Source organism: Equus caballus, chromosome 4, assembly GCF_041296265.1.
Source record: "Equus caballus isolate H_3958 breed thoroughbred chromosome 4, TB-T2T, whole genome shotgun sequence".
NCBI classification, from domain to species: domain Eukaryota; kingdom Metazoa; phylum Chordata; class Mammalia; order Perissodactyla; family Equidae; genus Equus; species Equus caballus.
The window spans coordinates 94402985-94547163 of NC_091687.1; the positions used below are offsets into that span (position 1 = coordinate 94402985).

At 38.4% G+C, this 144179-nt stretch overlaps 1 protein-coding gene across 1 annotated transcript; it reads right to left on the bottom strand.

Moving 5' to 3' along the window:
- Nucleotides 1-4441: 4441 nt before the first annotated feature.
- MTPN (myotrophin) lies at nucleotides 4442-61863 on the bottom strand. Its single transcript, XM_001499890.6, has 4 exons — nucleotides 61410-61863; nucleotides 26253-26366; nucleotides 25298-25381; nucleotides 4442-7643 (listed from the first exon to the last, which is right to left on the bottom strand). Exons 1-4 carry the CDS (start codon nucleotides 61479-61481, stop codon nucleotides 7557-7559), a joined length of 357 nt encoding a protein of 118 aa, XP_001499940.1. The 5' UTR covers nucleotides 61482-61863; the 3' UTR covers nucleotides 4442-7556.
- Nucleotides 61864-144179: the final 82316 nt, after the last annotated feature.

Here is a 144179-nt window from a genome sequence, read left to right on the forward strand (position 1 = left end):
CTGAGCTAACATCTGTGCCAATCTTCCTCTATTTTGTATGTGGGATGCTGCCACAGTGTGGCTTGATGAGTAGTGTGTAGGTTCACACCTGAGATCCAAACTGTGAACCCTGGGCTGTTGAAGCAGAGCACGCAGGCCAGCCCCCAAATGACACTTCTACAGGAATAGAAAAACAGTCCTAAAATTCATCTGGAAGCACAATCAACCCTTAACAGCCAAAGGAGTTTCGAGCAAGAAGAACATAGTTAGAGGTATCACATTCCCTGATGTCAAAACATATTACAAAGCTAAAGTAATCAAAACAGTATGGTATTGGCATAAAAACAGATACTTAGACCAATGGAACAGAAAAGAGAGCCTGGAAATAAACCCTCACATACATGATCAACTAACACTTGACAAGGGAGCCAAGAATACTCAATGGGGAAAAGATAATCTGTTTGATAAATGAAGTTGGGAAAATAGGATATCCACATGCAAAAGGATGAAATTTTGCAAAAAGAAAAGAAATCACACCATATACAAAAATCAACTCAAAATGGATTAAAGACGTAAACCTTGAAACAATAAAACTCTTAGAAGAAAACACAGGGAAAATGCTTCTGACACTGGACTGGACAACGATTTCTTTGATATGACACAGAAAGCACAGGCAACAAACGCAAAAATAGACAAGTGGGACTATGTCAAACTAAAAAGCTTCTGCACAGCAGAACAAACCATCAACAAAATGAAAAGGAAACCTGTGGGATGAGAGAAAATATTTGCGGACTATATATCTGATAAGGGATTAATATCCAAAATATATGAGGAACTTCTATAATTCAATAGCAAAAAACCCTAATAACTTGATTGAAAAATGGGCAAAGGACCTGCACAGATATTTCTCCAAAGAAGACATACAAATGGCTAACAAGTATATGAAAAGGTGCTCAATGTCAACAGACAAATGCAAATCAAAACCACAAAGAGATATCACCTCACACCTGTTAGGATGATGATTATTAAAAAAAAAACCCCAAAAAACAAAATCCAAACAACACAAACGACAAGTGTTGGCAAGGATGTGGAGAAAAGGGGACCCTTGTACATTGTTGGTGGGCGTGTAAATTGGTGCTGCCACTATGGAAAACAATATGGAGGTTCCTTGAAAAATTAGAATTACCATTTGATCCAGCAATCCCATTTCTAGGTATATACAACCAGAGGAATTGAACTCTACATCTTGAGATATCTGATCTGCACTCCCATGTTCATTGCAGCGTTATTCACAATAGCCAAGACATAAAAACTTAAATGTCCGTCGATATACAAATAAAGAAAAAGTGGTTTATGCATATGGTGTAATATTATTCAGCCTAAAAAACAAGAGCAGAATGGTGGGTGCCCTGGGCTAGGGGGATGGGGAAATAGGGAAATAGGGAGGTGTTCGTTAAAGGTTACAAAGTTTCAGTTATGCAAAATAAGTTCTGGAGAGCTACTCTTTAAAAAAAGAAAAAGAAAAAAAAAACAAAAAAAGGAGGGGCCGCAGAGCCTCCCCATAAATGGTGTTCTGCAAGGAGTAGGTATGATCATTGGTTTTGGATATCTGGGTGGGAACAGCTTTTTTATTTTCACTTAATTTGAAGGAGGATGGGCTCTAAAATCAGAACTAAATTTCACTGCTTATGAGCTAACTACTGTGAGCAAGTTATTTAACCTCTCTTAATCTGTCTGTCTTTTTAACATATGATTATTGTGAAAATAGAATGAAGGATATGGAAACAGTTCTTAGCACAATACCTAGCTCCTGTCATATAATAAATGTTAATTAAAAAAATTTGGTTGTAAAATTAACATAAATTAGCTTAGATCTGAGTATTTTCAAGCCTGCTGAAATTTGACTAGCCAATCACAAGCAGGGGCAACACAGCCAGGCATGGTGGCTTGCCAAGGTGCTGTGCAGAAACATATGGAACATTATTAGATGTCAGACAGGGACATACAGATATATAACACATTTTCAGATTTGTTAGTAAAATCTTAGAAAAACATAGCTTCTTTAAAAAATGATTTTAGTTATCTAGTTATTTAGTTATCTAGTAGCAGGATCAGCATGCAGTGGCCAGGAATCGTCTGTTATTTTCCTTTGTGTGATAAGATGCTGTGGCTATGAACGTTGCCAGACGTGTGACCCATCATTCTATCCAAACTGTGTAATAGGACCACCCCCTGCGGCTGCAGCGGCTGAACGCATAGAAGTTGCTAGGGTGGCCGGACAATCCTTTGTTCTGCTGTCCTGTTTACAGCTGTGCTTTAGTAGACGCCACAATGGCTCAATGACCTGCATGTGACCCCATGGTCAGCATTTCCTCAATGAAGCGTGACTCTATGATATTAATCTTTACTTCATTGATTTGGGTTTGCAGTATCAGTAGTATTTCTGAGGCTACTTGGCCAGTATCTGGTACAATAACATTCGGTGTAGCCCCATGGGTCCTAACAGCCAGTAATCCTTTAGCCAGTTACTGAAATAATGCTTGGATCTCACATTTGACTGTATAATGGTTTGACAGTAGTAGTTCAGAACAAATACAGTGAATGTCTCCCATGTGTCAGGTGCTATTACAGCCGCTGGTAAATTTTATTCTCAATCAGTAATTATATTCCAACGAAGTAAAAACCTTGAAGAACAATATCCTGTGGCTGATGCAATGATCTGGCTAGTATCTGGGAAAGTCAGCTCACCTGAAACAGAAAATGGTTAGTTGGCACAAGGGTGGCTGTTCCTGAGACGGTGGTGCACGCACTGCTCTGGAGAGTCCACCTTCACAGTGCAGTGCAGCGGGGCTGAGAACGCAGCATGTGGCCTCCCAGAGTGGCTCTCTCCTGCTGCGGGACTGGCAGGCAGAGGCCAGAGGGACACAGGTAAGTGACTGGAGCAATCCCACAGTGACCTGCGATGTGGCAAGCATGAGATAAGGAGATTCACGACGTATCTCCCCAAATCCCTTGCATGTTCCCCTCACCCCACTTTGGAATTCGAGAAAGGGACTTAGGCAGGGCTTAAGTCTCAGCAATTCAGCCATGGCGACTGGTAACCTGGGCTGCTATAGAAATACCATCCACAGCAATTGATAGGAAAAACCCTAAGAATAAGGAAGGCTCATCGTTACCAGTGTGACTTCCTTGGAGCCATTGTTACAGCTTACTCTGACTGCTGCCCAGAACATAAGTTTGAAGCTCATCTTAAGATTTCTTGGGTGTCCAGAGTTTTGCTATGTCTCACGTGTTAAAGGCTTCCATTTACTTTCTCTCCTTTTGGTCTTGTACAAAGGTCCTCAAACTTAAGCGTGCATCGGACTCACCTGGAGGGCTGGTTATAGCAGCGATTGCTGGGCCCAGCCCCAGACTTAGATCACTAGGCCTAGGTTGGGCACATCTGTCAAGTTCCCAGGTTACAGTGACGTTGCTAGTCCAGGGACCACATTTTGAGAATCTGAGTTTGGCAGAAAGAAAAAAAACTTAGAACGGTCTGATATACTGTGCTGTGTCAAAGTCCTGTGATGGCTGTTCTCTGATCACTGAATTTCACAGTAACTCACTCTAAGCTCTCGCTTTCCTCCAGAGCTGCGCCTTCCACATATACTGGTCTGCCCTTCAGTTGTTACATATGGGGCTCCATGCCCTTTAAAGTATATATAACCAGATTTGAACACTTTTATAGACCCTAATTCTTAAAACGAGAACTTAATTGCTTAAAAAATTTTCTGTGAACTCTCCCACTTACAGCCACACACGCTGCCCCACATTTATACTTCAGTTGGCAAAGTGACAGTTCTGGAAGATAGCTTCTGCTTTTTTATTTTAGCATCTGCACACATCTTTACTATCATTAATGAACCATTTCAAAAGCAAACTACACAATAGTCTTAGGGTGTTGACAAGATTACAATAGAATCAAACTAATTTTATATAATCTTGTTCAGTTTTTTGAGGCTCAAAGTGATTTAATGTTAAATCAGAATTATCTGTCCTGAAAAGTACATCCTGAAACACTGCTCATGGTCAAGTGAGTTGGGAGAAGTGAGCCTCCAAGGAATGTGCAGCAGCTTAGATGAGCACACGAAGGGATCAGAGGTCTACCATGACCCTGCTTTCTTTAACACCCATTCAGATTCCAGTGCTCTAGGATCTCCTGGCTACACCTTGCTCCCAGTGATGGCACTAAGCATCTACGGTAAAGCAAACTGTGTCAGGAGACTGATACAAAAGCAAAACTTCCCAATGAGTAGTATAGTTTATTTCAATTAAATCTTTCCTATGTCTTTTTTTTTCTAGAAGTGGGATACAGGAGGAAATTTAGATTAAAAGTTTGAGTCAGAGTACTGATAGAGTTGTAGAGAAGACTGAAGAAGGCACGCGATAGTAAATGAGGGAGAAATGCTGCTGACACGTTACCTGTAGCACAATTCAAGTTTATTCCATTTGTTCTTGCAACACAAAACTTAAACACAGTATTATTTAGCATTCTGATGTACATGAACCAGGATAATATGAGAAACTCAATTGTGTCAAAAGTATTACATTGTGGAAAAAATGAACTCAAATATATCAAAATGCACAAAGCACTAGTCTTCTTCCATTACTGCTTAGAAAGATAGGATTGTTTCTCCATTTACAAAATAGAATCAGGACAATTTAAATTTTTTAAATTTTGCATGCAAAAACACTGCAATTGCTTATGTAGGAGGGCACTCTCACCAGCTTCTTCTATACACAATCGAGTATACAATATTGCATGGAAGAAAACAGCAGCTCAGATGAAGTTTCAGGAAAAAAAAATCAAACAGGTACATATAGATTTAAAATCCATTATTTGGGGGAAAGAAATCAATGAATAAAGGGCCTACTTCCTTGCAGCTTCCACACGTTGCACCCACCTACCTCTCCTTCTTGCCCCACTGCGTTTAGAAGGTGAGCTCCGCATAGGAGAACTCCTTGAGTATCCGCAGGTGCTGTATTTGAACTAGAAGTCTACAGATACCAGTCTGAAGCTGCAAGGGGAAAGGTGTTAGAACACTAATGTAAACAGGTAAACCACCTGTGTTTACTCGATATAGTGCATACGAAATGACTGACTGAATACAAAACTACAGAACATGCAAGATTTTTTCTGAGATGTTAACTACTACTTCAGTGGAGAACGAAACTCATCTAACCTTTCACTAATGCATGTAGTACCAAAAAGCCGACATGGTTTTAGCTTCCTTTACTCAAAATATGAACATTAAGTGTTGTGAATTTCTCTGCCAAGTGGTTCAGAAATACATTATAAATAACCTAGTTAAAAAAAAAAGAAGAAATTGTAAACCATCTTGGTCAGTCTATTCTATGTTTATGTTATTTTCTCAAGCAGTCGCCTCATAATTATGGGGTTTATGAAATGGCTGAGAAAGAAGAGGGAAGGCGAAGTAGCCTCTACTGCGTTACAAGGAACACGGGGATAAAGTGGACAGAGAATCACATGGTCTCCACAGCAGGGGGCTGCAGGAAGCAGACCAGGTTTAGGAATGTTAGGAAGATGCACTCTCTGCAATAGCCAACTGCAACAAAACACTTTGAAAGGAAAGGTAAAAACGGCAGAGGGTAAAACCCAAGGCTTTTCAATAGCGTTATGCCAAGACGTGAAAACAGAGATATCAAAACACCTCGGCACCACGTCGCTAGTTGCAGACAGACAGAGTGCCCTCCATCTTCAATGAGGACAGCTCCCTGTTCAGTTGAGTGATGTAATAAAGTACTGATTACTGACTTTTAATCCGACTGTAATAGGCTGCATTAAGACGGCAGAATTAGCCAAATATATCAAAGTATTTAAACCACCATTCTGTGATTGTTTTCTTGGACTCAGGAAACTTACAGGGTTACGCTAGTTCTAAGTGAAAAAGCCATAAAAAACGGGTTCATGGGGAAAAATACACACATACACACAAACCCACACAGCAACCAATCAGCAACGGATCAATAAGATTTGTTATGAGCCAGCTGATCGTTCTTGATACTAATTTAACCCTGCTGTAGAATGCTACGTTGCCTTAAAAAATCATCAATTCTTTATTATCTACCATCTGAATACAGGTCCCTAACCCACCCTCCCCCCTTTTTTAAAAATTTGAGGTACATTCAATTACTGCATGACGTGGCTAAGGAAAAACCCTAATATTTTTAGTAAGCTTATATGGATGGCAAGTTAAAGGAATCTTAATATTTTAAACGCGAGATAAATTTAAGGGGACATATTTTAATTAGTTGTACTGCTCATGAAATAAATGTTTAAAAATGTGTCGAAGTATTTTCTGCTGGTCATAAGAACACCATTTTAGGGCACTGTATTTTAAGAACACAATACATTTTGAAGGTGTCACATTTCACGCAATGCATGATATAGAAAAGAAACAAATATACTACGCAGGTGGCATATATTCAGCAGAAGCCTATCAACAACTCAGAGGAACCTGTAACAAGCATATTTTTGAAGGGATGGGGTTAAATTTGTCCAAATAGTAAATGTCACCCCAATGACAGCTTTGGTGCAATAAGTAATCAGCATCCAAGCCGGGTGTGAGAGAAGCATTCCAAAGAATGTTCCTTGATTCTCCAAACGTAACCAAGGCCAATCCATTCAAATAGCAAATGAAGAAAATCCATAGGTACTAAGACAACTGTTCTCTCTTTATAGGATACTAACGGGCTTATGGCTATGAGTCTATTTTTAAATCCCCTTTTACTACCAGCAGGAGTTTGAAAGTGTTTCAATGTTATATAAATGTCTGAATCTAGAGGAGAAAAAATATGCATACTGGAATGATTTCTCCTTTAGACTTCCAAAATTTAAGATTTTATAAATAAAACTAGTCAGTTTTATCTAAAGACACATGAAACCCACGTGAAAGGGGAGAGGAAATCCGAAGTTCAGCCGTCCAGCAATTTGGGAGTGTGCCTCCTCCCCTCGACTGAGCTTCCACAGGGAGCTGAAAGTCACCGAGGGGGACTGGTCGTCAACCACAGGCAGCGCTCTTCACTACGCCGAGAGATCCCAACAGAGTGCGTCTTAAGGCAGAAGGCTACAGCTAATTGCTTATCTCAGCACCCTAAGTTTACATCACAGCAGCCACTACTGCTCGCACAGCTGGGGCTACCAAATATGTATAGTTGGCTTTGTAGAGTCAGACCCTCGATACAATCTAATAAGTTAGCCAGGGAGCTGAAAACATCAAATGGTACTGGTATATTTTGTCTTTGCTCTCCCTTGGGTATAAAGTGTATATTTTACTGGAAATGGAAAAGAGGCTGACTTGATCAGGAATCCTAGTAAAAGCCTGGTCATGGTTTTTTCCTCTTCTCCAAAACATTGTTTTTTCTGGTAGTCTGATTTGTTATGAATTTCTCTCTCCCCTCACCCCTCTTAAAGTATTTAGCTGAAGAAGCTGGCAGATAGAGAGTGACAGACAGACAGGCAGCAGTGTGAGGCCACAGGAGAGTCATTCTTCCAGAGCTGTCAGCCCATCCGTCCATCACTGAAGAAGAGCTTTGATTGCCTGGTTGTCGGTGGCTTCGAAGGCAGTTAGTCCATCTGGACCTTTCACAGTCTTATCAGCACCCTGGAAAGGAAAGGAAAGGAAAGAGCCTTTATCAATAAATGAGCCCACAACTGAGATAAGAGAACGGAAAACCAGCTTACTCAGCATAGACTAATGTTTACATAGAGAATTAAAAACTCCTGTACTAAGGGAGTCCATTCTATTGACGAAAAACCCCAAACAGTTGGCAAGGTTATGGATCAAGTTATAAAAATGCCAGATTATTTTTCAGGCACTAGAAAGTGTAAACTACAAACAGAACTTGCCAATAACATAGGCAAATGACTGGCTTTTATTTACCCTATTAAACTTTAAAAAAGAATACCCCTATGTGTATTATAAAAAAAAAAGGAAAATCACTTTTGCTAAAGAAGAAAGTATTATTTTGATGGCATTATTTCTTTCTTTGCAGCATTTTTACAATCCAGAACTTATAGACCTTTTATTCTAGACAAATTCCTAAACGTGTAATAGCGGTCATTAGACTTACAAAAACCTAGCAGTAAGGGACTGGGATATGGGCTAGGACAGGAGTGTCCCTACTATACTCTAGGGAAATACTCTCCGTCTGCGCTCAAGGCTTCCCTGGGAGAATGCTGTTCTGTTACTTCTGTTACATGTTTCTTACAACATGGCATTTTACTTCTGAGAATGCGTACATACACCTCTGTGTCTATCTATGTTTCCATCTGTCTTCCCTTATTAGATTAAAAGCTCTGTGGGAGTAGGAACTTTGTCCTATGATTAACCTTGTCCATAATATTCCTCACTGTGTCCCTGATACCTAGAAAAGTGCCTAGTGCATGGTAGGTGAATCTGCTCCCAAATCAGGTGTGAACCTCTTTAACTCCCAGAGACAGCAATGTTCCACCAGCTGAGGGTTCTTTGCGAGCTCCAGTCCAAACAGGATTTATTCATCAAAAAGCCTCTAGTGTCTTGCTCTCCTGCTCTTGCCAAATCTCCTTATTCTTCTGTTCCTAGGGCCTATCAAACGGTCATTAAACTTAACATAAATGGTCCTTTAGAGACCAACTCTACTCAAACTCACCAGTCTCTTCTCCCATTAATCTTCCTATGCTCTAATCCCATGGAATTTCTCACTATTCCTGAACACACTATGTGCCATGCCTTTATACATGCTGGGTTCCATATGGAATGCTTTACCCCCTTTCTCTGGCAAATCCATTCAACCATTCAACAAGTATTTACTGACTGTTTGATGTGTAGACACTGTATAAGAGCTTGGAGAATCAAAGAAAAACAAGAGAGAGTCTGCCAGTCCGGCTGGTGTGGGAGACAGACAAATCAATCAATATGACACAGTGGGAGGAGAACAATAATAGCCTTATGCACAGTGATGACTGGCCTGTAAACTAGAAGGGGATGTGGTAGGAGGGTGTAAGAAAGAAAGGCTTTCTGGATGAGGTAATGCTGGAGTTGACTCTTGATGAGTAAGTATAAGTGATTAGGTAAACTGGAAGGACAAGATCACAGACATTCTAGGAAATGTTAAATTATCACAAAGGTCTCCTTAACATGACTATAAGTCTCTATTTCCTCATTTTCTAATTAAATTGAACTGTTTTATGGATGACATGGAACTCAGTCAAGTGGGAGAAAAATCTGAGAACATCAATGTACTAAGTCCTCCAACATAGGTTAAGTGACAATAATTGGCATCACTGTATTCAAAACAAATTCTTACCTATTTTGATAGCTATTTTTGACTAGCATTGTAAACTATAAGTCTGCATTAACAAAAAGTTAAATATCATAGTGAACATCTGTTGCTTTTTAGCTGCCAGAGCTCATTTCCCTTCTTTTGATAGCAGCATCCTAATTTCATTTTGGGGAATCATTTGTCCTTACAGTGTGGAGTTCTGGGACTATAACTCAAGGTGCCATGTACTTTCCTTGTCAAGTGTCACAGATTTATTTGACTCAAGCACGATGCTCACTTTTGGATTTTGAATCTTGATTGCAGAGATCAGGAGCGAGAACAAGAAGTTAGAGCTCATTATTTCTGTGGTATTACCCAGATGAGACGGTTGAGAAGTTCCTGCTAACTAGAGTCCTACAGTTGCTATAACTCTGGCCCCTTCTGAGTCTGGCTCTCCAGCTTTCCTGTTGACCCTATGACTAGGTTCAATATTGTCAAAACTTCCTTTTCTACTTGTTAGAGTCAATTTCTGTTATTTACAACCCCCCAAAATCTAGCTGATGAAATATGTTTAGAATTTATATAAATCATCTTTTTTCTAATTATAATACAAACCCATCACAGAACTCAGAATATACAGAAAAACATAAAGCTCCTAATTCTGTAAGCCAGATACAACTTACAACAGTTTAGTGTTTCTATTCTTTTGTTCTAAATATGTATATGTATGTACTTCTTTGAAAAATAAATGAGTAACCAAAAGAGAACTAGAGAGACTACATATCAGACAAAAGAAACTTTAAGAAATACTATGAAAGACAGAGGGACATTTCATAATAATAAAAGGTTCAATATTTGAATTTCAAAAAAACTAAGAAAACAATTCCATTTATAATAGCATCAAAAAGAATAAAATATTTAAGAATAAATTTAACAAAGTCAAACCACTTCTAAAAAAGAACTGGTTTTGTCAATGTGGATAACAATATTGAATGAAAATGACTTTTTGGCACTTGATGCAATTATCAGAGAACTTAAGCATATTTGGCCTCATCCTTTCCCTGAGGAACCATTTCTAATCATTTGTTATTAGTTCCAGTGCTTCTTCCCATGGCTCTAAGTAATATACTCGTCCTACTACTGGAGTTAACTTTAGATATTACCTTCTGACTTCCTGCTGCTGCTGCACAGATGGGGCTTTGGCTTACCACCACCACCTTTTGCAGACCCTCACAATTTCTGAAAATACCAGTTTCTGTTTCTTTATAAATTTAAATGATGTATTTATTTAACTCTATATTTCTTGTTCCATCAATTTTGACAGTACCTCATCTCTCTACTTTATAAGATACTTTCTCATCACTCCCTCTACCTCTTAACTTGCCAGCTTTTCTATTTTGTCAAGATTAACTTTTATATTCTGTTCTGTAAAAACTGTTTTATTCTTTTTTTTTTACCCCCTACAGTCACCACGCTGTACACTGCATCCCCAGGACTTAATTTATAACTGGAAGTTTGTACCTTTTGACTACTTTCACCCATTTTCCCCTGCCACCCACCCCCTGCCTCTGGCAACTACCAATCTGTTCTATGTTATCTATGAGTTCAGTTTTTTTTTTTAAAAAAAAGATTGCACATATAATAGAGGATTTGTCTTTGATTTATTTCACTTAGCATATTGCCCTCAAGGTCCATCCATGTTGTTATAAATGGCAGAATTTCCTTCTTTTTTTAGCTGAATAATATTCCTGTGTGTGTGTGTGTATCACATCTGCTTTATCCATGCATCTGTTGATGGACATTTAAGGTTGCTTCCATGTTGTGGCTACTGGTAATAATGCTGCACTGAACACGGGGGTGCAGATTCTGTTCGAGTTAGTATTTTTGTTTCCTTCAGATAAATACCCAGAGGTGGAACTGCTGGACCATACAGTAGTACTATTTTCAATTTTTTGAGGAACCTCCATACTGTATGCCATAGATGCTGCACCAATTTACATTCCCACCAACAGTGCACAAGGGTTCCCTTTTTTCTACATGTTTGCCAACACTTATTTCCTGTATTTTGGTAACAGCCATTCTAATGGGTGTGAGGTGATAACTCACCGTGGTTTTGATTTGTACTTCCCTGATGATGAGTGATGTTGAAAGACCTTTGCATGTACCTGTTGGCCATCCGTTCTATCTTCTTTGGAAAAATGTCTATTCAGATCCTCTACCCATTTTAAAATCAGACTTTTTTCTATTAAGTTATATGAGTTCTTTATATACTTTGGATGTTAACCCCTCATCAGATATACGATTTGCTAATATTTTCTCCTATTCTGTAGACTGCCTTTTCATTTTGTTGACAGTTTCCTTTGCTGTGCAGAACTTTTTAGTTTGATGTAGTCCCACTTGTTTATTTTTGTTTTTGTTGCCTTTGCCTTTGGTGTCAAATCTGAAAAATCATCGCCAAGACTGATGTCAAGGAGCTTACCGCCTTTGTTTTCTTCTAGTTTTATGGTCTCAGGCCTAACGTTCAAGTTGTTAATCCATTTTGGATTGATTTTTGTGTACGGTGTAAGATAGTGGTCCAATGTTCCCAATACTACTTATTGGAGAGACTAGCCTTTCCCCATTCTATATCCTTGGCTGCTTTGTCATAAACCCACACATATATGGTCAATTAATTTATTTCTGGGCTTTCTTTCCTGTTACACTGATCTGTGTGTCTGTTTTTATGTCAATATATTGTTTTGATTCCTATAGCTTTGTAACATAGTTTGAAATCAGGAAGCATAATGCCTCCATCTTGGTGGTCCTTAAGATCGCTTTGGCTATTTGAGGTCTTGTGTGGTTCCATACAAATTTTAGGACTGTTTATTCTATTTCTGTGAAAAATGCCATTAGAATTTTGATAGGTATTGCAGTGAGTCCTGTTTTGGGCAGTATGGACACTTTAACAGTATTAATTCTTCCGATCCACTAGCACAGGATATCTCTCCATTTGTGTCTTCTTCAACATCTCTCATCAGTGTCTTATAGTTTTCAGTGTACAGGTCTTTCATCTCCTTGGTTAAATTTATTTCTAGGTATTTTTTTTTTTGATGCAATTGTAAGTGGGACTGAGTTTTTAATTTCTCTTTCTGACAGTTTATTATTAGTGCATAGAAACACAACTGATTTTTGTATACTGACTTTGTATCCTGCAATTTTACTGAATTTTTTGATTAGTTCTAACAGTTTTTTGGTAGAGTCTTTGGGGTTTTCTATATAAGATCATGTCATCTGCAAAGAGAGACAGTTTTACTTCTTCTCTTCCAATCTGGATGCCCATTATTTTTTTTCTTGCCTAATTACTCTGGCTAGGACTCCTAGTACTATGTTGAATAAAAGTGGTGAGTGGGGATCCTTGTTTTGTTCCTGATCTCAGAGGAAAAGCTTCCAGTTTTTCCACTGTTGAGTATGATGTTAGCTGTGGGCTTGTCATATGTGGACTTTATTCTGGTTCCCTCTATACCTAGTTTGTTGGGAGTTTTTTTTTTTTTTTTTAACATGAATGTATGCTGAATTATGTCAAATGCTTTTTCTGCATCTATTGAGATGATCAAAGGATTTTTATCCTTCATTTTGTTAATGTGGTGTATCACACTGATTTGCAGATGCTGAACCATCCTTGCATCCCTGGAATAAATCCCAGTGGATCATGGTGTATGATCCTTTCGAAGCGTTGTTGAATTTGGGTTGGTGATATTTTGTTGAGGATTTTTGTATCTATGTTCATCACGGATATTAGCCTGTAATTTTCTTGTCCTGCAACATCCTTGTCTGGTTTTGGTATGGGGTAATGCTGGCTTTGCAAAATGAGTTTGCAAGTGTTCCCATCTATTCTATTTTTTGTGAAGAGTTTGAGATGGATTGGTATTAATTCTTTAAATGGTAGAACTTACCAGTGAAGCCATCTGATCCTGGATACTGATTGATTCTTACAGTTAAAATACATAAACAATGCTTAAATTACTTCTAGGTAAACACTGTTCACTGTAGCACCTAGCAGACTATTATGATTAGTTTTCTTTCTATTGTTCTGATATCGCAACCCTCCCAAATGACAGAATCAGGAGATCAACATCCACAGTGCCAGCCTGAGCTTTCCTAAGTCCTGTTCATTCATTTATCAATAACAACTTTTGATCCTATTTGCTATGGTTTGGTTAAACTGCTATAACAAGGAGAATCTAAAACACGGTAGATTAAACTGAGTTAATTTATTTCTCTCTTATACAACAGTCTAATGCTAAGTCTATCAAGGTTGGTAGGGTGGCTCTGTCCTGTGAGGTCATTTAAGGATCCAGGTCCGGGTTCTTCCACGTTACTGTTCTTATCTATTTGGCTAAAGCTAGCTCACCTCCACAGCTGCTTTCAGCCTGCTGGATGGGAGAAAAAAGTCTGCAGCAAGTGGCTTCACATTTTAGGTGATGATCTGGAAGTGGCACACATTATCTGAGCACATCCCATTAGCCCAAGCTTAGACACACAGCCAGAGCCACTGCAAGGGAAACTGAGATACAAGGACTAGATAGGCTGCCAAGTGCCCAACTAAAACTTGGGGTTCTCTTTCTAAAAGGAAGAGTGAAAAATGGACACGGAAGACAATCTGCAGCCTAACCTATACTGTCCTGAAAGTACTTTGTAATAAGTCACTAATGTCCTCTAAATGGTAAGTTCAATCAATGAGTCTTATTCCTAACTCATTATAGCACTAACTCTAACGACAATATTATCTCCAAGTCCTCCTGTTTGTCTAGCCTGCCTCTTCTTTCTCCTGCACCAACTCCCTCCACTCCCCCTTCCTCCCCTTTACTTTCTCTCTGGCTTTCTTTATACACTGGTATTCTCCATGCTTCTGTTCTGTGGCAGACCTCACTACTTGCTCAATATGCTTTTGCTTGATCATCTCATCTATGTTATGGTTTAACCTCCAACTTCTATCCTCATCCTGAACATCTACCCTGAACTTTAAGGCCATGTATTATATATATATATATATATATATATATATATATAGCCTCTGAGACTTATCTACTTTAAGTCTCACAAATATCTCAAACTCAACCTTTCCTAAAATGAATCCATAATCTTTTGCTACAAACTTGCTCTTTGTCTAGTATTTTCTATCATGGTAAAGACCACCACCATCTTCCAGAAAATGTGGAGAAACTATGCAGTTTTTCTTGTTTTACTTCCCACATAATCAGTCACCAAGTCTTCAGATCACAATTTTCTTAACATTTCTCACCTGTTCTTGCTACTGCTACTGTCTTGGTTCAGGATTTTCATATAAAGATTCTAATGCAATAGTTTCCTATCTTTTTTCATTTCTTACACCACTCCAATTCAGACTCCATATCTGGGTGATCTTGGTAAAATGCAAGTCTGATCATGCTATTCACTTATCTAAAAACCTTTAAAGGCATTCTCACAGAAGAGAATGAAGATAAATAACATAATACATAAGGCACAATCTGCTCACTACCTACCTCTCTAGTTATATTTCTTGCTAAATCCCTATTAGCCTATGTTGTAGCAGTGCTGAACAATTTTTTAGCTTACTCTAATGCATCATGGTCTCTCTTTATTGTCCCTGTGACTGTTCTCAAATTGTTGCTTCTGCTTGGATTGATGCCCTACCCTAATTCTCTATTAGATTCTTGGACATTAAGTTGCTAAGATTCAGCTCAAGTGTCAACTGCTTTATTAAGTTATATTTGTGGTACCTGTAAGGACATTCTTATTTATAACACACTATCCCCTTGACTACCAGGATCACACTTGACCTCAACTTCCTTCAGATCCATACTGTGTTACATATAAACTCTTACCACAGCAATCAAAACACTTGAATGCACTTCTTTTACATATCTGTCTCCCTTTTTTAGACTAAATATGAAGACAGCACGAACCAAGCTTATTAGTCTTTGCATTCCCAAGGCCTAGCACAGGGTCAATAACAGGCAATCAATAAATGTTTATTAAATTAATTGATAAAGATAGGGACTACACATACATGATAAGGGACTAGATGAAACAAATTATTCATAAAAGACAAATTACTGTGAGTAGATCAACAAAACACTGCCATTGTGAATAGGTTGCTCATTAGCACAATATATAAGATATTTAATTATTTTCAGGTAATTTCAACACTAAAAACCCTTCAGTTTGGCATCTGACTAGGATCAGGACTAGGCTCATCTGCCTATATTTAGAGCACGATTCAGGTGATAAAGTTTCCTGGAGGAGGAAAAGGTTGCTAGGGGCAAGAGGCCCAAGTAGATATAGGCTGTTTGTTATTCTAGGGAGTCAAAGGTTTAAGGCATTAAAAGTAATTTCTTGATGTTCAAAAGTCATAGTTTTAGGTAATCAAGTGATAGTAAGTTGTAGAATATGGGGAATGCTAAAAAGAAAAATCACCTTATGCTATCTCTGCCCTTGAAGAGAACTGTTTAAAATGTAGCTAAAAAGATAAGATATAAAAGCATGAAACAACAAGAATATATCTTTGTCTGCTGTTACCTTTATCTACTTCTTACTTCAGATAGTCCAATTCTGGTTTCTATCACCAGTTCTTAATATGTACAAATAGGCCAAGAATACTGGATTGGTAACATTGTAAAAATGAAACTCTTAAAAGTGTACCAAGATTATTTCACATTATCTTGACAAAAGGCTTTTGTGGTGAAGATGCTGATTATACTTATACTGATCAACTGTCAGTATACCAAGCAGCTTTGTTTCAACGCAACATTTATAAATTCAATAAAAAAAAAGAGCACTTGTAAATACGTATATGTACACAGACACACACACAATATGTCTTGATGCATTTTTTCATATATGGTGCTAGACACTGTTTTACAACCTTAGAATAAATATCACCATTACCTCAGAAATAAAAATTTAGCACTCATGGTTTGGAACAGTCAACTCACTTTTGAAAAGAAAGCAAGTTAGAATCAAATATAAAATGAATGCCTGAATGAATATAGTGCACTTCCTTTTTATCTGATATTAAATGTCTCATAAGGACACTTAAAATGTAAAGGAACAACGAAATCCTTTGTCCTCTCCCTTTAACCACCGAATTAACTCTTAGTTGTTACATTTTCTGTGAAGCCCTCCTGGAATTCCCAGGTAGTTGGCTCCCCCTTCTCCTGTATGCTCCTGCCATGTTGCTGATCATACCTCAAGGCAGAGCTTGGCTCACCCAATATCCAGTGCAACCCCCTTCTTTGCCTCTACAACAGAAGTTGAAAAGAAATTGAGTCCCTAGACTCCCTTAAAAGTACAGGCGGCTGTCTGACACAAATCTGGCCTCTCCCGTGGAAGACTTTCCTTTTCCAACAAAGCTCCAGGAGGAGAACATCCTTAGCTCTTTCCCCTTCTTCCTGCCCAAAACACAGACATGATGCTGGAGGTTCGGCAGTCATCTTGTAACGGCAGGACTGGGGAAGATGGGGAGAAGGGAGTGGGAATAGTGACGACACACTGTAGCCAATTGCTCAGCCTTAGACTGCGTACCCTCAGACATCTTGTTATGAGCCAGTTTCTTGTTTAAATCCCTGTAGTTGGAGTTTCTGTTACAGCTGAATTCCATCTCTCCTATAGCACTTCCTGTAGTCTATAATTGTCTGTTAACAGGCCTGTCTCCCCGAAATTAGGCTGAGCTCCATGAGGTAAGAGGCCTTATTATATTCATCTCTGTACCTTTAACACCTAGGATAATGCTTAGTATACGGTAGGTGCTCAATGAATATTTTGTTAAATAGGTGAAAAGAATTCACATCTGGGTCACAGTGCAGATGACTATTTAGTAACATAAATCTTACCCTTAGTGATCACATGCATCCAAATCAAAAGGAAAAACTACCTTGTCTCCCATCTTGTGTATGTGTGTACCACATACATATTACGATGTTTATCACTGTACTAGAAAGAAAATGGCACAATATTTATTTTGAATTAATTTATATGCATTTTAGCATAGTTTTGAGAAACTGTTTGTAAAGAACTCCATTATCTCATGATTTGGGGCCATGGTAGTAGGATAAAATGTTCAGAACCTGAAATTTTCAACAGTTTGAATATATGCTTAATATTACCATTACCAAAGAACTTACTGATACAATTCAATTTTAGAGTCTAGTAAAAACAGTGACATTAAAAAAAATCATTCAAATATCTACAGTTACACATATTGTGTAATTTTATTCACTGGTGCAGGATTTCACAGCATATTTAAGGCCATACTCAATTTACACATTGATACAGGAGACACAGTAAAGAGAATTTCTGAATACCCCATAGTGTCTAATACAATGCTCAACACAGGTAATGTTATATTCCTTATATTTTTGTAACAGTTTTGAGCTGTTAACATAATATTGCAGATATATCATCTCCTTCTATCTTCACAGCAGCCATGCGAAGTAGGCAGTGCTATCTCTATTTTTATAGAGATTCTTAAGCTCAGAGAGGTTAAGAAACTTGCCCAAAGTCAGTCAGTAAGTTAGAAAACCTAGAGCCTTCTGACTCCAAATCTTGTGTTCTTTGCTATCGTTAGTTAAAAATTACCTATGGTTTCCCCGCTAAACATGTTAGGATGAGACTCAGATTCTAGAACTTATTACCTTTAGATATTCTCAACTGTTTTGTGCCTCTTAGAGGAAAATGAAGAACTCCGTACAATTGTACATACTATGTATCATCTGTTGAGCCCTTTCAAGCTAATGAAGATTTTCACAGACATCCAATTCACAAGTCAATTCAACAAATATTTACCAAGTTTCTATTAAGTGCCAGACATACTTCTGGTGAACAGTTTTACTGGAACACAGCCACGGTCATTTGTTTACATGTTGTCTCTGGCTGCTTTTGTGCTACAACGGCACAGCTGAGTAGTTGTAACAGAGACCATGCAGCCTGCAAGGCCTGAAGTATTTATTATCTGGTCCTTTACAGAAAATGTTTGTCATCTCCTATTCTAGGGCATTAAGGTGAATGAGAGACTGGTTTTCTGCATATTTTCACCATCTAGAGGGGACAAAGGAAAGGATCACATAGGCAAATATAATTCAGTGTGGTAAGTACTAAAAACAGAGGGACAGACCATTATCTTCTTTGATCCTCAGAATAATCCTAAAATGTTAATACTATTAATCCCACTGAGTTCAGATGTTAAGTGATTTACTGGCTATTAAGTTTCGGACTAGGCCTGGAATCTCGCTTTCTAACTGCAATGCCCTGCTCCTCCATCTGCACCCCTCCGCCTCTGAACAACGTGCTAACCAGCCACCGGTGAATGACACACATGAAGGCTGGCATTTGCTGACAACTTGTACTTACCTGGTGGGCTAAGCGTTCTTGTTTTAATCTCTTTCACTTTAAAACAAAAAATTGATTCTTATAACCTCAATTAACTCTTGAAAGGCAGGCAGCCACCCCAACTTATTCACCAAACAAAAGACTAACAAATGAAGACACACACGGGCAATGAGACGTATTCTAAATTTCTTTTCATTTTATTTCTTATTTGCAAATAGTGACTATAGCTCACTTTTAGTTGATTTGTTCTCCTGCTACCCCTTGTGAAAATATAATTTTAACGTCTCTCCTGGAGTCATATCTAGCATCACTTCAAGATTTCACAGAAAAATCATCATGGAAATACGGGGATGGCATGGCATAAAGTATAAATGAGGCTTCAAATCACTTCTCTCCAAAGACACTCAGATATGAAGCTATTACATTATTTATGAGGTGGCAAGTCATAAGTGTTAGATGAAAAAACTTGTCTACATTTGAAACATTTTCATAAAACTTATCTTTCAGGGAGCCTTCACTCTTGGAACAAGTCTCCCCTTTTCTGAGAAATATACCTAAGTTACCTGCATCAATCCTAACAGGTCTTAGTATTTACTGAGAATTTATGATGAGCTCAGTATTGCAGCAAATGACTTGCGCATATTATCTCATTTAACAACTTGACTATACTGACAGGCAGTATAATGTAGTGGTTACAGACAGAGGCTCTGGAACCAAAGTGACTGAGTTTGAATTCTAACTTCCCTTCTTACCGGCTGTGTGATCCTAGCCAAGTTTTCTAACCATTCTGTGCCTCAGTTTCCCCAATGGTAAAATGGGGGATAAAAATCATATCTACTTCATAGTATTACCATGATGATTAAATGAGTTAATATATGCAAAGCACTTAAAGTAGTACTTATACACAGGAAATTAAATGTGAGCTATTTTATCCTCTCATCAACTCTATGCGATAAGTACTGGCCTTGTGTTGCATAAGAGAAAACTTAGGCTTAGATGTTAAGGACTTGGTCAAAGCCACAAAGCTATTAAGAAGCAGAACTGAGAACTAAACTTGGAGGTGTGTGGTGCCAGAGCACCCGGCACATGTCACTAACAAAAACGATCTAAGGGCATAAAAATGAATGAGCTTACAATGGACATATTTGTGTCCGAGACTTACGAAACATATCAAAAGAATATAACAATTGCTTTTTTCAGTTATTTAGATGGGAAATTTTGTAGCTATGTCAATTCTGGCAGCCCATTTAAGATGCAGTTTCTTTTTAAAATCAGTTCAGAAAGGCAGTGCTGAGTTCTGAGGGTCATCTGTCCTAAAAAATTTTGGAAACCAAACTTGCCCATATTAAATGGAACAGAAGTTGGGCATTCCAAGTAATCATAAAATGTGTGCTTGAGCACATTTAAAGCTATTTAGATTTTACTGGGGGTGAGGTAGTAATTCGAGTGAAAAATGTTGGTTCTACCTGCAAGCACACCTACTTGAATATGCTGAGAAGGGGTGACTGCCTCACCCATATCTCTACATATTCGATTCTCAGTTCAAGCAGCAAACTGCACCATAGACACTTGGAGGGTTTGACGATGCTGGTATTTGAGAGGGGTGCTCAAGTTTTACCATTAACGGGCTGCTTGATTCTTTTTCCTAATATAGCACAGATAATTTAGCAAAAACATGAATGTTATCAGCTAACATGGTTTTCCGTATTTTCTTAGCAGACTGATTTTTAGTATTTTTTACTCTCTAGTAATTGTTCATAAGACACTAAACATTTTGACTTAAACGTTTTTATAAAAGGCAGGCAGTTGAGGAAAGCTTTGTTCTGCATCTCACACATTTACCCTACTCAAACTAGGAGCAGTTAACTTACAGAGTGGTCTCAAACAGCTGAGTCACTACAATCAGCGCTGTGCAATAAGCAGTGGTTACACATTTTTGTTGTAAGGTTTCAGTAGACTGCCTAAGGAGATAAATTCTTTGACAAAGTGTGAAGCAGAGAAAGAATAGGAAACAAAAAAAGCAAAGTTTCCTTTAGACTTTTTCCTCTCAGATATATAGCTGAGAATGCTAAACATCACTAAAAACAAATGACAGTTTGTAATAACAATTTAAGTATGTTGTCACTTTATTTTCGTAATCTAAGAATAAAACAGTAATTACAATGTTTTAAAACTTTCTTTAACTTTCACTTCACAAGATTTTGATTCTCTCATGCTGGGGTACAACTTTTTCTATTTACTTAAAATAATTCTTTTCTTATAGGCTGTTGTGGTCATTTTCTTTTCTTTTCTTTTTTTTTTTTTGAGGAAGATTAGCCCTGAGCTGACATCTGCGGCCAATCCTCCTCTTTTTGCTGAGGAAGACTGGCCCTGAGCTAACATTTGTGCCCATCTTCCTCTATATGTGGGACGCCAGCCACAGCATGGCTTGACAAGCAGTGCGTAGGTCCGCACCCGGGATTGGAACTGGCGAACCCTGGGATGCAGAAGACGAATGCGTGAACTTTTAACTGCTGTGCCACTAGGCTGGGCCCGAGTGGTCATTTTTAATAACAGTATATACTACGTAAGGGATGGAATGTGAACACACACTAGAGTAAATGCCATAGCTTATGTGTCCACATTCTAAGTACAGTAAGCAATCTAAAAGAGTGACAATACAAGTAAACATTGAAATATTTCACCTTTCCCCACAATACCCTACACTGGATTATTTAGAAATGGTTGTCTTCAGGATTAGGGTAAGGATACTCATTAAAATTCCTTATTATTATATAAATTATAAAGGATTACATAAATTACAAGGATTTTAATAAGTATTGTTATAGAAATTTTTATATTAAATACTATATATACATCTAATTTAAATATTACAGGAAATGTCTAATATGATAGGGTATTAATCCTACAGGCAAACTACTATTATTTCTCTTAGAGAATTGTTTCTTTCTAGAAAGAAACATGCATTGATCTATTTCTTTCATTACTAGCTTACCAATGAAAAGTCAGACCAAATAGCTTTCACCTACAGAAATATCTATGTTCCATTTCTCATAACTGTCCCTGACAGTAATTCTGAAAAGGACTCAAGTAGTAGAAAGAACATGGGCATCTGAGTCAATCTTTGAACAAATCTTGATTCTATTATATTCTGTTTGACTTCAGATAGTTAGTTGTCTGAGACAAATGGTTTCCTTATCCATAAAATGGAGATGACTATACCTGTGTATTTGGGTTGATAGAAACTAAAGGAGATTATACAAACAAAGTGCTGGGCACATATTAAGATTTTCCAGATGTTAGTTTCCTCTTTTGCTATATGGACCATCAAGAATTAAATGTTTTAAATTCCTATTCGTGTCATAAACTTCATCTCCCATTGCATTAAATTAAAAACAAAACAAACTCGTCCAGTAAGTGATACAGCATATGACACAGAATGTGATTTCAAATATTCTAGCAATCTCCTTTCGTTTTGCAATTTTTCTTTTTTTCCCTATTAGCTGCGATCATATTGAGATTTTTAAATTCTCATTTATTTTCACTTTTTTCCTATGCTAATGATGTACCAGTTGGATACTATATTAGAAGTGTCAATGCATCTAGTAAACTTCTTAAACTAAGTACTTTTAAAATTAATTCATAATAGTCTATAAAGATTCTACTTTTGATAAAAGGCAGAACAAATAAGATTTCATAATATAAATATTGATTATAATGTAAAAAAATGCATTAGAATAGCTTATTTTAGCAATTACGGATTTTTGAAAGACCACAATCAATTTCCAAAAAAATCTGGCTAACCAAACTACGGACTAGCTATTAAAGAAGCTTATGTAATAATAAAACCTGGGGCTGGCCCCATGGCCAAGTGGTTAAGTTCATGTGCTCCACTTAGGTGGCTCAGGGTTTCAGCGGCCTAGGGTTTCACTGGTTCAGATCCTGGGCATGGACATGGCATTCATTGCTCATCAAGCCATGCTGAGGCAGCATCCGCTATGCCACAACTAGAAGGACCCACAACTAAAAATACACAACTATGTACTTGGGGGGCTTTGGGGAAAGAAAGGAAAAATAAAATCTTAAAAAGAAAAATCAAAGTAATTTTGAAAAAGCAGCACTAAATTTTACTATGCTGATTTCATAAAGGTAAAAAAAATCTTTCATCTAAAATAAATAACAGCTCTACATGGTTACAATTGACCAGCCATCTCTGACTGTCACTTAGCCACAAAAATCAAGGCTCAGACATAAAAATCAAGGCTCAGACATAAATAAAAGAATGATATTATAGGCACAAGTAAAAGAAAAAATAAGCTAGTTAAAAGTCAAACAACTCAACTTACAATGAATAATTTAGCAACAGACACACATTTACAGAGACCTTTCTATGATAACATATTAGGGTATAATATACACGCAAATCAATACAGAAGATTTTTTCTCTAACAATGAAACCATATAACCACAAGGTCTCAATGACCTGCAGCATCATGTTTTGGGAATAAGGAATATAGAACAATGGTCTGGGTCCTCTATAGCATAGGAATAATTATTGTTTGTTTTGCTTGTCCTACGAGGAAAGACATACTATAAAGAAACTATATATAACTATAACTATATAACTATAACTATATATATATATATATACATAAAACTATCTCCATAGTTAGAGATATGCTAAAACGAAAGAGCATGTTTGGGGGCATTTTATTCAGTAAATGACTAGAGCTCCAAGCTAAAAAGGATCCCATGGAGGTTTTTATTTTCAGAGAATAAAACCCTTGGCTGGGTAGAAAAGGTCAGGGAAAGAGGGGGGAAAGAAGAGGAAGGAAGGAATAATTCATTTCTTTGTTTTTATTCTGACTTATGAATTTATTTTCTAATTGAGATATAACTGGCATACAACATTTATTAGTGTAAGGTGTACACCACAATGATTCGATAAACGTATATATTGTGAAACGATTATCACAGTAAGTTTAGCTAGTTAACCTCTATCACCTCACAACTTTGTTTTTCATGTGATGAGAATTTTTAAGATTTACTCTTAGAAACTTTCAAACATACAACACAGTATGGTTAACTGTTTCTTTTATTATACAATAAGCAGATAGGCTGAGACCAGGGGAATTAAGTTGATGCTCAGGAAGAGAGCTGAGAGACAAAAAGAAAGCAGATGCTGGTCACGTGGCTTAAGCCCAGGCTCAAGCTGCGCCTCAACTGTAGAGTTATATGAGTCGACAAGGTCTCTTAACTGTTGAAGCCCATCTGAGCTGGGTTCAGTTACTTGCAGTACAAGTAGTACTAACTAATAAAGTACTGGAATTATATAAATCTTTCATGAACTGTAAATCAATATTTGTAGCTGTGACAACCAGTTTTTAATAGGGTAAGCAAAAATATTCCCCTAGGGATGAAATTACCTGGCGGTTCTCAAAGGTACTTTTAAATCTTTTCATGAGTGTGTGGGAGGGATGGACAGGAAGGAGAAAGACACGACGCCTGGAAATCTTGGTGAGCACATCCTACCAGATTCTGGATTTACTACAGCGGCAACAGTATTTCCATTTATTTTGGCTTTTGGAGAACTACATCATTCTTATCAGTATGGTGTGTAGTATCTAAAAACTACTATTGCTATAAACCAAAAAAACTTCCTCAAATCCCCCAAAATGTGCAAAACCACCATCACCACACATTTAAAGAAATGCAGTAATTGTGTTTAACATGGAGCCATGGGTAAAAAAACTCTAGTTTTAAAAGACCTAAATAAACTGGTTTCAGAACAGTACCTTTAAAAAGTTGTCAATATAAGTGTTAAGAGACAATGTGCGACCTCCTTTCTCAATTTTCTCAATCTTACTAAAGCTTACTCTATGAAGCATAAAATCCTCTTCAGACTTAGTTATAATAAAAGCTACTATTTACTGAGCATTTATTATGTGTCAGGACTGTGGCAAAATGCTTTATACACATTTATTCATTTAACTTCTATTTCTTTCTTGCTTCTTTTAACAGGGCTTATTTTAAAATCCCAAATGAAATGTTATGAACAGCACTTTCCAGAGTACGGCCATGAAATGATAAGCCTGGGATTAATATTGGTGCCTTATTTTATGAAGATTTCTTGTCTTCCAACATTGTAAAACCCCAAATTTACCAGGATCTCAAGCACATCAAGACAGCAGATGACTTGGAGCGCCCTTACTTAAAGCAAACTGCCTCTAATAACCTTGGTCAGTATGTACTACAGAAAATGAAGCTTACGAATTTCAAGCCAGGGCTACTCAAAGTGTGGTCCATGAAACTGGTACCAGTCTGCAAACTGTTACTAGTCCAGGACAAATTTTCTACATCACTAAGTACAATGCTAGTTCAGCTAATTTGTTTTCTCATAGCAAGATATTCCCAATGAAGGAGACTTGATTTATATTCTAGCCCAAGCTCCTTACTCGTCAAGAACTGGTAACAAACAGTTTGTGGACCAGCTATTTTGAATAACATGGTTCTAAATCTCAGTTGTGGATATTGCCTCTAGTTTTCTGTCCTTGATGATACACAAACTTTAAATAGATTAACAAACAAATACTTAGTTTAAACAGTCATCCAGCAATGGAAACAGCAATAAAAATCAAATTCATCTCACCTTTGACAGAAGCAATTTCACACAGGAAACATGGCCTTCATAGACAGCAGACAGAAGAGGGGTAATATGATGTTTATCTGGAGCCTATGAAGTGAAAAACAGATATAAACTAGTGTACCCATTTTTCATTTCTTCTTTCTTTCTAGATCTAATTAAGGAACGCTTGTGACTATTTCAAAATCAGTGTTTACCTATTTGCCTTGCTATACAAAATGACTTCACAGCTCCAAGTTTCTAGTCGCCTGGAAAGCTGCCAGAGGCCCAAGCCTATAAGCATGTTCTCCCTGGGAACCAGAGGGAGCAAGGATTTGACCCCAGTCAAATCTTGGCTCTGCCACTTACTGTGTGACTAGTTACTTAACCTCTCTGAGCCTTAACTCCACACTATTGTAGAAATGCCAATGAGGTCCAGGAAGGGAAGAGAGGGTAGAATATAGCCAATGAAGAGGTAAAAGACTGCCAGAACTGGACCAGGTGACATGGTGTCCTGTGAAATGTAAAAAGTTCATCTCACTTGCTATCATAGTTACTTAAACATTTTTCCAAAACTCTGAAATGCAGAAGCTATAAAAGCCAAGAGTCAGGAGATGACTACTCCTGTCTGACCACTTGCCTACTGACTTTTGTCCAAAAATCCAGTTTAGATTTGTCATATTGACTGCAGAGTCCTATGCTCCATTGAGTGATAGCCATCTGCTACCTATAGATAGTGCTAACTCTCAAGTTGGTTTAGAACTTGAAACGGAAACTTCCTAACCTACAGTTTAAAAAAGTCAGTTTGTTCTGCTTATTTAAAAAAATCTGAACTATCTATTTCTAAGTTACAGGAAATTTAGTATAATTTCAGACTGTTGTCTTATTTAAAATGAGCTTTTATTTTACAAATCTATTAGAAAACAATTACCCAAAGCATCCAATAGAAATTTTTTCTAGAATGACAATGTTTTTTACATACATTAATATCTGCTCCTTTCAGCAGCAGAAATTCCAGGATTTCAAGCTGCCCACAATCTGCTGCATAATGAAGAGGCTTCCTTCCACCTTCTAGTGTCCGGTTGACATCTTCTCCCTAATAAGAGAAGCCAAGGGAAAAGAACATTTATATAGATGGTAGACTGAAGGTGGGAATGAGACACCTGATATTTTTACTTTCTTAAAGTCTTAAGAGTTTCATGAAACAATTACCATTTCTGGCAAAGTGAAATAAGTAACCAAGAACTTGAAATTAGATTCTGGACAATAGTTAGCACACAGTATGATAGTAATTCAAATCATGATTAGTCAAGCTGAAAAACGATACACAATAATGCTAAATGTAATGAAATACATTACTGTGCTCTATTTCTAAGGAGTTCAATCAGCACAATATCAAGAAGTGGCCACAAAAGACTGGTGAGCTCAAATACTGAGATTTTACGGAGATCATATGACATATATTTTCATTCTTTAAAGAAAGCATCACTACTTTGATGGAGGTAGACATCACCACATAGTAATCAGTACCAGCTATGAAGAATTTATTTCATACATTCACTCATTAAACTTTTGCCAAAGCACTATTGTATGGCAGGCACTATGCACAGAAGGCACTCAGACATGGCTTCTGATTGCATGCAGCTCACCATCTAGTGTGGGGAGGCAGATAATCAAATAATAACATGATTAAACATATAATTTCAAAATATAACTGCTATAAAGGAAAGGAACTCAGTACTATACAAATACTTATCAGAAGAACATGATTACCTTGTTGATGGATAAGGGGGTAGGTATGGTCAGAAAATAAACTTAAGACCTCAAAAAATAGTTCTCATTCATTGAGGATTAACAGAGATTCTAACAATAACAAATACAACTACCCTCTCTACTGACCAGCGACTACAGGTTTGGGACTGTGCTACACACAGTATCTCTAATCTTTAAACCGTCCTAAAAGGAGAAAATCGCCATTTAATGTATGAAACGTCTGAAGCTGAAAGAGGTTAACTAACTTTTTAATGTGGCTTAGTAAAAGAATAGAGATCTAAACCAATTCTGTTTCTATACCACCACGTTGCTTCCAATTCAGTATTCACCCCTTCTTTAAGGAAAGTTCAAATTTTACAGAGCAGCAAAACATCTGAAACAATTTATTTTCTCAACTATTATATTATTCACTTATCTTGGCTTGGTCAACTATCCTGAATCAAGATGTTCAGAGCCCTTCATTTGGCCATTCCGAGCTGTTCTTTCAAATGTAATCTATATGGATATAGAAGGAAGGTGTATAACATGCTCAACATCACTGGAGACTGGGTTAGAGCTCCAACTCTATCACTTAGTTATGGGACCTTAGACTACTTACTTTCTAAATCTTAGCTTCCTTATCTGTAAAATGGGAATATAAATAGTTATACCTCACTTTAGAACTTGAAAAGGAAACTTCCTAACCTACAGTTTAAAAAAGTCAGTTTGTTCTGCTTATTTAAAAAAATCTCAACTATATATTTCTAAGTTACAGGAAATTTAGTATAATTTTAGACTGTTTTCTTAGTATATGTTACTATATGTAACATAGTACCCGACACAGGATAAAATATTTAATAAAGGTTAACTATTATTTCTGTGGATTTCTTATGCTGGCTTATACTGGTTCTAAACAGCTATCCAAAATAGGCTTAAGGCAGGTTTTTGCACAACAGCTGAAATAAAGATACAATTTAATGACAAATTTACATAGTAAGGGTGATTTGGTGTACCACCTTAGTCTTTATTCACAACTGCATAAATGTGAGTCTTTGAGGGGAAGAGAGAGATTGCTTAAACAATTCACAGATAAAACTAGTTTTCCTTTCATTTTTAATATTAACTAGAGAGGATTAACTGGATAAGTCTGTTCAGTGAAGCAAAGCAAAGAATTACCTGTAGTAAGTAATCTATAAGATTATCAAAAAGATATTTTCCTGAATCAAAATATGTGACATCTTCCTTCCCTACTTCGTATGAGCATGCAAAATGCATAGGAAATGGAGCTGTTGTAAATTTAAACTTTCTCCTTTATCCCTGCAGACATTGCCTTCACAATTCTTATTTTAGCAGACAAAAAATGACAATACTGGAAAGGCTTTGTGTGACTGACAAGAAAGAAGGAATCCTCTTCTTCAGGGCCTTAGCAAAAGCAGTACTGTAGAGAAATTTATACTACTAAATGCCTGTGCTGGAAAAGCAGAAAGGTCTCAATGATCTTTGTACATTCCACCTTAAACTAGGGAAAAAAAAGGTATATAGAAATTTCTGTACCTTCTGCTCAATTTTGCTGTGAACCTAAAAATGCTCTAAAAAATAAAGTCTATTTTTAAAAAGCAAATTAAATCCAAAGTAACAGGAGGAAAGAATAAAAATCAGAGCAGGAACCAATGAAATAAGGAAAACAGAGAAATCAAAAGCTGATTCTTCAAGATCAATACAACTGATAAATCTCTAGCCAGGGTGATCAGAAAAAAAGTGAAAACACAAAGTGCTAATATGAAACTTTACAGAGTACCTTGCCACAAAGAAACTCGTAGGCCCCAGATGGCTGCACTGATAAATTTTACCAAACATTTAAGAGAAAAGAATAATTCCATTCTACACACTCCTTCAGAAAATGGGAAGCATCTCAACTCAATCTATGAGGTCAGCATTACTCTGATTCTAAAGTGAGACAAAGATCTTACAAAAACAACACACAGGCTAATATCCCTCTGAACACAAATTCTAAATGATATTTTAGCAAACTGAATGCAACAATATATAAAAAGGATAATATACCATGACTAAGTGTGGTTTATCCCAGGAATACAAAGTTCGTTAAATATTTAAAAAGTCAGTCAACACAATTCACATTTTAACAAACTAAAAAAGAAAAACCATATGATCATCTCATTAGATGAAAGAGCATCTGACAAAATCCAACATCCATTCCGATAAAAACTCAGCAAATTAGGAAAAGAAGGAAACTTCCTTGGCCTAATACGGGGCTTCTACGAAAAAACAACTAATGTCACACTTAATTGGTGACACCGTGAATGTTTTTCCTCTAAAAGTCAGAAACAAGACAAGATGTCTCTGTTCTTACCACTTCTATTCAACATTGTAGTGGAGGTTCTAACCAGTGCAATTAGGCAGGAAAAAAACAAACCAATTTTAAAAGGAAGAAGTAAAACTGTCTTTATTTGCAGATGACATGATCATCTATGTAGGAAATCCTACCAAAAAACTACTAGAACTGTATAATACGTAATTTTAGCAATGTTGCAAGACAAAAGGTCAATATATACAATCAATTGCATTTTTATACACTAGCAATGAATAACTGAAAATCAAAATTAAAAATATTTACAATAGCATCCAAGGATATGAAATACTTTGTGATAAATCTAACAAAAATACAAAATACCTATACACTAAAAACTACTAAAAATGTTGAGAGAAATTAGAGAGGTCCTAAATAAATGGAAAGATACACCACCTTTGTGGGCTGGAACACTTAATATTGTAAAGGTGTCAATTCTCTCCAAATTGACATATAGACTCAATGTAATACCAGTCAAAACCCCAGCAGGCTTTTTGGGAAATTGACAAACGGACCCTAAATTTCATATGGAAACGCGAACAATCTAGAATAGCCAAAACAACTGTGAAAAAGAATAACAAGTTAGAGGGCTAACACTACCTGATTTCAAGAATTACTAAAAACTGCAGTAATCAAGAAAGCACGTTATTGGCGTAAAATTATAAAATATGCAAATTAATTTATAGTGCTAGAAAGCAGATCAATGGTTGCCTAGAAGGAGGGCAGTGGGAGTGACAACAGGAAGCAGGGATTACAAATAGGCACTTGGGGGTAATGGATATGTTGTTCAGTGTCTTGATTGTGGTCTCAAAGGTATATAGATGTCAAAACTTATCAAATTGTACACCTTAAACATCTGCAGTTTGTTGTAGTTCAATTATACCTCAATAACATAGATTTTCCTGACATCATATCTTTGTGGTTCTATCCTTATGAGATGCTAACAAATCAGTATTTGAGGTAGGATGAGGGCAGGGGTGACTAACAGTACCTTCATGAGAGACTTAGAGAGCAAAAGCTATTTGAGGTCAAGTTCCTTCACTGTTAGTGCTGAAGGGAAAGCTCTTGACTTCTATATCCTGTAACTCAACTAACTACATGGAATAAGATGTTTTAAAGTGGGATAAGAGAGGATCAACGTGACCCCTACTAGCTGGGTGGGCTTCAGAGATCAAAACCATTGTCTGGATTTCTGAAAAAATCTAAGTGGTATCCCAACTTCTAGCCTCATTTCGCCTACTCCATTCTTTACTCTGCAGCTACAGCATCTTCTAAACACAAAATATCACATCATTCCCTGTTTAAAAGTACTCTGATGATTATCCATTGCTCCTGGAGAATAAAGTCTGAACAACTTCACACAGTTTAGAAGATTTGGAGTGATGTCCCCAGTGACTACCTTTCCTGTTTCAATTCTCACAGCATTCCTCCCTCATGTCCTCTGTTTAGTTAACTCCTACTAATCCTTCAGAAACAAGCTTTAATAAAACTTCCCCTGCAAAGTCACCTCTAACCCCCTCAACTTCGAGTAATGTGAGCCTCACACACGTGCCCAAAGCCCCTTTTATTTCTCTGTGTCATAACACTTATCACACTCTTACTTACTTTTGCATCTCCAATGCCTAGTATAGTTTCTGACACATACTAAACATTGATATAATAGAAGCTTTTTGATTGAACAAACAGTGAAGTTGCTCAAACAACAGACTTGGAAGCAAGTCATAATGACATCTTCCATTTCAAACACACACTGATAATGCATTAGTTATCTACTAAGAACAGCAATAACTTGAGATCAATGGTGTGTTTACCAATGAAGGGGGTTTGATTGAATTGAATGACAATTTCACCAGGTTTTTAGCAGTCTGGATAGGTGGTAACTTCCGTAGTGGTAGTGAAATAGGGAAGTGAGACAGTGCTGTATCTAGTTCCTTTCTCCCCATACTCCAGGCTTCAGGGACATCACTGGAGAGGAAGCCAGCCACTTATTCTGTAATCTTGATTCTAATTTCATGAAATATCACCATTACAGAGAAAAAAAATCTAATGCTAATTTTATCTCCCCAATCCTGTGGATAGAGGAGAGAGGCGCACAATCTCAATAGCTCCCTTAGCATTACACGGTAAGCTTACCATGTTTTCCTTTCTCTCTTGCTCTTCCACTTTCCAGAGACTATTTTAAATCTCTTCCCTTTTTATACACCTTAGACTTCTCTATCTCCTCCTTCCCTTTCGCTCTCAGCAGTTAACCTCATATGCTTCTTTACTTCAGACATGAACTCCCTCAGGAACTTACCACCATACCTTCCAGCAACTGACAAATCCTCTTCTCCCATCTAAAGCCAATCCCTCACCTATGTTTTGCATATCATCCTTTCTTGTTTTCTTAGAAGTTACTCCTTTGTTTATCCCTTTTCTTGCCTGTGTTTTCACCTCTACAGCTCTACTCGCTCCTTCTCATCAGCATACACCATTAACAACTCTTCCACTAAAAAAAGCAAACAGCAACACAAAAACTTCTCCTTAGACTCAACTCTATTGTTTAGTTACTATTCTCTCTCTTCCCTTTCATTGCTAAACTTTCCAAAAGCATTGTCTACATTTATATTCAATTTCTCACCTTCCATTCTAATCTGGCTTCCACCCTCAACACTGTTATCATAACCATTTTTGCTTGAGGTTAATGACCTCCATGTTGCAAAATGCAAAGGTTATCCGGTTATCTCTTAGTCCTCACCTCAACTGACTTCCCAATAGTGACAAAGGTGATCAGTTGTTTGTGTTTTAAACATTCTCTCTCGGCTTTAGTGACACCAGATTATTGTAGTTTTCCTCCTACCTCTCTGATTACTGCTTCGCTATTTCCTTTCCAGACTCATTCACTTCCACCAGAAGTTTAAAATAAATTTTTGGAATCTTGGCTATCAGATTGTCATCATATATAATTCAAAGTCGATAAATATGGTTATCCTTATACAGTCCTGTAATAATATCGATATAGAAATACATTGATTACAGAACTTCTGGGGGATAATACTTCCTTAGAGATAAAGTTTATATGTTTTTAAAGATATCATCGTGCAGTAGTATCATGTGTCACAGTTGGGCAGCAAGAACATTTTTGCCATGGTATGTGTGTAAATAATCAGGTAGGTCACAAATAACTCTGCACACAGCTTCTATTTACCATATACAGTCAAAGTAAAGCAGGTTGAAAACCTAACTTGTCATCATATCCTGGCTAGTCTAGCTTCACCTTTCCCTTTTAACAAGAATAATTTATCCAGGTTCATTTCACTCTCCTTTGTTTCACTGCAACATGAAGCCTGTTGGTTTTAAACACATAACATATTTTTAATATATTAAAATTGTTATTTTTACCATTTTTCTTGAAAGTTGTTTTGAACGATTCTTATTTTCTCTAAATATTGTATATTCCAGATATGTAACATATGTCATATTACAGATATGAAATAACACTATTACATAATATTTTCTGGTGAGTAGTTTAAATTAAATACACTCTATCCAGAACCACTATAATGACCATGAAATGCTTTAGGATAGGTTGACTCCCGGTGCTTCTCAAATAAGAAGGGGGTTTTAGATTATGGTGGGAAGGAGAAAGTCTGTGTGAAATTCTACATCAAATGGAATCCAAGAAGAGTCTTAAGATTACTCTATATTCTAACAACTCAAGATTAGCATCTTCAGGTCTTCCCTGGTCCTAATAAGAATTATTCTTAGGGAAAAAAAATAAAACGAGTAATAACGCATGGCTAGTTTACATCAATAAGTTGGTGAATTCTATGTTGGGAGGAGAACCTAATTACCTAATTATTATAATATTATTTATTCCAATGCCAAAGCATGACATTTTAGGGCTAGACACTGGACAGGTTTTTCAACCTTTTGAAAATTAAATGACATTATTGGATATTGAGAAAGCTAGCCATGTTTCATTTCTCAAGTACCTTTTTTCTAAACAACCAAGAGCCTCAGCTATACTGATAAAGTCTCTTATTTGACTAGAAAGTTACTGGTATAACAGTCTACTTCTACCTTTAACATCAACAAATCAGCTAGTATTAATGAGAAATGACGGTCCTAGCCTTGTGCTAGGGACACCAAGGATACAAAAAAGTGGAACTGTGGGTCTCTGCCCGCAAGAACTTTATTCTTCACTGATAAACTAACTTGACAAAATATGTATTAATTGTATTACTCACTCACAAAAACATAAAATAGTCTGCGACACTAATTCTCTACTGAGTCCTTCTCAAACTTCTCCACTGAAGTGCTTCAAATAGGAAAGGAGAGAACACATGCTTCCCTGAGTCTGAAAGCAGAATCCTAAACAGCCAAACTAAAAATTCATACATATATCTGCACGAATATGCATACATCATATGTACATACGAACATATATGTGTTGTTTGTTTTACTATAACAGCCACAACCCCAAATCCACAGCTTTTGTTCCTCCCTCCTCCCCGTTCACGGATGCTTCAGGAATTTGGCCCATGTTACTCCAGGGTTTTGAGTAACTCCTTAGAAGACAGGTGACTATTAAAGAGCACAAGATTCTAAAACCCAATTCAGTCTCAACTGTTTCTGATGTTGTTGATATAGTACAATAACTGATTCTGTACCTTTCCTCTTGAGATCTACAGACCACTAGGCAATTCATGAACAGATTTTTAAAGAGTCTACAAATTCTTTTGCGTGTGTACACAATTTTCTAGGTAAAGAGTCCACGTCACTTTTCATCAGATTCTCAAAGAAGGCCAGGACCGCTGAGAAGTTAGGAGCCCCTTCCTCTATTAGAATGCATTACCTAGCTATCTAAACCTCTCCTATCTTTCACGGCCTACTTAAAGTTCTACTTTTATGAAGAGAAGTGGTATTAAATAGTGCAAAGAACACCAGACAGAAGCCTTCATCTCTAGTTACCTCTGCTACTGCTCACAATGGGGAAGTAGCAAGCTTGGTAGGCCAGTTTCCTCACTGGAAAATCAGTGGTTGGAGTAGATGTCCTCCAAAGTCTGTTTTTAGTTAGATTTCGTGCTTTTTACTTTTATGGGTTAAAGGTATCTGGTGATCATGTCAATTTACAATTGCTCCCCCCGCCCCTTTTACATTCTAGACTGAGAAAATAGGGTTTCCTGTACTTTCTAGCTATGAAAATAAAGTAGCTCAAAAGCTTAGATGCTGAAAATGGCGACTACAGGACACAGCTTTCCACATAAGATGGATCAAGCAAGAAGATTTAGTATAAGAACATGAACAAAGTAAAATAATTATACATTTCTAAGTCAAAATATTTTTTTCTTTTAAATCTATTATTACTTTGAGTTGTTTTACTAACATGGATTTAAAAAGATAAAGAAACACGTATTAGACACACTACTTACAATTAGATTAAATTCAACAAACATTTACTGAACCTACCATGAGTCAGGCACTGTGCTACTTGCTTGCAATAAAATAAGAAGGGCTGGCCCTGACTCAAAGAATCTGCTGCCTTTCTGGGAAGCAAACATGCAAATAAACAAAAGCCATTTAGCTGAGTCCTATAAGATACAGAGGAGCCTCAATGAAGTGAATGCTCAACAACTTAATTGCTGGGAATTTATCTTTTATTGCAATTTAGCTTTTCATGTATTTATATTCTGTGTTAATTACATTTTAAGTCTTTAAGGGTCAGAGACTACATCTTACACTTGTTTTATTTCACCACTATGCCAAATACGGTACTTTTAAACCTCAATAATACTTTGTTGTGATTGCTGATTATGAAATCATATTATAGAATGCTAAATTAAGAAATTATAGTATTCAATAAGGTGTCTACTGCTTTGGAGAGTGTGGGCATATGCATACATGTGTACGTGAGAGAATTTGCTTAGAGAAATGAAAATACATTATGGTGTATGGAATTCCCATAGGCCAAGTGGAAATCCAGGAGGTGCTATTTGGAAAGTATCTACCACACAGCATTTTTGTGAGGCTTTACTGAAATAATGTAAGGTGCCTGGCATATAGGAAGCACTCAACCAATGGCAACTGCTATTATTAATATTATTAGGGGCATCAACAGGTCTCACTTGAATCTTTCTACCCAATTTCTCCACCTTCAACAATTCAACAAATGTAAATTAAGTAAATCAATATTCCTAAAGAGTAACACTGATCATGCCACTTCCTCACCTAAAACATTTCAACTGCTCACTTAAAACATTTCAACTGCTCTTGAACAGAAAATCCTCATCTTGACACTCAAGTCATCTTCAATTCAACACCAACTTAACCATCCCGGGCTTTCACTCTCATACATACACTGCTCCCAACACACCAGCGCCTTCCCACTTCTGGGAAACCTCATGTTGTTGCCTTTCTTTGCCATCATTATCCCACTTCCATTCATGTCTTGATCTAGTGAAATTCCACTTACCCCTCAAGATCTATTTTCTCTATAAAACTTTTACCTGATACTTTTCCCCCTGATACTCCTGATAGGTAATTCCCTCCTTTTAATCCTCACAGTTCTTGTTTATAGGTCTCTTACTACATTTACCTTTATTTAATTACATATTTAGTATTTACGTACTTCAATGAAAACTCCATTAAAGGGCAATGCCTTATTTATATATATCGGTGACTTGTGCATAACAGTCCAACTTAATGAATTAGTGCAGTCATTTATACTTTGTCACATCTTTGTCACACTACGTAACCTGCTGCTTACCAAAACAACTACCACTTCACAAAGAGGCATTTAAAAACATTATCAGAGTGTTTGAAAGTCAAAGAATCTTCAGTGTTGGAAAGAACTGTAAATGTCATCTAATTCAACCACTCATTCTGTGTTTGAATCCTTGCTTGTGCCCAACCTACAATTGAAACTCTCTAATAAAATGCAACTCAAGACCGTACTGATCGGTCCATTCCTGCTTTAAATGCTGGAAAATTCACAGTTTACTGATTCTGGTTCTATCCCTTGAGGACACATGGAACAAGCAGTCCCTATTTTCACATTATATTATTAATTGTGTTTAGCAGTCACATCATACTATAACTAAAATAAAATCTTTTCCATATGATTTGCTGTTATCCTGAACTTCAGTTACTGATTTTCTGAGTATACAAGTAGGGCCATTATATTAATTGCTATTAAATTTCATCTTATAATGGTCATTTTATTTTTCCAGGCTGCCAAGTTCCTTCTAGATTCTTATTAAAAGGAATTTGTAACTCCTCATCCTTCCCACCCTCCAGTTATACCTGACCTATCTTCACTATGGTTATCCAAGACATTTACTAAAATAGTAAATAAGAAAAGACTTAGGAATGAGCCCCATCAGTGTTCAGGAAACTTCCTTCAGTTCAATACATAAAGACATAGGTAGTAAGTTTGGGTACTACCATTCAAACAGTCTTGAATCCAGTTCATTACACTCTCCTCCAACCAGCCTTTCCCATCATTTCCCCAAGCATATCATTGAAACATCCAAATTTCAATGAAATGTTTGAGATTTCCTTTATCTAACAGTCTAGGAACTGCCAAAAAAGGAAATTAATATAGCAGGACTTATTTCTAAGTGATCCCTTCATAAATGTTACACACAACCCCATCGCTACCACACAGACACACACACTTAAAATATAAGATATTCATTAAATTAGATTTGGAAAATAAGAGATGTTTCTCCTAGTGAGTCCTGCCATCCAAAACACAATGATTATTACTACTTTGCTGTACGTCTGTTTAATTTTTTCTACGAAAGTAGTTACTTAAAGTTATAATCACACTATTTACATAACATATGAGATATCTTGCTATCATTCTTGAAAGCTACACAATATTCTGTCAAGTAGATATACCAGTTTACTTAAGTATTCTCCTAACTCTGGACACGTAGATTAATACCAAGTACCCTGTAACATTAAAGTTCTTATTTTATAGAGCATAATATCATATTTCATCAATTTCAAAGCACACAGTTTCCTGTGTTTTAACATCTCTGAAATTGTCACAAAATAGAAAAAAAAAATCTTACCACTTTGCCTTGGTGAGCGGGGAAAGGGCATTTAAGGCTTGATTACGTGCTTTGTAAAAACACTAACAGTCATTGCATATGCCTGTCTTTGCAACAAAAACTAATACGTGACTGGATCAAGATGCTAGAATGTGAAGTACAGAATTGGATTATGCTGAATTTGGAGAACATAAAATGGTGAAATTCACTGAAACCAATACTGCCAATATTATTCTCATGAAAATTGGGTGAGTGTGGCATCAATTAATATTAGTTCAGAAATTAAATATTATTATAGAAATTTCATATTTTTAACAATGTAATGAAGATATTAAAAAAATTAAAACCAAGAGGAACACATTAAACCCTAAAGCTAATACTAAATGTTTGGAAGTTCTGACCTCATCTGAATTGTGTCCACAAACTGAAAAGGAAAGCAAACTGACCTCCAGTATAAGTAATATATGCTCAGGGAAACATTCCCTGCTATGCCTGTCCCAACGCGTGTGAAAACAAATAGAGAAAGACAACTCAAAAAAGCTCAGAAAACCAAGTGTATTGGCCAACTACTTGTATATTCATTAAGCTTGGTGTTACCGAAGGATGCCCTTGTATCTATTTATACATTACCATATGGTACTGCTACTGCAGTAAAGATATACATACTCCATCACCATTCTATCCTTCTTCTTTGGCAAAAAATTCTGACTTTATTAAGGCTGGCAATGTGCCCAGCTACCACACATTTCCCAGCAACTCAGTACCTAGGGGTGCCAACAGGTGAGAGCCCAAGTTGAATGGAGACTTTAGGATCGACTGGAAGGTATACTTCTCCCCTTATTCCTGTTTGAATATAAGGGTGGTAGCTGAAACCCCAGCAACTCTTTTGGACAATTAAGTGACCGTGAGGATGGGAGTGATTCACAAAGGACTGGAGGAGCATAAAGAGAGGAGGACCTTGAGTACCTTATACCATGGAGCCACCACACCAGCCGTAGATTGCCTACTTCTTGATTTCTTTTACAAGAGAGAAAAATAAACCCGTCTCTTACTCAGTCATTTATTCCCTTTGGGAAACAGTTATAAGATAAAAAGTTTCTTCTCCCTCACTGTTCTTCTTAGCTGCAGAATCTGCTTCCATCACAGGAAAAAAGTGATCCACCATTTCTTTACCCACAAAGGATCAACCACCTTATGCGGAGAGTCATAGAGAAACCTAAGGCACATTCCTGCTTGAAGCTAGAACTTTTTATATAGTGTATTAGAACTAGGCAATAGAGAATATGAAAGATCTCACATCAGGCCAACAAAGCACCAAGAAACTAGAATTCTTCTAGTACATAAGCAGGTGTTAAGTGTGGTCATAAGCAATCCTCACAGCCTATCTGTTTACACATCCTGAATCTGGATAGCTTTCCTCCTTTAAAGGATAAATAACAGAAGAGAAACAATGTGGGGTGTCTGAAAACTAATCATATAGCAAAAGAAAGAAATATCATGCTAAAAACTCAAGAAACTTTAATTTCAAAAAGCATGTAATCACAACAGTATCCAAAAGACATGTTTCTATGAAAAACAGATGTTAAGAAGAAAACAGGCTAACATGCAAAGTGAACAAACTGCGATGTAGGCTGATAGGAAAAGGAAGCTGGCTGAGAAAGTGAAATAGAGCAAGGAAATTAAAACTGCAATTGCAAAACTAAATTCTGCACCAAAGTCAGCAGAGTTAGGTAACACTCCTCAAATTTAAAAAACTCAATCAAATAAAGAATTGAGACCAAGCTTAAGAAATTCTCCCAGGACACTAAAGTGATAAAGAAATGAAAATGATTAAAAAAAAAAAAAAGATGATTCGTATAATGAGTGTAAAGTTCAAACTTATAAATAATACATAGCCAGAACAAAGCAAACTGAAATAGGTATAAAAGTAAATGGTTTTTTTTGAGCTCAAGAAAGACCTGAGGGCCAGCCCTGGTGGCCTAGTGGTTGGTGTGCTCTGCTTTGGTGGCCCAGGTTAGCTTCCCCAGCATGGACCTAACCTGAGTCCACTCGTCTGTCAGTGGCCACACTGTGGTGGCAGCTCACATACAAAAAGCAGAAGCTTGGCAGCAGATGTTAGCTCAGGGTGAATTTTCCTCAGGAAAAAAAAAAACTTCTTAAAAAAAGGGAAAGACCTGAGACAGCAGATCATAAAAGCTCATTGTATTACAGACAAAATTCAACAGATTCCCCCATTAACATAGCTTTACAATTTGTTTTAAGGGATAAAACCAAAAAAGTAAAAAACATATCAACACTAAAGAAAATTAAACTAGCCTAGTCTCTTATTTTTGACCTCTCTATAACACTGAATTCCCCAGGACGAGAGAGAGAAACTATCTATAGTAATGATATCTGGAGAGGGTATGGGGATCAGGTATAAGCCTCTGAGGACAGTTACTGACACTCATACTAATTGGAGCTGTCTGAGGCGTCCTTTAAACACGTTGGAGGTAGGCAGAAGATTAAGAATCTCTGATCCACAGTTTAGAGAGAATAAATTATGACTCATGCATTCCACAGCAAACAAATCAATATTCATGTGTAAAGGTAGTCTTGGGTATCAGCAAATCAGAAAACATACCATCAATCCTCCCTTAAAGGTGGGAGTTGGAGGTGAGGAGCACCTTAAGACTTCTAGTGCAGCAATTCTTCAACATTTTAATTTCAGGAGCCCAAAGAATTCTTTGTTTATATGGGTTATATCTATGGGTATTTACCAAGTTAGAAATTAAGGTAGAAAACCTTTCAAATATTTATTCATTCAGAAGTAACAAAAAGAAATACATTACATGTTAAGATAAATGAGATTTTTAAAAATAAAAAATAACTATATTTCCACCCTCCAAAAGTGAGAAGGGTGGCATTGTATTACAGTTTTTGCAAATCCCTTAGATGTTTGTTTTAATAGAAGACAGCTGATTTCTCATATCTGCTTCTATATCCAATTTGTTCTGTCATATAGTTTTGGCCGAAATACAGTCATGCATCACTTCAAGACAGACACGCTCTGAGAAATGCGTTGTTAGGTGATTGCGTCATTATGTGAACATCATAGAGTGCACTTCCACAAACCCAGGTGGCATAGCTTACTAGACACCCAGGCTATAGGGTACTAATGTTATGGGACCACTGTTGTACATGTGGTCCATCGCTGACTGAAACGTCCTCATGCGGTGCATGACTGTATATGAAGAACATGTGGTCTCCACAGATACATAGTTGAACAAGTAAAAAATTTTTTACAGACTTTTGAGTCAATTATGGATATTCTTCTTTGACACAACACTAAAACTCAACAAGTGGTAGCGTGTTAAGTGGTTTATACTGTGGAACCTGAGGCTGTATCAAGGAACTTAGTCCGTCACATTAAAATCCATCAGTCTGCTTACAGTTTCAACGGATCTTTTATCCATGCATAATTTTGTAATGTCATGCATTGGTCATTTAGAAAACATTGGTTTACTGAGTCATGTAGATCTTCCAAATGTTGACAAATTTCTTTATATAATATCAATCACATTCACAGATATCACTTCCAATCTCATGAGAAAAGTCTTTAAGTACTGGGAAGCTGTCAAGTTCAAAATGGCAGACATAAATGTCCCCAAATCTGAATTCTCTCCAAAGATAAAATTTTACAATTGCCAATAAAACTTATCAGCTGTTTTCCTTGAACTGACAGGCTCACTAAATTCACTTTCAAGAAAATATCCGCCAAATATCCAAGTCTGAATAACTGAATTTATAATCTGTCAGTTGTTTCTTTCAAGTAAAAACAATGTTCCATAGAAACAGGCAGCTAGTTCAGGTAGCAATTCCAAGAACTAGAGCAGTGCTTTATGAATACTTTCCTTTCTTCACGTAGAATATTAAAGAAATGTACTCCATAATCAAGATGTTTTTAAGTGCTTCATGGAGGGCATTCTGAAGTGAAACCGGCCTATTATTTAACTACATGTGTATGGAGGTAAAGTTCACAACGACCAGGAGATGTACAGCTTGGGACCACTGCCTTGATGCATGCAGCAGTTTTACTCACTCTCGCTTCTGCACCATCAGTAAAAGTGTCATCACCGTGAAAAGAGCAAATAGAGTCTTAACATTATTATGAAATAGTTTTAACCTCATGGACCTCTTGAAAGGTCTCTGGGGCCCACAGAGATATACGATACTTTGAAAACTGTTGCTCTAGTGAAACAAAAGAGACGAATTGAAAATTAGAAGACAAGAATGGGGAGTTTTGACATAAAAGAATGATAAAACGGAAAGCCAAGTGAGCCTTTACTTAAGCAAATATGGTTAAGAGCTAGATGTAGATGTCAAAATAAGTCTTGAGAGAGAAGATATACAATTCAACAAATATATACAATCACACATTTATATAAAATAGAAACTAAATGAGGATATAAAAAACCTACCAGATTCTGTCAGACATAGGGTCTCATTAAGTGACCCCTTCACAACTAAATGCTGTACATGGGAAGCTTTTAAATAAATGATAGCATACCCTCTATGAAATACTATGCAGAATCATTTAAAATGAAAATGAAAATAGCTTATACTCCTTGAATGCTTACCATGTGCCAGGCACTGTTACAAGTACTTTCCAGGTATTAATTCACTTAATTATCACAAAAGCTTTAAGAGGTTAGTACTACTATTCCCATATAAGGAAACTGAGGCACAGAGAAGGTAACTCCTCCAGGTTGTGTACTGTTGACATGGGGAGATGACCATGCTATTGAGTGAATAAAGCAGACATGACCCCATTTACTTCAAAACTTAGAATACGCTTACATATAATCATAAAATTTTAGAGAATATATACAACAAATTTATTCATAGTCAGCTTTAGAGAACAGTATTATGAGGATACTCTCACTTTCTGAATTTCAATATTATATTTTTAAAAAATGAGCATGCTTTACTTTTATAATCAATTAAAGCAACACATATTTTTGTCTGGAAAAACTAAAATAAACCGAAGACAACTGCTTAACAAAATTTAGACTCAAATTTTTTTCTGATGAAATTTAAGTTCTAGTAAACCTAAAAAAGATGAATACTTTTCAAATCACGGAAGAAAAAGCAGCCAAGAAAATAAATTCTTACAGCTAAAAAAGGGCAAAATGAAAGTAAGTTTATATAAAGTAAATTAAAAGTCTAAAAAGCAGAAAACAAATTGATCAGTTACGTTAATAAATGTGAATAGGTTTAACTAACAAATTTAAAGATAAAGAATGAATCTTGGATTTTCTTAAAACAATAACAACAAAAAGAAAAGCAAACAAAAATCCAACGAAGTATGCCATTGGGAGACACACCTAAAAACAAAGCAATATGTGAAAAACACAAAAGAATGGGCAAAAATATATCATACACATATCTAAAAAACTAAGAAGGGTAATATTAATATATGACAAAGTAGAATTCAAGGCAAAGAAAAGTAAATGGGAAAAAGATGTTCATTTTACATTTAAAAAATGTATAAGTTAGTCATGAATCTTTATCTGAATATCAAGAAAGCAACTGACAAAAACAGCGTTGCAGTGAGGGACTATCACAATCATCTCAGTCTTTGGAAGGTAAAGATATAGGAGGCAGGATTAATAATTAATGAGACAATATATATCAAACTTTGGACTCTATGGAAACTACACTTTCTACTTTCACTGAACATTAACAAAACTTGATTGTAACAGACCAAAGAAAACCTCAATACATTCCACAGTTTAAAACCTTATTGAACCCATTCTTCAATCTTAATGCAATAAAACTAAAAAGTAATACCAAAACCTTCAGCACAAACGCAAAATAGAACAAAAACCAAAGGAACAGAGAACAAAAATAACGCATACACACACACACACACACATACAACCAAACCAATACTATAATGTCCTAAATTACTGATGAAGCAAAGAGGAGCTCAATACTAGAATTACAGACTATTTTGAAAGTAAAGGTAAAAATATTAAGTTATTGTATTAAGGTAAGATTATTACTTATGGATAGAATTAAAACTAACTGAAAAACCAAGTAAGCTTGTGTAAGATGGTTAGTTAAATTAATATGAAATTACATGGCTTTTTAAAGTTTGCCACATTCTTTTACTTCACATTAGTCTTTGGAAACATTTAGAATTTTGCCTAGGTCTTGCAACCACAATTTTAGTAATTTTAAGTATACTAATTCTGATAACTTTTCATATTAGCTGAACGGTAAAGACAATTCTTCTAAATTTAAAAATCCATTAAAAAAATCTGTATAGAAACATCATTCAACCCACCTTGCTTCCAAAGAAAATTAACCTCAGAACATCTGAATTCAAAGATCTATTTTATATAGATAACACACACATATACACATACATACTCCATTAATATTTCCTTTAGAATAATTATTCCAAAACCTGACACCGTTCAAAATATATCCTTCTAAGTATTCAAAACAGAAACAAAGAACTAACAACATACAGCAGTTTTAGGACTAACTGCAGAAAAGCTCTAAGCTTATTTTAAAAAATAAGTCTTAATATTTTGGGTCAAAGCCTAGGAGCCAAAGAAGTTGCTGAATTCATCTTTCATTTTAAACAAAACTGGCAAACTAATACCTGGCTCTGGTGGTATTGTGTAATGATCTGATTGCTTCCTCTTGAATAACAAATTATGAAAATAATAATACCTTTACCTTTCTACGTCAAAGGTAAAGAAGTCTTACAGTGATTTAAGTTAAACTATTATTTAATTATGAAGCTCGAAGTGATGAACAACTTTTTTACATGATAATCTCAAAGTGGCCTGGCATTTTTTATTTGATCTCCTTGTCCTTTATCGCACCTTAGAAGTAGTTAAAAGCATCTAAGAACACCAAACACCCTGAATGCACTGGGTGACAAGAGTTAAATCCTATGATGATGTTACCTCCCTGCACACATTCAGACCTCTTTTCCGCCAGTTTGCTATTGCCAAGATGGAGGTGAACTGGTGGTGAACTGGAGGTGAACTCTGTCTCTGCTAACACCCTTTTACCTGTTCAGACTTTGTACACTCTTCTTTTCCTGCCATTTAGACTCCAAATTTTGCCAATAACTTTCACCTTGACCTGATATTCCTTAATCTGATCGTGATTTTGCCTTCTGGATAGAGGATAACTGCAAGCTGTTTCTATATAAACTCCTCTTCCTCTGATATACACAGCTCTAGATCTTTTATAAGACCTTGAAACTTTAAAGAGCTTGTCATTCTCAGTTATTTGGTCAGTCATTCAATCAACAAATACTTATGAGTTCCTACTAAGCGCTAGGCATTATTCTAAGTGGTAGAAATACAGAAGTGAACAAAAAGACAAAGTTCATCAGGTCAAATAAAAGCTGGAAGTCTCTCGGCATGAGCTGGACTATGGTCACTGTAGTTCTAAAAGTTTCTCTTTTGACAACAGGTTTGTGCTAAGTCATACAAACAGAAATGAAACTCTATTCCTCCTCCACCCCCTAATTCTTTTAAAAAATACTCATGTTCATGTTCATGGAATGGGAGTGGTTTCTGGAATCTGACAGACCTAGAGACAAACCCTGGCTCTGTCATTCACCAGCTTGGTTACCATGGGCAAATTACTTGAATTTCTTCAAATCTCATTTACCTCATCTTCAAAGACAATCTTTCATGGTGTCTTTTTTTAATCAAATTTTCATGACAATTAAATGAGAAAATATAGACAAAGCACTCAGCAAATAACCTAACATTAAGTGGTGGCCATTAGACTATCATTATTATTGTTATGTTTACTTTGTAACACAGGCCAAGTACCAGGTCTTTGGTTTGCTTCATCTGTATTCTAGGGCTCTTATTGTTCTAATCACTTATATGGCCCAGAGAGCAAATTTTCTACTTCACTGCAAGTACAGCTTCTGGAAGTTTAAGGCAAAGAAGAGGCAACAGCTTAGGTACACTGGTGGAAAAAAAATCATTTCAAGGGGCTTTGTGATATGAAGTGTTCTATCTTTAATATCCTCAGTCCAAATGCAGAGTAGGTCAGTAAGAGTCTTGTTCGCTTAGTTTTTCTATTTTTCTAGATGTCTCACTCTTCCTTTCGCTAGATTTTTCCCAGCTTATTTCAGTCTTTGCGTTCCCTACCCTCCTAAATGGTTTTAATATGGAATAAAAACATATTTACAAATATGTGGTATGTTTTTAATAGTTTCAGATTTCCCAACCTTAACAGCAAAATCTTTTATATGCATCTCAAAAGTGTGGTTGGGTGGGGATATTTACAAGATCCAGTATGTCTTATAAGCCTCTACTATAAAGCATCAGGTTCATTTGAATAATAAACATTCAGATGGGAGAGCATTCTTTATAATACTTCTAAATGAAATGACCATCTGACTCCTGCAGAGAACTTTTTTTTTAGGTCTTTCTTCAAGTGAAAAGAAACAAGTAGTTCTCTTCCTTTAATCTCCAAGAGATGGAGAAGTTGCTGCAACTGAGTTCTAAGGCATAAGTACATACTGTACTGTCACAAGAAACCAGCGCCCTCAAAAGCTCCTTAACAAACAGCAGACTAAATTAGCATATGTGTGACCATTTTGTAGCACAGCATGTAAATTAATACTGGACCTCACTGATAGCAGAATGCAACAAAACTATTAAACTGAACAAATTCTGTATAGTTGAGTCAATGTCCCCAATAATTCATTTACAGCTAAGTATTATCTTTCCCCATTTCGAATTCAGAATTCCTTAAGACTGTGGTGTTTAGTATTTTTATAATGACAGATTCTTTTGAGAATCATGAATGCTGTGGTCCCTCCTTCTACGACCCTCCCTCTGTCCTCCTCTCTCCCCTGCCTCTCAAGGTTAAAAGTCCTTATACCTTAGGCTATAACTTTGCCAAAAAGAATCATATATTACTGCACTGGTGACATCAGTGGGTAAAAGAGTACCAGAGTTATAAATTACACCATAGTTATGGATTCAAATGCATAATCTACTGCTGAGGGGCAAAGCAAACAGAAAAGGTGATAATACTAAAATACTTTATCTGGAACTTTACAAAACAGAAAAAAAAGATGGCATGACAGAAAGGTAGAAGGTCTGAGAAGTATAAAATCAACTTGTTCTTACTCTACATATTTTCTACAAAGTCAACAGGAAAGATCTGTCACATAAAAGTCATCCAATTTTCAATATTATAAATATGAACTTATTTCAAAATAATGAACAAAAATAATACCCATAACAAATAATCATTTAATGAGCACTAGTTTAATAAACATAATATATGATAACACACCCTCATAAAACACTTTAAATTTGTTCTGAAGAATAGTTTCTTATTACTAGTTAAAATCCATATTAGGCCAATCCTAACCAAAGTGATCACCTTCAAAAATCTAATAGATCAGTCACTTCAGACATGTTCCCAGTTGAGAGTTATTTTCACTGACAAAATTACTACAAGACACACTTGAATGGTAGTGATGGCTAAGTAGCTGGACAAAAAAAAAACTGTTCACAGTAAAAACCAAACAAAACACATATACCTTGTTTAAGGATGAAAACTACAAAATAAAACAAAGTCCTATGTTTTTAACACAGTTACACAATAACTATGTGTTTCTGTCTCTAGGATTCTTAACCTAAAGGTTCTGAGGTATACATTCAAATTATAGGTTAATTTTCATTAATTTACTCACCAATATCACACAGAACTAACGGAAGTCAAAGAAATAAAATGTGAGCTACAAAAATTTCAAGAGCAAACGTAATGATAATTCTTTAAGTTTTTTTAACCAATAAAGGTGTTAAGCATCTACCCTTCTTACTAACAAAAAGTTTTTAAATGGAAGCCCATGACAAGTAAGGCCTCAAATCTTATGGTAAATTCCCCCATCTATATATCTACATAGAACTTTTAAACTTTTTTAAAAAAATGACTAATTTAATCATTTAAATTAGTTTTATATAGCTGATTTTCTTATTAAAAGCACACTTTTCTTCTTTGAAAGGTTTAAAAGCAATTATTCACACTTCGACATTTTCTAATTGAAAATAGTGAAGTATTAAAATTTTTACCGGTGGTAAAAAATTTAAAATGTTAATTTAACAAAATGCATATATTTATATGAAGAAATACTACCAAAATTAAGAAAATCCATTCAAAACATAGTAGTAGTATCTCAATTTGGAAAAAAGATTAATAGGATCAAAAAGTAGCTTCATTTTGAAGAAATTAATTCATGGCACCACAGTTGGAATTTATTCCTAAAATCTTATGTAGTCTGGGAAATATCTTGTGTCATGATCCAATGGTTTACATTCCTCAAGGCTGTATCTATAAATAAACCCATGATAGGGAGGAAGAGGCAGAAAGGAAGGAAAGGAGAAGGCAAGAAAGGAGAAAGAGAGAATAGAAAGAAAAATTTAATCCCTAAGATTTCTGGTGTGAAATCCGTAGAAATCTGTTGATGGGAAGGGGGTTATATATTTTCTTAAGATTGTTTTTCTGTTGCCATCATATGTGAATGATAAATTGAATATATTTTTTCATATCTTTTATTCTTGACAGAATGGTTTGTTTCACCGTTTTCCAGTATAACCATGAAAATAATCTAAAGGTAAGAAGATTTTACCCCTTGAAATTAATATTATTTTGCTCAGAAGCTTACAGACTAAAAAAGGAAAAAAAAAGACTTCACAGTTAATCATTTTAGCTAGGAGTGTCTTGCTCCTTATTTGCGTTTGCTAATTGTGACTATGGTGGGCATGGGAACTATTTCCAATCCTGGGTCGTTTTTTTCAGTTCTGAAAACTTCTATTCCTGTTTATCAGTTCAAATTGTATGTTCTTCCTGATCTTTTGCTGGTTCAATCTCAATGCTTTATCTACTATAATACTTAGTCTTCAGTTTTTTCCATCTATGTATTTCATTTGTAGTGCTGAAACACATTTCAATGCAAATGATGGGAAAAGAATACTCTTTCGGAATGAGTCAAATCAAATCCTGTCCTTCCATTTATTAGCTGTAGCAGCTCAGACAAGTTACTTAATTTCCATTTCCCTAACTATAAAATGAAGATAAAGCTTTGCTGGGTAGATGTTAAGGTTAAATTATATGCATATCTGAACGTATATTAATTTATTATGTAGGACCATATCTGGCATAAAGTACTCAAAATGAAGGCATTCTGTTCCCATTATCTTCCATTTTGAATCTAAAGGTCTATAGCATTGATTCTCCTCTATATTGCAACTAAATATGACTTTTTCTTGGCTCTTAAAGCAGGCTATCCTTTTTACATAGTTGTATTTTTTTTAACACATCTGTATAGTTGCTTTCTAGCCTTCTCTTTCACTTCTAGAGTTGGAAATCAAGCCAGGTCATGGGACTGGCATGAGGGCTGGAGAGAGAATGATTCTGGGATATTTTTGGTGAAAGATGACTTTTGACAGCCAAAAAGATTTTGTAGAATTCCCTTTCAGCTTAAGGATCTAAATTAGTTCCTGTTTGTACGTTTACAAGTAACGATTCCTAGTTTTCGGAATAATTCTAGGCCTCTTGCCTAAAGTTCATATTTACTATAGAGACTCTATGCTTTTGCTTTTAGAAAATTTTATTCAACATCTCTCCTTCTCTTCCCCCATCCAAACATGGCTTTCCATTCCTTGCTTTTTCTTACAGTTTAGTATCTTTAAACCATAAAGATTCCTAAACCATAGTTTTGGAAATTGCTGATCCCCAAAATAAGTTTTATATTTGACCATACATCTTAATTATTTTAGACCTCAAAAATGCGAGGAGAAAGAAATGAAATTTAGTTTATTAGAAAACCTAGTTTTTGTAACTTTAATGTTGTACAAGGGTGAGCAAACTATGACCCATGGACCAAATCCAGCCTGCTGCCTGTTTCTGTAAATAAAGTTTTATTAGAATACAGACATGCTCATTTGTTTACATATCATCTATGGCTGCTTTTGCACAACATCAGAGATGAATAATTGTGATAGGGACCATATGACTCACAAGGCCTAAGAGAGCCTTGGCTTCTTTAAGCCTCCTCTTAGGAAAGGATCAAAACAGAAACAACACCGCAAATATTTACTATACAGTTACAATGTGTTAAGCATGGCTTTGTTGAATTTTACATTCACTATCTTTTCAAAAATTAGATGAGGGGCCAGCTCCGTGGCCGAGTGGTTAAGTTCACGTGCTCCGCTGTGGCGGCTCAGGGTTCGGATCCTGAGGTGGCGTCCCACATCCCACAACTAGAAGGACCTGCAACTAAGATACATACAATTGTGTACAGGGGGGGTTTGGGGAGATAAAGCAGAAAAAAAAAAATTAGATAAAACATGAATTGAGTACGACTATAATTCCTATTTGCATATGAGAAAGCTGAGGTTTGATAAAATTAAATAACTTGGTCAAGGTTAACAAGTGCTAGGGTTGGGAGTCAAATCCAGGTCTCCTGCAATCCAAAGTGAAAGTATAGTCATGCGTTGTCTTGGCCTGAGACATGCATCGTTAGGCGATTTCGTCGTTGTGCGAACATTACAGGGCGCATTTACCCAAACCTACATGGTATAGCCTACTACACACCTAGGCTACGTGGTACTAATCTTAAGGGACCACCATCTATATGCGGTTCGTTGTTGACAAAAGCATCGTTCTGTGGTGCATGACTAATTACTCTTCTATATAGGGCTTTAAAATAAATAATAAAGGTGTTATCTAAGGACTTAGCTTGCAGCTAGAAAGCTTTTCATTTTATTGGTTTGATGGTTCACATGTTTTTATATTGTTATAAGTAATGTGGTATTACTTATAGGTTTTAGTATTTGTTTATTAATAACAATGAAAAAGCAATGATGATTTTTATTCCTCACAAGGAAACAAGCATAAAAACTATCTTTACTTTTACTGAGACTGTACGGTTTTAAAAATTCTTAACTGAAATTCTAAAATGATGGCCACGAGAGGTAACAAGTGGAAGCTGGTGTTATATTTATACAACTATTGTTGCTATTATTGTATAGGTACACCTTGTTTTATTGCTCTTTGCTTTATCCTGCTTCACAGATACTGTGTTTTTTACAAGCCCCTCCACCAGCAAAAGATTACGATTTGCTAAAGGCTCAGATGATGCTTAGCAATTTTTAACAATAAAGTACTATTTAATTAAGGTATGTACTTTTTTTTTAGAAATAACGCTACTGCAGGCTTAACAGACTATAGTGTAAACATAACTTTTATATGCACTGGGAAACCAAAAAGTTTGCATGACTTGCTTTATTGTAATATTTCCTTTATTGCAGTGGTCTACAACTGAACCCACAATATCCCTGAGGTATGCCTCTATTTCATAATTATTGTAGTAGTGTGAAAAAGTTGGACACAGTACACTGAGTTTAAAACAGACTTTGAAAAATTAGAGCAATTCTGAAGAAAGAAAATGAATGAAAATCATTTACACTAAACATCTGTTACAAGGAGTTATATGGGAAAACAACAAAGGAAGGGTTAGTTCCTAGAAATATCAATTCAATCCAGATTTAAATAGGCTAAATGGCAGATAAGAGACAATGTAATAAATACTGGAAATACAAAGATAATTTCTATCTTCAAAAAGCTCACAGCACAACAGGGGAGACAGGTAGGTAAAAGTTAATACGGAGTTCTTAACTGCAAGCAACAGAAACCAATTCACACTGATTAACAGAAATATAATGCATTAAACAAATATCAAAAGTAGCTCTCCAAATTGCTGGGAAAGTTGAAGAACACTCAGTAAATGGGCAGGAACCAAGGGGACTTAAAAGCAAGAATAAAATCAAAAGCTGTCACAAGGACCACTTGGGCACAGAAGAAATGCCACAATGGGCACACCACTACTTCTCTTTGGAAACTGGATGTTTTATCGCTGCCACGACATCCTTTACTGTGCCTAAGTCTCTATATCAGCTCCAGATAAAAGCACCCAATTAGCCATGTTTGGGTTATGGGCTCATTTGCTAAGCATGGGCACAAGAAAGCAATTTATTTGTCCTTTTTGGCTTTGCTGTGGTAGGAACCAGGTCTTGCATTTTGCCAAGATTCATAACAGCAGGGCACTCCTCTAACACAGGAAGGGGCTTCAAATGCCGTGAAGAACCACCTCCTAGAAGACAAATGCCCAGCTACAACACTGTATCTTAAATCGAGATCTGCAGGAATATTCTGGGGAGGCGAGTCTCTGAGTTCTCAAGTTTGAGAGGTAACAAGTGATCCACTACAACACATGCACCTTTGTTTTTTTAGGCAGTCATTAAGATAAAACTTTTTTGAACATTCAAAACATATTCCAAAGAGCAAGATTTGAGTCTCCAAAGCCACTGTTTTTCAAATTCAAGTCCAAGGACATGGCCATCAAGCCAGGAGCCCACAGCTGTCAAGTTTAAGAAACTTCTACACTGGAGTATAAACACATTAAGAAAGCTCTATGTTAGATACCACATTGGCACAAATGAGGGATTAACTGCACAAATAGTCAAGGGATGCCACACAGAACAAAAACTTTAAAAATAAGCAGAAATTTACCAAGAAGATGGGGTGGGGCAAAAAAGAATATTCCAACAGAGGTAACAGCTAGTATAAAGCACTTTATTAGAAAACACCTTCATGTAGTGAAAAAACCCTGTTCAGGTTCAGGAAAATTGAATTACAGTCCTAATCTTAATAAGCAGTATGATCTGGGTCAAGCCCTATAACATCTAATTTTCCTTTATCTACAAAATAAGGGAGGTGGACTAGATGATCTTTAAGTAGCTTTGCTTCTGGACAAATTTATGGTTATTATTATTAGTAACAATGGCTAACATTTATAGGCACTCACCATATGCCAAGAAAACTGATACCCAGTTTACATATATTAAGTAGGTATTATTATTATTATCCCCATTTTCCCTAATTGAGGAAACTCAAGTTCTTAGCAGTTTAACTCATCACTCAAAGTGATCCAGTTAATAAGATGGTCAGGGCTGGAGGGTTTAATTCCAAAGTGAAGACGTTTAATCTCTACAGTATGGTTAAACAAACAATGAAATTTCAAATTCCCTAAGGACAGTGTTATAGCTTCTTTTATACTATGGGTAAAATGTTTATTATCTACAACCTTTTCTTTTGGTATCTAAATTTCTCAGATAGCCAAGAATTTAGACCTAAGTATCAAAATGTTATTTTATCAAAATCTCCATTATTTTATACAGGCAAATAGAAATCGTTCCAAAATATATCTTACATATCTCTGACTTTTTAAATAAGAGACAAATAGGCCAAATTTAAACTTTTCTTGAAGCTCAGGGTTACGTTTATACATATTAATTACTGTATAGGCCTCTGGAACTTTAAGGCAACATGACTCTTTGCCCCTTCATTTTCCTGGGTCAGCTTCTCCTGTTTTTGTTTCTTCTCTCATTGCTTTCAGTAATCATAGCTCCTCTCCACCCTTGTAATGTTTTACAGATTAAAAAAAAAAGAAAAAGTCAAGCTTCCAACCTTATCAGAACTATTTATATAGTAAAGATTCAGTTGTAAAAAATTACTTTCAGCCATATTTCTCATTACAAGGTGGCCTTTGATGTAGCTGTGGTCTGATTACCTAAACACAACTTCACTGTTTCAAATACTTTGATACAGAATATTTCCATAGTGCATTATATCCTCCTATCCTAAGATACTTCATAAAGAATTAAAAGCTAAAGCATTATGTTCTTCAGATCACATTATGTCAGCATTCCAGAAAAAAAATGTTTAATGCTTATGAAGACATGGGTTAAATGTGAGGTAGGTTCAAAAATGCTCATATTTTCTCTGAGATGATGGAAACAAGGAAAAAAACCTTAAAGGAACCCTCTTGCAAAAACTCTAAAGAAAACATAAGAGAGAAAGTGGCTCCATCCTACTTTTTCTATCCATACTAAAATGGATACTAAAATGGACAGAAAAAGAGCAAGAAATCTAGACACATATTGGAATTCTGTTTATGATAAAGATAAGAGTTCAGATTAGTAAAGAGGAATTATACAATAAATGGTGTGCAAACTGTTGAAAAACAAATGCAGAAACTATATTCCTATTTCATGCCTTACCTCAAAGTACATAAGGATCAAATGCCTAAAATGCAAAAAACGCAAAAAAACGTAGTTCTAGAAGAAAGATAAAAATTATTTATAATCTTAGAGAGGAGAAGAAATAGGTCTCAGTAAACAGGACACAAAATCCAAGTCACAAAAGGGAGAAAAAGTGATATATTAAACCATGTAAAAACTAAACACTGCTGTAGAACAAAAATACAATAGACAAAGTCAAGAGACAAACTGGGAAAAATGTTGGCAAAGCATATTATAAAAAACGAACTTCCTTAGTTTATAAAAGGCTCAAACAAATCAATAAAAAACAGATCAACTACCTAATATATAAATGAATAAAAGACACAAACGAAATTTGGGGAAAATACAAACGCTAACAAAGTTCTGACATTTGACTTCCTCATTATAAAAATGCAAATTGAAGCAACATATCATTTTACACCTATTCAAATGGCAAAAACCAAAAAGAGTGATGACGCCCAGTGCTGCTGATGCTGTGAAGGAATGAGCAGTTTCATGTGCTACTGAGTGTGCCTAAATTGATAAACTCATCAGGAGGATAATGCAGATAAAGCCTCAAAAGTTGTCAAGGTCTATATACAGAGGTAATCACAATAACGTTGTCTAATTACAAAAATAAACTGGAAAAAAATGATTATCATAGAGAACTAAAGAAATTATGGTATATCCATAAAATGGAATACTATGCACCATTTTAAAAAGGGAGGGAGGGAGAGATGGGAGAAAAAAGTTCAACATGGAACCTAAGATAAATTATTAAGAAATTTAAAATAACAAAGTGCAGAAGTATGTATAGACTTTTCCAATGTTTTCCTGAAATTAATCACATGAACCTGTTAAGAACAGTTAACTTTGTTCACAGAGACTAGGGAAGGGAGCCATAGCTGTTACATTTTTTAATCTGTATCCGAATTAAATTCACTTTTAAAGTTAATAGGAATTATCCAGAAAGGATTATGGGACAATTTTTATCTTTTTAATACTTTTCTGTCTTAAAAATACATACTAAAATCTATACTTTAAAGAAAGAAACCACCTGGGTAAGGGGAATGGGCAATGGGACACGTTGTTTCGCTTTATTTATTCAGTACAGCTTTGTCTTTTAAATAATAAGCATGTATTATTTTTAAATCAGCTTTAATTCATTATACTTTTAATTGCCAGCACTAGTGTAAGGATAATGTTTAAAATCTCAAAGCAAAACATTATATACAGCCTACAAACATCTTAGTGAACACTTGCCTTTCAATATAAAAAGATCTTCCTTTATTTTACAGTCAAAGAAAAAAGATTAAAAGACTAAAAAAAATATCTATACTAAACTTCCTGTATCTGCTGAGGGTACCTATATCTCATACAAACTGATATACAGTAGTTCCCCCTATCTGCGGAGAATCCGTTCCAAGACCCCCAGTGAAAGCATGAAACCGAGGACAGTACCGAACCCTATATATACTATGTTTTTTCCTATACATAACACACCTACGATAAAGTTTAATTTATAAATTAGGCACAGTAAGAGATTAACAACAACAACTAATAATAAAGTTGGCTTGGGGACCATTATTAAGTAAAATAAGGGCGACTTGAACACAAGCACCGCAATACCCACAAAGTCGATCTGATAACCAAGACAGCTAGTAAGTGACTAACAGGCGGGTAGAGGATACAGTGTGGATACGCTGGACAAAGGGATGACTCATGTTCTGGGTGGGACACCTGGTGATTTCATCATGCTACACAGAATGGCGCACAATTTAAAACTTATCAATTGTTTATTTCTGGAATTTTCCATTTAATATTTTTGGACAACAGCTGACCACAGGTAACTGAAACTGTGGACAGCAAAACCATGGATAAGGGGGGACTACCATATCTTCTTTCTGACTGGGTCACCAGCCCTGCTGTAGAAAGGGCATAACACAGTGACAAATTTTTATGAAAACAAAGAAACTGATAATTCAAAAAAGAAAGGAAAAAAAGCAAACTGCATAAAACTAATAAATCCAGGATAGACTGAATTAGGACCTCTTTTAAATTGCCTATTTTATTAGCAAAGTGAAAAGTGATCCCAGTAAGTCTTACAGTTTCTAAAAATTAGAGTTCATACTTTTCTCAGCTTCAAGAGATCCTATCCTCTCAAACGGTGCACAATTACTACTTTTCAAACCTACCAGAGTGTCAAAGGTAGATGTAATTAGAATGGGGGTTGGAGAAGGAATGGAAACCAGAGAGAAAGGGAAGTTGGAGACCTGATGTATAGTGTTTCACAGCAAGTGAAACAGAAGCACATGTAAACAAGAGAGAACATATATCAGACCTGCTGGAGATCATAAAGGAGTACTTATCAATACAACTCTCAAGCATTTACCTCTACAAGAGTCAGATCCTCAAAATCTATCACAAAGCTCACCTCTAAGTAGTCTAACCGGATGACTACCGTTCCACTGTGATTATGTTTTGTTTTGTTTTGTTCAGGAAGATTAGCCCTGAGCTAACTGCTGCCAATCCTCCTCTTTTTGCTGAGGAAGACGGGCCCTGAGCTAACATCCGTGCCCATCTTCCTCCACTTTATAGGTGGGAGGCCTACCACAGTATGGTGTGCCAAGTGGTGCCATGTCCACACCCGGGATCCCAACTGGCGAACTCCAGGCCAGCGAAGCGGAACATGTGAACTTAACTGCTGCGCCACCCGGCCGCTGTGATTATTTTTAACATTTATATCCTCAAAAATGTAAAACCCCTTGTGTTGTCTAGCATTACTGAGAAATGAAGGTCAATGGCACGCTGAAGAATAAGAGCAGGGAGATTCAAATTTGAAGTCAGAGAAACTGAGTTCAAAACTCAGTCTCACTACTCAAGAGTTTTATGACTTTGGGCAAGTTATTTAATCTTTGCCTCAGTCTCTTCATCTCTAAAATCTCTAAAATGGGGCTAACAATATTAACTAAGCTCACAGATCAATGTGACACCTAAATAAAATTATACCTGTACATGGCATCACAGTGCTCAAATATACAAAATTTTAAGAACAAACTTTTTGAAAAAATTGCTGTTTAATTTAAACCATCCTGAACAGAAATCTCAATACTCCAGTTAACTTTTGTTTCTTCTTAAGGCAAATAATCACAATTTAACTTTTTCTGTACTGTATAGGACCATAATTACAAATATACATTATAAGATTATGTGTGACTATAAATACAAAATGGTTTCTACACACTATCAAGCAATCAGTCTCTTAACAGACACACCTTAAGCGAAGATAGCCCCTGACGACATTTAAAGACAATACAGATGCTGTCTCTGTGCTAATTATTTCCAAATTGTTACAGTTAAATTTTTTTAAATTGTAGCCATTTTTCTATGTCTTTATTCATAGTCAGAGATAACTTGTTGTATTTGCCTCTTGCAAGCCCCTTTCTCATTTTCTTAATGTGCTGATGCTAAGCTACTGTGAGCTAAGAAACCAGATAACCATTTCAAGGCAGACTGATACGGTGAACAAAATATGGGCTGCAGATTCAGACAGCTCTGGGTTTAAAACCCAGTTATGATACTCTGTGACCTTGTTAAGTTACTTAACTTCTCTAAACTTCAATTTCCTCATCCTTAAAATGAGAGTACTATTACCTATACTGAAGCGCTGTGGTAAAAAGCAAATGAAAACTTACGTAAAAATCTTGCAGAATGCTTTCTAGTACCTGGCAATATAAGTCATCCTGTCAATGGTAATTATTATTATATAACTAATAAAGTAGCTGAAATGTAGCTAAGCTAAGAATGAAAAAGAATTTCTTACTTGGAACACATGCTTTTAATGTGTGAAATTCCTTGGCACCATACTAGAGATACAAAGATGAAAAAGAATATAGTACCTACCCTCCAGAGACCCAGAGCCTAATCACAGACATGTCAACCAAATCACAGCAACTAGATAAGTGAAACAGTAAAAGAAGTAGCACTCTGTCTGAAGTCAAAATAGTTTTATGGAAGAAGTGATATCTAAACTAAGAAGATAAATAGAAGCTCACCAGGTCAAGGGTTAGGATGGAGGTGGGCAGACTTGGTCAAGTAGGATGAAAGAGTACATGTAAAGATATACAAGTCAGAAACAGCATGGCACAGGCTGGAGCAGAGCATGTATAGAGAGGGGAGTTCAGAAAGGCAGGCACAGGCCAGATCGTAACGGCCTGGGATACCAAACCAAGGAGGAGTTGGCCCTTTTAAAAATAAGTAATAGGGAATCACAAAAGTATTTTAAGGGCAGCAAAGGAGGCTGGGTGAAAAAAGATAACGCTCAGATTCACATTACAGAGAAATCCCTCCAGCTAAGTTGTGCAAGTTGACCAGGAAGGAGGGGAAAACCACAGTCAAGGAAAACACAGTCCAGGAGGCAAAGCAGCAGCAAGTAACCTAAAGCAGCAGCGATAAGAATGAAGAGTAAGGAATGGGTGAGAGAGACTAAGAAAGGGGTCATAACAACACTCAGAAATTCAGGAAAATTCCCCAATTTCTAGTTTGGGCAAATGGTTAGGTCAAGACGTCATTACACAAAATGGAAACAACAAAAACAGTTTTTGAGAAGAAAATGTGAGTTCCATTTGGAATTTATCTGAAGAGAACTATCCATTAGGGAGTCCGGAGCTCACGTAAGGGCTGAATTAACGCCTTTGGGAGAAATTAACATAAAGGCAGAAATGGAAAACAAACACAAAAATAAGGTCACTAGAGGAAGGATATAGGTCAAAAACGAGCCGATGAATATCTACTGTCACTGCTCATGAATATTATACTTTCTAGCTTTCACTTGTTTTCCAAACGGACAAACAGAATTTTATGTAAGCGAGATGTTACTTATAATATATAGATGCTGAAGTTTCCTGAGCATTGTGTCCAACTTCTTCACTATCATGACTGGCTTGGAACCTGAAAGGTGCCCAATAAAAATGAACGAATTAACTAAACATGGTCTTTAGGTCTGTCAAGAGGCCAAACTGATGTTTTAGTATTATAGATAAATATTTAATATGGAAATAATCTAAATTTTTCTTTATATGCTGCTTTTTTACATTTAGAAACATACAATTTTCAATGGTTTGGGAACTCTAAACTGATTTTTTGGAGTTCAAGAACTCACCCCAAACCAACAATTTATGCTTATCCATATTTCAGATTTCTGAACAGAAGTCAGAGACAGGTAGAAAAGTACTATTATGGATTATTATGGGTTTTTACAAAATATTAATTTAAAAAAGGGAAAACACTAAAATGTTTCACCTACAGGTCCATTCTTCTATGTTAACAATGCGGGAGATCTTCACAGGAGTACTGAGGAGAGTATTTTAAAGTCTCTCACCCCTTAGAAGGAAAATTAGACAAGTCCCAATGTTTCTTTATGTATTTTCTTTCTACACAGTTACTCAGATAAATACATACTACATAAACTTAGAAAATAATGAGCGTTCATAAACTGGTGGATGAAAAGGTGAGTCAATGAATAAGCAGGAAAGATGGCTGCTGAGCAGAAGAAACTACAAGGACTCGAGAGTATGAACAGGCACAATAAGGGAGTTCAGTCAATAAAAACTGGAGTGCTAGTTTTTGATCGTTTTCATTTTTGTTATTTTTCATTAACAAAGCAAAGATACTTGAAGAAATTCAAGTTAATAAAAACTAAGAAAGAAAAAAGCTCAATGGTCTGTTCATAGGATTACATTACAGTCAAACCGTTTTGGATAAACTAGTTCTTAATACTTCCTTTTACTTTTCTTTGAATGTTTCTCCTCCCTCTCACACCCATCTTTTTGGTTAATGAGAGAAAGCAGTATGGTAGTAATAGAGAAAACACAAAATCAAACTGAACATAATGATCTAATTTAAAAACTAAATGAAAATAAATTAATCCAACATTATTGGCACATATCTTTACATAAATGTTTTTGTGTGAATGAGAACTCTACATAATTTATCTGCCTGAATGTGGACCTTGGGAACGTCCTACCAGAAATCTTGGTACCATATGCTTTCATAATTACATTTTAACTGTGAGAGACTCCAGTGGAGTAGTTAAAAGTCTAAGTTCTGGCTCTGTCATTTGTTATCTCTATAACTTTGGGTTTTTTTCCTTAAGTACCCTGCCTCTCAGTAATCTTATCTGTAAAATGGGACTAACAAAAGGACAAGATTCACAAAGATGATATAAAATAATGTATCAGGAAGACACTATATAAATTGTGTTATTTTTGTGGCTGTAAGCTCAGTACTTACCAACTTTTCATATTTCAAGTACATCAAATAGCCTAGGTTCCTCCATAACAGAAAAACAAAGGCCCACTCGCTTCCAGAGTTCTGCAATGTCCCATCACTGAAAGTGTACCATGGACTGAAATGTTTCAAGTAATTTCCTCCCTTTAATCTTATACTGAAACATTCAATAAGTCAGGCTTCAGACCGCCACTAGCTGAGAAGGCAGTGAACAGCGTCCTAAAGATCCATTGCAAATAACAACTTAGCAGATAACGTGCATGCAAAAAGTCAAAATTGTAATGGTATTAAACACAGTAAGAACTATCAGCCGCTTGCCTTGCACAATCCTGCAAGTTTTAAGAAGTTCTGCTTCTGCTTACTTGCTTCCTAACACAGATCTCTGAAGCAAAAACAGAGCACCATACCAGTGGTCATATTCTTTGCAGAACCAAAACCTAGATTGGGTTCTCACACTTTTAGAAGATGAACAAGATGCCCTCCATGGTTATGTCCTTAAAGTTACACTTTTTAGAAGCAAGATGCCTTCCATGATTATGTCATAAGTTATACTTTTGGAAGATTTCTTTTTAGATTATGATCATATTAAAATCAGATGTTCTCTCATAATTAAGTTCTCTCATAATTACAAAAGGCACAGTGTCAGGGTCCAAAGGCAGGCCAGCTTGGAATTTTAAGTTTACCACTCCACCACAATGTGGGTTCAGTTTCACATTCTGGATTTAGGTTATAGACTAGCTTTCTTCATCATGATTTTACCCCCAAATATACTGTGACTAAACTGCATTACTATTCATTACACACGCAGCATTTCAGATGTCATCAAGGATAAAGATGGAGTAACTGAGGTTAAAACATGGTTGTCTGAAAACCACTCAGTTATCTTAAACACTCTCAGATGCTAAGTGACAATCTTACCACTTGAAGCAAACACGTATTTGTTAAAACAGGGGAGAGGAAGGCCACACCCAAAGTTAAGACTTCACAGTGGAGTGATACCAAGTGTGAGAATTTTAACTATTGCTATTTTGGGTACTCTTTTTCACGGTCAATGAACACTCTGAACTCATAACAGGCCCCAAGTTAAATAAAACGTTCCTCTGATTCTAATCACTTAGGTTACTTCCTTCAATAATGGGCAGGTCCAAGATGGAGAATTATCTCATTCAAAGAAAGATTTAAAGAACTCTAGCGTAGAAGAGGGCCAGACTCAAAGAATGAGTGTTCAAAAGGGCCGCGAAAAGAGCGGCTTACCACTCCTCCCTTTCCCCCCAGGGGTCAGGGCGGCCAGAGGAGCCTGACTGTATCACCACGGCAGTTACCCGACACAGGACCTGGTTATCAGCACCCTTCTTTCAGTTTAGACGCTGCCTGAGTCCCCTCTCTCCGCGTACCACCTCCATCCCGGATGTCTCTCCGCCCCCCACCCCCACCCCCACCCCTGCCAGCACAGCGCCCATCAGCCTCCTCAGCCTCATCTCCATCCCACCTCCGTGCTCTCCCACTCCACTCATCCCGCTTACCTTGGCCACATAGTCTTTCACCTCATCCAAGTCTCCGTTTTTCAGGGCCCACATGAACTCCTTGTCGCACATCACTGCAGCAGGGCGGGCCAGTTGGCCGGGCAGAAGACGAGGAGGCGGTGGCAGCGGCAAGCGGATGCCGCCGGGCGAGAGAGAGACAGGGCCGCGCGGAGCCGGGGAGGAGAAGAAGGGAAGGCGGGGTAGGCTGCCAGGCGGGCGAGGCAGTTGGCCGCAGCGACCGTTAGGGCGGGAGAAAGAAAGTTCTTTTGCGGCCACCAGGCCCAGCAGAACAGGTTCCGCCTGGGCGAACAGCAGCAGGAGCGCTTACACTTCCGGTTCACTCCCCGCTAGGACCCTCCCCCAACTTCCTCTTCCTCTTCCCCCGGCGGAACGCCCCTCTCCGGACCCCGCCCCGACGGCCCCGCGGCGGAGCGCCCGCGTGCGCAGGCGCAGTGGCTAGGCTGGTTTGCTAACGGGTGGAGCGGGAGGAGAGAGCTGGGCCAGGAGGCCAGGGAAGGCGGTCGAAGGTCGGGAAGGGCAGACAGCAAGTGGAGAGATACAGTGTTGTAGAGGGGATCGGGACGTTTCTGCGCACCATAAATGGGAAAAACTTTTTTTAAACACAACCTTGGAGGGCGTCTTGCTCACCTTCCAAAAGTGTCCAGTAGGAGTGTTTGATTTGAATTCCTTCCCTTCTTTATTTTCTTTCCCTCCTGTCTCCTATCTTCCCTCCCTCTCTCCTCTTCCTCCCTTCCTCCGCTATCAAGCATCCCTTGGGCTCCTATTACGTGCCAGCCTCTGCTGGGCCTCAAGGATATAGTAAGACAGATGGAATAAAACAATTCCTGTCCTCAAGGAATTCTTGAGTACTCAAGACAACAGTGTGAATTCAGTGGGTCTATACAATGTATAATGTTCTCTGGAGGGAAAAACTTTAGTGTGTGCTGGGGAAGAAATTTTCCTCATCTCTGTGACAAGCAAATGATATCCAGGAATAGGAATTCTGTTTAATGCCATAGGGCAGAGCAAACCTAACTGTCCAGTATAATTTGTTTTTAAAATTTTGTGTTCATTTCGTTCTAATGATTTGAAGCTTCAGCACGGTTCTAGTGAAGTCAGTTGTACTCTTCAAAGAGTTTGGGGCATAGCCACCAGAAGAATTGTGCCTCGACCTTAATGATCCAGACATGCACACATGAACGTAGAGAGATCCAGTAAAAACTCTTTACTGAAACTGTTATATGTATATATAAAGTCTGTTGTTTATGAGCCACTAAACGAACCAAGCTACTTTACTATGCTTGCCATATAGTATATAGAGGCTGAGAACACAGACTCTGGAACCAGATTGCTTAGTTTTGAATACAAGACCCAATGCTTACTGATTTTGTGCCACCTCTGGCAAGTTAGTTAACCCATCTCTGTTTAGTTTTCCACATGTGTTAAACGGGGCTAACAATAGAGTTCAATAAATGTAAATTTTTTGTTATCATTTAGAAATAGCAAATAGAGATTTTAAATCAAAAGAAAAATCTCCAAATATCGAACGACTACCTTGATTGATATTCTCTTGATTCTGCTTTCTGACAAATAGAAATATAAATGGTGATATATTTCCGGAAACAAATCTCAAGGAGGAATTTGTTAGGCAAATCCTGGAGTCCCTATCTCTTCTCTAACTCACACTCTCACCTGTGTGATCTTTGAGTGAAATAATACTCACAGCTCTTGATTTATATATCTAGCCCAGACTTCTCCTTTGTGATCTCGTCTTATATTTAACTTCTTACCCATTTGAATGTCTCAAACTTAGCGTGCCCAAAATAGGATTTGGTCTCCTCTAGATTCTAAACCTAGTTGTTCCCTAGACTTCCCCATCTCTGTGAATGACACGAGTAACCACCGTATCACTAAAACCAAAAACATGGTGACGAAGATGCTCTCGTTCACCAAACTCAAACCAGGCTCCTCTGAGCCCTCTTCTCAATTAGGCCTCAAACCTTGGTCTATAAAGACTTGAACAAACACTAACATGGTTCCTAACTGCTCAAGGCCACATTCCTAAAATGACCCTAGTCCTCCTTAAAGTGCCAGCTTGAGAAAACTCAAAGCTGCCCAAATTTTGTTTAGTGTTTGTTCCAGCCAACGCCTGAGGATAGGGCCTCTGTCTTCCAGTCTCTATAGGAGGGTAGAATCCTAACTTGGATAATTGCCAGCTAGCAGACATAGCTGGCCCCATCACTTCCACTGCCTAACCTCCTCTATTTGTCACTTCTCTGACTTTGCTGAGCCCTACCTGCCCCCCTCCCTACTCCCTCATTCTCTCTTTAAAACACTCATTCACCTCTGTACAAATTGAAGTTGAGTTCAGTTCACACTAGGCTCTTTTCCCTATTGTGATAGTTATTACTGAAAAAAATCTGTCCTTACCACTTTACTAGTGTCTGGCTTTGTTTATCTTTGAAAATGGGAGTTGTAAATAACTCCTGCCTTTCCCAGTCTTTCCTTGTTATTCAATCCATTAGTAAATCCTTCAAAACATATCTTAAATTGTTCACTGCTTGCTATCTTCACTACTGACTATCACCCCTAGACACCCCTTCTCCGCCACTGTCATTTCAGTCTGCACCGCTACAGTAGTCTCCCAGCTGGTCTACCCATTTTCACTCCTACCCTTTTCCAAGTAATTTCCCACATAACCAGAATTACCTTTTTAAAACATAAATCAAACATGCACTTTTGTCCTAAGACCTTTCAATGGCTTCCTATTGCATTTGGGATAAAATCCTAATTACTTGTGATGGCCTTCAGGGCCCTCTCTGATATGACCCTGATGGTCCCTCCTGTCTCATTGCTTCCTTGGTTCCCACAGATCTCATCTCTCAGGTTCAGGAAAAACCAAGCTCATTCCAGCCTCGGGCCATTATGCTTGTTGTTTCCTGTCTGGAATGTTCTACTCATTCTTGCTCACTTCTTGTGCCTGTTGAGGTCTCAGTGCAAATGTTACCTCTTCAAGCCTCCCAGACCACCCACTTTAAATAGGTCCCTCAGTTCCTTTTACCATATAACCCAGCTTTTTCCGCCTTCACATCACTTATCACGAATATTTTCATTATTTTTTTGTCTATTTTGGTAGGTATTTATGGTGTTCAACAAATTATTTCCTTTTGTCTGCCATCCTGGACACTAGAGAGGATTACTCTTCCTGGCTTCCTTGTAGTTGAGTAATGTCATGTAACTAATTTTGGCCTATTAGTTGTGAGCAGCAGTAATATGAGTCACTTCCAGACTTGCCAATTCAAGACCCTTCAGAGCTCTTTTTCCCTCTGTTACAGCAACCAGCAACATGTGAGACAGCGGCGACACAGTCAGGCTGGGTTCCTGAGTGACCACAATGCGCAGAGCTCCCCTGCCGTCCCATGATGGACATGTAGTATGGAGGAAAATTAAACTCTTATCGTTTCAAGCTACTGAGATTTTGGTGTTTATTACTGCAGCAACACTGAGCCAATCTTCTGACTAATAGAGAAATTATTGTCAGAAGGGAGGTGTTAGTGGAAGAAAAACCTTATATAGATGGCATTGGCTTAGGGGCTAGGTGGTACATAACAAGGGAAGTGGTAGTAGAAGCTATGAGGATAATGACTCATAGTCACAGGAGTGAAATATTTGGCAAAGCAATCTCTTGTGATAGCATGGTGATGCGTGGAAGGCACATAATGTACCCTGTAAACTTGTAGCTCTAGGAGAAGAGGCTGGAAAATGGAAAGCTGGTGGCTCGTGTTGGTAACCATTTGGTGTGGGGGACATGTTTTTATTTCTTTTTCTCCAGCTTTATATAATTGACGTATAACATTGTGTAAGTTCAAAGTGTACCATGTGTTTATTTCTTATATGCACATATTGTGAAATGATTACCTCAGTATGGTTAGTTAACATAGTCATCACCTCACGTAGTCACCTTTTTGTGTGTGTGCGGTAAGAACTTTTAAGATTTATTCTCTTAGCAACTTTCAAATATATGATACAGTATTGTTAAATGTAGTCACCTTGCTGTACATTAGATCCACGTAATTTATTCGTCTTATAACTGGAATTTTGTACCTTTGACCACCTTCACCCACTCCCCTACTGGCAACCACAAACCTACTCTCTATATCTATTCAGTTTTTTTAGATTCCTCGTGTAAGTGAGATCACACGGTACTTGTCTTTCTTTGTCTGACTTATTTCACTTCACATAACATCCTCAAGGTTCATACCTGTTGGCGCAAATGGCAGGAATTCCTTCTTTTTGAGGGCTGAATAATATTCCATTGTATATGTATAAATGTATATGTGTATACACACACACACACACATTTTCTTTATCCATTCATCTGTCAATGGACACTTAGGTTGTTTCCTGTCTTGGCTATTGTAAATAATGCTGCAATGAACATGGTTGTAGAGAAATCTCTTCATATCCTGTTTTCATTTTCTTTGGATATATACTCAGAAGTGAAATTGCTGGATCATATGGTAGTTCTATTTTTAATTTTTGAGGAAGCTCCATACTGTTTTCCGTAGTGGCCGCACCAATTTACATTCCTACAAACAGTGTGCAAGGGTTCCCTTTTCTCCACATCCTCACCAACACTTATCTCTTTTTGATGATAGCCATTCTAACAGGTGTGAATGATATCTCATTGTGGTTTTGATTTGTGCTTCTCTGATGATTAGTAACTTTGAGTATCTTTTCATATACCTTTTGGCCATTTGTGTGTGTTCTTTGGAAAAATGTCAGTACAGAGCCTCTGGCCATTTTTTAGTTGGATTATTTGGAGTTTTTTACTAATAAGTTATATGAGTTACTTAAACATTTTGAATATTACCCCTTATCATATATACGATTTGCAAATATTTTCTTCCATTCCATAGATTGTCTTTTCATTTTGTTGATTGTTTCTTTTGCTGTGCAGAGCCTTTTTAGTTTATTGTAGTCCCACTTGTTGATTTTTGCTTTTGTTGCTGTGCTGAGAAGCCAGACATGGTATATTGAATTAAGAATATACAGATTATGACCTGGCTGAATGCAGAGGTACAAACTACAAAGGTAGGGGTGGCAGGTAGCTCCCTCAGCATCTGAGGTCCCACTTTGGGGAAGTGAAACCCATGAAGTCGTTTTGATTGAAGACACAGTTTCAGGGGACCCATGCAAAGGAAGTAGAGTCACAAGATTTGTTACTTACAGATCCCAGAAGCAAAAGGGTGCAATGAGCCAGGGGAAGGGTGGTCCTCTGTCTCGGGTCATAAGCGAGCAGGAGATAAGAAAGCAAGGTAGCAATCACCTATTACTTATAAGGCAGTTGGGGCAGAGGTCACTAACTTTTCTGGGGCTTAAGTTGAAGTGGTTATTTAAAAATGTGCCCCGGGAAAAATAAAGTGGGAATTTATGACTGGAATCCTAAGCTCAGGTCCTTATCTAAACATTCTGACTCTGGGTGTGAGCATGTTATTATACTGTAAAATGCCTAGGCAGCAACTCAGAAAAACAAAAGTTGTTTTTCTAGAGAATTATTCTTCTCATCACAGTTGCCTGAATTTTTTGGTGTCATCTCGAAAAAATATTGCCAAGACCAATGTCAAGGAGCATCTTTCCTGTGTTTTCTTCTAGGAGTTTTATGATTTCAGATCTTATATTTAAGTCTTTAATCCATTTTGAGTTAATTTTTGTAAGTGGAATAAGATAGGAGTCCAATTTCATTCTTTTGCATATGGCCATCCAGTCTTCCCAACACCATTTATTTAAAAGACTATCTTTTCCTTATTGAATATTCTTGGCTCCCTTATCTAATATTAGTTGACTATGTATGTGTGAGTTTATTTCTGGGCTCCCTATTTTGTTCCATTGGTCTGTTTTTATGCCAGTACCATACTGTTTTGATTACTATAGCTTTGTAATATAGTTTGAAATCAGGAAGTATGATGCCTCCAGTTTTGTTCTTCTTTTTCTTGATTGCACACAAGATCTTTTGTGGTTCAATACTAATTTTAGGATTTTTAAAAAATGCCATTGGAATTTTGGTAGGGATTGCATTGACTCTATAGATGGCTTTGGGTACTATGGACATTTTAACAACGTTAATTCTTCCAATCCATGAACATGGGATATTATCCCATTTGTTTGTGTTTTCTTCAATTTCTTTCACCACTGCCTTATAATTTTGAGTTGTATACGTCTTTCACCTTCTTGGTTAAATTTATTTTTAAGTATTTTATAGTTTTTGATCCTATTATGAATGGGATTGCTTTCTTTGTTTCTTTTTCAGATAGTTTATTGTTAGTGTATAGAAATGCAACTAGGGGCTGGCCTGGTGGCATAATGGTTAAGTTCGTGCACTCCATTTCAGCAGCCTGGGGTTCACCAGTTCAGATCCTCGTCGCAGACCTAGCATCCCTTGTCAAGCCATGGTGAGGTGGCATCCTACATAGAAGAATTAGAAGGATGTACACCTAAGATATATGACTATGCACTGGGGCTTTGAGAAGAAAAAAAAGAGAGGAAGATTGGCAAGAGATATTAGCTCAGGGCCAATCTTCCTCACCAAAAAAAAAAAAAAAAAAGAGAGAGAGAGAGAGAGAGAGAAACGCAACTGATTTTTGTATGTTGATTTTGTATCCTGCACTTTGCTGAATTCATTGGTTAGTTCTAACAGTTTTTTGGTGGAATCTTCAGGATTTTCTTTATGTGAGATTATTTCATCTAAAAACAGAGACAATTTTACTTCTTCCTTTCTAATTTAGATGCCTTTTATTTCTTTTTCTTACCTAATTGCTCTGAATAGGACTTCTAGTACTATGTTGAATAAAGGTAGTGAATTTGGGCTCACTTTGCTTAGAGGAAAAGCTTTCACCATTGAGTATGATGTTAGCTGTGGGCTTGTCATATATGGCCTTTATTATGTTGAGTCAAGTTCCTTCTATACCCAATTGCTGAGAGTGTCTATAATGAAAGGATGTTGAATTTTGTCAAATGCTGCTTCTGCATCTAGTGAGATGATCATATAATTTTTATCTTCCATTCTATTAATGTGATTTATCACATGATTGATTTGTGTATGTTGAACAATTCTTGTACCCCAGGGAGGAATCCCACTTGATCATGATGTATGGTCTTTTAACGTACTGTTGAATTCAGTTTGCTAGTATTTTGTTAAGCATTTTTCATCCATAATTCATCAGGGATATTGGCCTTTGTTTTTTTTTTATTGTTGTCTCCCTTTCTGGCTTTGATATACAAGTAATGCTGGCCTTGTAAAATGAGTTTGAGAGTTCCTTCCTCTTGTAATTTTTGGGAGAGTTTGAGAAGGGTTGGTATTAACTCTTCTTTAAGTGTTTGGTAAAATTTACCACTGAAACCACCTGGTTCTGGGCTTTCCTTTGTTGGGAAGTTTTTGATTACTGATTCAGTTCTTCTTACTCATTGTTGATTTGCTTAATTTTCTATTTCTTCATGATTCAGTCTTGTTTAGGTTGTATGTTTCTAGGAATTTATCCATTTCTTCTAGGTTGTCCAATTTGTTGGTGTATAAATTGTTCATGGTAGTCTCTTATGATCCTTTGTATTTCTATGCTATTTGTTGTAATGTTTCCTCTTTTATTTTTAATTTTATTTGAGTCCTTTCTCTTTTTTCCTTGCTTAGTCTAGGTAAAGGTTGTCAATGTTGTTTATCTTTTCAAAGAACCAACTCTTAGTTTTGTTAATCTTTTCTATTTTCCTATTCTCTATTAATTTGTCTGCTCTAAACTGTATTGTTTCTTTTCTTCTGCTAACTTTGGGCTTAGTTTGTTCTTCTTTTCTAGTTCCTTGAGGTGTATTGTTAGGTTGTTTATTTGAGATCTTTCTTTTTTCTCGGTGTATGCATTTATAGCTATAAACTCTCCTCTTAGAACTGCTTTTGCCACATTTCATAAGTTTTGGTATGTTATGTTTCCATTTTAATTTGTCTAAATGTATTTTTTTATTTCCCTTTTGGCTTCTTGTTTGATCCATTGGTTGTTCAAAGTTCTGTTGTTTAACTTCCATATATTTTAAATTTTTCAGCTTTCCTCCTATTTCTCATGTCATACCACTGTGACCAGAAAAGATATTTGATATGATTTATATCTTCTTGAACTTGTTGAGATTGTTTTGTTGCCTAACATACGATCCATCCTAAAAAATATTCCATGTACACTTGAGAAGAATGTATATTCTGCTGCTGTTGAACAGAATGTTCTGTATATGTCTGTTAGGTTCATTTGGGTATTGGTAAATATTGATTACATGAGATACTACAGGATAAGATAAATTCAGAAAATAATTGTCCAGCTTGCAATAAAAAAAGAGAGAGATTATAGAGTCCAAAAATTTGGAGACTTGCACAGTTGGAAGATACAAATGATTCTCATCCTCCATCAGTAAAAAACAATACTGAGATGAGCAACAAAAGCTGATTAGAATTCTTTGTGTCAAGGATCAAATCAAGGAGATGACTGTCACACTCATGACTAAAACCTCTGCATTGATTAAAGTGGTGTCCAGTAAATCTTTTCGGTTGGATAGAATGGTACAGGTCTTCCCATTGACAAAGGCTGATGGGTTCAAGGTGCCCACGAGAGAGAAACAAAAGAAAAATTTGTGTCTCGGGAAGTACAATGGCTGTGACTATGGCACATGGAACTCACTTGAATCAAACATAGAAAGAGATGACTAAATGTTTTAAGAGTGGGGCCAAAATATCCACCAGTGAATGCTGTAATTCATAGCATATAATGAGACTTAAAATGACCCTTGGGCCTCAATCTTCTGTGGGCAGGAAGTAGTCTGAGAAAACTGCCCCAAATCTAAAGAGGACATATTCTCCAGTGCTCACTTAATATAAGGACATAGAGGATAATGGAGAAGAACTCCCCTAGAAGGTGGAAGGTGGAGCTAAGAACCATAGAAAACAGTGCAATGGAGGAGGGGAGTCTGCCATGGATCAGAATTGAAGCCTAATCAAGGAACATTCCTAACCCTAGTGCAGAGGACCCTCGCAAAGTCTGCCTGGCAGGATTCCAAAATTACCACAGATTAATAATTGCTATCTATATCTCATTCTTCTCCTTTTCAAATGGGCATGTTTATGGTGGTTATCCTGATCCTACTCTACCATTATATGTTAGTTATGCTGGGAGGGGGATGGAGATATTTTGTTTATTTGTTCATGTCTCCAGATGAAGACTACTGACTACTGTGAGATCCTGGACTTTGAGTTTGATACTATGATAGAACTTTTTGGGTTATTTCCCTGGAAGAGAGTATGCATATATTTTGCATGTGGGAAGAAAGGTAAACCTCATATCTAATGATCAGAAAGGCCAACCCTTGTAGTTGCTGGTCTTGCCTGCTCATGCTTCCCCCTTTGGGGCACTTTATAGCCCCCTAGTGTTTGGGTGGGGCCATATGACTAGTTCTGGCAAATGACTTGTGAACAAAAGTGATATAAATCACTTCTAGGCCAAAACAGTTAAACATTTAATTGCCATCGTGAGTTCCTCCAATGCACTCTTTCCAATAGGGTGACAACCCTCAGCCTGAGTTCCTGAGTAACAATGAGAAGAAAATTCCCCTGCAACTGGTGAAAGACATGTAGCGTCAATGAGAAATAAATCTTTTGTTTTAAGCCACTAAGATTTTGGGTATTGTATGTTATGGCAGAATAACCTAGCCTATCCTGAGTAAAATACCTATTTATTGGTCTGCCTCTTGCATTAGAAAGTAGGCTTAATGAAGCCACGAATCTTGTCTATCTTGCTGTAAGTTATATATAGATATTTATTACTACACCGGCTCATAGTAGGTGCTAAATAAATATTTCTTGAATTAACAGAGTGAATTATCTTAGCATAATTAAGGACCTTAATGATCCAAGATTCATTCCTGAAAAGACAGTCACCTCACTTTGCATGGTGATGAGCCTAGAAAACTCTGACAAGCAGGGTCTAAATAATTTTTGAAAAGAATTTTGAGGTCTGCTTCAAAGTACACAAAAAGAGAATAATCTTAAATAAGGCCATGACAACTTTAACTGAGGCCATGTTCTTTTATTTCCATATTACAAAAGTAGTACATGAATGAATGCTTATTTTGAAAGTTTTAAGAAAACATCATTGCATATAGAGTAAAAAATGAAAATACCCTTTATTGCGTCTCTGATCTTCCCCTTATATCACCTGACTTACCTTCCCATAGGTAAGTGCTGACAGAACAGTGTTCAGCAGAACTGGTGAACTATGCTATGTACTTTTAATTTGAGATAGTAAAACTGTATAAAAATGGATTTGTAAGAATATTGTTGTGATTTATAACAAGAAAATATATTTGGTCTTCATCCCTGATTCTGGTACAAAGCTCCTAAAACTCTCGGAATTTCCTAAGTGATGAGAGCTATAAAGTATCTTTTGTTAAGTTAGTGAGGTGACTTTTGGACCCATCTAAGGATGGGGGCTGTTTGCCAGGAGAACTGACTATGTGATTAGAGGGTTGGAACTTTCAGTCCTACCCCTTGACCTCCAGGGAAGGAAGAAAGGCTGAAGATTGAATCACTCACCACTTGCCAATGATTTAATCAATCTTGCCTATGTAATGAAGCCTCCATATAAACCCGAAAGGAAGGACTTTGGTGAGCTTCTGGGTTGGTGAATATGTGGCGGTGCTGGGAGAGTGGTGCACCTGGAGAGGGTGTGGCAGCTCCGTGCCCTTTCCCCATGCCTTGCGCTATGCATCTCTTCCATCTGGCTGCTCCTGAGTTATATCCTTTTATAATGAATCAGTAATCGAGTAAATAAAGTGTTTCTCTGAGTTCTGTGAGCTGCTGTAACAAGTTAATTGAACTCAAGGAAGAGGTGGTAGGAAGCTCCAATCTATAGCCAGTTGTCAGAAGGACGAGTGACAACCTAGGCTTGTGACTGGTGTCTAAAATTGGAGATGGGGGAGAGTCTTGTAGACTGAACCCTTAACCTGTGGAATCCGATGCTTTCTCCCAGTAGATAGTGTCAGAATTGAGTTGAATTGTAGGGCATCCACCTGGTGTCCTGGCATTGCTTGTTGGTGTGGGGAAACCCACACCCCCATATACACACATGGTGGAATTGGGTGCAGGACCCTTAATTTTGTAGGGTCTGTGTATAGACACACACACAGAAAAACATACCAGAAAGAATCAAATATTAATCATGCCATTCTCTGAATTGTGGGAGTGTGGTTGAATTCTTGCTTTCTTCCTTATACTTTTCTATATTTTCTAAGTTTTTTGTCAACAAATATTAATTTAGGAATCAGAAAAATAAAATTATTTTTCTTGTCATATATGTACGTAGAGCAGAACTTACATCCAATTCACTTGAAGGAGTTTAGTTTCAGTCATTGTGATAAAAAGTTTATAAAGTAAAGTGACAGGAAAGAGTAATAAAGTGGACATAGCTCTACCAGATATTCAAACATGATAAGAATTTACAACAAATAATTAATTCAATAAATATTTATTCAGTGCCCAACACTGTTTTAGGAATCAAGAAGAGAGTGGTGACTAAGAAAAATAAGACCCCTGTTCTCATGGAGATAAATATCCTAATGGGAGGGACAGATAGTAAACAAGTAAATGAATAAGATCACTTAGGTAGTATTTAGTGCTATGAAGAAACTGAAGAATGATGTTATGATAGTGAATGTTGTTGGAGGGGGGCAATATTAGCTAGATAGGAAGGTCAAAGGAGGCCTCTCTGAGAGCAGAATATTTGATCTGAGACTTCGAGGAGGAGTGAGACACTCAAATGTCTGTAGGGAGAGCATTCCAGGCAGAGAGAACAGCAATTACAAAAGCCAAGGCAGGTATAGGCTTGGTAGAATTAGGGATTGGGTGGGCCAGCTGGTAGGAATGTGTAAGAGAAAAGTCATGGTAAGTCCTGACAATAATGTGGACTTGCTGAATGTGTTGTAGGGATTTTCTTGGACAAGAAAAATGTATGACCTATAGAATATTACTGATAAACTGTTCAAAAGTGGTAAGAACAATGCAGTGCTAAAATGGCATTAACATCATACAGAAAGTCTAACAAGTCTAAAATTCAATTTTTCATTTCTCTTGCCTCTCTGAAGTTCTCCTTTAGATTATGTGCCTCATATAGATTCAGTGTCATGAACAGCTAAGACCCTTATAGGTAGTTAAACAATTTCAAGATGAAGTTTCAAGGAAGCCCATTCTTCACCATGCCCTGATTAGACCCTCCAAAATTAATGCATGATATCAGCACTGAGTTCCAGGCAGCAGGTGCTGATGAGGGACAGTCCAAGGAAGAATTGAGCCAGAGAGGCCACACAGAGGGCCATGTTGTGTGTGCATGTGTATGGGGCTGGGTGGTGGCCATGAAGCTGGGAGGCCACAACGTTTGGCTGGGCAAACAACTGGAGTGCTTGAGTATGGCGCTAGAGCTGCCTAGGCCCCTCCACTTCAAAGGATCTAGATTCATTTTTAGAGTGGAGTAGGCTAAGCTTAAACAGCCTCAACCATTTTAGGAAGATAGTGAGTTAACTTGACCAAACAGAGATGTTTAATTTAGAAATAAGGGGAGATTCTGACTTACTGTAGATGTTTCTCTGTGAACAGAATTTACTCTACTGAGATGTTTGAATTTCTTCTTTGTTCTGAATTATGTTTCACTTTTCATATTGAATTATTAGAGGATAATTTGTTTATATGGTTTATAGAAACAAATATGTTGTTATAGACAAAATACAATGCATTGGGCAGTATGCTGTTTTTCCTTTTATTAATCCACACCTACGTGGATTCTGGGGCCAGGCACCACTGCTCACATTTGGCAGTCCCTGAATTTTAGGGCACATCCCTGGGTTGAGATGACTAGTCTCTGAGGTGTTAACTTTGCAATCCTGAGCTTATAATGGAAAAGCAAATGTCACACTGCCTCAAGTGACAGCAATTTCTGAAATGGATCCTTAGGGAACTAAACCAGACTGGATGGATAAAGAGACAGAGATTAGCTTACAAAGTCTGCCACATTGAGTTGAGTTCATGACACAACTTAAGACCTCTTAAAGGAAGAACTAAACTCTCACTGGACTATTAAACAACAATCTGCCTTCAAGAGCAGGCAATAAATTGCCAGTGCTGATTACAGTAACAATATGGAGACAGTGCTAAGTCTGATCGTATGCATCAAGAATAACTTCCAAAACCATGCTTGTAGCTGGAGGGAAATGGATTTTTTCATTCAAGATGGACTCATTAAAATGTCTGCATTTATGACATTGCTGACTATAATAATCCTGAAATGTCTTCCTTTGTATGTATATACTTACTAAAGAATAGACATGGGGTAAAGGAATCATATTTTATAAAACTGAAAGGTGGGTTACTAGAAATGCTAATGTGTATATAGTTAACACCTATAATTCGCTTTGTCTTGAATAGACTCACTCATTTCACAGTCTCTGAAGTGGTACGTCACACTGCTGTTTCAGGGGAGCAATATGATACGGGGAGAGAATGCATTTCCTTGACCTGCTCCTGGAAAGGCTCTCTGCTTCATCAACAGTCAACTCATTAACACCTTCCAGTGCTCACGGCCAAAGCACTGGGATTGTCCTTTACGCCACTCATTTCTTTATAGCTTTCCTTTTGAGGTTTGTTTTCCCACCCAATGTTGGAGCATACAGGCAGTGGAGAACTAAAGTTCTTTGGGAAAGCTTCACACGCTTAGATCCTGCAGTGACTGTATGAATAATGAGCTCAACATTGCAAGGCCCTCTAAGGTAGATGGAAAGAATTTGATTATTTCTGCTAACTTTAGGGAAAGTTACTGAGGGAAAAAGAAGACAACAATTCAAACTTCCATGAGCTGTGTGTTTTCAGAAAACATAAACTAGCCAAATCATCAACAGAAAAGTCTTATAAATGTTAAGACTAATGAAAAATATTGTGTGTCAATATGTGTGACACATTTATGCTTATTTTTTATGGCTTGGAGTATATTTCTGTTTTAAAGATTCTAGAAGTTGGTCTTCTTTCTTTGATTTATTTGATGCCATATTTTTTTCAACCACAAATCATAAGATTATTCTTATAAGAAAATATGACATCTTATGATGATTCATCTTGTTTTCAATCCCCAGGCACCATATAGTAAAAATCCTGAACCATCTATAATTTTTTTTCTGCCAGATTTGGGGATGGTCCAATTGCAGTGTGACTCCGTCTCTACTTTTCAAAACATGTGACTTACATAGATTCACTGTCTATATGGGTAGGAGCAAGCGTAATAAAAATGCAAGTTATAGGTATGCTGATTTTGTTGCTAAAAGCAAATGCTTAACTGGTATGCTGTATGACATCCTTATCAGGGAGGCCTACACGTATTAACCACAGGGAAGTAGGGTATAGAAAGGAGTTGGAGAGAAAAAGAAGAATAATGGTAAAAACAAACATTCTACTGTTTTATAGATTATTCAATACTTTTACATCATTTCATCTGATCATTGAACTAGTATCATTTCACAGATGTGGAAATGAAGCAGGGAGAGCTTATGTGACTTTCCAAGGCGACGGAGGCAGTAGTTGGAGAAGCTGGATGCCCATGGAGCCTCAGGACTATATTGTTTAGCAAAACTAGGGGCAGACATTCACCGTGTGGTGAGAATAGGAGTTGAGTTTAAATCTCAGCTTCAAATACACATAACTGAGTAGAAGTGTTTCAGAAAAGGCTCAAAACTAAGGGATATTTACCGAGGTAAATTTGTTCAAATAATTTCCAGAATGGGAGATCAGGGTGTGACTTATCTTCTACAAATCAGGCGTAAGGATGAGATGTGGGGTGACCACTCAGAAAGAATTTTGCTTCTTTAAGTACCTGAGAGCCAGAAGAGATGTCTCTATGCCAGGAAGGGAAAGAGCTATGGAGGAAGGAAAACTGGAAATGCCTATGAAAGTCATTGTGTTCACATTAGGATTTCTCAACCTCGGCCTCAATGACATCTTACATGGGATAACTTTTTGTTACAGGGAGCTGTCTTGTGCATTGTAGGGTGTTTAGCAATATCCCTGGCATCTATTTGCTAGATGTCAGTAGCATTGCCCCTCCCCATTCCCAGCTGTGACAACCAAAATGACTCCAGATATTGCCAATTTCCCCCAAGGGATGAATCAAGTTGAATTAAGTAGCCAAGATTTAAACTACAGCTTTACCAACCTGCACATGGATTGCAACTCAACATTTTTTTTTCTCACTTTGCTGTAAAGTATTTTTAAAGCCATGTGATCAACTTACCAAATGCATGATTATTGGACAATCTTCTATAGATGTGCAGTATCAGAGAAAAATAAAAGGAGAAATTATGGTCTAAAGGCAAAAGACTAGAAAAAATTCCAGATTCTTGGTATAAAGGCAGTAGAATATGATCTGGAGCAGAAATTTCCCAGGTCTCCTTCTTTTACATCAAATGTAAGCTGTTGATGGGCATGTAAAACAGTACAATCTTTTTGGAGGACCATTTGGTCTTGACATTGGTGTCAGGGCTTCCTTCTCTAGTGCGTGGGAGAGATTCTACTTCATATCAAGCTCACTGGTATACAATCAGAAGGGCCCGGAGCCATCCATTCTGAAGTTTCTGATGAGAGAAACTCTCATGACCATCTCCTATAAAAATAAAATTAAAATACCACAAGCAATAAGATTTTGAACTTCCAGGGAGCTTGCAAATAGAGACAACTTAATTTTTAAAAGGTAAGAGGCTTGTAATATCACAAATTCTGAGTGCCGAAAAAACACAAGGCGTGGTGGAGGAATATAATCAGCAGTTAATGATTTTCTGGTGCAGGAAAAGTGATGGGTGAAAAAATAATAATGCAAATAAATCAAACAACTGGTATTTTGACCAATCTTTTATTCTATCTCCAAAACTACCATTTCAACCTAGAAAGGAATTTAATGAGGGATAGAAATCCTTAAAAGAACTTCCCTGCCGAACTTACTGAATGTTTAACACATGATTAAAAACTCATGTTCATCATGGAGAATCATTAATGACCACTTTAGTGGATATTTGCCTTTAAAAATTATTTTGGTTGCCCATCACTAGAACTCTCATTTTATGGTTTGGAAATTCCTCTTCTAATGAATCTTGGAAGGAGGCAGGCCTATCTGTAACCATAGAAGAAAATGTTAAATCTTTGCTCTTCTGATGTATCTTTGAGACCAAGCCTCCATCAGTCAAATGGAACCAGCTGAGAACCCAGAGCCTGTGATGTAGTGGCTGTGACACTCGAATTTTGTGGTTGTGACAGCAAAGGAAGACCATTTCTTAGGGCAGTTGGCCATATGCAGTATCTGAGACTGGGGCAAGCCAGGACATCCAAGGTTCAGAGGTGACAGAGGCAGTAGAGGGGACAGGGGGGAAAGGGTCTCACCAGACAGGTTCCGTCTCATGTTTTTGCGTGTTGTTATCAGCTGCCCAGCCCCAGGCCAGTTCTCCAGGTCTTCCAGTGATTCTGGGAGCCACTCCCTGTGCTTTTAATAAGTTCCATTTTCTCCTAAAGTCAGCTGGAGTTGTTTTTTGTTGCCTACAATTCAGAACCTTGAGTAGTATAATCATTAACTTATAAAAAATTAACAGCAATAGAAGCAGAGAGTTTGTTTTCAACACAAAATTCAGAGGTAGTATTAGTAGTGATAATAGTTAACACTTCTTGAGTGCTTAAACTTTATGCCAGGCACTGTTCTAAGTTCGCCACATTTATTAGCTCACTAAATCCTGACGACGATCCTGAGCAAACTAACGCACAGAGAAGTTAACTGGGAAAATGCGGGCTTGGGCTTTGAATCTGAGCAGCTTGACGCCAGAGCAAACTGAGCAACCTGATAACTTGATGTTATCAAGTAAAGATCTGCCTAATTTGCTGAGAAGCTTCCTTTTCCATTGCTCTTTTAATTTTTCAGATTTCTTCAGGGAAAGATCCTCTATTTTTTGCTTGATAATTTCTAATGCAAGAGGCTTTGCCTTCCAAGGTGAGGAATAAAAGTGCTATATTTAGCGAAACTACTCAGCCAGAATAGAGTCTTATTCACTCACTCATTCCTTCAGTCAGTGACTATTTAATACCCACCTGTGGCAGGCAGACTCCTGAAACGTCCCCTTGAGTAATCCTCTCCCCTTGAGGGTAGGCTGGCTAACGACTTGCTTGCGGCCAACAGAATGTAGCAAAGGGGATGAGATAGCACTTCCATGACTAGTTTACATAAGATTGTAACTTCTGTCTTGCTAGCAAAATCTATTTCCATCTTGGCTTGTATGCTTTGATAAAGGAAGTTGGTGTGGAATAAGCTGCCATGTGGGAGAGGCCTACATGCCAAGAACTGAAGGCAGCTTCTAGCCAACAGCCAGCAAGGAGCAGACTCTCAATCTAAGAGCCTCTGAAGAACTGAACTCTGCCAACGACCACAGGAGCTGGAAGCACATCCTTCCCCAGTCAAGCTTTCAGATGAGACTTCACCCCTTGCCAATACTTGGATTGCAGACCTGTGGGAGACACTGAAGCAGTGCGCCCAGCTAAGCCATGCCCAGGACTCCTGACTCAAAGAAACTGTGATACAATAAACCTGTTGTTTTAAGCTGATGAGTTTGTGATAATTTGTTATGCAGCAATAGATAAATGACACAGTACCTTTTGTGTGTCCAGCACTTCCTCTAGGTAGACCAGATCCTGACCCTCATGGAACTTATGAAACAAATGAACATGATAACTTCAGGTAGTTAACTTCAGGTACACTGAGAAAAAATAAAATATGATGATGTTATAGAGCCCTTATCTGCACATGGGACTATTTATATTAAAATAAACTGAAATTAAGTAAAGTGAAAAATTCAGTTCCTTAGCCACAGTAGCCACACTGCAGGTGCTCACTAGCCACATGTGGCTTGGCTCATGCCTACTGTGTTTAACAGCACTGACTGTAGAACATTTCCAACATTTCCATCATAGGAAGTTCTAGCGGGCAGGCTGTTGCAGAGAATGACTAGGGGAATGAGGGACTTTAAAATGAGAAGCTAAGGAAACTTCTCTGAGAGAGAAGTATTTGAAGCATGACCTGAAGGACAAGAGAAAGCCAGACCTGCAAAGATCGGGGGGCAGGACATGAGGCAGAGGGAACAAGAGGCATGAAGCCCTTCAGGTGGAAACTACTGCAGTGTGTTTGAAGACAGTGTGGTGGGAGCTTAGTGATACAGGATGAGAGGAGTGGTAGATGAGGTAGGAGAGGGAAGCAAAGGGGCCAGGTGGTGCAGGGTCTCACGGCCCAGGGTCAGGGCTTGGATTATAGCATTCTAAATGCAGTGGGAAGCACTGGAGGATTCAAGCAGGGGAGTTAACATGATGTCATTTATGTTCATGTTCTCAATAGATCACTTTGGCTGGCGTGTGGAGAATTGATTTTGGGGGATAACAATCAACAAACAATTGATTGTTGGGGGAAATAGGTAGAGCATTTAGGAGACTACTTCAGCAGCACTGGTAGCCCAGGTGATTCTAGATTGACCCGGGGAGAGGGATGGATGTTAAGAAAGAGAAATAGACAGATAAGGGATCTATTTTAGATCTACTGCTGACAAGACTTGATGGATTGGGTCAGGGAGGGCAGGAGAAAGGGAGGAGTCAAGGATTTTATTTGCAATTTTGATTTGAATAAAAGGTTGGATGGTGGTAGGGATAGGAAAGACTTGGGGAAGTACAGGTTTGGAGGGCAAAAATGAATGACTCTCTTCTGGTCATAGTAAGTTTGAGATGCCCATTGAATGCCCAAGTAATGAGGTAAATGGGCCATTCTATATGTATCTGGAGCTCTGTGGAGCAAGAGCAGGAGATATAAACTAGAGTCATTGGCAAATAAATACTATATAAAGCCATGGGACTGAAGGAGATTAACAGGGAAAGCACAGAAATAGGACTGAGATCCCAGGGCATGCCAACATTTGAAGAGAAGGAATCAAACAGAAGAATATTATATGTGTCATACTGTCCATCTCTCCTTTCCCCCTCCTTTTACTCCATGAAGAACTGGATTAGTAGTAACAAGGATGGAGATTGCCTAGCTTTTGGGTAATGATACCTATCTGTTATTTAAGAAACAAAATTAGGGGCTAGAGGAGATGGTATAAGAGAGAAGAATTAAGTTACAAGAAAGATACAAACCATTGACCACAGAGGCGTAGAAGGTTCAGCTCTCCACTATCATCTTGTGCCACTCCATCCTTGGCTCACCAGGTTCCAGCCACTCTGGTCTTTCAGGCCTTCAAACTTGCTAATCTTTCCCAACTCAGGACCTTTGCACATGCTTCTTCCTCTTATTGCCTCTTTCTTCCCCATTTCTTGACTCCTCTACCTATAGTGAGTCTTTCTTTGTTTCTCTATCTCAGCAATTTTTTTTTTTGTCCTATAGCATTTATTACAATTTACATTATTTTACAAATGAAGAAACCAATTTACGTCTTTTTTACTGTTGTACTCTCAGTACTTGGGGATAAGTACTTTTGGATAAATATCCTCAGTGCCTGGGGATAAATATTTGTTGTATGAATGAATTTATTTATTGAGTGTTAGATACTAAAAGTCATTTAAGAGGTTTTATCTTATTTAAGCCACTCAAGTCTATGGTATAGATATGACTTCAAAGGCTGAGAAACGGGGCCGGCTCCATGGCCGAGTGGTTAAGTTCGCGCACTCTGCTGTGGCGGCCCAGGGTTCCGATCCTGGGTGCCGACATGGCACTGCTCGTCAGGCCACGTAGAAGCGGTGTCCCACATCCCACAACTAGAAGGACATGCAACTAAGATATACAACTGTGTACAGGGCAGGGTGGGGAGATAAAGCAGGAAAAAAAAAAAAAAAGGCTGAGAAAGGTTGTGTAACTTGGTAAAACTCACACAGTAACAAGGAGTCGACGTGCAACTGAAGCCAGATCCAGGTATTCTAAAGCATCTGTAGCAGAAGGTAGCAGGGATATGGGCAGCCTAGGGAAGCAGAAGCTGGAGCAATATGACAAACAATAAGACTCAACTGCCATCTGAGTGGCAGAGCCCAAGAAGACTGCTGATTTAAATAAATCAGGGCCTGGGCTGAGTTTCAAATGCAGCTCTGTGATGGCGGAAGCATGAGATGTGGGTTGTACTGTGTAACAGAGCTGTTCAAAAACAAGATGGGGAAGGGTGGGGACCAGGCATTTTCTTAGAAACAGAGCACAAAGGGATCAGATAAGCAAGTCAGTACTGTTCACTGAGTGTGGTAACCGAACAGAATCCTTCTTGTCGCCTGGGAAAAATAAAGGATGTTAATGCAGACATTAAGAAATCTGGTAGATAGGCTTATGATTTTTAGGGGAGCAGTCATCCCTCGTGCATTTACATCGTGTTTATTATTATGCATTTGTGAGAATCCTTGATTTGTGTTTGTCTGTCTGTAGATTTCACGAGGGCTGTGGTTTGCTTTGCTCAGTGTTGTATTATAATGCCTAGCATAGCAGCACCAGCAGAGACCAGTGTTTATTTAATAAGTGAGTAATAACAAAAAATGGTAGTACTAACAGGAAACACATTGGGCGTATGCTATGCACCAGACGCTGTTTAAGTATTTCACACATATTAACTCAATTACTTCTTGCAACACTTCTGTGAGATAGGGACAATTATTGTCTACATTTTATAGATGAAGGAACTGAGGCATGGAGAGGTTGTGAAAGCCACCCAGAGTCACACGGCTAATAAGTGTCAGAGTTGGGAACAGGAAACCATGCTTTTACCACTCTGCTATATCACCTCTAAATGAATGAACACAGGCACAAATGATGGTTCCAAGGACCACCTGCTGTTGAACATGGAGCATTCTAAGACTATTTTCAAAGCCAGATTTTCTTTTGAGGATGCAAATTGCTGATATCCAAATTGCCTGGCCTTTCACTAGTTGTGTGCAGGGGGCAGCTTGGCCTGCAGATAAGAGGATCACAAGGCAAACAGCTGGGATGCAGCTAGACTAGGATAGGGACTGGCAGGAGCGAGGGCACAGGACAAATAGCTGACTTTGAGTAAGGAAATTCTGAAAATATAGTTCAGGACTAGTGTAAAGTCAGAGGAAATGGGTGTGGGGCAGCCAAATATGCGGGTCAGACTCTGGTCGGGCTGGGAAGGACCCTGCCGGTATAAATTGAACAGTATTTCCTAAACATGATTTTTTTTCAGACACAAATAAGATACAGGCTGAAAGAAATTCAATTATAAGTTAATATCAAAATGAAGACATGCATTTTATTTTTATAAAAAAGAAAACCTTGGATTAAAATCTACACAAAGATGTTTTAATAAGAGTATATCTAACTGTATATAGAAATATTATAAAATGGGATTGATAATCTTATTTCATTATTGTGGTCTTCATTATGGTTTATGGAATAATGATAGAGTTTAAGTGCCAATGCTTTTAAAAATTCATTTTCCTTTTCTATGACTATGCTTCCATTTCCTAATCTATTACTGATATTGAGAGTTTTGCCTGACTAACAGTCATTTAAAATAATATAATTTAGTCTTCCACATTACTTTGAAACCTAAATTGAAAACAAATATTTCTTAAAAAGCGATTACCTATTTCTGTGCTTATTGCTTGCTCCACATGTATTGTAAAAGTTGAGTGCTTTATGTTAGAAAAGTTAATCTGAAATCATTCTTGGCTAAATTCATTATTCTGTGTACTTGTTAGAATATGTAAAATAAAATCATAGGAACATTAGTGTTTAAGCATTTTTATTGTATGTTTGGTGAACTATGAAAATGAACATTTGAAAATTCCTTCACTCTGTTGACATCTTGCTATTGTTTAATCATAATAAAAGTGAAAATATTCCAGATGGCTACATCTTACTAATAAAGAGGAAAATCATATAAATAAACACAAAGCTTAATAATTATTATAATGTTTGTACAGGATTTTGAGAAATATTTTTCACATGTATTTTTCTTATTTAATGCTAATAACAACTCAAGGAAATTGACAAATTATTTTTATTTTAGGGTTGAGGGAATAGATTCCAGGGAGTAACATACTCACATTAATAGATGAGATTGGAGTTAGAACCCAGTTTTTTGACTTTCAACTCCAAACAATTTTCATTACATGAAGCTACTTTCACACAGAAGAGGTAATGGTAAAAAACAGGCCAATGGATTCGAAGAAAAGCTAATAAATTTGGATTTCAACATTGGGTTTAAGGTGATTATAGGATTTCCAAAAATGAGTGTTAAGGAAGTGGGTGTAGATATTTGGTTCAATGTTTAAGGAAATTGTCGAAAGTGGAAATGAGTCTTTCCCAGCCCAGGTAGTTTCTGTTCTTTCCAGTGGAGGACACAGAGCCATACCTGGATCCTTTCTTCCTTAATGAGAAGCATACTATGTGAAGTGTGGTACTTTGCATAAACTCTGGAGGCAAATCCTGGCATCAAATCCTAGTTCTGTCACCTCCTAGCTAAGCGACCTTGGATACTTGAAGTCATTTCTCTAAAACTCAGTTTCCTCATCTGCAGAATGCAAATAAATAAAGTATCTATATGAAAAGGTTTGTTATGAAGGCAAAATAAAATAGTTTATGTAAGGTGCTCAACAAATTGTCTTAGGTATGTTGTTAGCTATCATCTTAACGTCCCATGTTTGGGGGCTAAAATGCCTCCAAAGAAAGTAAATTGAGCGTGCATGCAATATTTTAATAGCTTATGCATTAAGATACTATCTCAGTAAACTGAACATGGCCCAAGTCCAAACAGGGACAGACAATGGTAAGGTGACTTATAAATTTTCTAAGGATACTAATTCAAGTATTTTGTTCCATTGTTCTCATATTTCAACTTATTTTTGACCCAGTGAATATGGTCACTATAAGTCCCTGAAACTCTCCTCTGGTACTCTGACAATAAGGTGAGCCTGTGGTTGGTTTCTGGCTGAAAAGATGCAGAAGACAATCCATGTCGGTTGATGGCAGCTAGTGTTAAATTCTGAGCATCTGCCAATATTGACTTTCTGGCCTCAATCTGGGACTACTTAGAGTGACTACTGAACTGCTCAAAGTACTGTAAAGAGTTTCAGCAGGATTGAGGACAGTGGATTAGTTTTTAACACAGTTAATTAGCTAAAACTAGTTTTGGGAACTGGACATCATTTGGAAATTGTTACAATGGACATTTTTTACTCATTGATTTGCATAACACATCCACATATTGTTTATTAATAGAAGTAATTTGAATTGTTGCATCCTTGGTGGGTTTCTTGGTGTGCTTATTATTTGAACCCAAAGACCCCTTATAGTTATGTCTCTAGATTGAAGTATATGTGCTTCATGATAATGTACTATCTCCAAGAGAGCATGGAACCTCTAGGCACTCATTGATCCATTTGGACCCAGTAAACCCTGAGCTCAGGCCCTGGGACTTTGGGGTAGGGGTGTGGCATTTGGAATTCTTGGGTTGATTTATATTGCTATCATATGAATGAAATGTCTTTATTTTTCTTTTCCAAATAAACTAATTTTTTAGATTGGAGAACTAAGTAAACTGAAAAAGCCTTCTGTAGATTGGAATGGTAAAATGTATTTTCTGGGAAATGGACATGCTTTGTATCTTTGTATATCCCACAGTACTCACTGCTTGTCAGATGCATCTGCAATAACTTCACATTTGGCATCACATTTTAGGATCTGGATGGGATTTAAGGATGTCAGGAGAAACTATAGCTTTTGGAAAATGGCTGAAAAATTGAGGATGTTTAGCTTGGAAAAGAGAAGTGCATTGCGACCACTGGTCTTAAATATTGGCAGTGCAATCCTTCATATGGATGCTAGTCAGAAAAACTCTAAATAATGAGAAGATATCTTTGGGTCTGATGTAAGACTTTCATACAATGAGAATTTCTTGGGGATGGAGTGGGTCCCTTTGAGGGGTGGAAGGCAGTTAGCACTCTGTCACTGCTTGGATGACATCTTTCCAGGGGTGCTACTGAAGTGGCTGTCACTTTGGGCAGAAGGTTGGATTGGTTGACTTCTCTTCTCAAGATTCATTTTAATTCTAAGATGCTATGATTTCACAGGCTTCAAGAACTAATCCTGAAAAAAAGATACCCCGAGAACTCAGTGTGTGACAAGTCTTGCCTCCTCTCTGAGCTCTAGATCTCTAATCTGCAAAATGAGATAGTTGGACACTAGAACAATAATGTACATCCCTTGTCTGTTGGGCTGCATCCAGCCTGGAATATTAAGAAGAAAGATTAGAAGCTGCCACCATGTTTTACATCTCGAATATGTTCAGAAATGTTAATTTGTTAGTGGTTCATAAAATAGCACCAATCTTCTCATTCGTATTTAAAAAATTCATTAACGTGGATAATCCAAGTTGTAAGAAAACTTTTCTCTCATAAGATGCAATGATGTCATTTCCATTTGGAAGGAAAATAAAAATGTAACCTGAAAAATCTTGAGTTTTCTTGAATCAGTCCTTATAGAAAACCAATTGATTACCGTTGCACTGGATGATGTTCATGATCTCTGCATCTCAAATGTTATTTCTAATTCCCTCATTGCTCTTAGAATGATAGATTCCAAGACTAGAAATTTGAAATTGTTGGCATAGGAAGCTTCTACCTCTAGAGCAGTCATGTCCTCTCAGACTCCAGCTTTGGCTGATCTCAGGGAACAGAGGAAATTTCTCCTCTAGGTGAAGGAGGGAATGCATGTCTCAGAGCACGGAGGAGAACAAAATCAAATTTAATGTGTACTCAAGTCTTTTCCAAAGTACTTACTTTCTCAGAAGCCAGAATCACCTCCCGACTGTATCCCTGCAAAGTCACAGAATTTGGCAGTTAGTAGGAACTCAGTGATATTTTCGTGAATGAGTAAATGAATGAATGAACATCTGAGTGGATCATTTTTTGTAATTGTTCCCATCTATACTTCTAATGGTGAGAGAGCCCCCTGCTGGAAGCATGGATATTATATATACTATCTATAGCTATGCACAGTGTACTGAAAATATTTCAGTTAATCACTCCTGCTTCTAGACCAGGTCACAGAGAAAGGGTGGCACCTTATTAGACACAATATTGTAAAAAACTCTTTGAGGAATCACTGGATAAACAAGACTCTATTGCATTAGTTGGATACGTTATAATTCAAACAATGGACTTCAAAATTGAACCTCATATACCAAAATTTCTAATATATCACAAACCTATAACCTGTAATATGAGTAATACGAGAAGCAGTAAGCATCACTGTCAAAGGAAATTTATAAATTAATCCAATATATATACATATATATTTATGCAGCAGAAAGTGATATATATATAAAATCTTCATGCTGCATAATAATTATGCAAATGGTAAGAAATTCATGAAAACTACTTGGTATTACTTTACGGAATCAAGACAAAATGTTATAGTTTTTCTTCCCATTAGTTATTCAAAATGAAAACTGCTGACACTTTTTACACATGCAGTTTAACACACACACTCTCTCTCATTCTGGAGCTCACCTCTCAATTCTTACAGTTCCTTGTGCACCTGTCCGCTTCCTGCATTTCATTTCACGTCTTTGCTTCCACCCAGGGGTTTGTGATCGACATCCAATATTCCTTCCGCTGCTTTGCTCTGGGTAGCTTGGATGCTGGAGGGCTAAAAGAGACTGGGCTGAGGAAGTGGGAATGACCTTTCCAGAAGCCAAAAGCAGTCACCACACACTGGGAGGAGGCTAAGATGGGGTAGAAGAGATTTAGGCAGCAGCTTCTATTGCGAGGTTGAGTGAGAGCTCAGTGAGATGGGGTACTGGGTCCTGGTAGCTTGGAGACTCGGATCTGAATGAGGAGAGAGAAGAACTCGAGGAAAGTGAATAAGAGGGGATGCCTTTCACCAAGGAAAGGAGGAAACAGTACAAGGTTGAAAAGTATCTGGAAGTAGGGGCAGCTAACCAGGAGAGCTCCAGGTACTTTCACCCATTAGGAACACTTCCTCTTTGATGAAAACCCACTGGAAGATGTCTTCACTAATCACCAAGTGCCTACACCAGGATTTTTCAAACTTGGCTACATTTTGGAATCATCTGAGGAATATGAAAAAGTCCTGATGTTTCCCACCTTCAGAGATTCTGATTTAATTGGTCTGGAGTGTGGGTTGGGTATTGGAAGGTTTTAAAGCTTCCTAGAGGATTGTAACGTGCAGCTAAGGCTGAGAATCACTGGTTTGTACTCTGGTAAAACAAGCAATTTCTAACCTCAGGTGCGTAGAGGTGAGTTAATAAGCACACTATTATCTCTAGTTGTCAATTTATCTTTCTCCTTCTTTGTTTTGTTCTTTTCCCCTTCATCACTGTGGCAGGGAAATTAATCACATCCTCCCCGCAAAGGATGTCCATGACCTAATCCTTGGGACCAGAGACTATGTTACCTCACATGGCACAAGGGATTTTTGCAGAAGTGATTAAATTAAGAATCTTCAGATGGGGCTATCCTGGATCATCTGGGTAGCCCCAAGTATAATCACAAGGCGTCTTATAAATAAGAGAAGGAGGGAGGAGAGTCAGAATCAGAGAAGGAAATGTGATGATGGAAGCAGAGGTCAGAGTTATAAGATTGCTGGCTTTGGAGATGGAAGGGGAACAAGAACCGAGGAACACTGGCAGCCCCTAGAAGCAGGAAAAGACAAGGAAAGGATTCTCCCCAGAACCTCCAGAAGGAACACAGCCCTGCCAACACCTGGATTTTAGCAAAGGGAGACCCATTTTGGCCTTCTGACCTCCAGAACCTTAAGAAAATAAATGTGTTGGCTTAAGCTGCTAAATTTGTGGTAATTTGTTACAACAGCTGTAGAGAACTAATGCAGTCACCAATCCCATTTTTCTGTGCTTACCTCTTCTACCACTGTAAGCAGCCACTAAGGTGTTTATGTGCTTGCATATGTCTGTATCCTTAAAGAACATACATATTTTACCTAAAGGAAATAAGCTAGTGTGACTGTGGAGGATTTTCCTAAGTTTTCCAAAGCCTTTAATAGGAAACGAAGCCCTTCTCTTCTTAATTTTTATAAAAGTTTAACTTACAGATGCTTGCAATGAGCCTTGGCTCATTTCTACTAATGCACACCGGACAGGTGTAAGTGAATGCTACTACGTGACTTCTGGTGTCCCTGGGGGAGGAGGACAGAGGGCTACTCAAGAGCAGGACAGGAGACGTGGAAGGCCGTGAGGCAGGGAGTAAGGAAAGGAATAAGAAAAGGGAGGCCAGGGAACCCCAAACAAACTTCTGCTGCTTCACGGTTAACTCTCTTTAGTTGTACGCCAGTCATCAGAAGCCATGTGCAAAATTACTCCTCCAAGCACAGCTGCACATGCACAGAATTTAGCAGGAATGTTGGTTTGTACAGCATAATTACCCTCTTATTCAACATGTCATTTTTCTTTGGTCTGCTTGTTTCACTAAATATAAGATCACTTCAATATAATTTTTTGTGCATTTGATAGGGTGGGGGAGTGTTGAATATATATGGGGGAAGGGAGTTTAGACTTAGTGCAAAGGACAAGAATTGTTTAAATACAGTATTAGCTATAAATCAATAAGTGGCAACAGATTTGGTAAAATAGAGGGCTCCTTTAAAAAGTAATTTCTTTACACTGAAAAAACTGTATATAGAAACACCAGAATCAAGAGAAAATTATTGAAATGGAAATTTAAAGTTAATCAGACCCCTGTCTCCCTCTCCCCTTTCTTTCTTTTTAATAAATTGAAATACAATAGCCATCTGAAAATGTTTTGGCGTAATGAGTTAGATAATCTTGGAAACTTCTCCCTCTCAATGAAATTTTTATTGAAATAATTATAGATTCACATACAGCTGTAATAAATAATACAGAGCGATTCCTTGCACACTTTACCCAGTTTTCCCCCAATGGTAACATTTCAAAAGCCTGTAATATCACAACTAGGATATTGACATTGGTACAATCCATCAACCTTAATCAGATTTCCCTAGTTTTACTTGTATTTGAATGTGTGTGTATGTTTTTCTATTTTTTATTTTTATTTATTTATTTATTTATTTTTGAGGAAGATTAGCCCTGAGCTAACTACTGTCAATCCTTCTCTTTTTTGATGAGGAAGACTGGCCCTGAGCTAACATCCATGCCCATCTTCCTCCGCTTTATACGTGGGACACCTACCACAGCAGGGCTTTTGCTAAGTGGTGCCATGTCCGCACCCGGGATCCGAACCTCCGAACCCCGGGTGCGCAGAAGCGGAACGTGCGCACTTAACTGTGGCGCCACCAGGCCGGCCCCTCCATTTGTTTTTAAGTGACTAGTCAGTTGACTGAATGATATTTTGGGGGTACAACCAAAAGGACTGGACAATAAATTGGATATGGGGGATGAGGGAAAGGGAAGAATAATTCAGCTTTGTACTTAAGCAACTTTGTGTTTGGTGGTGGTATTTACTGAGACAAAGAGTGTGAAACAAGAAATAGTTTTGGGGGCAGAGAGAATAAAGAGTTCTATTTGGGGCATGGTAGTTTTGAGATGCCTATTTGACATGCAAGTGGAGACGTCAACAGGGCAGTTGGATGTGAGGAAGGAGCTTGGGAGAAAGGCCCAGGTTGGCTCTTTGAATTTGGGATTATATGGATGGACTGGGTGAGATTACATTGACAAGAGTTTAGATGAAGAGAAAGAGTTTAGATAAAGAGAGTCTCTGAGGCATCTCCAACTTTTAGCTGTCATATTAAAGGGGTATAGACAGCAAAGGACAATAGAGAAGAAGAGGCAGGAGTGTATGGTGGCATTAGAAGCCATAAGAAAAAAGTGAAGAGAGAGAGAAGCTGTGTTGACTGCTTTTAAGAAGTTTAGTCAAATGAGAATATAGAAGTGTTGAGTTTATTTCATGTAACTAAAAAATTACAGTATGTGTGTGTTATATCAGCCAATGCTGACATAACTCTTGAGTGAAAAAGTACTTTCAGTAAACGTAAAAAATGAGACGATGAAAACTCACCATTATTATTTAATTTTGTTCTGAGAAAATTAGCCAATGAAATTCTACAAAACGAAAAAATTTCAATTTCACAAAGTTAAAGCCTTTCCGTTATTTTTATTTAGATCTTACTAAATTTATAGAATAATCTAAATGGAATTGCCATCTTTACAAGTTTAAGCTTTTTATCCAAGAACAGGGTATGTGATTTATTTCAGTTTTCTTTTATGGACCTCAGTAGAGATATGATGTTTTCTGCAAGAAGATTCTGCTCATTTCTACTTAAATTTATTCCTAGGTATTTAAAAAAAATCTTTCTTGCTACTGTTAGCATATCTATTTCTATAGATATTGCTATTGATATTGATATATAGATGATCTTTAAAATGTATAATATATAATCACTTAAATATGTATTTAAATGATTATACACAGAAAGATTAAACTAGAAATAAGTAGAATCTTCCTAAAGAAAGCATGTGTTTTCTCTCTCCATGTGTATATCATGGATATATGGTATATTCCTCTATATATCTGTATATAGATATATGTGTTATGGTATATATATCCATATACATTCATATACATATATATCCATACACACACATATATATACACACATGCGCACACACAAATATATATATATTTGTTGGTGGTGCCATGGAGTAGATTTCAACTCCTAGTGACCCTGTGTGCAGCAGAGTGGAGCCCTGCTAGGTCTTTCTGCGCCATCCTCCCACCTTTCCATTCTATGTCAGACAATGCTGTTTATAGGGTTTTCATGGCCAACTTTTTCAGAAGTGGGTGGCCAGTTCCTTCTTTCTAGTCTATCTTAGTCTGGAAGCTCCACTGAGACCTGGCACCATGGGTGACCCTGCTGGTATTTGAAATCCCAGTGGCATGGCTTTCAGCATCACACAACATGCAGCCGCCACAGTATGACAACGGACAGGTGGGTGGTGTGGTTCCCTGACTGGGAAACGAACCTGGGCATGAAAGCACTGAATCTTAACCACTAGACCACCACAGCAGCTGAGATATGTATATATATATTGCCCCTCTAGGCAATACTTAAATTTATCTCTGGGTGAGTTTTTCTTTTTTCTATCGGGTACTAGAACATTGTCTTTTTGCCTTCCTACCTGTAACACTGTACATCTTAATTTCTTCCACGAAGCTCATTGGACACATAAAAATAAAATCCTCAGAAATATACTTGGGTGTTTCTTGACATGCCCATACTCCTCAAGAAGGTTGCAGACAGAGTCTTCTCTCATGATTCTCTCCAGACCAAGGGGATGAGCGGCATGGAGGGTCGCTGAGGGGTATAGTGTATTGTCATCAGAATGCTATTATCATATCTTCAGTCGTGACTAAAACTTGAGCAGAAGTCTTAAGAATACCGTGAACTGTGACATTAAATTACATTTTAATTTTAATTCAAAGTTCCTTTTAAAATTCCATTTCTTTCGTAACATCTTGTTTTTTTTTCTTTTTCTAAGAAACCTAATTTCCAGAGCAGCTAAATTCACGCAGCTCTTCTAGGGATTCCCTTCCAAAACCTTATGGGAAATATTTTTTAATAAACACTAAAAAGTATAGTTCTATTTTTTTAGCTCTTACCTCAGGTGTCTAAACAGCTTTGATGAGGTTTTTACTGGTCTGTTTAGTCTAATTCAATACAAAACAGGAAATCAGTTATATAAACTCTTTTCTCAAAGAGTGCAAAACAGATGCTTGGTTTAAAAACACATGTAGGGGCCAGCCCGGTGGGATAGTGGTTATGTTCCCGCACTCCGCTTCAGCAGCTGGGGGTTGGCAGGTTAGGATCCTGGGTGCGGACTTAGCATGGCTCGTCAAGCCACGCTGCTGCGTCATCCCACGTAAAACAGAGGAAGATTGGCACAGATGTTAGCTAAGGGCCAACCTTCCTCACACACACACACACACACACACACACACACACACACGCACAGAAATACATGGAAACATTAACACATTTGATAATACTTGGATAATTTAATAAACAATAATCAGCATATTAAAATAGCATTTGACATATTATACATTTTGATAATGTTATATATTAATGTTATACTTGGTGCTGCTTCTCTAGATAAAACCTATCACTGCATTTGTTTGAAGTTACAAATGAAAGTAGGATTAAATCTTGTCCTCTCCTGGAACTTTGACTTAATAAGTTAATTCTCTGGAAGGATGAATACTACATGCCAAGAAAGGATCAATAATGAGATTTGATATCTTCAGAAAATTGTTATAAACCAGTTCATTAAACTATAGAATAGAAATTATATTGAGAAACTCAACAGCAAATGAATTTATGAATTACGCTTGTCGGAAAAGTTAAAAGCTCAAATGGTTTATGGGAAAACAAATGAGAGAAGAATCCAATTTAACTTGACTAGAGATGCAGTCATTACGGCTTAATTTCCAAGTGATCCGATGGTTGTCAAGAGCTCCCTAAGGGCAGTGGGAGAAGTAGAAGTGGGATGAGGGATTGCAGATTCGGTAAACAAGCTTCACTGAAGGAGAGAAAACTGAGTGTGTCCAGAGACTTATCCTTTACATTTATACCACTTGGTTTGGTTCTGGTGTCTGATGTAACTCTCACTGTTCTAAGTTTCTTAGGCAAATTCAATATTGGTGTCAGAGTGGGACTAGGACTGCATGATTCCATAAGGAAACTCAAGGGAATATTTTCGGTTCTCCAATAAGGATGTAGCATCATAGTATGTCTGTTCCCTTCCCACACTCCAGGTGAGTCTTTAATTTTGACAAGGTCAGAATTTGCCTAAGTGATTTAGGGCTAAGAAAGGTTCTACACCAAGGGATTCTCCCATCAATCTCTAGGAGAACCAAGTGAGCAGGTGTGACTCAGTGCAAATCATGACTGCAGAGGGAAAGTCTGCCCAGAGTACATTTTCTAATATTGGGGGGTGAGTAACATCCTCCTCAGCCAGGCTTCCTCATACCAAATGTTAAAGAATGCTACTTAGGTAATAGCCCCCTGTAGTACAACAGAAACTTATTTTCACCCAGATGCACCTTAGGTAGCTCTTCCCATGATAGAGAAATAAAAATGTGCTTGTTGAAGTCTGGGAGCCTCTGACCTGGGCTTGTGCTGAGCCCAGAATCCACAAACACAACAATGTCTTCCAACTCTAAGTGTTGATTTAAATTATTTTGTTAAAATATTGATTAAATGTGAATAAATATAGAACAAAATATAAATACTTTATGCTTATAGTTCTTTTACATATACAGTCCAAATCAGATTCACAAACTAATTCTATACAACCTATAAAACCAATAGAACACAAATCTACAACATTTATTTAATGCTGATTTGTTAAAAACTCAATCACCTTTCATCACGTGAATATGGTGCTTGTGCAGGGGAAATCTCTTTGTGGCTACCACCTGTTATTCAAGATGAGTCCTTTCACAATCACTATCTGTCTTGCTATTGCTCAAAAATAATTTCACAGTGCCAGCCAGAACGAATGGGGAATAGGCTTTATTGGGGAAAATTTACAAGGCAAGAGTCAGCAAGAAGAAAGACATATGGTTGTCTGTAGAGGGAGAAGAGTTGGAGCTAGCAAGCTTTCCTGGACATCCTGTGGATGTATGTTTGAGTGAAGCTTGCTTGCCCCCTATTGCTTTACATTTTACTGTATAAACACAATAAAGTGGCCATGTTAAAAGCGAGACAAATAGACTATTCAGACTCTTGGAATATGTGGTTTTGGATTCCAGTGTTAAAAGAGTAGTCTGGGAAACTCAGCTACCTGTGGACACTGAGGGCCTGTTTGGAGTTGGGTATGGGCACAGACTTTCCTGTTGGGGGAGGGTAGCCACCAAACTTGGTTTGGTGCAGTTCCAACTGGCTTGTAATTCAGGGCCCCAGAGTGAATTCTTAGGACCATCTTCAGATGATTTTGCTTGTTGTGTCATGTGCTGGATGCTAGTATACAGGTTCATTTGCATTGGTATGTTTCAGTCATCATAAGCCAGATGATGATTCAATTCTACCACCATTTTGTTCCATTTGAAACATTGTAAAACCTTTATTTCCTATAGTATGTCATGACTTCATTTAGTCTTCAGTTGGGGAAAAAACTCGTTTACGTGTTTGCTTAGAATTGTTAACCTAATGGCAAGTGCAAATGCAATTGCAGGCCCTAAAATTGTGGCGCAATATTCATTTATAATCATTCTGAACATGTTTACTTTTCTATTTTAAATGATCATAAAACCAAAACTATAAATTAAAAACAACTCTTGTAGAGAGGAGTCAGACCCCTGTGAATTTGAGAAACACTGGAAAGAACATGGATATTGGGGCTAGGCAACCTTGGATTTGAATCCTAGCTCTTCCGGTTTAATGTGTGACCTCTCTGGGCCTCAGTTTCTTTTTTTTTTTTTTTTTTAAAGATTTTATTTTTTCCTTTTTTTTTTTTTCTCCCCAAAGCCCCCCGGTACATAGTTGTGTATTCTTCGTTGTGGGTTCCTCTAGTTGTGGCATGTGGGACGCTGCCTCAGCGTGGTCTGACGAGCAGTGCCATGTCTGCGCCCAGGATTCGAACCGACGAAACACTGGGCCGCCTGCAGCGGAGCGCGCGAACTTAACCACTCGGCCACAGGGCCAGCCCTTGGGCCTCAGTTTCTTTATCTGTAAAGTGGGATGACATTCATTCATTCAATGGATATTAACTAAACTGGCACTGTTCTAAGTGCTAGGGATCCAACTGTGAGCAAGTTAAGTACCTGCCTTCATAGAGTTCACATTGTAGTGGGATGGGGAATGGAGAGAGAGAAAATACACATGTAAGCCAAGTAATTTCACATAGTGGTAAGTAGTGTGAAGAATGTAGGGCAATGGGATAGAAAGTGCTTGAGATTAAAGACAGAGTTGGCACTTTAGCCAGAGTGACCAGGAAAAATCTCTCAGAAGATATGTGGCATTTGAGCTGAGACCCAAACAATGAGAAGCCAGATGCGTGATGAGCCAGGAGATGTGGGAGGGAGCTTGGTGTATCTGAGGACAGTTAGAAGACGAGTATGGTTGGAGTGCAGAGAAGAAATAAATAAGAATGTCTACTTGGCAGGGTTGTTTAAGGATTATCTGAGCTAAGCATATAAAGTATATAAATCTAAGAGTTCTAAATAGGAAAGTTTTGTTGATCTCAAACAAAGAGATAAGTTAGCAAGAAGACTATTTCAGTTATCTGCTTTGTTCATATTATTCTTTGTGAAGTTTTCTCAGTGATGTGTATAACACGTTTTCTTACTGATCCCAGGATATACATTAGTCATTCAATCATAGAACCTTTACTTATTTATTAAAGCTGGTGACACTTTAGAGACCATCCTGCCTCATTCATTTTTCTGGTAAGCAATATTCAACCAAGAAAATGATGTGGTTTAAGATCGCAGGATCAGTGGCAGAGCTTGTACAAGATCTCAGATCCCTGGACTCATAACTGTCTATTCTTTTTATTATCCTAATTTATTCCCTTCTTCTACTCTCTCTCCCTAGTTGTACCTTGGCTTTTTGTTGCTATTATGATTAGCAAAGTGATACTTAGGTATGGCTAGGGTTGTACACAAGCCTGTGATCTTACCAGCAATTTAAAGGCTTTTAGACAGATTACAATATAGGTGATGAAGGCATTGTTATGCACTGAAGGTTTATGTCCCCCCAAATTCATATGTTGGAGCCCTGATCCCCAATGTGATGGTATTTGGATGTGAAGCCTTTAGGAGGTAATTAGGTTTAGATGAGGTCATGAGGGTGGAGTCCTCATGATGGAATTAGTGCCTTTATAAGAAGAGATCAAAGAGCTTGCACACTCTCTCTCTGCCATATGAGAACAGAGGAAGCAGGCGACCATCTATAAGCCAAGAAGAGAGCTTTCACCAGAACCTGACCATGCTGGCACCTGACCTTGAACTTCCCAACGTGTGTTGTTTCAGCCACCCAATCTATGGTATTTTGTTACAGTAATCCGAGCAGACTAAGACAGGCCTTTATACTGTGATGTTTAGGATATGCTATGTTGTTGGATATTTACTATAATGGGAGAGAATAAAGCAGTAGGCTGGTTGCCCTAGGAAACCTGACTGATGAAATTAGGGGAATTTTCTTGGCCAACTTTGTTAAAGTTTTCCCACCTTGATAGTGAGGGGTCAATTTCAAAGTTACACAAGCCTTAAAAATCTGCTTTAAAATTGGCCAATATTGATTTTACAATGTGAAGGCAAAAGTTGAAGTTCTAAAAGAAAAATACAACCTATTAATGATGATATTGGGGGAACTTGCAAGGTCTGCTAATGACTTGGCCTGTCCTGATGAAATACATCAATGTTGGAGGGTAGTTGTTAAAATAGATGGGCTTGATATATGCTAAAATGTAGGACTATTTTGTGCTTGTAATTGAGAACTGGATCCTTGCTAGTAATTTCGTTAGTGATGTATGAGTCAGAGGAGAACACAATTCTCTTCTAAAGCTATATTAAAGATATAGTGCTGACACGGAGGGGAAAAAAGGCTTTGTCAGTAAATAAATACAATACAGACACAAAGAACTGATGTATATGGTAATAATTGCACTCTATTACTTATATAAAGTCCTCTGGACTACTGATGCTTAAGAAAATATACTACTAAATAGCCCATTGAAAGGGATGAATTAGTTGAAATTTTACTTTTCAAAATTTAGACTCAGTTGCTCCCTATAGAACAGAAGATGCTCCAATCCTTAGGACTGAATACCTAACAAATGAAAAATAAAGACAATTTCAGTGCGTGTATCAGTCGGCAATTGCACATCCTGTTTTTATATCCTAGTACCTTTGTGAATTTCTTTGCAGAATGTTTGTGGTAATCCTCCAATATTGGAGAAAAGAATATGGAGTTGAAGACCCTTCCTACATATTACTTTTTCTAAGGTTCGATTGGTTAATCTTCAAAATAGGAGGAGTAATAATACCTAATCTCAGGGTTGTTGTAAGAATTAACGGAGACAACGTATGTGAAATGTGGCCTAAAAACACCCAACAGGTATTATATACCCATAAAACTATTTTACTTCCAAATTGAAAAATTCAACATGAAGGAAATATAAAAGAAAGAGGTTTTGTCACCAATAGTAAATGAAGAAATGAGTGGCTAATAAGCGATGGAAATGTGAGCGGAAGGAAAAGAATCCAGCAACTAGGCTAGTTGAAAGAAGCTGGCTTAAGAGGTCTCATCACCCAGAGCCAGGCAGAGAAGCTTAACCAGCAGAGAAATTAGTTGCCCTCCTGGGAGCCAGTGCGGAAGAAGAGCTGGGGACTCGACAAGAATGTGGGAAGCAATGGAGTCTTATTTGCACCTGGTTCATAAGTGAGGGTGGCCTGCAACACAGCGGTGCCCGGGAGCAGGCCTGTAGGAGCAGAGACCATTGAGGTCCAAGCAGAAAGAGGTATTCTCTGCCAGGAGAGTTGGCTGGTGCAGGTGGGCGGGGCCTAATTTCCATCAGCATTCCCACTCCCCAACCCCATGTACATAGATTTTTTTGTGAAAAGTGAGCTTGCTCTGCAAATAAAACCTTCGGGCGAGTCTCCATTCCATCCCGATTGCCTATAAGCCCTTCCTATTTAGAACTTCTGGAGCTGTCTGTCATTCTTTTCTGCCCTGTTTCAGAAGAAAAATGTCTAGCTCTCTTTATATATTTGGTTGTTTGGAGTTTATCTTTTTCACCAGACAATAGGCTCCATGGGACGTGCTCCCTGTCACTTTTGCTTCTCACTGTATCCTCAGAGCCTGGCACAGGGCCTGGCACATATCTACTAAATAGACAAAGAATGAATACATAACGGAATGTAAATAAGAGGAATCTGTAAATAAGAAGGCGTATAGCATCAGAGAAGTCACAGTTACTGACTGCTTCTCTTACATTACTTATCTATAATAACATGTAGGTAATAATAACGTTTGATCCTTCGAACTACCCTGGAGATAGATGTGTTTGTTGTCCCCTTTCATAAATGAAGAAAGTGAGACTTGGAGAACTTGTCAAACTTGTTCCTGGTCTCACACCTGGTATGTGATACAGATTTGGACCAGATTTGACTGAGGTCCAAATCCACAATCCTCCCACTGCTGAGGTTCCCCTTGAACAGCAGCAATGATGACACGAGGGGCAGATCTAGATTCTATTCCAAAGATGCCCAAGGGAAACTCGGAAGCCAGTTGTGATTCTGGGGAAGAGTAGAACTGAATTTTCTGTTTTTTATTAAATAAAGCTAGTGTCTGTTTGAACTGATTTCAATGTTCGCAGTGAATTAGTAACACAAATAAACATACTTAGCAGGACCTGAGACGCAGTAGGGAAGTCAGTAAATGTTTGTGGCACAAATGAATGAAAAAAATAAATGAAAGACTGGAAGAAAAGGATAAATCAACCAGAAGGTGGCCGATTTTAACCTAAAAGCCCCACAGATGAGTATGACTAGTGGCATGGAAATGGAAATAAGGTCAATGGGGAGGAAAGCATAAAGATGGTGAATTAGAGCAATTTCTGAGCCTGAAAGTAATAGACGGAAATGAGAAACAAGGCAAACACATTTAAAACCCACACGTAAAGGTTTTTTTGGCTTCTGTTTAGTTCTCTAAACAATTATAATGGGTTTTGTCTTCAGTTCATGAAATAATCTATTTAAAAAAACACAACCACAGCCTTTAGAAAGTCAATGAGGCTTTCCAGGGTAGGTTTCCCAGTATCAAGGAAGGAGATCCTGGGAGTCCTCTGGCGCCCTGAATGAATTACCACATTCGGATTGCAAATATTCCTTGTGCTGTGTTAATTGTAAGCTTTATTTATTTACTTTTACTCAACAGGCAAGAAATTTGCTATTGGCTGCGGCTAGAATAAGGCCCTCCTCACCAAATGCTAGCAGGTGAGCATGAGGGAGCATCACTGTTTCCTAATCAAGGAACTAGGCTCCTAGAGGATGTTAAGGTTCCTAAGAAAAGCTGCAGGGCTTGGAGTTGTCCTCTTAGACTTTTGAGGTGACACCTTGCAGTCCCACACTCCACTGCTTGGTACGATTTCCGGAGGCAGAATCCTAATGTGAAAGGATCAGAGGCCAAACATAACAGGGCACTTTTCGTGTTCATTCACTCTGTCTCTTTTCCTGTGAAGGTGATGGTGAGGATGGTGCTGTCCTGTAATGGTCCAGCCACTGCTCAGCAGGTCTCTGCTTTGATCACCCAGATTAGGGAGGCTGAGGGAAAGAGCTCAGCCCCTTATAAACCCTAACTGCAAGTTGCTTCCCACACATTATTATCATTTGAAGTGGTTTCATGAATTTCAAGATGAGAGAACCAAGTACATGTGAGTAGTGATTTATCCAAGTTGGTACCAGGCATGATATTGACATATCCAATAGCTACTTAGGAGTCTTGTCCCTGTTTCTCAGAAAAACCTCAATAGCTCACTTAATTTAATAATAGCAAGATAGATTAATTCATATTATTAATTAATCTTATAATTTATCTTACTAATTAATCTTATCTTAATGATTCTTGCTGAACACTGTACAGCTAATTAGGAAGCATTTTGATACACTGATTAAACACACGAGATTTGGAGTCAGATAAGATGGCGTCAAATCCTGGCTCAATTATTTACTAGCTTGCTGGTCTTGGGGAAATTACTTAATCTTACAATCTCAATTTCCTCATTTATAAAATGGGCATAAGAGCCGTAGCTTCTAGGTTGTTACGAGGATTAAATGAATTAAACTGCATGAAGCACTTAGCTAAAAAAGGTCTATCATATATTGTCTCAATTAAAGAATACTATGTATTTGCTTGATAGCAAGATGTGCATTTCCACATTTTGACATTTCTGAAATGGGGATGTGTCTTAAAATCTTTCCAAAGAGACTCTAGGTGCCATCCAGAGAGCCTGACAAGTTTCCACTGCTTGTCCACGTGCATGTTCCAACTCTGCAAGGCACAGAAGGTAGGTGTTCACCTCAGTTGAGTTAGTACCTTGGTAGTACCACAGGTGCATACCACTTAAATTAAATTTAGAAGTGTAATTGTAAAAAATCAACAAAAATATTTTTAATCAATTTTACACCACAGTGTAGTATTGAAACAAAAAGTTATCGTATGTGCAGAAGACTGCCTATCACACCTCAGGCAATACAATGAAAGACATCAGAGAAGACCAAATTTTTCAGAGTACATCACGGAATTTTCCAGGCTGGGAGAAAGGCGAGTATAACCAATTTTGTGAAGGTCTATCCTGCAAGCTCAAAACATCAGATAGAAGCTTTTAGCTAACTTTCGAGGAAAGCAATTTTAAATTTCAGTGATATGTAATTCAATTAAAAAACTCTATAAGTATAATCAAAGCAGAAATGTAGACAAAATTCCAGATTCTTTGGTATGCTTTTAAATTATATGACCAATCCAAAAATTGCTGCATCTGTCAAGACAATGGGTATGAGTTGTGAAAATTAGAATATCTTTATGATCCAAAAGTGATGCAGAATTATTTTTATACTTTGTAAAAGAGGGCATAGAGTCAAATTTGGATGGTCATATTGATACCGGAGAAGAAAGTGGTATGTGATGGTATGAACAAATAGAAACTTTTGTAAACTCTTAGAAAAAAATATATATTTAATATGGTGTTTGCTTTTTCCGGAAGAGTTAGTAAATTGATGCTTTTTACAATGGATGATGTCTTAGGATCAAAGGAATATTATAGTATAATCAAGGTGACTAAAAGTTTCATGTTGAACATGGCAATATCTTTTTAGGGTGTGTGCCCATCTCATAGTACCTCTCTGGCAGCCACTTCACGCAATTTAACACCATTCCTCTGGCCTCATTTGATCAGACCAGGTATGCACTCCTGGTTCCAATTGGGCCAGAATCACTTCCCTAGGAATATGGAATTGGAGCATAAAGAAGGAGTCTCTAAATTTGGGAGGGATGATGGCATGACCTACACACAGAGTAGCACAGAGGGCTACTATGCCAGGAAAAATAACCAAGCAGGCCACCGAGAGAAGCAGCAATGAGAGATACAGACAGAGGAAACCGTGTTGCTTGATGACTTTCTATTTCTCAGTTCCAATCCTTCTCCAGGCCTGGTTGATTCCAGTCTTGTCCCCTTTGAGTTACTCCTGTATTGTTAAAATAAAAATTCTCCACATTTTTGCTAAAGTTAGCTCAAGTTGTTTTCTACTGTCTTTAACCAAAAGAGCCCTAACTGATCCATTTGTCCAGTCACAGACTAAGCCAACAGCATTACATTGCTGTGGTTTGGGATTCCACAGCTGGCCACCCCAGGCCATGAGCGGCCTCAGCAAGGCTCCAAATATTCTCCATTTTGCCCACTATGCCATAAAACATATTATCATTTCCTATAAGGTCTTGATGTAAAAGATTGGAAAGCACTGGTTTAAGGTATGTTTTAAGTCAAATCAACATTGAGGGCAATGACAAATAGATGTGCCAGAAGCAAATGGATTTCTATTCAGGGCTTCTTAGAGCATAACATTTAGAGCTAGAAGAAAGCATATTCCTAGCTGTCTTCCTCCTTCACTAGTCACCCTTTCTTATACACCTTTGCTTGCTTCCCCTCCTCAACCAGTCCTTTGATTGTTTTTTGGGGGGCTCTTAAAAGCCCCTTCTCTTTCCAAATTTTCTCACTATGTGGATCTCATCCATTTCTATGGATTCAAATACCGTTGTAATGCTAAAGGCCAAATTTATGCCTCCAGCCCTGATTTCTCATCTGAGCTCCAGACTTGTAGATCCAGCTGCCTACTTGACATTTCTACTTGAGCATCTCAAAGATATGGCAAAATTTACGAGTTCAAAATGGATTCCTGACACCTCCTGCAAACTTCTTAATCTCAGTAAATGGCCTCGTCATCCTCTCAGTTACTCCAACGAGAATCCTAAGAGTAATATGTAATTCTTTCCTTTCTCTTCTCCCCCATATCTAGCCTATCAGAAAATTCTGTTAATCTCATTTCTTAAATATGTCTCAATCTCTCTTCTTCTCTCCAACTCCACTACCACCACTTACTTCAGGTCAACATCTTCTTGTCTTCCCATAGTAATTCACTACTCACATATTATTAAAGATGATAGTCTTTTTTTTTTGAGGAAGACTGGCCCTGAGCTAACATCCGTGCCCATCTTCCTCTACTTTATATGTGGGACACCTGCCACAGCATGGCTTGATAAGCCGTGCATAGGTCTGCGTCCAAGATCCAAACTGGAAACCCCAGGCCCCTTGAGTGGAGTGTGTGAACTTAACTGCTATGCCACCAGCTGGCCCCTAAAGGTGATACTCTTAAAATGAAATTGCATCAGGTCACTCCCCTGCTTAAAACCTTTCAGGGACTTGACATTGCAACTAGAACAGTCTGAACTCTTAACCATGGCATCCAGGACTTGCTTGGTCCAATTCTTTCTTTTCCAATCGTTGGTCTTGCCTTTCTCCCCTTCAATGGATGGAATTTACCAGACTTCTTTTCCATTTTTCAAAAATGCTGTGGTCTTTCCTGCATTTTAGTCTTTGCACGTGCTGTTTTCTAAACCTTAGAACCTCTTTTTCTCACTCTATGTATGGACACAGCTCTTCTATCTTTTAGTCTCAGCTTAAGTGACATTTCTTTAGAAAGGCCTTCTTTGACTATCTGATATGAGATCTCTTTATTATTCTAAACTTAAGCCTCTTGCTTGTTTTCGTAATAGCATTAAACATAACATACAACTATTAAACTATTTTATTTATTTGACTTTTTTTCCTTATCTTTTTCTCTTCTAGATTGTAAGCTCCCTGATGTCAGGGTCAATGTCTATCTTATTTACTTTTCTCCCTCTAGCACCTGTTACAGTGCCTAGTTCAATTTGCTTTAGGAATGAATAAGATATTTGGAGAAATTGGTTTATATAAAGGCAGTAGATCAGCAATCTTTTCCTTTCTGTGGGTATGATATTCTCTGATTGTTTGAATGGCATGGAAAGCAGTGGTAAAATTTTAGTTAAGGCAATAGTTGGGTAGTTTATAAATAGTAAAGCTAACAGAAGAATATCTGTAAATGTGGTGTTTTAGGAGCCTTTGAAACCTGAGATAGTTGAAATCAGATGTATGGAGCTTGCCCCAAGAATCAATATTTTTGAATTGCCACCAAATTTCCCTTATATTATCTTTTGGCTACTGATGACATATTTCATTAAAGAAGAAATATGTTTTCCTTGGAATTTCTTGCAGAACTAACAAAACCCTCTCTCTGATTTTTGCATTTTCTAAACTTCTGTTTATTTTTCTCCCAACAAATATGGACAGGAGGGAGAACCTTATTAATTGCAATGGCATTTCTTTCTAATATATTTCAAGCCCAGGTGTTGAAGTGAGCACGTGTCAGGTTTTAGTCATTGTCACTTATTTGTTTCATAGGGCATATTTCTATTTTGTGCCTCTGGGTATAAGATCTTCCTCTTCTTTCTCAGTTCTCTGTTTTTTTTTTTTTTTTTTTTTATCATCATTAGTTCTTTGGTTTTATGAAGTATGACATTCACCCTAGGTACAAAATTCTTCCTGGACACTACAATTCATGGAAGAAAATTCTCTCCAGTGATTTTTAGGGAAAGGCAGAACTCATCTTAAGACTATTCCATAGCAGGAGTTCTTAATTTTATTTTGAGCCACTGATTCTTCTGACAATCTAATCAAAACTGTGTAATCATTGGATAGAAAAATGCATCTATATGCATACACGTACATTTGGATGTGCCTTTTTGAGTTAATGGACTGGCTGAAGCCCATGCATGAACGCTAAGCTAAAAACCACTGTTTTGTAATTCTCTCATACAGACCCTGGGAAATTCCTTTAATTTCCGCCCATAAATTTGACAAATCAAGTACTTCTTTTAAAGGTATGCTTTTTTTGGTGAGGAAGCTAACATCTGTTGCCAATCTTCCTCTCTTTTTTTTTTCTCTCCAAAGCCCCAGTACACAGTTGTATATCCTAGTTGTAAAAATCAAGCATCTTTGATGGAGAAGACACATTTAAGCTGAGAGCATAAGGGTTTAACTCGTCTCACCCCTCAAAGTAAGAGTTAAGGGTCTTGCTTCACCCTGAGATTAATCCTCTAGACTTGAGAGTTACATTATATAACATCTACCACTACTGGAGTGCTCGCTAGGTGCCAAGAACTACGGTGAGTATTTCAAGGTATTTCATTTTTATAATACACTTTGAGATAGATAAAACCATCCTTATTTACAAAGGAATAAACAAAATAGCAGAACTAAATTCCATAGCCAGAAGAGAATGGGGTTAGGCTGGCAGACAGAAATGCTTCTGCTCTGGGTAGTTCATGTCCTATCAGTTCATTCACCACATATCTCCTAAGAGTATGCAATGGAATTTGTATTAGGCTGGAGCATTTGACCATCACCAAAAACATATCAGACATAATTCATGTATTCAAAGAACTGACAGCGCCATTAGGAAGATGAGACAAAGGGAAGCATTTTATTAATCTAGGCACTGAGCTCCTTGCTCTGGATGACACCAAAACAAGTAAGACCAGACAAATGGCATTGACACAAAGGAAAATAAGCGTTGGAAGAGTGGTATGAACCCGATGTGACAGGCTTCATGGGAAAGCGAGAGGTAGAGGGTGGCAGATGGGACGTCTGTGCTTGTTTTACGGGGACCCAGGCTAATAAAAGACAGACTGTCTGTATCTATAGACTTGTAGCACCACCAAAATCGACTGGCCTGTGAGATCCTTGAATTCAGGGCCTGAACCTTATTTGTTTTTTAAAGCATTTTTTCTGGGCTTAGCACAGTATTTGCCAAAGAGGAGGTGCTGAGTCAATGTTGGTTGCATGGAGATGGAAATGAAACACACAGAATGCAACAGCACCCCCCCAAACAATAACAAACAACCACAATCACCACCAAGAAAAAAGCATAAAAGCCTACTTACATGTGCTATAGGCCTAAATGTTAACCAAGGAATGACTTTGGTCCTTCACCACTAGGATTTGACTGCCTGATATGGACACACTGAGGTGGACACAGGAAATGCTTTGTATGTATCATGGGCTGCCTTGCTTGGTGAAGAAATTATCCAACTCATTGGAGGAAACTGTAAAGAGGAGAATCTCTAATTAATTATTTATATTTATATAGCTCTGTTTTGTTTTGTATTTTTTTCCTATTTGGAACATCATGATTTGGCTGGTCATCTGAAAATTTTTGATTTGCTTATTAGCTGTTATAAATTACTTCTCTATACACAGACCATCTTTTATTATAATATGGAGATACGTCACTTTTATGGATATAGCTGCTTTTATTTGTTCTTTGCCATAATTTCTAGTAATTCTTTCCCTTATTGGCAATGCTTACATAATCACATACTAACACCTACAGGAATGAATCACAGTTCATCTTGCAGATTTATGGCGTGCCTACGGAAAAAATGCCTTATGATGCAAACTTTACGACTTAAATTGTCTCCTAAAAGTCCCACACCACACCATGTGGTTTAGAGGTCAAAATTAAAAATGAATCCATTTAAACTCTTTTCTTTATTTAAATAACGAGAAGTTAAGAAGGATTGGGAAATGCTATTAGCAAGCAACTAAGTCATTTATTCATAACACTGTTGAAATAGAAAGCTTCCACGCGTGGGCGGGTTCATGAATACTTTCAGCAAGTAAACTCTTTCTTTTCCCTACACTTTGGCTGGCAATAAGAATGCAATTCTGCACATCTGCTTAGATACTACATGGTTCTGCAAAGCCACCACTTTGCTTCTTAGCCACTTTTGCTTACCATTGTCCCTGGTTGTGTGGTCCAGTTTTTCCCATTGATAGCTATCTTTAGCATTCAGAAGAACTTAGCCTTAGCTAAGTATTTCTATAGGAGCAGGGTGCTATGCAGCTATGTTTATGACTTCTCTTTCTTTTCCTCCTTTTTTCACCTTCATGGCTTCTCCCTTTTCTGGCTCTCTGTGTGTGTCTGACTGTTCCTGTATCTCTCCTTCTCTCTTCTCTCTGACTCTCTGTATCTGTGTCACTCTGTGTCTCCTGTCTCCTTTTTTCATCTGCCCCTCTCTTGACATATTCATTACATGTTACCATGTCCCAGGCTCAGGGTTAGGGGTTGGGGATTATAAAGAAGATAGTTTATGCTTTCCAGAGTTCTCAGTCTAATAGGGTAAGGGTTGAGAAGAGGGAAATGACATGAAAAAAGTAACAAGAGCAATTATCGGCGGTCTAAACAAGATGCTATAGTAGCGCAAAGAAGTATTTAATTCTGTCTGAAAAGATCAGGATGAAGTGAAATCCGAACTAAGTCTTTAAGCATAAGCAGGAATTTTCCAGGGGAAAGGGGGTGGGGCCAGGAGAGAGGCCATTGCAGAGGGACAGCACATGCAACGGTGTGGGGGCGAGAAAATACCCAACATGTGGAAATGGTGGTCAGGGCACCTATGTTTAGTCCACTTAGAACCAGAAATGGAGGGTGGACCACCAGCAATGGCGCCTACAATCCAATAGGAGTCCTCACCTGCACACCTACAAAGTCCTGGGCACCTGGTTCTTTTTTGGGTTGTTTTTGTTTTTCTCCCAATAACCCTCTGAAATATATGTACTGTAGCCATGTTGGGAAGCTGTTCTCCCCTCAGTCTGAATCAATGGGGTGGGGCTGAGGGGAGCCCTCTATTTCTCTGACCAGAGGGGTTTACGCTCTTTCCTAAACTGAAAGCAGAAGCCAAGTGTTGGAGATTTGAGGGCAGGAAACATGCTATTCTGCTTTCCTTCTTATGAAGTTTTGAGCCGAGTAAGAGATAGAGAGGGACTGACCTGGTGGCATAGTGGTTAAGTTCTCATGCTCTGCTTCTGTGGCCTGGGGTTTGCTGGTTCAGATCTTGGGCACAGACCTACACCCTGCTTATCAAGCCATGCTGTGGCAGTGTCCCACATATAAAGTAGAAGAAGATGGGCACGGATGTTAGCTCAGGGCCAATCTTCCTCAAAGAAAGAAAGAAAGAGTGAGAGAGAAAGAATAAGGTAAATGGAATTCCAAGTATTCCTTTTACTAGTAATAAAGGCTAGTTTGGAGAACGTGGCTTGGACATATGGCAACACCAAACCTCCCATTTTTTGACCCCAGAATTAGAGAGGCTCACCTACCCAGTTATAGGAAGGGCTAGAAAGCCATGGGCTTCCCTGAAGGCCTGAGGGGCTGGAGAATCAGAGCAGAGTTCTTCGCAGGCAGGCAGAGCAATAGAAAACTGAGGCTGACGTCCTCACTAGTCATAGAAATCATCCCACTCACCATGGAGTAAAACAGTGAGTGAGTGGGGAGAGGTCACGGGTGCTGCACTGATGATGCTCCCTGGAAACCTGGAGTCAGGTGAAAGAAGATTGCCCCACCAACGCCAGGTCTAATATTTGTCATCCCTCTTCCTCACCATAAGAATTGACACTTGGGTGAGAAGTGTGCATGAAGGGTGGACTTGTGACCATTTTTATTTGAATCCCTAGCGTGAACCAGTGTGGCAGAGATAGCTTTTGTGAACACAGTGTCTGTAGCTGCCTTTTTCCTTCAAGTAGAGGGCTCATGAGTTCACTTCCCAGGAACCTCCTAGATCTGTGACTCTGGATTATTGTGCTCTATGAAAATTAGTGGATTTGAGAAACACTAACATTATGGTTCAAAAAGTGTGAGAGACCCATCTTTAGAAGAAATCAAGAATCGAGCACAAGATTGGAGACATGTGGCAGTGCAACCTTTCTAGTAGGCTGTAAATTTGGAAAGAAGGTTCTCAGATTGTTGCTGAGACTTCAAGGGTCTGTTGAGTACATTTTGTTCTGGTAACATTTAACTGCACCCTCTCAAGCTAACAACTCCCTTCCTCAGCTCTCAAGGACTGTTTGCTTTGTCTCTGATGTAAATTTTGTTGGGGTGCTGTGCTCTTTCAAGATTAAGACAGCTGCTCAACTCTAGCTTAGAGATGCCTGCGTTTTAGTGTCCTTGGTTTTTTTAAACAGCTGAAACAAGATTTACAATTTACTTCGTGAGGAGCTGTGGTCTGTCAGCACACCATGTCTCTAACAGCTGCAGAGGCAGGCCTGTAGAGGAAAGGGCTCTGAGGCTCTTCCGAAGAGGTGCTACCCAGCTCCAGACAATGCATTGAGATCCGAGCATCCCTTTCTGGGTCTGTGGCCTTGTCTCCTGCGTCCTTGCTAGATTTGCCCACAGTCTCTGCTTCACACCCTTGCTCCTGACCACCGTAGGCATTTTTGACTTATTGACTCCAGTTTTCCCTGATTCCACTTTTGCTCGAAGTCAGTAAATCTCCAGTGGTAGTGAGCATACCAGTCACTCGAGGGGGGCAGTTCTTGTTCAAAATGAGGACTCCCCAGCTGCACCTTAGAGATTTGATGTGTTAGGTCTGTAATGTGGCCTAGGAATCTCACTTTGAACTAGCACCCCCAGAAATTCTGAGGAAGGTGGGTCCACAGACCTTACTTTGAAAACCACTGCCAGGTATGACGCTCTGTGCCCTGCTTACACTCACTCCAGATGTGGCCCTGGTCCATCTCCAATTTCTCTCCTCACCACTCTCGTTTAGGTGCTGAAAACCCAAAGGGACTGGGCTTCTATAGCTTGAGACAAGACACATTCCACGATACAGGCTGAGGAAGAGAATCAAGTTAGTGAGGTTTTTGAGATTAAACGGACAGCCTAACCATGTTAGCATGCACTTTCCATGAGGCTAGGAGTTTACGGTAGGCTCAGCTCTGTCCAGTTACAGAGAGTTACTCTCTGGCTCTTGTGCTCCGTGGGGATCCAGCCCTCTACGAGCTTAGAGTTTGAGAGAGGTCGTTGTTAGAATCTTGTTTTTCCTCCCCAAGCAGTTGACCCAGAAGTTGGTTGGCTCCTGTGGTTGTGTTGCCCATGAGGTGACTTGTTGGTTTTGATGAGTAGTTGGAAATGTGGTCTACGGACCTTACATTGAGACACTCTGAGGACCGCCTGCATCTGTTTAGGGATATTTCCCCAGGAATATCAAGCCTCATGAAACTGCAACAGTGACTTCCAGTTTGGGGAAAAGAACCATCAGTCATCTTCTTGCTTCAAGGAACCCTATTTACTTCTCAATGGGGTATTAATCACAGGGCTTCTGAATGTCTAGAAACATTTGTCATTTTATTTCCTTTCTTTCTGGTACTCTCTTAATTGATTTCTAGTTATTTTTAATTATTCTCATACTACTTAATTCTTCTAGAATATTCTTTTACCTAATACTCATTTTCATTGTTTTTAATACTCTTAGCTTATCGTTTTATCATTGTCTTTTTGTTTAACATTTCTAATCTATTTAATCATGCTTCATTTATCCCATTCTATCTTTTTTTTTTTTAAGATTTTATTTTTTCCTTTTTCTCTCCAAAGCCCCCAAGTACATACTTGTATATTCTTCGTTGTGGGTCCTTCTAGTTGTAGTATGTGGGACGCTGCCTCAGCGTGGTTTGATGAGCAGTGCCATGTCCGTGCCCAGGATTCGAACCAACGAAACACTGGGTCGCCTGCAGCGGAGCGCACAGACTTAACCACTCGGCCACGGGGCCAGCCCCTATCCCATTCCATCTTTCTTGTTCACTTCTTTGTTTTCTTTGAGAAAGATTAGCCCTGAGCTAACTGCTGCCAATCCTCCTCTTTTTGCTGAGGAAGCCTGGCCCTGACCTAACATCCTGCCCATCTTCCTCTACTTTATATGTGGGATACCTATCACAGCATGGTGTGCCAAGCGGTGGCATGTCCGCACCCGGGATCCGAACCAGTGAACCCCAGGCCGCCGAAGCGGAACGAGTGCACTTAACCGCTGCGCCACTGGGCGGCCCTCTTGTTCACTTTTTAAGTTTTAATTTTACCGATTTAATTTGATCCTTTCATAGTTATGGCTTTTTGTAAACAGCGAAATTGAATTTTGGGTGAATCCTTTGCATTTTTGTTTACTGTAGGAAAATGACTTTCAAGTTCCACAGATTTGTTGTACCCGTTTTTATGACTTGCTTTGTCATCATCTCAGCTCTCTATTTATCCTTCCTTAATAAGGAGCATGTTTCACTCAAGAGTTGTTTGAAATCCAAACTGTTCACTGCATGCTGCCCTCAGGGAGGTTTATGAGAAGCTAGTTCTGTTTAGGTGGATGTTGGCATAGTGATGGCATGTCAGCTATTTTCAGTATGGTTGGGACAGCGAGGTAGTGTGACCAGAAAGCCAGTAACTTAAAATTCCTGAAATAGTCATTTTTATTTAAAAAATTTTTTGTATGCCTCAATAAAAGGCAGACTGTATGTAGTATTAACAATTATTATTACTGTCATTGTTTATGGCGGGTGAGGAATGTTGATTATCTTCCTAGCTGCCCGTTGGAGGAAGCTGTACAGAGAGCTTCATGTGCAACCTTGTGTCATAGACTGCAATGGCCTGGATTACTTTTTAAGATTGTTTCACTTTGAATAGTTTGGGATCTTGTCCAAAGACCTGAAAAAATTTATTGCCATAGTACCCAAAATGTTGGCGTCAACTCTCCCACTTGCAAGGATGCCGGCTGTAGTTTAGTAAAAGGATCCTGTGTTCAATCAAAAGAAACCCAAACAATAACTCGATTTTAGCTAGTAGGAAGATCAGAACAGTCGAAAGTCCCGTGAAGTTTCTGTGTGAGCGTCCCTGGAAGGTCAGTGGACCTGGGGATTCCCCCTTAGTTCTCAGCCTGGTTGGGGAGCCTATCAGCTACACTGGCTTCTGCGGTGCCAGCTCCCACTTTTGCTATTCACAGGCTCTGGTCACCCATGAGGCACTTTTTAACTCACTTATGTCCATTTCCTGGTCTGGTGAAGTCTCTGAACTGACTTTATTTTCCATATTTGAAATAAACTAGGAAACTGGACTTTAAAGACAGCTATGCGTTCACTCCGGATGACTCATTCTCTTACCTTTGCAGGGGCATGTGCAACAGCGAATTCACAGAGACTCAGGTGTCCTGTTCTCCCACTGAAAGTAGAAATGACAGGCGTACTTTACAATTGGCCTATCTGCCTCCTATAACAATAACTAACTCATCAATGCGTAGATGTGGACTTTTTGTTTTGTTTTGTTTTGTCTTTGCCTATCCAGCATCTTTGTTTCCTTCTTTAGGTAAAAGTGCCCTGTATTAGTTAGGATTCTCCAAAGAAACAGAACCAGTCAGATTTCTATACTTTTAACTGTATCTACTAGAGATTTTAAGCAATTGGTTCATGCAGCTGTTGGAGGCTGGCAAGTCCCAAATCTGCAGGGTAGGCCAGAAGGCTGGGGTCCCAGAGAAGCGTAGATGTTTCACCTCAAGTCTGGAGACAGCCTGCAGGCAGGATTCCCTCTTTCTTGGGGATAGGGGAACGAGAGGGAGCAGAATGGTGCATTAGGTCTTTCTGTTTTCTCTTAAGGCCTTCAACTGATTGGATGAGGCCCACCCACATTATGGAGGGCAATATGATTTACTCAAAGTGTACTGACTAAAATGTTAATCTTATCTAAAAAATACCTTCATTCTAACATCTAGACTAGTGTTTGACCAGATATCTGGGTACCATGGCTTAGCCAAGTTCCCACATAAAGTTAACCATCACATACCTCAACTTCCTTTTGGAGAACTGCTCTCCTGACCCTTAGTCCATGTATTTCAGGTGGGACTGACCTCATTTTCTGCTTCCAAGAATGACCACGTGACACAAGCCCAGCAAATCATAGCATCGATTACCTTGGCCAAAGAGATTGCTTCAAAGATGAGCACACAACAAAACCCAGATCAATGAGAGCCCTTCCTGGGATTTCTGCTACAACTACCAAGAACGAGGTGTTGTCTCATTCTTAGAGTCTGGGAGCTAAGTCCTATAAGCCTGGGGCTTACAGGGGGCCATCTTTGCCACCACATGGGGAAAGCTTGCTTATAAAATTAAGCCAACTCAGGGGAAAGAAAGCATGGCTGAGAGATGGAGAAGAAGAGACAATTTCTTGAAGACATTATAGAAACGTTATTTGAAAACCTGAATTCAGCTATCTTGATCCATGGATTTTTTAAAAAGTTATGCAAGCTAACAAATCCCTCTTTTTGTGAAAGCTGGTTTAACTGGAGTTTCTGTCACTTGCAACTGAAATAGTTCTGATTAATACACAATATGCTGGGCACTGCTCTAAGTGCTTTTCAGAGGCAGCCACTTTCAACAATTTAGCTGTTTCTTTTCATGTTTATCTCTACATATCTAAACATTTTGCCTTCACTGCTATTCTTGATTGGTTGGTTTTAGTCGGTACTGACTGATTTCCTGTTATAGTGATGGATTCCTTCCTCCCCGTCCATTTCTCCCTCCCACTCCCGCTCCCTCCACAGTTATATTATAATGTTTAGTTAGGAGTTACATTATTCTGACTTTATAAAGATTGTTTATAGTTGAACCAAGTACTGCTGTATGATTGTGTCTTTCCTCTGTACATTTAAAAAATTTATCTTATAATAATTGTTCTGCTTTTGCATTTCTTAGTTTCCTATGTATCAGTTGCTATATACTTTTTTTAATAAATGCTTCAAAATACCTGTCTACCACCTGACAAAAATTTTGAAAGGACATTCACCCAAGTTCTGTGCTCATCTCTGATCACTCCCAGGATGCTGAGGGTTCTCTCTACCTGTGGACGAAGAGCTTAGCAGAGTGTGTCGCTCAAGAAAGCAACTGGCCCCAGAGGAACGAGAAGTTCAGCAAGAGAACTAGAAGGCAGTAAATGTTTCCTCTTTATTTTTCTCCAACAAATCATTAATATAAGGTATAAAACATGAGATAACAAAGGAAGAATGATTGCATGATCAACTTTGATGAAACCTTGTTCACTGTCTGCATCTCTTGCCTCTTTCCACTGGGCTTCCTAGAACTACATGCAGAATTTTCAGAAAACATGACAAGAGAGATCTTTACCGAATCCTTCAACCAAGTATGTGTTGAAAGCCGATATTACGGTCAGCACATAACTAGGTTTAATGTAGAGTTAGAAAAGACATTTCAGATGTGGCCTTTGTGCTCAAGTTATTTAAAATCTGAAGGCAAACATAAGTAGAAGGACATAACTCTCCTTGAATTCTATCTGAAGGGGAGATTAGCCTTTTTTTCCCCTTTTCCTTCCGGTAGTCAGCCCAAATGGCCAGTAACCACATATGTTTCTAGAAGTGGGAGCACAGTGAGTGTGCTACAAAAAACACAGGACTCGAACTCAACTTTCTGTGAGATGATGCCTTCCTTCTCTCAGCAGCAGGGGCTGCAATTTCTCATGAACCCGGGCTTCAGATGCTTTCCCAGCACTTGCTTTGTGCGACCGGCAACCGAAACATTCTGATTGCTTGACTTCCAGGTTTGTTTGTCCCTGTTTATAGGTTTGTCTCTCATGCTTACTCAATAAAAAGAGAAACCGGGGTGTGGACCGTGGGGTGGGGACCTTTTGTTGGAGACCCGCTGCAGGAGCCCAGCAGGTGCATCCTGTTGTGCCTCCAGGCTCACCTTTCAGGCAGATGCTGAGAGAGGAGGGACTGGTGAGCACTTGCGACTTCCTGCATGTTGTGATGCTTGTTGGGCTTGTTTCTTTTCCCCCCAAACCCTTGGTGTGGTAAATTATATTTATTCCTTTGGGTGGTTTACTTTCTTCTCTGAGCTACGGTGTGCTCATCTGTAAAGTAATGGGGTTAGGACTCGGATGGTGCCCAAGGATGTCCACAGGCTGAAAAAATGTATGTGCTCTGATTTGTATCTGACGTTGTTCAGATACTGTACTCTAAACAATATGATTACATTAATGATCTCCACCATTGAAAAAAACAAAAGTAAAACACCTTTAGCCGACTTCATGAGGGCTGCAATCCACTTTGATCTCTGAATTTACTGCTATTCTCAATCATATTTAAAAAAATTAAAAAACACTTAAGGTAAATTATTTTACCACTGTAAAAAATGGGCCTCAATCTATTTAGAGTAGCATTTTCAGCTGTAGATTCTACCTAAAATGTTTTTAAAAAATCACAACACGATGTACATAATGATATGGAAATTTTCTGTGTTTTTTTTCTTTACCTTCCTAAGGACGACATGTACCTGATTATTGATTCACTGGCTTTCAAAAAGATTATAAATATTCTGATTATTTTTAATAATTAGGAATAATACAAAGATTAGCTTTTAAGTTTTGGAAGGTGAAGCCGTCCAAAGTGTTTTTTCCTCCTCTATCTCATATCTGAACTAACAGAGCTTTAATTCCTGTAAGGGAAGATAGATGGGGATGCAATTAGGAAGCGCTTCTGCAGCTATAAGTGGGATTTGTTAGTAGGAACAATAAACTGGAGAGGGTGACAGAGACCAGGGTGAACACATTTAATTTGGCCAAAATCAATTGACTCTGAATACAAAAAATCAAAATCTTCTAAAAAGTCAAAAGATTAAAAAATAATTTAGGAAGAATTTTGCATAGATTCTTTACAGTGTATTAGGTAAACTTGAACAGAGAATGTATGTAAAATTTTAATTGTCAAATTTGTTTCGTAGGTCAGAAGGTAAGGAAACATTTATTGAATGTCTACTCCATGCTACATCCCATATTGGTATTTTACTGATTATCTTTTTAATGCTACAATCACCCTATATGAATTTGTGTTACTTCCCCTTTTTACATATAAGAAAACAGAAGGTCGGAGAAGATTATCATCCAGGTGAAGCAAAAAAAAAAAAAAAAAAAAAAAGGTATCATCATCCTTTTGAATAATTTGAATAATATTGGAGTAATCTGTGTATCCATAAAAGGAAGGTGAATCCTTTCTAGAGAAATTGTTTGGTTGTGAAATAAAAGCAAAGGGACTCAATTTAACAGGGGCTCAACTTGCTCAGGCCTGTGCCTCTCTTCCGAATAAGTACAGCTAATGACCCTGAGAGATATTATGGATTTGGACTGGTGGATCCCATTTTAGGAGCAATAAGAATTCAACCTGGTAGTATCAGTGAACACTTTGAAGGACAGAATTGAGGACTTGACAATAGCTTAAGCTAAAAAAAAGTACAGACTAAAAAAATTTCATTTGGAAATTAATATAACTGCAAGAGGTTTGAGATAGTCCAAATTTGGCTGAAGTTGTGGAAGAATTGAGGAAGCAGATAGAGACTCTGAGATGGTAGAGGGATATATCTGATATATACCTGATATATTTGAAAGAGCTTTAGAGCTGTTGTCTAGAGGCCTAAGTTGAAATCTAGCTCAAGCATTACTTGATTATGCGATCTCGGGCAATTCACTTAATCTTTTTCCTATTTCCTTACATACAAAATTATTGTAGAAATTGCCATCTTGCTTCTACTATACAATCGTTATGAGAAACAAATGAAATATGTGTGTGTAAATGATTGTGGAGCTATGGTGTCAACATGAGCCCAAGCCGTGTTCATCTCAGGATGTCCCGAGGACCAGTAGGGCATATCTACTAATGGTTTACTTATATGCTTGGCCACCTAGCACCCTGGGAAATGGCTTTTTTTTTTTTTTAAGATTTTATTTTTCCTTTTTCTCCCCAAAGCCCCCCCGGTACATAGTTGTATATTCTTCGTTGTGGGTCCTTCTAGTTGTGGCATGTGGGACGCTGCCTCAGCGTGGTTTGATGAGCAGTGCCATGTCCGCGCCCAGGACTCGAACCAACGAAACACTGGGCCGCCTGCAGCGGAGCGCGCGAACTTAACCACTCGGCCACGGGGCCAGCCCCCTGGGAAATGGCTTTTTTAAGGAAAGAGAAAGCTGGAGTCTATGTCTGGTTCAAGAGTAACGGCCATATGATGTCATGATTCAGAGCATAACGCAACTTCTGTCTGTCCTGGGGAGGGATGGTCTGAGGGTAGTTTTGAGTAAATAAGCCAAAATTAAAACCCATAGTTTCTCTCAAATATCTAGGAAATACTGAGACCACAAGGAAGGTCTCAGCAGGTTGGTGGCAGCAGTTTCAGCAGTGATGGGAAATGGCCTTTGGTGTCACTCAGATCATTTTAATGGCACCCTTAACACGTGAACACTGGCAGCTGCATCACAGAAGAGTGGGCTCCTGGAGAGGTGGCCACCCCATTGGGCTTCACCAGCAGTGGCTTTTGGGGGGGTTCTTGTTAGCAGCAGCTACTAGAGGTTTTATCAGAGTAAATAAAAGTGGTGATAAAAATAGCAAGCAATAGGATATATTGGAGTATATGAGGAAGCCATTTGGTGTAAACCTAATTCTGCCTTACTTTATTTTTTTTCCAAAAGGGCTTGATATGGCCATATGTCTGCTTTAAGCATTTGCTATGTCCCAAAGGCAAGAACAAATGCCCTCAAGATAAAGATGCAACTTTCCCCACACTGGCATTTCCTTAAGGATAAGCATCTCTCCCTAGGCTAGGAATGATTGCTATGCTCACCTGTGACCACCCAGCTCAAGACAGCAGACCGGCTACCTGCTGTGTCCATCAATTGCTGCACCGACAGGGCTATCTCGTGACTATCGTGAAAGGGGCATTTCAATCATATGTGAAACATGCTCTTTGAGGGTGTATAATCACTGTGTACACCTCACTTCTTTGGTGCCCTTCCTTCCTTGGGGAAGGAAGGCCCTGGGCTATATGGTGCTCACATTTAGCTCATGATAAACTCATCCCAATTTTCATTTATAGATTGGTTATGAATTATTTTTCTTGACATTGAGAAAGGAGGGAAATAGTTCCCTGTGACTAAAAAGAAGGTTAGTTCATGTAGCATGTGGAAGACATCCCAAGGGAACATCCTTTGTGACAAATTTGAAGGTGGGGTGGGGAGTTTGTTCAGATCGTCCACTCAGAGAAACTGTGAGGAGAGCTCCCCAAATGTTTACCATTTTATAACTTTCATTGTAGTTCTCTTTTCTATTCCAGCAGGAATAGCCCAGGAAACTTGAGTGATATTTGTTAGGTGGCTATACAGACGTAAGTGATCATTATAAGGCATTTTACAAGTATGTTCGTATTTCCATCTGCAAGTGGGCCTCAGAATATGGAAAATAGGGAACCAAAGCCAGGAAGCTTTTATTTTTACTGTTCAAAGTGAAGTTGCATCAAGTAGTCTTGGATCTCAGATTTGTATCTTTAAGTTTTGCTAGGTTTTTTTTTTTAATATGTCAGATTAATTCTTTGAAATCAGAAGTTAAAGAAACATTGTTAACTGTCATCAAATTGAGTAGAAAATGCATACACTTTTAATAATTTAAAACCAAATTGCTATGCACTCATTCATTTAACAAGTACCTGCTGAAAACACACAATGCAACAGGCAAAGTGCCAGAAAGTCACTCATTCATACGTTTATTCAGTGAACAGTTGGTGAGTACCTTGTTCCTGTTACTGGGATACAGTGGGGACAAGAGAGACCATGCCACTGTTCTCATGAAGCTTAATTTAAATGAAAGGAGAAATCAGTCAGCAAACAAATAAATAATAAAAATATTGTATAGTAGTAAGTTCCATGCAGGAGATTTATGAAGTGGATTATGACAGGGAGTGACTAGGTAGCTACTTTAGATTGGGAGATCAGAGGAGGTAACATTTACTGATATTTAAATGCTGAGAAGGAATCAGTCATGTGAAGGAAGATGGGGGGCAGTGCATTCCAGGCAGAGAACAGGAGAGCAAAGGCCCTCAGGCTGGGATGAACTTGACCCATCCTATGGGCAGAAAGAAGAAGTCCTTACAACGAGGTTGGCATGGCAGGAGGTTGGAAAGAAAGGCAGGGGCCAGATTTTGCAGGACTTTGAATGTCAGGTTACAGGGTTTGGTTTTTATCGTAATTACGATCTGTGGGTATTGTGTAGAGAAGCATTTTAGATAGCGGGAGTAGAAGCAGGATGCTACGGCAGTAACCCAAATGAGAGGTGATGGAACGTTGGCCATCAATGACAGCAAGGAAGATGGAGTGTAGTAGAAGGATTCAGGATACAAATTAGGAGGTAGAGTTGACTGGATTTGCTAAGATTCTATGTGAGAAGTTTAGGAAAGAAGGAAATCAAGGATGACTCCTGGAGAGTAGACTGTGAACCAAGGCAGACATATGTATTCCCCAACTTTGCGGAGTCTGGGGAGACATTTTAATTAAATTACCCCATAAATAGAATGGAAAAGTGTATTAGTGACAATGTTTCAAAGGACGGATTTTCAGCACTGTAAGAGGGTTGAAAGACACGATGCAATTGGGTGAAGGAGATAGATCAGGGATGGCTTGTTTTGGACTAAAGTCTAAATCAGAAGCCATATGCAGAGGGAAAAATCCCATTTCCTGAGGCCTGGGATTCTCTGCCTCACCTGGGGGGAGGCTATTTAGCAAAGGAAAGAGTCCTACTTGTGTCCAGAGCAACCTCGCTCCCATACTCCCCTTTCCTTATTCCCATGGCCTACAAAGAGATAAAAAGGATTTTTTTTAGAAAGTGCAACAAAAAGGAAAAACTGTGTGTGAGAGTTCCCGGAAGCTGCCCGGTCACCCAGGCTCCGGGGTGGTGGTGGTGGGGCGGAACCTGCTCTTTTTGTAGGTTACATGCTCTATTGTAATGTACAACAACCTCTGTCTTTCCCATGAGTCTGCTAGCCAAGAGGTAGCAATGTTGTTTCTTTTTCTCTATCTATCTTTATTATCATCCTTTCTTCACTTACATTGGAGAAAAGCTTGAAATAATGAATTGCGTACGATTTGGCCTGAGGGTCCTGAGTTTGATGTCTGGCTCCAGCTCTTACTAGCTGTGTGTCTGTGACCTTGGGTAACTTTCCTAAGGCTCAATTTCCTGTCAAATAGGGGTAATAGTAGTAGCTACCCCTTAGAGCTGTGGGACAGAGTGAACTAATGAATGTTAAGCTCTTAGTATAGTGTCTGCTCTGCGGGAAGAGATTAGGGTGTGCTGCTATAGCGACCCAACCAAAAGTGGGTTTCCTCCTGGCAGAGTTAAAATCATACTCTTGACCAGAAGTAGTTGTCACACAAACTAGGGTATACTTGTAGCAGATAGGATGCCACGCAGAATCATTTCCAAAGTTGTGACTTCCCTAACAAAGAACAAAGGAAAGCAGGGACCTTTTATTTTGGATGGGGAATGAATACTCAAAAGGGAGAGGAGAGTATTTGCTTGTGCAGGCTCAGTTGGAGAACATGCTTCCACAGACACTCCAGGTTAGGGTAATAAGGCCTGAGCTCTTCCTGGAGAGAGCTTAGCATTAAAAATAAGGCAAAGGTCATAGGTGTAGCCCTTGTGGTGAGGCTTGGTCTGGTTCAGGGTGGTTGGTGATTGCATCTCCTTAACATAACAAAAGGAAAAAGAACAACTTGGAAAAACAGTCAAATGCCTGAACCCGACTTTGATTTTCTGGGGGCAATTAGTAGGTGACACTATGACAAATTACCACAAACTAGGGGCCTAAAACAATACATTATCATCTTATGTTCTGGAGGTCCAAAGTCTGAAACGGGTTTTACTAGGCTAAAATCAAGGTGTCAGCAGGGCTGGTTTTTTCTAGAGTTCTAGGGGAGATTCCACTTCCTTGCCTTTTCTAGCTTCCGGAGGTTGCCTGCATTCCTCGGCTTGTGGGCCCCTTTCATCTTCAAACCCAGCAGTTGCCCTATTTTGACCTCTGACCTAGACAGTGGAAGAAGCCTGGGAAGCTGGGGAGCATTCCTGGATGGAAGCAGTCTTAACCCACAGCATGAATATAGGATCTCCATGGCCTGTTTAGGGGGAGTGAATAGTAAGGGATAACAGTGAACTGGATTGACATCAGATTTTGGTAGATCTGAAGCATTTGGACAGTCTCTCCAAGGTGAGAGAGAACCTTTAAAGATTTTAAACAGGTTGATGTCATGTTCCAGGAGACAGTGTTTTGAGAAGGTTAATCTTACCAATGAACAAGAGTGATTGGAAGTAGGTGAGGCTGCAGGCTGGGAGTCCAGTCGGAAGGCTGTTGCTGTAGCACTGGTGTGAGGGCAAGAGGTTAGTACATGGGGTGGGGGAAGTGGAAATGAAGGGGGCTGATTCTTAAGAACCGAAGGTGAGTGGACGTAGGGAGAGGACAGGGTTGAAGAAAGCATTGTCTCACTAATGTTCATATGAGGGTGTTCATAAGAGGGACAGAATCAGAATACCTGGTGTTTGGCAGTGATGGAGTGAGTGTTAGCTGTAAAGATTTCACCGTAATTTGCATCATGACAACAAACCTGTTTTTATACAGTAATATTTGGTAACTTTACAATAGAAAAGAAACACGGCATGCAAACGGCATGAGTCAATTCTCTTTCTTATGAGATAAAACGTTAATACTTTAATACTTATTGAGCCACTATAAGATCTTCCAACTGTCATCTGTGGTGTAAGCAGTCACTTAGGGCAGGAGAGGGTGTTTGTCCTCCCATGGAGTGCATAGATGAAAAGAAAGTCTGCAATAATCAAAGGAAGACTAAAATTCTAATCTTTCTCTTGTCTTGAAAGGGAGAGAGGTATAAAACCACAGTGTAGCCTTTTCTGTTGTCTGAACCCCCTGAGATCAATGTGCAAGGGCCGAGGGGAGGCCCTTCTGTGCCTGCGACGTCAAGAGCTGATCCCAGGAAGAGGCAAATGAATGCTGTGAGATCGTGCCAAAGGGGCATGGAAGGTGGCACGAAGAGGAAGAAAAAATACTGCAAAGACCCCCTGGGTTTCTAGGTGGTGGGTATGTGTGTGGCCAGAATTCTTTAGAATTCCCAGAGGGCATTTTAGTGTCTGAGCTCTTGTGCCAAACTACCCATTTTGCTCCACGGAGCATTTGCATTAGATGTGAATACAACAAATCCTTTTTCTCCCACTAGTGGCCCCCATTGTGCATTGGAGTAGAACCACTGCTGGAAATGAAGAACTCCCATAGATTTTCTTGACTCTCCTCAAAGTCACAGGGACGATGCCTGCGTGGCAGTGGGAGCTGCCCTCACTTACTGGAAGCAGAGGGTCCCTATTGTGTATAGGGCCTGTGACAGCCCTACTGATGCTGGGTGCTGAAAGAGATGCTGTGACAGGTTAGAGCTGACTTCTGCTCTGTCGTTGCTTGGTCTGATCAGATCTCTCACAAGGCCAGAAAAAAAAAATCCTCCTAAGTCATCAGATAAATTAACTCTCCATATAGAGGTTGCCCAGACTGGGGTAGCTCTGGTTTATGCCTGTTGTCCTGGCATAATTAAAAGTATCCTGGTTAGGATGATAAATGATATGGTCACCCTCCCCTTAGTGCTATGCTCTCTCACTATGCAGTTAATCTGTCTCTGGATGTGGGCTAGCTGAACCCAGAGTTCCTTTCGGCCCGGAATCTCCCCTTTGCTCTGCCTGCAAAAGAGTCATCCTCATGGATTCCCTGTTCAGAGAGGGCGACTCAGATCTTAGCCCTGCCTGGAGAGATGTCCCTCCAGGGGGTCCCAGAGGGAGTTGTACTGTGGCTGGCAAGGAACCGAATTGTTCTGTTTATGCATGCCAGAGAGAGATACTGAGAATCATTGTCTCAGCCCTTGCCCTGAGTCCTGAGGGCCTGATTGCATTTCTTAGCGGAAGTTTATCCATCTTGCTCAAGCTGAGCATCCTTACTCTCGTGTGTGGAGTGGGGACTGTCTCCATCACCGTAGCCCCTCTCCATAACCTCCTGAAAGGCAGAGTCTCAAGCCTTAATCTTTTATCTTAATTATACATAGAGGCTAACAAAATATCAGAAGTATGTAGCAGTTTAATAAGAAGTAAATGCAATTAAACGGCACAAGAATTATTTGGATCTCATGGCTCTGCCCCAAGCCTCTGAGGGCTTTACTGAGCAGACCAAATTTGCTTCAGTGGCCAGGAATGCTGCTTGCAATTTACTGAATCCAAGGCACTGTTTTCCCTGAGGTTATTTATACTTTTTCTTCCTTTACTAGAAAAGTTTTTATAAAGCAGAGTTTTATAAAGGGTTTTTTTCATAAGGAATTTTATAAAAGTAATTATTAAGGAAATTAAGATGATATCAACTTAGAAAACTGGTTTGCTTTCACGAACAAGCAGTGATTATTGCTATCTTCCTAGTGTAGTCTTCAGGCTTGCAATTAATTGGCCTGTGGTGAAAAAGTGGCAGCTTAGCTTAAAATCATTTCCTGGATGGATTATAGTTACATCTGTACAGAAACTTGAAGAACGTGTTTATGTGAATACCTGTATTCAGAAGTATAGACATCCATTTCAGTAATTAATACATCAATGATGATAAAAAAAAAAGGATGATACATCTGGACAATTTAGTTTAACAAATATTTTTGGATTTTTTAAGAATCTTTTCCTTTTGTCATCTTCCAACAAAAATTTCTAAGTTCGATCAAAGATAAAAGCTACAATTTTTGCTTTCTAAACTTACTTAGTAAGTGAAACTTAGGGATTACCTTGTGTCCTGCAAGAGCCAGCCTGTTTGAATTATTTAGCAGGCTACCCAGCTTGGGGAGATGACCCCACTAACTTTGGTTGTCCCCACACATCTTATGGAAGCCCCTCAGATGTATATAAAGCATGTTCTCTGTGGTCGACTGCAAAAATGGCTATGAATTCCTGCACTACCTATATCCATACCCTTTCAATATCATTTAGTAGCTCTTCTCATCAAGAAATAGAATCTTTCTCTACTCCTTATGTCTGGGCTAGGCTATGGGACTTGCTTTGGCCAAAGGGATAGTAGCAAAATGACACAAGCAGAGACTTGCAAAACACCTGTGCATTAGACTTTGCCACCTTGTTGCTCTTGGGGACTTGAACTGCCATGTAAAGCCTGGGCTACCTCCTAGGTGATAGGAGACGTATGACTCAGGCACACTGCTCCCCCTGGAAAATAGTTAAGTTGATTGACTTGGAAGTTTGGGACGCTATGGAGGAAGGCAGACTTCAGAGGGTCATCATGGTGGGTAGCTGGCGTCTAATGCCTGAGATCAGGCTATAAAAGAAGAGGAATTAACAATGAAGGGGAAATTATAAATTAATCTCTGGTCATTTTGGAATTTTGTGTCCAGCTGGGCATTTCTAAGACTCCCTTTCCAGATGAAGATGAAGGTCAAAATGGTGGTGTTCTTCATTCATCCTGAGCTTCACCTTCAACTATCTCTCATAAGACTTATCTGCCTCCAGAAACTCATGCTAAAGAATGGGTGGTATGGTGACAGCCTCTATTCTCTCCAAATTCTCTTTGGACTTCTTTTCCTTGCACCTCTACTCAAATGTAAAGAGGTAAGTCTTCATCGGTTTGCGCTTCCCAACAGAATCAGCATTAGGACATCTTAGGTAACCAGTGATGAATATGAGTCTCAAAGCAGGAATTTGTGGAGAGAGCATCCGGCAAAACCAATTCTCCACGTAGCAGGCGGTTGTCATCATAGCGATTTGTGAGATGCCATTGAAACGATGCTGTTCCAAAATTCTCCCCTTCTTCCCACATAGCCTCAAATCCCAATCCTTAGAGCTTAGTTCCCCTAGATTAAAAGATGAGGTTTCTGGGAGTTCCCTTTGCAAATTAAATCCCTGTGGGTGGAAGGTGAGGTAGGGTGGGAAGGAGGCATTTTAGCACAAATGAATTCATCAGCAACCAGCAACTCAGTTCTGTAACAGCAAAAGCAGTGGTGGGTGCAGAGTGCATGTTGATGAACAAAGGGACTAGTCCAGAGAATGTGGTGCCCTTTCAGAGAGGAAAGGGGGAGAGCTCCAGAGTGGGGGCTGTGTTAGTGAGAGCTTATGTGGAATACTCAGGAGGGAGGCACCTGATTGGGTTTTTGACAAGCCAAGAAAAAAGGAGAGAAAAAAATTGAAGAACAATTTCTCTTAGTTCACAATTAAGGTTGTTCCTGCCCATGCTAATTTAAATAAGCCCTGACGTCTGCTATGGGCCAAGTACTATACTAGAGGTTTTCATAATTTTTAATAACGTGCACTGGGCACTGTTCTAAATGCTTCACATATATTAACAAACTTGATTTTCGAACAGCCTTTTGTGGTTGGTTCCATTAATTTCCCATTTCACAGAGGAGGAGACTGAGGCACAGAGAAGTTAGGTAAGCAAGGTCGTGTCGCTGGTAAGTGGCAGAGCTTGGAGTTGAACCAGGCTGTCTAGCTGCATGGTTATACTGTTAACAACTGCACTGTTCCATCCTTCATTCACGTTGTTTCTTTTAGGAATAACATGTGCTGCTCCTTATGGCTGTTTCTTACTCAAAAACTGTTTATCATACTGGGTGCTAGGGTATCGGGACAAACTGTCCCAGTTTGCCCCGATCTGAGAGGTTTCGTGGGATGCAGGACCTTTAGTGTTGAAACTGGGACAGTCCCAAGCAAACTGGGATGGTCTGTCACCCTATGCTAGGAGAACGATTGTGATAAAAATAAACATCAGACCCGCCACCATAGAGCATACAATCCAGCGGTGAATAATTGCATGTGTGGTCATAAATTTAGTTAAGTGTCTGAAACAAAAGACAAAGTTCTATGAACACGGGTAACAAAGGAGCCATGGCAACAATGAGGATGTTCCTACCGGAACAGAAGCAGAAGAGCTCCTCATGTCTCTTACGTGTGTCTATCTTCTGGCCTAAGAAGAGACATGTCCGGGTTAAGCTTTCCCCTTGGGGTGATTTATACTGTTACCTCATTATAAAACCAGAGAAGAGTAACCAATAATGAAGACTTTTACTGCTATTGCCTCATTTGTCCCAAGGATGTGTTCATATTACTGTCTAAACCTGATGGGTTGCACTTTAAATAATTATTCACAGCGCGTGTGTATTTTTTAAATCCTGCTTTTGTTTTTATAATTTACAGCCACGGAGAGCCCCAGGAGCTGTTTTTAAAGAGGATTAAGGTACTGCATCAAGAAGCCTCCATTTCTAATCAGCAAAATCCATTGTAGCCATGGAATTAAAATTAAATACCATTACACGTTTCCCAAGATGTTTAGGAGAAGATTGAGGCTAAAAAACAGAAAGATTAAAAGCAGCAGGAATGTAATACGTGGGTAAAAACTCCAAGGGTGAATGTCTCCTGGCTTTCTGTGATTGGAAACAGTGCTGTGGAGCTTCCAGAGCCCTCACGAAGACCTACACGAGAAGGATGGGCGCTCTGTCGGGACATTGTCCTCAATTGGGACACAGTCGCTATCAGGTCTTATTCATTTTCAGGACAGCATTCATTAGTCATGTGTTACTGAGAAAAACTGAACCAGGAGGCATCTTAATTGCAGGTCAAGCGAGGTGAAGAATTAATAAAATATCAAGTTGTGCTCATGTGTTAGCTCAGGCTGCCACCACAAAATACGACAGGCTAGGTGGCTTAGACAACAAGGAATTATTTGTCACGATACTGGAGATGAGAAGGCTAAGATCACGGTGCCAGCAGGGTTGGTGGCTTGTGAGAGCTGTCTCTGGGTTGCAGATGGCCTTACCTCAGTGTGTGCCAGAGAGGGGAGCAAGAGAGAGGAAGCAGGCTCTCTGCTGTCTCTTATAAAGGCACTAATCCCATCTTAACCTAATTACTACTCCAAGGCCCCCTCTCCAAATGCCACCACACTGGTGGTTAGGGCTTAGACATATGGATTTTGGGGGAACACAATTCAGCCCATAGCACCTCGCATTTTAGTCTAGTGGCAAACTTAGATGGAAAAGCCTTCATTTCAAGGAATTAATAGAGAGGCAAGTGGTCTTTTCAGCTGGTTTGGAGAAGGTAGTTTAACCGCAAACCAGAGAACAAGTTCTGGATTGAGGAAACAACATATCCCTCATCTGGAGAGTGTTCCGGCACAGGAGTGAAGGGCAGTAGGTGGAAAACTGGATTCTGGAGCTCCCCTACCTTAGTTTGACCCTCTGTGCTCCCAGGTTAATGGGAATCATCTGCACCTTGGGTTAATGGCAATAATGATAGTACTTACATACCAAGTGTTGCTGGATGATTAAATGGTTGTACTGTATAAGGGATAAAGAGGGCTGTTACAGCAAACACGAGTGAGGGGAAGCCTGGGGGGAGACTGGGCGGGCTAGGAGTTGGGGAGACTGACCAACTGTTGAGGCTAGACTCACCAGGGCACAGACTCTACCTTCAATCTGTTGAATCTGTTCAATAAATATATATGAAGAAAATCTGGCCTCACACTGATACGTAGAAGAAAATGAGAGAAGTACGTTCAGAGTTTTTCAGATGATTGTGGAGATATATTTTTTTGATATAAAACTTGACAAGTTGTACTTCCTTCAATGTCATTTACGATGTGGATTCTGAAACCATGTTAATGAAGGTTTTTACTCTATTATGTTAAAATCTGTTGTTCTGTCTTGCACTTCGAGTGGCTCTTTTACACAGGCCTGATTTATAACACCAGGTACTGATGATTTGGAAAATACTGATTCACTGAGTTATATAGACCTTCCAAATATCTACACGTTTCATTATATAGTTCATATACACTTCATCTAAAAAATCATATTCATCAATATCACCACTGATCTTATCAGAAAAATCTTTAAGAATTGGAAAGTGCTCAAGCTTGGGTGGTAGATTCAAGTTTTCTGAAATTCTAGTTTTTGCCTGAAAGCTCAATGTTATCATTGGCGACAAGCTCTGTGAATGTTTTCCTTGAAGTGACAGGCTCCCTTTTTCATTTTTGAGAAAATGTGTGACCTGTCTGAATAACTATAGTTTGTCTCTCAGTCATTGTTCGAAGTCAAAATAGTGTTCTACGGAAAAAGTGGCTAGTTCAGCTCACAAGTCAAACATTTACACAAGTGCTTTTCCTTGAGACAACATGGCGCTCCTGTATGTAGCAGAAGGACTTTACGTAGACTTCCCATTTGTTACAAAGAATGTTAAAAAGACACATACTCAGAGCTGAGATGTAGTAAAATTAATAATTTATACTCATTCATCAGGGATGTTTTACAATGAAACTGGCATTTGAAAAAACTCTATTAGTCCATGATGGTAAAGAATGCAGCAAGTACTCATAGAGTTGGGAGTTGAGGCTTTGTTTTGTGCTAAGACAGCAGCAGTTCTATCCACTATTGTTTTTGCAACATCAGTGCAAATTTTGAGTGAAAACATCTTCATATTATTTAAAATCTAGTTTTGACCTTGCAGACAGAGAAACAGCGCCCTAATGCCTTAATGCCAAGCCTCTCCAGCTGGTAAAGTGCAGGCTCCTGAAAATCCATCTGCTCCAGTCCTACCAGATAGGGAACTGGGGAAAGACTCTACCTGCAGGGAGAGGCCCACAGCAGAATCAGCTTGAGGTCAGCGGCAGGATTGCAGACTCCAGTTTCACTGCAAAGAGTTCAATCACAAATAGCAAAAGGCAAAAACAGAAGTAGTGGACTGTATGTGAGTTTACATAAAGCTAAAACAAAACAAAACACAATTATTGACAAACCACGTGGTAAAGAGAGCTATGAAAAGATTGACAGGAGGTAGAGAAAGATTATTATAAAGTATCTCTATAATACATTAGAAATATAATTTTAAGGGATTTTTTGAAGCAACTAAGCTCATATAATTTTTTGGTGTAAGCTCTCATAGCACATTGACATGCCTTTAACTTTTTCCTGGTTGAGTTGAAGGTAAGAGTAATTTGCTTCTTTGGTTAATTGGTGTTAGTATGCTTGTTATACTTGAGTTCGGTGTAACTAACGTGTTCCTTTTTTAATCGTCTGTATCAGAGTGATGAAGCGCCAAGAATGTCTTTGGTGAACTTTCTTGGAGAGTGCCACACATCTTTTGCTTGAACGCTGCCTGTGGTTGAGGCTTGCCTCATGTTGAATTCCCAAGAACATTGTCATGCCCAGTGAAGGAAGACCTCCTGCTTCCTAAGGAGTGGGGATGGATGGCCTTTGTGATTTTTAAATCTTTCACCAACGGACTCCTGGCAGTTGGGAGACAAAAATGATATTCATTCTCTTTGTCTACTAGACTGCCTAGTCATCGTGGATAAGATCAAATAGAATTAGAACTGCATTTGTTTGAGACAGAGTCATTTGTACTCAAATTCAAGGTCGCAGTGATGACTATAAGGGCTTTAAATGTGAAAGAAGAAAAGATGTTAGCCTTTTGGGGTTGCGACTAATATAGAATATATAATATAGAATTTTTGCGTATCTTCTGTTTCATATGGTGCTTCTTAGTATTTAAGTTACATAGAGTATAGCTTCTGTTTTAATTTCCTTCTTGACTTTTTCTATTTATCACTCTCTCCTCCACGACATCCTCTTGCCCCCACCCTCATCTTGTTTTCTTTCTTTTCCTTGAAGTGAGGGTCTATGTGTAGCTAGGAGAAAGAAAGAAGAAATTGCTCATTTTGCTTACGTTTTCCCCTTCTCTCAAGCTTTTTGACTTCTCATACTATTTGCTATCTACAACTTTTCTTGCACACTGAGCCACCTATCCCTGTTTGCCCATCACATACAGAGTTTGTAACCATGTTGGTTAGTGGTTGTGATGCTTACAATAGGATCAGAAAGTCATTGTTTTTAGGACTAGAAGGGACCTAGGAGATCACCTAATCTAACCTTTCTAATTTTTACAAGAGAGGAAGTTGAGGACCAGATTGGTGAATTGATTTGTACAACTTTGCAAAGTAAATGGCAAATCAAGATGCCCTCACTGCAGGAGTGAGGAACAAATGTCCACTGTGTTACTTCTGTGTTTTGGGTACTGTCCACTTGCTATTTCATTTCATATCATGGCAACCACCCTCACTTTTATAAATGATGAAATTGAAGCTCAAAATGCTTAAGACATCTTCCAACCCCAAACTGCAGAACACTGGTCAGCTTGACTGCAAATCCCACATTTCCTCTCCTGGCTCCTGGCTGGCCTGCTCTCCCCCAGCAACAGCCCACTCTGACAAGACCAAGTAGTAATATGTCCCATCAATTTATAAGCTTATACTAGTAAGAGATGTGGTTAAAGATACTATTTAAAAAGTGGCAGAACTATGTTCCTTTAAGACAGAAAACTGATCTATGAAAATAAACTTTCTTGGAGACCTCATGCATGACCTGAATGTTCATTAAAAACACCTCTTTGATACCATCCCACTTAGGGTTCATGCTATAGAAGAAAAATGTTAAGTATAAAATTTATGCATTGGTATTTTAATCAAGTCAGAAACCTCCTTCTTGGCTGCTCAACATGGGAGTTAAAAATCTGCATTTAAATTGTGGTTCTAAAATATAAATCCCAAGGACCCAAGAGGCTCTTCCCCAGAGGAACAGTATACAGAGAGTAAGAACTTTTTGCTTATCTTTGATTCTGCCAGCTCTGAGAAAGTTCAAGGATGAGCCGGAAGGAGGAACAGCTTTAGGAAATAACAAGAAAATGCTTAGGGATTTGGTGTAGAACTTCATTTAATGATAAGATTTTTCCAGTCATTCATAAGGGCTGAATCTGCATGATCTGACATGAATTATGGTGTGGGACTGCTAATAGGCAATTTATTCAACAGCTGTAGGAAGGGTTATTGCTTTCTGTCAACAGTCACACATATTTGTTTTGCGGTGATGCTGGGCAGCTGCTGGAGGAGGAGAGGGTCCCTGAAGTGATGTGCGCATGCGCTTCTCAAGAGTCAGCTTTTGCACAGGTTTTGCACAGAGGAGCAGAGTCTGGCATGATTATCATCCAAAAGTAAAGGAAACCTCACTTTAGGAATAGCTTTGTTGTAAGAAAAATTGTAGGTATACATGTGTGTGAGAGAGAAAATTGTACTTGTCATCTGATAAACTTTTCTGAAAAGTTTCTGCTTAGTCCCAAGCTTTTCCGTGTGTGTACGACCTGCTCATCATGATCAGATTAGTTTCCTTAAAGCCAGTTCTGAAGGTGTGTGATGAGCCTGCACAGATGTATTCACTGACTTCGCATTGCTATGGAGTCAAAACACAACTTCTCTGCCTGGCATTCGAGGCATTCCTCCACAATTTGGAGCCCACCTACCCTTCCATCCTGACCTCCATCTCCTTCTCTAGGTAACAGATACTCTTCCAAACCAAACAACTCCTTTCAAGGATATACTCTTTGACTTCTGTTATTGCTCATGCAGGTCCTCTCTCCTTTTCTTCTTCCTTTCCTTCTTCCTTTCCATCAGCACCTCCAGCTCCTAGAATGGACTTTTGCCAAAAACTAATCACTCAGTAATGGTTGTGAATTAAATGGAGCTCTTTGGGACTCAGTTTCCTCATTGGATTTGTTATTAGCATCAAAAGATTTATGTAGAAATACTTCTTAACTATAATAAAAGTAAGGGTTTTGTTTTGATTTTTTTCGTGAGGGAGGCAGTGGATAAAACATCAATGAGAAGATGAGGTTGGATCTTAGTTTTCAGCATTAATTGAGTCAGCAAAGTGTTCAGCTGGAAGCACAGTCAATAGGGAGCAACGCTGCCTTCCTCTCTCTCCTGTCGTCCCCACTTTTCACAAGGGACTTTCAAAGCCTCTGGCAAATGTTGACATAACTTCTGGGGCCACTCAGGCACCCCAGGAAGGGAGGAGCCCAATGATTAATCAGATGCGCTCTGCTGATCTTCTCACTTATTTGTTAATTGCTGTCATCATATGACTCATGTTCTTTATCACCACCACTCTTTCCCAAACTCCATTTTGTCTACCACTGTGTATCTTGTGTTCTTTTTTAACACTCCATGGAGCGCCTACCACAGGATCTTCTTTCTTGCACTTATTCAGAAGACTACAGATTTTGCTTTGCAAATAAATATGAGAGTTTCATCTTGCTGCACAACTGTCCCTTTAAATCCAAGGTTCACATTATTTAGGTATTATTATACCTGCTTAGGGATAATAAGCAGTTCTTTGCCTTGTCAGTTAGATTTTAGTGTCACTCTCTGCCCTGTCCTTGCCATCATCTCCTGCTGGAACTAATAAGTCCTTTGAATCTGACCTGGTTACTGTGTCTTGATTAATTCCATGCTGCAGCCCTGCTTAGCTGTAATTGCGGCATGCCAAAGCAAAAATCTTAATGATTTACACCAAAATCAGATGCTGGAAAATTGCTTTCGATGATGCTATTGAAGATGATTTCTCAGGGGCTATGTTTGGGGCAAACATTACTTAAATGCAGCAGAGCTGTGTCATCTGGGCTTAGGAAAGTCAAGAAAGTGACAAGTAGAAAAGCTGGCTGAGTAACTTAAGGGAACAGGGTTATATTTTTTGTTTAGTGTTTTTGTTGTTGGGGTGTGTGTGTGGGCGTTGTGCTTACATATTTTTCTAATGGGTCAGTTTGGATTAGGTGTTGCTTTATATAACATTAAAACCTGATATAAGAGAGTTTTGAACAACATAGAAATTATTTTTTTCTGCTGTAAAACAAAACAAGAAGTAGGTAGTGGAGGCCTGGTGTGTGGCCCTATGAAGGCCTGAGGGACCTAGGCTTCTTCTAGATCTGACCAACCCTAGGTTGTGTGTTTCATCCTCATGGTCCAAGATGGCTGCTAGGGCTTCTGTCTACGCAAATGAGTATCAGGTACACAATGGACGAAGAGAAGGATGTGCCCCCTTATGTTTACAGAGCATTGCTGGAAGTCCCATGTGACATTTCAGATAAGATTCCATTGACCAAAACCACAATAATTTGGATACACCTAACTTCTAGAGCAATTGTTTTATTGTTTGTAATGAGCCTGCCTCAATGATGCACATAACAAAAGGTGGAAGAGGATGACCCATCCTCCTAACTTGTCTTTTCAAAGAGAGGAAAAATCGTAGTTCTTAGAAATAGGAAGAATTATGGCTATGAAAATTGAAAAATATTGATCGAAACATATAACTAAGCCTATTGCTACCATATCCAACAAACCTTGAGCCTCCCTTCAATTAATGGCTGTTTTATGAGTAAAATTGATGTGTTGAGTTCACTGTACTCAAGAAAAGTGGTTTGCAACCTTAGGTTTGCATCAGCAGCTTCTGTAGAGCTTTACCCAGCTACATACCTACAGATTCTGATTTAGTAGATCTAGGGCCAGGTTTGGGAATCTGAATTTTAACAGTGCTCAACAAAGGATTCCATAAACTGCCAGGACAGAGGTTTGCTGTTTTAGACCTCACTGGATGACCCTGACATATCACTTGGGATGCTGAAGGGACTGACAAACCAAAGGTGATCCTTCAGTAGCGCAAGTCTATATGATGGGCCAATGGTGGGATTCTGGCTTTATTGAGTTCTTACTGGTCTACAGTGCTGTGTCAAATCTGGTCTACAGGCATCTGTTTTGCTGTGTGCTGGGCTTCCAAACTTGGTTTTTCTTCATTTCTGATATGACAGGCACCACAGCACTTTGGAAAACACACTCAACCTTGGAATCTGGAGTCCTGGGTTCAAGTTCTGGCTCTATTACATATTAATCCTATAACTGTAAACAAATCATTTAACTTTTCTGAGCCTGTTTGCTTTTAAAATAGAGATAAAATTACCTTTCACATCTCATAAGGTTGTTGTGAGGATTCTGTGATATAACCCATGAAAGTGACTTGTGGACTGTCAAGTGCTCTGCATATGAAATGAATTATTTTTAATGAGATTTCTTTTCATGAACCCATTGACAATCTCTTGTTGACAGAAAAGCCGTTTATGGCTTGTCATTTCACAACACTGCAGTGTTTAGGGTACCAGGACTATAGTAGCCATACCTTAGAGGCCATCAGGTGAGCATCAGGGCCAGAATAATTAGGTGCCCTGAGAAATCCCAAAGACTGAAGCAGACACTTACTGTTTGCTTGCTCCCAGTTTGTAATAACTCCTCCTTCTCTAAGAAGGGCTAGAGGGTATCTGTATATATACCTCTAGTCTATCAAGGGATAGACCATGACCCAAACTGGGCCAAGCAGATTCTTGGAGCAGAAACTAGTCCCAAGGCATTAATAGCATTGAGCTGAGAACTATATGGGGTTCTGTGTGTTTGGAAGAAAAGGTTAGGGGGTCGAATTTGAGGGTCATTCCTTGACAATGGTTTCTCAAAGGATACTCCTATTCAGAATCTTTTTTAGCATAAATTGTTGGTAGGTGTAACTATTTCCAGTGGTTGGAAAATCTGAAATCTATTCATATATCTTCATGCTGAGAGGAAAATCTGTTTGTGTTGCCATTTCCAGTAGTTACTTGAAATGATGGGATTGAGAGAAAGAGGTCTCTGTTTTCCTGTGGCTAGTTTTGCTAAGTTCAAGGCCTGGTCCCCTCAGGAAGGTGTTCGATGACCAAGCCCCAGAGTTGAAAAGGAGTTAGAAGCAGATATTTGATAGCTGTTCCCTTTACTCTCTGCTGCATGGAGGAGAATTTGGATCACTTATAACGCAGTTACAAAAATGGAAACAAAGCCAAGTAGTACAACTATCTGTTTAACCTTGAGGATGGAGTTTGGCAAGTGGAGTCTCCTCTTATTCCTCATACAAGTGCTGATAGGAAATAAGTCTCAAATTAAATTTCAGGACAGGGTGGCAGGTGGGAGTGGAGCAGCAGGAAGATTTGGGAACATCCATGTGGAGCCAGCTCCAGGAAGAATTTTAGGAAAGGTAATGTCTACCTTCTTCTTGACCCCCTGCACCCATTGTTGCCAGGATGCTTCTGGCTGCCCATTCTCCCTTTTCCTACCTCTCCCCATTTTGATCTGACCCCTCTTTCAACACTTAGAATCACTCCCGTCAAATCCCATTTCTATTGTGCGTTATTTCAGATTGGTTTGGGGGAAGGAATAAAGCAATCTGATGAAATTAATCTTCAGATTGCCATAAATTGAGGGTCGCTTTACATTTGGCTCAATGCTCTGCTCAGGATACTAAGACCCTCCCTTTCCATTCTATTGTAATAAACTCAAATGTAAGCTGGGACTGGATATAGGAAAATACCCGATGTCTGTGCTGATGTCTGCCCTGTGGAAGAGGATTCTAAATATCCATTTGGTATTCCACTACTTCAGGGACTTCCTCCCTCACATTGGTTTATTCTGTAATTTGATTTGAAGTTATCATCATTGTTTTGACTTACTATGCAAGATTCAATTTATTGTTGCTTGATGCAAGATGCCCTTCACTATGTAATTAGAGGAAATTTATTTCATTCTCTCAATTAATTATTCACCCTAAAATATAATTAAGATCTGAAAGAGATCATTTTGTAACTTCAAAGCTGGTTGGTTTCAAAATCTTACTTTTGTTTTACTCCAAGAAACAAAATCCCAGAGTATCTGGACCAATGAGTTCAATCTCAATCTTCTTACAGAATTACTGCATCAGCTCGGACTTAGTGCCTTAATTTATGGGAAGGCTTCATCTTCACGACCCTGTGCAAAGTTGTGTATAGAAAAGAGGTAGATGGGTTTTCTTCTCAGGCAGAAGGTACAACCCAAGAGACTTTAGCTTGGCAAAATTATTATTATTTGATATCTATCATAATATTTTCTTGAAAACACCTTGACTCTAGTCAATTTTGGTTCTAGAAGAACTCATTGATTACTAATTTACGGGAGAGTCAACCTTATTGACTTAGGTCTCCTTAAAGTTGCATACTTAGATTCTGTGTTGATAAATTAGATTTAAAAGTTGTGCTTTGCCGCTAATTTAACTTTTCAGCAGATTTTTAAATTAATGAACCAAAGCCGTTTCTTCTAGAATTTAAGGAGTCATGTCTGTAGAAGAAGAGCTTGTTTTCTTCCCCTGCATTCCCTCCCTAAGGAAACCATATAATTGATTGAGTGTTTGTAATTGGTCTTGGCTGATCAGTAAAAATGAGGCAGAATGGTAGGCCTGAACGCTGCCACACATCTGCTTGTCTGGTTTGCTTTAAAAGCATCCTTTATTTAAAAAGGGATTTTACTAATGAGTTCACTTGATCATATCTCAGGAACAGGTTACAATTGAGGGACCAGGTCCATCAACTTAGTCAGGATTCCTGAACATGATTTGCACGTATTTGTGTTTTAGGATCCTTAGGGACCCTTGGGGTAAAATATTTGGGCAGTTTTCCCTCTGTTATTAAAAGCTGAATATTTGGGACCTAGCTTACCTAAATGTTTTTTTTTTTTCTTGAATTTGGCCCTACAAACAATATATGATTTTTTCAGTCTGTTTGCGAGGAAACTGCTGTTTTGACACCAGCATTAAGTGAAGGAGAATTGATGAGAGAAATGTGTACAGCTTTTCCTTTTGTGTATGGCTGAGAGAACTCACCTTCAGCAATGGAGAATGCTCTTGGGTACTTTTTACCAGGATAGACTTTGGGTTATGCCTGAATTCTTTCTCTTGGTCTTCTGGCGATTAATAGCCTGCAGTTAATGAGGTAGGTAGCTATGATTAGAGTTCAGCGTCTGTTCATGGAACAGAGAGAAAGTAAATCTGCTTGGAATTCTTAACTTCATTATTACCAGGCCAAAAGAACAGCTTATGTACCTACAGGCAAGGTCATTTCCATACCAAAAAGAAAAAAAAGCACGAGTTCAAAATAGACATAAAAAAACCCTTTGAGAATGTAAGTTGAGGGGAGAGTAGTTTTCTACAGGTCCCTGTGTAGGCCAGTCACTCATCTTACTGGTGGCAGTGGTTCTACCACTGGATGACCTCGGGATCGGAGGAAGTAAGGGAGGGCTGGAACCGGCGGTAGGACAGGGTCAGAGGTCACAGCCACAGAGAGTGTGAAGGGAGAAGGGCAAAACCTGACACCTGGCTAAGGCCAAGACACAGTATCATAGTAAATCCATCCTTTCCTGTGTCCTAGGAATCATAGAATTTGCATTTGAAGGAATCTTATAGATCAGAGTCTAATCTTAATTTTCAGCTGAGGAATCAGAGATTCAGAAGTTTAAGTGACTTTTGCCAAATCAGACGTCTAGTTGTGGCAGAGCTGTGACTGGAACACAGGTCTCCAGCCACCCACCACACCAACCCCTCTCCTACCCATACTATCATCTCCGGAGACTCTGCCTTTGTGAGTCACGTTGCTCACAGCTCTAGTGAAAAATTGCGAAATGGAAAACAGGAGCCTCACCACTCAGGACATTTATTGAGTGCCGAATGTGTGCCAGGTACTGCTGTAGGCACTGATGTTTTCAGAGTGACTTATTCATGTTCTTCATTTTCCCCTGTGATTTCCATTTCTCCTGAGGCTTTTATCAGTACCTCTCTGACACTCATTTTCACTGTTTACATTAGCTTTCTGTTAGTTCTTGAAGGAGTTGTGGTGGGGGTGGGGTGCCACTGACAGTTTCAGGGGAGGGGGTTTCTGACGTCTATTGGAAGTGATCCCTTATAGCTTTGTATTAAAAATGTCCAAAATGCCCACAAAGCTTTGTTTTCCTAAGTCTTTTAGATAATAAATGGGCGTGATAGATTTTCACGGGGGAAGGAGAACCAATACGTCTTGGTTGTACTTAGTTGCACAAGCCGCCTCCTGAATAAGAATTTGCACATAGATTTCTCAAGAAATTTGAAAAAGGCAGTGTTTGGAAGTGAGCTTGGAATGATATCTTTTATACTATGAAAAGTAGATAGATGATTATTTTCTCCCATAGAATGAATATTATGCTATTTATTTTTCTAGGACTCTCATGATATCTCAAGTGGAAGATTATCTTAACATTTTGCAAATAACAAAGATAAGCATTCTTCATTTCCACCTGCTATTGAAGAAAGACGTACCTCTACCACTTCAACTTGATGAGGAATATAAATATTGCATGGATAGGGTTATGACAGAAATTTATTTCATATAGAAATTAGCCGTGTCCATGGCTCAGAGTTTGAAATTAGAATTTTCTTAACATTTTGAAGAATTTTTCTCTATGTGGGACAATTACCTACCATTCAGATCAACACAGGACTCATTTCACATTCTACGAACACTCTTTGATTTTTCATCTTCTGGAAAATTCTACAAGTACTAATATAATTTGTTAATTCTACATAGACTTAGCCTTCATAGAATGGTTAGGAGGTAGGATTAGTTGTTGCATTGTTAGAAACTGCATTACCCAACACAGGATTTGGGGGATGGGTTTCTTGAAGGAGAGATTATATCCTAGTCTTCTAACCAATATCTTTCATGGGAAAGGAAGTCAGGTAGAGAAGGGAAGCCTAGTGTGTCTCGCTGTAATTTTGATTATTTTCCCTATCTGATAGACTCGTATTTAGTTTATTTTTTAAACTCTTCAAATATTTTTGAATCTGTTTTAATGGTTTACCCTGGGATGAGGAAGAATATTTTGTTAACGGGTAGATGTGGTCTATAGACAGTGCCAGCTCTCCCCGCCTCCACCAATCTCCAGAACCTACGAATATGTTACCTTACTTGGCAAACGGGATTTGCAGATGTCATTAAGTTAATGACCTTGAAATGGGGTGATTCTCCTGGGTTATCTCTGGGTGGGGAGTGTGTGGATCTAATCACATAGGTCCTTAAAAGAATCTTTCTAGGCTGTGGTCAGAAAGAGATATGATGATGGAAGAAGAGTCAGAGAGATGCTGTGTTGCTGGCTTTGAACATGGAGGAAGTGGACCATGAGCCAAGAAATGTGGGCAGGCTTTAGAGCTAGAGAAGGCAAGGAAATGGATGATCAATTAGAGTCTGCAGAATGGAACGACGCAGTCCTGCCAACATCTTGACTTTGGCCTGGTGAGACATGTGTTGGACCTCTGACCACGAGAACTGTAAGACTATAAAAGTAAAACAACATGTGTGTTGTTTTAAGTCACTAGATTTGGGGTAATTTGTTACAGCAGCAATAAAAAATCAATACAACAGAGATTTGATTTAATAAGAGAAAATGAGGAGCAGGGATGAATGGGCCTTTCTTTAGATGGAGAAGTGGAAACATTTGGGACCTTAAAGAAGTGATAATAGAACCTGAACTTTTCAAATTAAGATTTTCACAGATAATTTGGAATTGGGATTGCACAGTGAAACTCCAGGTTTCCTCATGGGTGTGCTCTTTTCCAGCTAGTGAAATGTTGAACTTTACGAATGTAGGAGATGAGCTTCTGTGTGGGCTAGTGGCAGACAATAACTTGAGGGTAAGATGATCCAAGTTATATAGTAATGATACCATTCACTTATATGTTTTATGGGCTGTTTCAGCTTCTGACCTGGCATCTTTAAATACAACTTTTGAATCCAGTTACCAAGTTTTGCTAGGGCAACCTAGACAGAAGACTTTTACCTAATCCTCCGCTTCCTTAGAATAAACCCTGAGAAAAAGGAGAAAAATAGATTCCTTCAAGGCTTTGCTACTCCACTTGGGATGAGAATGCCCTTAGGGGTGAGTGGCTGATTCCACGTGTGTATAAAGCTACAGGAATATTGTGGTACATCTTCCTGGAAGTCAATTAATAGAATAATTCTAGGAAAAACATTTTTTTAACTGGGAAGTAATAAATTATGAAACAGAAGTCACGATCTTTACCAATATTCAAAGGAAAGACCTCAAAGGAATTTCTTGCTGCCACAGACTCTAGATGTCCGCTCTCTGCTTGGATGGAACCGTTTCAGAAGCACTGACACAAGGCAAGCAAATAACTCCTTACCATTATACCTCCGCTTCACCCTCCGCTGGGGCTTTTCTAGATATTTACTTCTAAGCTATAACCCGAAGTGTGTTTTATGAACTAGTCTGTCTCGCAACATTTAAGTGTACTGTGTGTTGTACTCTTTAAGACTCAACCTGGACTTTTCTCTCCAGGCTGCCTCCCGCCTCTCTTTGTTGTTCACCTTGTGTTACAGCGAAGGTGCTCTTTGTCCATCCTGAGGGCTCTGTCCCAGTTTGGTTTGCAGGGAAGCAGACTCCAGGAGGGAGACTAGTGTGCAGGAAGTTCATTCGGGAGTGCTCTTTGGGATTAACAGCGAACGTAGGGAAGGAAGCAGGATTGGGCAGAGGGAGAAGTTGGGCTGAGACACAGTCTCGATGAAAAACCTCAGCTAACCCCAAGGGGAGCTCTGAAACTAGAGTGACCCCTCAGAGTTGCTCCAAGTTGGGGTGAGGAGTCTAGGCCTTTCTCTCTCTGCATAGAGCCGTTATTGGGTTCTGGCTGCCTGGGAATATTGTTGCTAGATTCAGCAAATAAGAATACATGATGGCTGGTTAAATTTGAATTTGACATCAACAATAAATAGTTTTTTTAGCCCACATGTGCCTCATGCAATATTTGGGACACATCTATATTAAAAATTATTTGTTGTTCTGAAATTCAAATTTAACTGGATGTCCTATATTTTATCTGGCAACCCTACCAGGGAAGGCAGCAGGGCCATTCAGAGAAGGAAGGAACACTCGCTGGGGGAATCTGGAAAGACCTCTGGAAGAAGAGGGCATTTGAGCAGGGCCCTTAACTGAACCAAGCAGGCTAGATTTGGGTGTGCAGAGGTGGACAGCCCTGGAGAGCACTCCCAGGGATCATGGGGGTCATTGTGCGTGGGGCTGGGCACAAACAGCAGAGGTGATTCCTGAAGAGGCTGACAGGTGAGGGCTCAATGTGGGCAGCAGTCCCAGCAGTTGGGGGCATAAGTCCTTCAGTTCTCAAGGAGGACCTGTGCTGCACACGACATCATCCACTGTAGGTACCTATCACTTTGCATTTTGCATCACCGTTATTGTCAATGTGAGAGTCAGGTAAGTGTGCATGGGCTTTTAGGAATCAAATAACATATAGTGGGAATAAAACAAGGAGGTTGTGGGTTCTTTTCTCCCATTTAAAAAAAAAATTATACCATTTCAAGAGGACCTGGATGAATGACTTTCCCTTCCTCAATCCTCAAGAGAAAGAAAAAGATATTCCCCTAGATGCCAAATATATGGTTTTATTGTCAGCAAGCAGGACTCACGCGAATTGACAACTGATTCTGTTACATAATAGTTTCAGAAAGAGCAGCTACAGAGCAATTGTTATCAAACTAAAGTCCTCGTATTTGTAAATGTCTCTTGATATTCAAGTCCCTTATGGAAAACATCCCTATCCATTAAATAAATTTGTTTGCTTATTTAAGTGTCTATTCGGCAATTACAATGTGCTAAAAGGTTATGTCAGTTATGGGAGTCCTACTAATTCGTCGTAGGGCTCAGATGAACATTTGGGTATCCTGCTTTAAATTGTTTCTAGGTTAAAATCTTAATGTCTATTAAGCTAAAGCATAAACATTTGGGGCCATCGTCATCTAATTGTCTTTCTGTTAACATGGACACCTAATATTTTTCTGAGAAAAATCATGGCTCTGGCTGGGGGTTAGCCCTTGGCCTGTCTCTGCAGGTGTCAAAACTTATTTTCAGGATTATGTCATTTTTCAGATTCTTTGTTCTAATTTCTAATCCAGCTTAGCTGAACCAAGCCATACGGCTGTACACTTTGCAAGGACGTAGGGAACCTGTTCTCCAACTGTTTGCAGGAGATAGAACTCCAACTCGTAGCTTCACTATACTGTCCAAATCTTTATTTATGATGGATCGTCCAAAAATATGCAGTTTATTGATTCCTTTAGATGTTATGAAATTCATGTCTTGATTTCTGAAAGCAACATTCTTATACCACATTGTTCTGACTTTCATAGAATTGCATTTAATAGTTTTAATTTTATCCTGTTTACCTTGAAGAATATTTACACAAAAGAGTTCTCTGAATCCTGCTAACAATATGTTGATAATAATAATCGTATAACTTATTAGTTGTTATGTGATGATAATTCATCAATTCATTCATTCATTCAATAAATAAATATTGAGCAACTTCTACATGCCAGATATTCTTTTAAAATCTGGGAATGTAGATGAATGAGATAGACAAAAATCTCCGCCTTCGTTGAACTTATATTTAAGTTAGTGAGGGGAAGACAGATTAAAAAAAGATAAAATGCAAGTTGATGGTAAGTGCTATGGGAAGAAATAAAGCTGGGAGGGGGGACGGGCAGTTGTGATGTTAAACAGGTGGCTATTGAAGGCTTCTCCAGTGACACCTCGTATGACCCACATATTTTGCTAAACATTTTCCATGAGGGTGTTGTACAGTATTTAATCCTGTGAAGATGTTCATTATATCACACGGTGTCCTCTTTGTGAGGACCCAGGGGAGAACTTGCCCTTTGCTGGTAGAACTAGCGATAGGTAGGCTTCTCCTGAGTAGCTGGTTTCTTTTTATCTTCTGGGCAACAAGAATCATGCAACAGATCACGTCTACCTCTTTGTTTAGGCTACAAGGAAACTTAAAACTTTGGCATGAACTGGGAGTGCTGACCTTATTCTTGGTTTCGTCTCACTTTTTCTACTTCATTTCAGACTTTGTCCCAACTGATTCACCTACTTATTTTAAATTTTACTTTGTGTTGTCATATTTATTTGGGTAAGCTCCATCAAATACTTTTTTGAACAAGGTAAGGCATAAGTAAAAATAAATACCCGAATACTTACATGGACCCACACATACATTCATAAATAAACAAATCATCACATGAGGGCATAGTACATTTTCTTTATCTCACTGTACTTCGGGCGTGGAGTTCTTATCAGAAGAAGCTTTTCATGCTTCATGGTACATTGCTTATACAGATGCCCAATAAATATTTATGGAATAACAATTTTAGTAGCAGCTATAATTTAAATGAGAATGATATTCATAAATACCTTAAGAGCTTTTCCATTTGAATATCAAACAAGTAAAATTTTTCTGGCTTAGGTTTTAAAATAATGATATTTAAAATATCATAAACTCTTTAATATAAATGTGTGGGGCAAATCTGGAATATGATTGATCCGTAATTATGACTCTTCTAAACCACTTTCTAAAAGTCTTCAGTCAGTGGGTTTTAGTAATTCTTGGGTTATGAAACCCTTTGAAAACTGTCATTCTCTCTCCAGGCCAAGTCAGTTACACCCAAAGTATGTGCAGTCTGAGAGGAGTCATGGACACGCTGAAGCCCTGCCATCAACCAACCGCAGGTTGTGAATACTTGTGCATATTTTTCTTTTTGAGTAATATTACATGTTCTGAAATTTTGAATAACAAAAAGCAGAAAAATCACCTGTAACTCCAACTCCAAGAGACAGCTATTTTTCACAACATTTGGACATATTTGTCTTTGATCTTTATGTTTTCCTTTTTTAAAATGTGTTGTGATTGATATGATTTCATAGCCTGATTTTTTGCTTAACGGTGTAGAGTAAGTGGTTCCCAACGAAATTAAAAGCTCTTTGTGTACGTCATTTTTAATGGTAAATGTATATACTGAAATACTGCACAACCATTAAAAATGACGTGTAAAAATATAATGTGCTTCAGCATTTTTCTGATCTTGTGAATTTAGGAATTCTCCCTCCTCCCTTTTATTTGCTATTAAGTTGCTATGAACATCTTGGAACTAAGCCTTGGTTGATATATCCAAAAATTTGCTAAGGATTCCTAGAAGGGGATTGACTAGGTGCAAATGTATTTCATAACTAAAACTAATGTCATACATGTCCAAATTGTTTCTAGGGAAGACTGTTCCAATTATACTGCACCAACAGTGTGTGAAACACCTAACACAGTATCTACTCTATCTCACTCCTGCCAGTACTGAGTAGTACCACTAAAAATGGAAAATTAAGAAAACAAACAAAAAAACCTCCTTTAATTTGCTGGGTGAAAAATGGTGTCACTTTTACTTTAATCTGCATTTCTTTGATTACTAATGATGTTTACTTTTCTTTCTTTCTCTTTCCTTTTTTCCTTCTTTCTTTCTCTCTTGAGGAAGATTGGCCCTGAGCTAATATCTGTGCCAATTTTCCTCTATTTTGTATGTGGGATGCTGCCACAGCATGGCTTGATGAGTAGGTCAGTGCCAGGGATCCAAATCTGTGAACCCTGGGCCACTGAAGCAGAGCATGCAAGCTTAACCACTATGCCACCAGGCCAGCCCCTAATGAGGTTTACTTTTAAGATATATGTTTTCAGGAGTTTGTCTTTTCTCTTTAATGAGTGATCATGTGTTTGGTTCACTAATATGTTGAGGGGTGGTTTTTTTCTTATTTTTTATGTGCTTTTTATACAACAAGGCACTTTAGTAATGTTTAGTTCTTTTTCATGTAAGTCCTACATTTTTAAAGTTTATTCCTTGGTATTACATTTTTTGTTTTTGTTGCTGTAATGCAAATGTAATTTTTCTTTTGTTATATTTTCTAAGTGGTTATTACTGCCATACGTAAAGGTGATAGTTTTTTATATGTTTGTGTTCCAATAGATTTTCAATTGATCCTCTTGGAATTTTTACATGTACATATTACCATTTCTTGTCTGCAAAGAGAGATTTCTCTTTTCTAAGATTTATGCCTCTTCTTTCTTTCTTTTTTTGAGGAAGATTGTTCCTGAGCTAACATCTGTGCCCATCTTACTCTACTTTATATGTGGGACACCCGCCACAGCAAGGCTTGATAAGCATTACATAGGTCTGTGCCTGGGATCTGAACTAGCGAACCCCAGGACGCAGA

Bases quoted from the DNA above. Each gene is read 5' to 3' on its own strand.
- MTPN (XM_001499890.6), bottom strand. From the start codon at position 61,481: ATGTGCGACAAGGAGTTCATGTGGGCCCTGAAAAACGGAGACTTGGAT. The intron at 26,367-61,409 runs GTAAGCGGGATG...TTCTCTTATTAG, and splicing joins TGAAAGACTATGTGGCCAAG to GGAGAAGATGTCAACCGGAC. The intron at 25,382-26,252 runs GTATGTAAAAAA...TTCACTTCATAG, and splicing joins TGAAAGGAGCAGATATTAAT to GCTCCAGATAAACATCATAT.